This window comes from Medicago sativa, chromosome 3, assembly GCF_051527215.1.
Source record: "Medicago sativa cultivar Bolivia chromosome 3, Bolivia_mono, whole genome shotgun sequence".
In the NCBI taxonomy this organism is placed as follows: domain Eukaryota; kingdom Viridiplantae; phylum Streptophyta; class Magnoliopsida; order Fabales; family Fabaceae; genus Medicago; species Medicago sativa.
The window spans coordinates 80397480-80501514 of record NC_140751.1 but is presented as its reverse complement, the minus strand read 5'-3'; the positions used below and the strand labels follow the sequence as shown (position 1 = coordinate 80501514).

At 32.1% G+C, this 104035-nt stretch overlaps 5 protein-coding genes, 3 long non-coding RNA genes and 1 pseudogene across 10 annotated transcripts; 3 read left to right on the top strand and 6 right to left on the bottom strand.

Annotated features, from left to right (window-relative positions):
• Positions 1-9791: 9791 nt before the first annotated feature.
• LOC146940725 (uncharacterized) lies at positions 9792-10394 on the top strand. The gene has a single exon (XM_085749898.1). It carries the CDS (start codon positions 9792-9794, stop codon positions 10392-10394), a length of 603 nt encoding a protein of 200 aa, XP_085606024.1.
• Positions 10395-15031: 4637 nt separating this feature from the next.
• LOC146940724 (NAD(P)H-dependent 6'-deoxychalcone synthase-like) lies at positions 15032-16576 on the top strand. The gene is made up of 4 exons (XM_085754445.1): positions 15032-15414; positions 15512-15755; positions 15877-16053; positions 16192-16576. The coding sequence occupies exons 1-4, from the start codon at positions 15089-15091 to the stop codon at positions 16390-16392; spliced, it is 948 nt and encodes a 315-aa protein (XP_085610571.1). The 5' UTR covers positions 15032-15088; the 3' UTR covers positions 16393-16576.
• A 10592-nt stretch (positions 16577-27168) lies between these two features.
• LOC146940723 (uncharacterized) lies at positions 27169-51523 on the bottom strand (annotated as a pseudogene). Its single transcript, XR_015030023.1, has 7 exons — positions 51335-51523; positions 48350-48689; positions 48137-48277; positions 41268-41693; positions 41053-41193; positions 40725-40959; positions 27169-27365 (listed from the first exon to the last, which is right to left on the bottom strand). The product of XR_015030023.1 is annotated as an uncharacterized LOC146940723 (transcript).
• LOC146940722 (uncharacterized) lies at positions 51348-52191 on the bottom strand. Its single transcript, XM_085749897.1, has 3 exons — positions 51880-52191; positions 51618-51755; positions 51348-51503 (listed from the first exon to the last, which is right to left on the bottom strand). Exons 1-3 carry the CDS (start codon positions 52189-52191, stop codon positions 51348-51350), a joined length of 606 nt encoding a protein of 201 aa, XP_085606023.1.
• A 677-nt stretch (positions 52192-52868) lies between these two features.
• LOC146940721 (uncharacterized) lies at positions 52869-54510 on the bottom strand. The gene is made up of 2 exons (XR_015032138.1): positions 54222-54510; positions 52869-53810 (listed from the first exon to the last, which is right to left on the bottom strand). It is a non-coding gene; the product is annotated as an uncharacterized LOC146940721 (long non-coding RNA).
• Positions 54511-57197: 2687 nt separating this feature from the next.
• Positions 57198-61298, bottom strand: LOC146940720 (uncharacterized). 2 transcript variants are annotated; one of them, XM_085754437.1, is made up of 4 exons: positions 60929-61298; positions 60721-60858; positions 60431-60626; positions 57198-57435 (listed from the first exon to the last, which is right to left on the bottom strand). In XM_085754437.1, the coding sequence occupies exons 1-3, from the start codon at positions 61235-61237 to the stop codon at positions 60444-60446; spliced, it is 630 nt and encodes a 209-aa protein (XP_085610563.1). In that variant the 5' UTR covers positions 61238-61298; the 3' UTR covers positions 57198-57435; positions 60431-60443. The 2 variants fall into 2 exon arrangements, with proteins under 2 accessions (XP_085610563.1, XP_085610562.1); XM_085754436.1 differs by lacking the exon at positions 57198-57435 and adding an exon at positions 58961-59239 and having other exon boundaries at positions 60929-61297.
• Positions 61299-66313: 5015 nt separating this feature from the next.
• On the bottom strand, positions 66314-67900 carry LOC146940719 (uncharacterized). The gene is made up of 2 exons (XR_015032139.1): positions 67870-67900; positions 66314-66631 (listed from the first exon to the last, which is right to left on the bottom strand). It is a non-coding gene; the product is annotated as an uncharacterized LOC146940719 (long non-coding RNA).
• Positions 67901-68892: 992 nt separating this feature from the next.
• On the bottom strand, positions 68893-71763 carry LOC146940718 (uncharacterized). The gene is made up of 4 exons (XM_085754441.1): positions 71442-71763; positions 71205-71342; positions 70510-70722; positions 68893-69322 (listed from the first exon to the last, which is right to left on the bottom strand). The coding sequence occupies exons 1-3, from the start codon at positions 71604-71606 to the stop codon at positions 70522-70524; spliced, it is 504 nt and encodes a 167-aa protein (XP_085610567.1). The 5' UTR covers positions 71607-71763; the 3' UTR covers positions 68893-69322; positions 70510-70521.
• A 353-nt stretch (positions 71764-72116) lies between these two features.
• Positions 72117-74697, top strand: LOC146940717 (uncharacterized). Its single transcript, XR_015032137.1, has 2 exons — positions 72117-73796; positions 73883-74697. It is a non-coding gene; the product is annotated as an uncharacterized LOC146940717 (long non-coding RNA).
• The last annotated feature ends 29338 nt before the right edge of the window (positions 74698-104035 follow it).

The following is a 104035-nucleotide window of genomic DNA, read 5'->3' as shown; positions in this document are numbered from 1 at the left end:
ACTTTTAATCACTGTAATCATTACCCTAGTTTAAAATTGACTGATTACCTTATGGAGAGGTCTGTTTGATATCAAATGTGGTATTGGGTGTTTTCCCATTTCAACACTTCTTTTACCTTGTGTACTTGAATCTGATGATAATAGTTATAGTTTCTATCCTCCTTTCTAATGTATATCATGTTCGAGTATGGTAATATATATCTCATAACCTTCATTAAATAAGTTTTGAAAATACTACTTCCATTTACCCTTTATATCTCTTTCCTGAACAATAAATTTACCCTCTTCCATTTTAATAAACTTCACTTGATCCATATATCTTTTCCTACTTTTTTGTCCCTTAGCAAGAATATATAAACTTTTCTCTCTCATTGGCGTGTAAGAATTGGTATAACTCATCAAAAGCTTGTGATCTTGCTGCGTTCAATGCCTTATCGGTCCCTTTCTTAGCTCTCTTATAATTTTACTAAATATGTACTTTTGCACCTATGTCACACTTTAAAACATTCTCTTTTGATTCTCACTTTAATTTGAACATTTTGGTTCCACCAAGATTCTTTACTCCTAGCTAGGTTCAAAATCTATTAATTCTCCTAGTGTCTCTTTTGCTGCTTTGCTAATCTCATATGTCATCTTGTTCCACATATTATTTTCGCTTCTATGTAGTTTTGCACAACCTTCCTTTAAAATCTTTTGTAGGAAAACACTATGTTTTTCATCCTTTAAATGCCACCACTTGATCCTTGCATCCCAATCATGACATCTCATCTTCGCTCATCTCTTAACCCTTACATCCATAACCAATATTATATGTTGGATAATCAAACTCTCTCCAGGTAAAACTTTAAGTCCAAACAAATATTTATGTCAGAATTCCCAATAAGAAATAAATCTATCTGAGAACATGATATCTCACTCTTGTATGTAATGATATTCCCTTTTCTTTTCCTAAAGTAAGATTAAAAGACAACACAAAATCTAGGATGGATTTACCGAATGCATTTTTCTCCCCAAGCCTATACCCTCATTCACGCCTTCAAAATTATCAAACACTCCTTACATGCTCATTTAGATCCCCTCCTAGAAAAATATTCTTATTGTGGTATATCTTGAATTAAGCCTTTCAAATCCTTCCAAAATTTTACTTTAGATATTCTTCCAAACCTACCTAAGGTGAGTAAACACTAATAACATTAAAGATGTCTTATTTCCTTTCAAAAAAATAAATTAAAGATGTCTTGTTAAACTACAAATTTGTGGGCTACAATCCAATCTCTTATCCTTTTTACATTCACAATATCTTTTTTTTCATTCTTATCCTCAATAATGCGTACACCATTTCTCGATCTAACTATTCCAGTTTAACAATTCTTAAATACTGAACTATCTAATTCATTCACCTTTTCACCACCCACTTAGTTTCTTGTTGGCACATAAAATTAATCTTCCTCCTAGTCATAACGTCAATGATTTCCATATATGTACAAGTAAGAGTGCCTTTCTTCCATGTTCAAAAACAGATCATACTCTCATGAACTAACTTCTTTACCCACACTTGTTCACAAAGGTGTGGGACCCTTCCTTATTTTTTACTTCATTCAGCATCGATGTATCCACCTTTGCTCATTTAACATTGTACTTGAGCTATACAACACGTTTCTTCTAGGCACTGACCTAATGTTCACACTATTATATACTTGGTCCATGCCATAGAGATTCAAAGTGTTTCATTTAAATTCAAGTGTTCAAATTTTAAACAGTAGAATCTAGTCTAAGTCTTGAAATTTTTATAACATTTAATTAAAGAGTTTTTCTATCATGTGCAAATTTGCACATGTTAAGAAGTTTAAAGTAGTACGGTTGATTTGGAACTTGTGTATTTTCTATTAATATGTAATTTTTTAATAAATAATTGTTGTTTTTCAATAAATAGTTGTTGCTTTTAGATACTTTAACATGTGCAATATTGCACCCTTTAACTATATATCTATATATATATATATATATAAAAGATATTTGTTAAAAAGTTATGTGCAATTATTTGTTAATCCACCCTAATGAAACTTGATTGCATCAAGTAATAGATTACAATGAACACCGACCAATCACGTGAACACATGTAGGCGTGGATACAAAAGCATGTTTGCTTATTTTGAAATAGGTCTCCTCACCGATAATTAATTTTTTTCATACCCATAACGATCATAAAATTATATTTGCTTAAATTTAATTTTTTTTGAATGATTTTTTTTAATTAGATGACGAATGAATTGAATGATTCTATTTCCTATGTTAGTGGTCATTTACATTGATATATCTTATTTCCCTCATCAATGGAACTCTATTCAGTTCATTAAAAATCAATGACATATTGAAAGTGTCCATCCCACTTTTACTAAAAAAAATAAAATCAGGAGAAAAACATGTATATTTTTATTTTATTTTTTAGGAAAAAGAATTGTTTGCTTGGTATAATATGAGTTAGAGTGCCCGTTGTACTCTCTTTTATTATGTATTATTTTTCATATTAAAACTCAAAACCTTTTTGTACCAAAAAAAAACTCAAAACCTTTAAATATCCAATTTTATTCATTTTTCTTTTGATAAAATATATTTTTTAATTTTGATTTAATTCACATTAGGATTATAGAAATAATTTTTTTAATGATTTCTATAATAAAAAAATTCATAATAAAAACACTAAAAATTGAAATTCTTGTAAATAAAAAACTATAATAATCATTTATAAGTATAATAGAAATTTCTGCAACTAATTAATTAGCTTATCTTTAACTTTCATTTAAAATTTAAGGGTGACCATTGTTTTTCTGTTAAATTTTAAATTAGCAACCACATAATATCAAATAAGTTATTTTTCCCAATTTTTTTATCAGTATGAAGTTCATACTTTGATTGATTCTCTTGATTACCAAGAACTTGCTTGGTTTGATTTATTTTTTATTTGAAAGATGGTTTAATGATCTACTGTTTACCAAAAATAGTAAAAATATATATTGAAGATTCGGATGAGGGTCAAGAGTAAACACAACTAAGAGAATGAGACATACCTATTTGTTATTGCTTGATTTAAAATATTCCTTGAATTTGTTTTTTGTGATTGACTTGATTGAAGCATTTCAAATTTCTACAATTTGTTTACCTTTAATGCAATTAATTCATGAGTTTTATTTTTTAAAAAATAAAAGAGGATTTTTTTATGATGGTTTAAAAGTCATTTAAAGGTGATTGACTATGGAAAACAGAAAACTTGTTTTATATTCTCAAATGATTTAAAGAACTCAGTGAATTTCTTTTTTAAGATAGTCCTGATTGTAGCATGTCAAAGTTTCAACAAATCATTTATAATTAATACAATTAAAGTATGTGTTTAATTTTTGAAAGAACAAAATAGGATTTTTTTTATGCTTATTTAAAGGTTATTTAGAGGCACTTCCTAACAATTTTTTATATCGTATTCACTCGGAAGTCATGATTTCTTGCTATAAGCATACACAACAACTAATAACAATCACTTGAACTATTTTATTTCTCCCAAGTCTTTGGAATCAAATGTCGTGAAACAAAGAAAAAAAAGATAGTCTATTTAGAAAGTTTGTACCAAATTAATTTCATTCAAAATATTACAATGTTTATTTCAAATATTACAATGCGATCACTTATTTAGAAAGTTTATACCAAATTAATTACATTCAAAATATTGTTGATCCTTAGAGATATTTGTCTTAATTAAAAAATAATAATGTCTCGAATTTTCATAATTTATAAACATAAAATATAAACTCCTTAATTATTTGGTCAAAGGTTTATTTCATGGCACTACAACAAAAAAAAGGTTTATTTCATGGCATTCTTAAATTTTTCTCGAAAAAAGAGTTTTGTCTCTACTCTTTTGTGAAAATGACTAAATGAGCTGTAACTATATAAACCAATTAATATTTTTTTATTATTTTTATTAATTACCATTTACATTACAACATATATGGTGTTGTGATGGATAAATTAAATATGTCAATTAAGATTATTACTTCCCTCAACAAAAAAATTATTGCTATTGATTATCGTCCAGTAAACAACTGGTCATAGCTTTCTTTGTCAACTACATAATGAAAAATAATTTTTTAAAGAAATTATTGAAATAAAATCATAACAAATTAAATACCAAAATTTGTAAGCAATAAATGAATATAAAATTTACCGAAGAAAGGAGGACGTGAGATTGTGGTTTAGAATTGAAACTTGGGTGTTGCCATTTGATAGTGTGTGCATGATATTTATTTTTTATTTTGACTGAACCGACTTTAAAAGATGGAGAAAATGATAAACTCCATTATAAACTAATTGTAGTAAAAAACATTAAAATGATAATTAACTTATTAACTAATTTCATCAATATAATACTCATTTGTTCCATTTTTCAGTCCGATTACATATAAATTATAACAAAAAATTATACAATTCTTCTTTGTATAAGAGACATAAAAAGTGACTCATCGTATTAGAAAATTAATCTAATTCTTTTCTAAGAACGACTGTTTTTTTTTTTTGGAATCTCAAAGTTTGTCATAATGTCATCTAATTTTTTCTTCTAGGCTGTCGTGTGAAGAATATGTTGTCTTGAACTCAACCGCCATATAATCGGTTTCATCTATAAAATAATATCTCAATATTCTTATTTTTTGTACTTGTTCGTGATTTCTTGATTCAAATCACCTGTATGCATCAGAACCACAAAAGTAAAAAAATAAAAATATATAGTATTCATTTATGAACCATCCATAAATTTAAACAGAATAATAAAGAAAACAAAAAAAGCATAAACAATGTCATAAAAACATAAGGAAGAATAAAATAAGTCACAGGAAAAAAAATTAAAGGAGAGCTGAAGATTTTTTTTATAGGAGAGACGAAGAAACTATTTTTATGTTGTGAACGTTTGATTCATCAAAATCGCAGCATGAAGGAAATATTACTCTTGAAACATTGACATTAATGAAAAAATATGAAGAAAAAAGAATAAAAAAACTAAACAACCTTTGTGTGAACATTTGAATCATCAAAATCACAACATAAAGGAAATATAAATCTTGTAGCATTGATATCACAACATAAAAGAAATATAAAATTGATATCACAACATAAAAGAAATATAAATCTTGTAGCATTGATATCAAAAAAAAAAAAAATGAAGAACAAAGAATAAAAAACTAAACAAAATAGAAAGAAAAAGATTTATATAGAAAAAGAGTGACATAGAATAAAAAACTAAACAAAATAGAAAGAAAAAGATTTATATAGAAAAAGAGTGACATAGAAAAAAAAAACGGGGGATAAAGTTGTGAATTGTGATGTGAAATTATGCCAATCCAAATTTCTAATTTATAGACTTGTTTTACACCGTAATTTGGTATAATAACCATTATTTTTTTAACATTCTTAAAAAACAATTGTTCTATATAGGGTATTCATTTACAAAATTATTTGGTCATGAATCAATTTTAATGTCCATAAATTATTTTAATAGCCATTAAAAGCGTATCATAAAAAAGTGTCCTATTCTAAGTTTTTTTATTTTATTTTATGAAATCTCCTATGCTAAGATCCTATACCTGCTTCCAGGATTGGGGTGTCCGTAATTGGGGTGCTGACTTGAAACCAGCTGCACACAGGATTGGAACCGCTGCCACAAATCGTTGGTTACAAGATCCTATACCTGCTTCCATGTCGCAACAAACTCAAGCATCAAATGTTGCTTCTGCTGGCCGAACTGCAGCTACTGAAGGCATGGGAAATTCTGCTAATTTCAATGATCGTATGCTCACTCTTCAGTCGCAACTTACAGCTATGCAACAAGATGTGATTGCTGCCCAGAATGCGGTACTAGCTAAAAAAGGTAAAGGTGCAAGTTCTGGTCCCAAATTCCATATGCTGGCTTCTTCTTCCACAGGTACTTCAGCTTCTAATCTGCTTGCAAACCGTCCTTTGGTGCTTGGTCTAGCTACTGCCCCATTTTCAAGTGACTCTAATGATGACATACTAGATGAGAATGGCTCGGATCTGAAGAAAAGAAAGCGCATGTTTGCACTTCAGAATGAAGAAACATTTGCTGCTGAAGGGGCTGTGGGAAATTTTGTAATAGGATCTAATGTTAGACATGGGGGGGATATTGATATGAATGTAATTGCTGGCCCTTTAGGTGATGAACAAGTTGTAACGGCAGGACCTGATGATCAGGCCTGCCTAGATAAATGAGCCTAGTAGCGTGGAATTGTCGGGGTGTAGGTAGCCCGAGTACAATTCCCAATCTTAAGTACCTAGTCCGGCACTTCAATCCGGATATTTTATTCTTAAGTGAGACTCTAGCTCACCGAAATAAAATTGAAGAACTACGTTTTTTGCTTGGTTACGATGCTTGTATTCATGTAGACCGCACCGGTAGAGCCGGGGGTTTAGCTTTATTTTGGAAAAATTCTCTAAATTGTCAGCTTGTTAATTTCTCTAATAATCACATCACTGTCGAAATTGTTGATAACTCTCTTGGTACTTGGCGACTTACCGGCTACTATGGCTATCCAAATGGAGGTCGTAGAACAGTTGCTTGGAATTTTCTTCGACAACTTTCTAATCATTTTTCTGGTCCGTGGTGTATTTTTGGCGATTTTAATGATATCCTTGATGCTAATGAGAAGAGAGGGCGCACCATCAGACCTCCATGGCTCATAAATGGCTTCCGGCAAGCTATAATGGATTCAGGTTTATCCGATGTTCCAGTTGAAGGTTATCCGTTTACATGGTTTAAAAGTCTTGGCACTCCACGTGCAGTGGAAGAAAGGTTAGATCGAGCCCTTGCTAATAATCTATGGTTTAATATGTTTCCGAATGCTGTTGTTGAGACCCTTGTAGCACCTGCTTCCGATCACTACCCTATTCTTGTTAATGTGGCACCTCCACCTCGGCCTCAGGTTCATAAACGTCACTTTCGCTATGAAAATGCGTGGCAACTTGAACCGGGGTTTAGGGACTTTGTTACTAACTCTTGGCAGGATCATTCGTCAAGTACGTTAATGCCGAAGCTATCTTCATGTGCGGATGACATGTTGGCGTGGAAGAAGATTCATTGTCACAAACTAAAAAAAGATATTGAAACATGCCGCAAACAATTACAAGAAACAAGACTTGGCGCTGTTGGTGAAGATCAAGGCCGCATTCTTGAGTTACGTAAGCGTATGCAGAGACTCTTATCGCAAGATGATGCTTACTGGCGACAACGTGCAAAGACTCATTGGTATAAGGATGGAGATAGAAACACCAAATTTTTTCATGCATCTGCCACGGCTCGAAAAAAGGTAAACCGTATTATTTCTCTTGATGATGATGCAGGAAACAAAGTTACTAACGAGCAAGGTTTATGTGATGTGGCTCGTCAATATTTTATGAATATTTTTCAAAAGCAAAGTAGTGTTTTCTCTCCTGTTATTGATGTAATTCACTCTTCGGTTTGCACGGTTGACAATGACACACTCACGGCACCATTCACTAAGGCCGAGTTTCGCTCGGCAATTTTTTCTATGCATCCTGATAAATGCTCCGGCCCCGATGGGTATAGTCCGGGTTTCTACCAACACTTCTGGAATTTATGTGGTGATGATATTTTTAAAGAATGTTGTGCATGGTTAGATACAGGGCATTTTCCTCCTGACTTGAACATTACTAATATTGCGTTAATTCCAAAAGCTTCCTCGCAGGTTAGCATGAAGGATTGGCGACCTATAGCTCTGTGTAATGTTCTATACAAAATTATTTCGAAGGTGCTCGCGAATAGGTTGAAACATGTCTTGTCTCAATGTATATCAGACAACCAATCCGCCTTTGTCCCAGGGAGATCCATCTTGGACAATGCTATGGTAGCAATTGAGGTGTTACATTTTATGAAAACTAAAACCCGAGGGGAGGACAGGTATGTTGCTTTGAAACTTGATATTAGTAAAGCCTATGATCGTATGGATTGGGATTACCTTCGTGCATTTATGTCAAAAATGGGCTTTCCTGACCGATGGATACACTGGATGAGTATGTGTGTCGAATCTGTGGATTACTCTGTACTTGTAAATAGTGAACAGGTTGGGCCTATTATTTCGGGGCGTGGCCTCAGACAAGGAGATCCCCTCTCCCCATATCTGTTTATTATTTGTCCAGAAGGCCTAACGGCACTTATTAGAGATGCGGAGGCTCGTGGGCAACTCACCGGCACAAAAGTTTGTCGTACGGCACCTGCAGTTTCCCATCTTTTATTTGCTGATGACTGTTTTCTTTTTTTCAAAGCAGATGAAAATCAAACAAATGTTATGAAGAATATCCTGACTACTTACGAAACAGCATCCGGTCAGGCAATAAGCTTGCCCAAATCCGAAATTTATTGTAGCAGGAATGTCCCTGAGCAACTCAAACAGAAAATAACAGACATACTTGGAGTTCAGGTAGTTTTGGGCACAGGTAAATATCTTGGTTTACCATCTATGATAGGCCGAGATCGTAATGCAACATTTGCATATATCAAAGATCGTGTTTGGCAGAAGATTAACTCGTGGAGTGGTAAATGTCTTTCTAAAGCGGGTCGCGAGGTGATGATTAAATCTGTTTTACAGGCTATACCGTCATATGTTATGAGCATTTTTCATTTACCAACCACTTTAATTACTTCAATTGAAAAGATGATGAACTCCTTTTGGTGGGGACATGGTCGCACTTCACAGCGAGGCATTCACTGGATGAGTTGGGAGAAACTGTCTGCACCAAAGATTCATGGTGGTATGGGTTTCAAAGATCTTTCTGCTTTTAATTTAGCAATGTTAGGTAAACAGGGATGGAAACTCATTATCGAACCTGATTCTTTAGTAGCTCGAATCTTTAAAGCACGTTATTTCCCTACGGGTACATATCTTACGGCTCAGATTGGCCATAATCCTAGCTACGTTTGGCGGAGTATCATGCGCGCAAGATTTATAGTGTGTGGAGGCGCAAAATGGAGTATTGGTTCAGGTGCGCTCATTCCTATTCTCAATGAACCATGGCTACCTAATGGAGAATGTATTCGTAGTGATGTACCAGGAGCTCATTTTGTTCAAAATTTTAATATTAATAGTTTGATGAATTTACATGATAAGAGCTGGAATGAACATACAGTTAGGCAGGTTTTCAGTGTTGATATTGCAGATAAAATTCTACACACACCTCTCATTCCTCAGGTTGATGTCGATAGAATCATTTGGAAAGCGGAAAGACACGGACGTTACTCTGTTCGTAGTGCTTACAAATTGTGTGTATCCGAGTTGGTTGATTCATCATATCTGTGGCGCCCGGGCTATTGGTCTGGCATTTGGAATCTCAAGGTCCCTCCAAAGGTAAAAAATTTAATTTGGCGTATATGCAGGGGCTGTTTGCCAATGCGAGTACGTTTGCTCGACAAAGGGGTCACATGTCCAACAAACTGTGCTAGTTGTGAATCCGAACACGAAGATGTCACACATGTTCTTTTCTCTTGCCCTTTCGCCATTCAAGTTTGGAACAGAACCGGTCTTTGGGGGTCTATTCAATATGCTCTTTCATCTTCTGTGTCAACTATAGATGCCATCTTTTCCCTACTTCAGAATTTGTCTGGCGATTTATCTTAACGCCTAGTGACTGTTATTTGGAGCATTTGGAAGCATCGTAATCTCAGAATTTGGGACGATGCAACAGAAACTAGCGCAACTGTAGTGGAGCGAGCTCGAAACATGGTTGTCGATTGGCAACTAGCAAATACGCCTGATGCTCCAGTACCTACCGCTCTTCCTCTATCCTCTCCGTCTCTTAGTGGGGTACCTTCCACTTCGAGCTCATGCAACAACAGTCATTGGCAGCGTCCTATGCCGGGGAGGTACAAATGCAATATCGATGCCGCTTTCTCTAATTCCCTCAATCGTACAGGTATAGGTATATGTATTCGGGAAGCTGATGGGAGCTTTGTGTTGGCAAAATCTATGTCGCACCCTTGTCTGCTTCCGGTCGATGTGGGCGAAGCGCTTGGTTTACACTTAGCTTTGCAATGGTTGAGTGATATGCAGTTCGATAATGTTGATTTTGAAACGGACTCCAAGCTAACATCTGATGCTTTTCGCTCCGACAGGAATGACACGTCCGAATTTGGTTGTATTATTTCTTCTTGTCGTTCTTTGTTTACCTCTTTATTTTCTAACTCTAGGGTGGAGTTTGTTAGGCGACAAGCTAACGGGGTTGCTCATGCTCTTGCTAGAGAAGCCACGTTACTAGCTAGTCCCGCTACTTATTTTGATATACCCAATTGTATTGAGACTCTTATTATCAATGAAATGCTATAAGCAAGTTTCCCTCAAAAAAAAAAAAGTTTGAGGTGATTTTGACATATATATTTACCATAATCATTTAAAAATATCGTAAAAATAGAGGTCATTTTTTTTCTTCCGATTATGTGTTTTTTTTATTATTATAATATATGTAATGATCCAAGCATAAACAATTAAAATTTTGATCAGTGATAATAATGAATATTTTCTCACTAAATGTTTCATTAAAAAAATAATTCTTATTAATAGTTTGTTTTCATTATTGTTTTCACATTATAGTGACATTTAAGTTTGACCCATTTTTATAATAATATTACAATATATAAACTTCTTTATTTTCTTAACGAAAATACGACATATGCTATTTTTTAAGAACGAAAATACAAAATATAATGAAGTGTATCATTTGGTTTTGTTACTTTTAATTTCAAACACAAAATAATTTAGATACAAATAGATTCGTGTGTATATGTGTGTGGAAAGAAAAAATTCAATTAAAATAATAGTTCAGATATATTAAATATTTAATATTCTATGAATAGCAACACATGAAATTAGAATAATTTTATAAAACTCAAATAAAAATAAAATTAACAGCATTAAATGTCAAATTTATTGTGAGCAAAAGAAAACATATATATTTTTTTTAATAATATGGCTCGTTGATATAAGTTATAAAACATTTAAAAGAACATAAAAAAAATAATGCATGTTTTTTTTGTTTTTTGTTAATAACATGGCTACTTGATATAAGTTATAAAATATACAACGACAGTCTTAAATTTAATCGGTTTCTCTCCAAAAAAAGATTAGTTTAAATAGGGTATCAATCGGTCAATGTTACAACAATATTTTTCATTAAAAAATTATTATTAATTTCTTTTTTAGAGAATTTATATATTGCATTACATTATAATACAAATAATATAACACAATAATATAATATAATTGATACACATGATACCAAAAATGAATTACAAAAATTAATAGTGAAAGTTATAATAATGCAAAGTTATAATAATTCCAAAAATAATGCATAAGAATAAAACAACATTAGTGTGCCACATGTCGTGAGTTTAGGAAATTCTAAAAGATTGAATTGTAGCAACACATGTCAAGATGAGAAGAGAAGAAAAATTATTTCCATAAAGGGACATGAAATAGGTCCTAAATTTATATTATATAGATTCTAACTACTCCCTTCGTCCTCTAAGAAAAACTATTTTTGAATGATTAATTTGACTATATTCACTATTTTTATAATATGTTTTGACTGCAGTTTAAAAAGACAAATTCTAACAATTAAAATATTAAATTTGGTTTGATGAATATTTTTAAAATATCATTGAATTATAATTTTTGTTGGTAAATATTTGTAAATTTTAAATATCAAAATTGTGCATTAATATTGTAAAAAATCCAAGAGCAATATTTTACGTTTGTTTATAATAAACATAATGATACTTATGTAATATATCTTTCAAAAAAAGATACTTATGTAATATAGTAGTGGATTATGCACCACTCATTTAATTATCAGGGCACCACCAATAAAAAATATCCTTAAGATACTTGTTAAAGAAACCAAAAATAGTAGCTTTACATTTGTCAATATGATATTTTTATATTTTTCTTTTAACCAATGTTCCAAGACACTCTTTAACATTTTCCTAAAAATAAATATAAATGTAAACAATTTTTGCATAGGATGCAAATACACAGCCAAACTCCAAGTTTCTTAAAAAGTTATCTTTATTTATTCTTTTTTCCATCCTTTTCTTTATGAAGTTACTAGTATTGCCTTAAAAAAAGAAGTTACTAGTACAGTAGAAACTCTTTAATTTAATACTCGGTAAATTAATAAACTCTCTAAAATAATAAATTTGTCCGGTCCCGATTTGGGCCAATGTAAAAAATTGAAAAACTCGATAAAATAATAAGATAATAATTTTTCGGGAGATCCCTTTATAATTTTCGGTCCCAAGAAAATCATAAATTAATAATTCATAGAAACTGAAAAAAAATATTAAGAATACATTGAACACATTTGTTCCTCTTATTTACATTTACTGCACTTCAAAAGTCATTATTGATTTCCAATGCATATGAACATAGTAGTTACTAATTTACGTTGAGTTCCAAGGTTCGCTGCAACGTAATTTTAAGAGGCATAGACTAATTTGCCTTTTTGTTTGGTATGTACAGTATAATTACTTAAAAACTCTTTAAATTAATAATTATTAATTTATCGATAAATTAATAACTCTCTAAATTAATAAATTTCTCCGATCCTGACATTATTAATTTATAGAGTTTTACTCCCTCCGTTCCTTTATAACTGTCACTTTTGCATATAATTTTTGTTTCTAATTAACTGTCGTTTTCAAAGTTCAAAGCATCATTAAATGTGGCTTTACCTATATTACCCCTATATATTTATTGCAGAGAGGGAAATGTATGAAATGAAGTATTAAATGATTAAGGTTATTATAGGAAAAAGATAAATTGTTGTATCAAAAGTAGTAAAAGTATTTGTTGTCTTGGTTTGTGTAAAAAGTCAAAATGTGACAATTAAAAAGGAACGGAGGGAGTAACTGTATAATTAATAAATCAAAGAAAGAAAGAAAAAAAACGTAATACGACCCCACATAGGACTCAGCTGATGCTATCTAAAGATGCTAGTCTAATAACTCCAAAAGATCATTCAATTTCAACAATTGACTCACACTGTCACACATACCACACCAATCCGGTCAAACTATTACTATAATTTTACCAAGTGTATATGAAAATGCTTTATTTAAGTGGTGGCTGCATTCCTTCAATTCAAACTCCCACCTTTTAAATCTTTTTCTAAATAATCATCTATCACTTTTAGTTTCACTTTTGCTTAAGTAAAATATTTTTCCTTTAAAATATTTTGCTGTGATTCGAACATTTTCGATTTACTAGTATTGAAATATAATTAATTTTGCCTTTAAAAATCTATTCTAATTTTTTTTAATTAAAAAAAATTCTATTTGAAGTTTTAACTTACAAAATTTGATTTTTATCATCAAATTATTAGTTCGCCTCATTATATATTTACATATTTAATAATTTTATATTAATCTTTTTTAAATAAAAAAATTAATTTTCATCACACCATAACGAGCGATATGATCCCTTAAAAAAAGTGGTCAAATCTTCTATACTTCACTCCTGCATATAAAAAACATTATAAGAAAATAATTCATTTTGTGTACACTATGAAATCCGAATGACGAATAATCAAACGTAGCAACTCCGTACCTACAATACATTTAAAAAAATTACTATCGACAGTTGAAAGTGTTAATTTTATTAAAATAAAAAGAATAATAATAAAATGCAAATTTCAAGGATATATTTAAACATAGAGATAGAGATAGTAAATGTTAAGGAACTAGCTAGCTGACGGGTCATGGGGTAGTGGTGAAGGGGAAAATACTTCCATGACATAGCTTGTGTGACATTGGTGCCATTGGGAAAATCCTGGCCATTGATGTGTGTGGATGTGTGTGGGGATGTGTGTGTGTGTGGTGGAGATGTAATGGTACACAAGCTATGGCACCAATGGCACACAAGCTATGGCACCAAAGTGGAGTCCGTGGTGAAGGTATGTAAATATGATATTATACTTCCTCTGTCCCGCAATACTTGACCTACTTGATCATTTCACACAGATTAAGAAAAGTGTAAAGATGAAAGAAAGAAAATGATATTTTTACTGAATTGCCCCTATTATATTATTTTTAAACCTTCACTTTTTTAAGTAATGATTACTTTCTTTGTTCCACTACAAACTTTTACATGAAGACCACAAAAAGTAACTATAAGGGGTAAACTTGTCAAATTAAGCTTAAAAATTTGAGAAGGTCAAGTATTGTGGGACAATTTTTTTTCCAAATAGGTCAAGTATTGCGGGACGGAGGGAGTAATATCTTCGATCATGATCTATATAAAAAAAATAATAAAGTTAGAAACTGATAACAATATTTATCCAAAATTACTCTTTCTAGATTCGAGACTAAATCACTCGATGGATGGTGCAGTTTGATTGTCGGTTTTACCTACTCTTTTGTAGACGGACTTTTATTCAGACCATTGTGGTATGCCACAGTTTAGATTTCTCTTGATGTCTGTCGTCTCTCCTGGTTTAGCGAAAAAAGATTCGAGAATAAATCAAAAAAATGTTTAGTTTACGATGATTATTTATTTACACTAATTTTAAAGCCTTTAAGGATTGTGTGTATATACTCTTACGATAGCCATATATGCATTATAGGATACTTATATGACCGTCCAAAATAAAAGTCACTTATATGAGACTAAAACAGAATTAATTTTACTGTGTATGTTTTTCTCTTCCTAATTTTTTTTTTGTTCTTTTATCAAGTGAAAGTAAATGGATTAAAATTAAAGACCAAATTATTAATTCGATCTCTAACAAAGTTGTTTAAAACATTTCAAATCTAAGTAGCTCTGGCTGTCTTAAAATCCAAAGTACAGCTACCACATAGTAGTAGATGGTCAAATAAGTACTACTCCTAAGTTCACCTACCCCATAATGCAAAATTTTTAATATTCCTAAAATTCTATTATAAATAGAAGCTTTAGCCACCCTTTATTTCACATTCACAACATCCAATTCAACATTCTTCTTATCACATCAACCTAGCATAAACAAAATGGCTGCTGCACCTACAGTCCCTGAAGTAGTCCTCCCCTCCTCCACCGGACAACGGAAAATGCCGGTGATGGGCCTCGGCACCGCACCGGAAGCAACCAGTAAGGTTACTACAAAAGATGCTGTCCTTGAAGCCATCAAACAAGGTTATAGACATTTTGATGCAGCTGCTGCATATGGTGTGGAAAAATCTGTTGGAGAAGCTATTGCAGAAGCACTTAAACTTGGACTTATTTCATCTAGAGATGAACTCTTTGTTACTTCTAAATTATGGGTTACAGATAATCATCCTGAGCTCATTGTTCCTGCTCTGCAGAAATCTCTAAGGTAATTAAAAAAATTCTTCAATATTTAGCTATATTTTTGCAGTATTATTCATGAATTATGAATATTGATTTGAATGTATACATGCTTGTTTTTGCAGGACTCTTCAACTAGAATACTTGGACCTTATTTTGATCCATTGGCCAATTACTACTAAACCAGGTGAAGTTAAATACCCTATTGAAGTATCAGAGATTGTGGAATTTGATATGAAAGGTGTGTGGACATCATTGGAAGAATGTCAAAAACTTGGTCTCACCAAAGCCATTGGAGCTAGCAACTTCTCAATCAAGAAGCTTGAAAAATTGCTATCCTTTGCAACCATCCCTCCTGCAGTGAATCAAGTAATTGATAATTTATAAGATCATATATTGAAATTAATTTAACCATTTTACATGATTTCATATGTTTGTTGTTGTTAATCACTATACTAATTATTGATTAAATTAATTTGGATCCTAATAGGTGGAAGTCAACCTTGGATGGCAACAAGAGAAACTTAGAGCCTTCTGCAAGGAAAAGTGTATTGTGGTAACTGCCTTCTCACCCCTTAGGAAAGGTGCTAGCAGGGGTGCTAATTTAGTGATGGACAATGATATACTCAAAGAATTGGCTGATGCACATGGCAAGACTATAGCTCAGGTATATTATATATATAATATGATCTTAGCATGGACCAACTTCTAATTTGGAGTGAATTTTTTTTTATGAGCTGTAAGATCTAGCATAATTTATTTGTTCATAAAGTTGCATAAATTTAATGTCACAATACTTTGGCAGATTTGTCTTCGATGGCTATATGAGCAAGGATTGACTTTTGTGGTTAAGAGCTATGACAAGGAGAGGATGAACCAAAACTTGCAAATCTTTGATTGGTCATTGACTGAGGATGATTACAAGAAAATTAGTGAAATCCATCAAGAGAGACTCATCAAAGGACCAACCAAGCCTCTTCTTGATGATCTATGGGATGAAGAATGAACAATCGGTTCAATTTGAAACATGGATTTTGCTACTTACTCTGAATAAAGCAAGTCTGTCTCATCATAGTGGTTATTATGAGTACACTTTGTTAAGTGCAGTTGCAAGTATTTTATTTTCAAGAGTTTTGATTCTACATGTACGGATTGTCAAAATATCAATTTTAATTGAGTGAATCTTCGTACTTTTCTTGCATTATTGTATAGAGAGTGTTATTTCAAAAATCAATTTGGTTGATAACTTATGTCACAACCATAATTTATAAAGAAAAAATAGGTATTTCCACAGAAACCAAAGCAATAGAGAGATAAAGTAAGAAATAATGTAAGTATGAGAGAGAAAGTTGTCACCAAATGAAGGCTTAAATATGAAAATAGTCCCTGCAAATATCTGACATTTTGGTTTTAGTCCCTGTAAAAATATCTTTTTGGTTTTAGTCCCTGCAAATATAAAAAATTTGGTTTTGGTCCTTGATATTTTGTTTTAGTCCTTGTAAAATTGATTCATATTGGATTTGGTCCTTGTAATATGTAGAATATTTGATTTTAGTCCCTCAAAACGAGGACTAAAATGAATATTATAGGGATCAATTTCAATATGAAATGATTTTGCAAGGATTAAAACAAAATACCAGGGACCAAAACGAAATATTTTATATTTGCAGGGACTAAAACCAAAAAAATATTTTTATTGGGACTAAAACCAAAACGTCAGATATTTGCAGGGACCATTTCCATATTTAAGCCCCAAATGAATGTTCAAATATCACGAGAAATTTTAATATCTCACCAAATAATCAATAATTGTCACCCGATCATTTACTAAAAATAAAATAAAATAATTTTTTTGAAAGAAAGAATAAAATAAAATAATTGTCACCCAATCCAACCTCTTGTGCTTTTTTAAATATCAATGATATTCGTCACTTTATGAGACACTTGATCCTATAGCACCATCTCCCATAATTTCCCAATTGAAAAAATGCCATAAGTTTATGAGATAAGAACCTGTCTTGTAGCTACTTGTACCAATTATTTGATCTGTTGGGCATGAGTTCGAACGCGCATTCTTTACTTCTTAAGGGTGTGTAAAAAGTGATAATCTAATGTCATGTAAGTAGAATTTACAACTTACTCCTTCATGTCACCTATTATAAGGAGAGAAAAAAAAAACTATATATTTTTTAGGTTGATTGAATAAATGATATATATAATCTATATTAATGACCACATAAATTACTCATTCAATAAATCTAAAAAGTGGTTTTTTTGTTTATAATAATGATCAGAGAAAGTATATTGTAGGAACATTTAATAAAGAAATGAATTTGTACTATCATTTTGTTACAACTATTGTTTTTCATATTTTTATCATGTTCTTACTTTTTTCTTTCTTTCTTGTGTTGCTTGACTTTTCATGTCAATACATACATTTCTTTTTGTATTTTTAGTTGTCTCATAAATTATCTTATAAATTGTTGTTCAAATAGCATAAATTATCCTATAAATTGTTGTTCAAATAACATACATCCATTTAATAAGTTGAGGCGTGAGTTCAGATGCTTGATTTATTCATTTCTCATCACTTATATGTGAGTTTTACTGCGCGGCTCTTTAGAATAAAAATGAAAAGAAAAGAAAAGAAGTATTCACTCAATTAAATAACATGAACTTTGAATTAGAGCTCCGTGAGTTGTTCAGTTGTATGAACTTAGACGCTCCTATCCACGAGGAGATTCAAAGTTTGATCCGACTACCATAACAAATCTTCCTCTCTCGCTAATTTTTTTAATGAAAATAGATGATATTTATTCATTCAATTTAATAGAGTACATCGATACAATACAAGTTCAAAGTCGCTAAAAATAAAAGGTTAATGTTAACTTGTGCCCTCAAGGCACATATTAAGATACTCATTATAGAAATACACATATCAAAAGGCGTGCATTCAACTTCTTAAAAGTTGTTATATTGTGTTTTCCAATGCAAAATTGCTCTATTTAGGTTGCTTAACATGTGCCCTAAGGGCACAAGTTAACATGACCCAAAATAAAAAGGATGAATCTGCGAACAAACTCACAACATCCATATTAATAGCATAAAACGACAAAGTATATATGCCGACTACAAATATGACTATATTTAAGTCTCCGAAATAGTATGTCTCTGGATCTGCAACATTGACAACGACAAAATTACTGAATACTGAATTTGTACTTGATCAAAGATAATCCTTCAACCTAAATCAAATAAGCACCATGCTAAAATGGGGAATCAAAAACACGCCCAAAGATGAGAAATTAAAATAAACAAAGTTGTGCTAAGACGATGAAATCACAAAAACAAATGAAAGAAGACTGAAAATGTGTGGAAATCTCTTATTTAACTAAACGACAAAGAAAAATAATTTGAAGGGGTGATTCGAGGTCTAAATTGAGAGTAAATCACTCATCTTCGATAGATCAAGAAGATGAAAAGTGGTAACGGGATTTTCAACAAGTATGAGAGAGAGAGAATGTGTGTTTTTTTTTTTTTTTTTTAACTTACCACATATCTCCCTCAGGAAATAGACCACTGACTAACTGACTGTTCGCCAGTTAAAAAATTAACCTTGTTTAGGAATTTAGATTCAATTTACTAACTAGAATTAATTTACTCAAACTCAATCAGATCATCAATTGGTCTTTATGAGTTAGTTTACACGTTAATTTATAATCATAAAAATTATATGGTTTAGAGAAATTAGGTGTTTGTTTGTCCGTTTTCTACTACTATGCTATTTTATATAAAAAGAGATATTAATTTTGACATAAGAAGATTATAAATTATAATTAGTTCATTATTATTGTAGTTGTGTTGTTCACATTTTAATGAAATTTCACTCTTCTTAATTAAATAGGTAAAAAAAATATTATAAAAAAATAAAATAATATAAGTGAAGGGTAAAATAAAAAAAAAGTATCCCAAAAAAAATATTTTTTTTAGAGAGAGAGAGAGACCAATGTAAAAAAGGAATATACCCTTTTGGCTTGGAATTTTTCTTCTATTTTTACCCTTTATTTAAACTATTTTATCATTGTTATAATACTATTTAAATTTTCAATTAAAAAATTAGTTAAATTCCATTAAAATACAAACAATCCACAAAAATAAAACAATATTCAACATTATAAAAACAAAATTATTTCGACTTTATATATAGAAATATTGTGTTTTAATGTAACATCTTTTCTTTCAATTTTACCTTTCACTTAATTATTTTTTACCATTTCTACGTAGAGGTGTTCAAAACCGAACCAACCCAATAGAAAAACTACAAACCAAACCAATCCAAACCGAAACCGCAAAAAACCGCACTTGGTTTGAATGAATTCGGATGACTTTTGCACTGAACCACGCGGTTCGGTTCGGTTTACGGTTTGCTTCTCAGCAACCGAACCAAACCAAACCAAACCGCAAGAATAATGAATATAACTTAAATATGTACTAGCCCAATTACATAGCTCAAAAATAATCTCTTTTGATTCGATTTAGGTTCGATTCTAATTCCTTTCCATCTCTTTCAATTCATTTCCAGTGATGAATTTGTTTTACTTCCCAATAATTTGTTTCGTGCTTATGTTTCTTCTTAATTTTACCTATTTTGATATAAGTTTTACCTAATATTTTATCATATAAACATCAGAATAAAATGTCCTATGTTTATTTTGTAACAAGTTGGCAATATTAGAGTTAATGTAATATTTTTTTATCTCGCGATAAACTGCACAAACCGAACCAATCCAAACCGCATTGGTTTGGTTTGGTTTGGTTTGGTTTGGATGACTTTTTAAAAATCAACCGAACCAAACCAAACCGCATGCTTTTTTATCTCGCAGTTTGGATGACTTTTTTTGCTCAAAACCGAACCAAACCGCACCGCGACCACCCTTATTTTTACGTGTCCACAAAAGTAACAGGGTTCTCAACTTTTTGTGTCCCTTCCAGTGTCACACACCGTTGTTTAATATTGATACAATATTTTCTTAGTTTGAATGAAGACGTGGAAGTGGAAAGAGTGGATGAAGAAAATCAATTAAAGTATATCACTAATGCAATATGTTATTCCATGTTTAGAAGGTTTCGAACTTTCAGTCACTGCATAAATAACAACCTTGTGTCGTTTTAGTACTATTAGTATTGTAGCACCATATCTATAAGTGGCTTGACATTTCATTTTCGGTTCCTACGTCCGTCACAACCCATCTTCATCAGTTTGGTCATTTAGCGGGGTTACCGAGATCAACACATTCTTTTCTGACAGTAATCTGGCTGGCTAGTGTCTGAGTTATTTGGAAGGAAGGAAACAATAGGATCTTTAACAGGAAGAGTGGCGACTTGGATCAGCTAGCAGACAACATCAAACTTATGTATTTTTCTTGGCTAAAGCCAAAATGCCTACTTTCGCTTTCAGTTATAACGAATGGTAGCGGCATCGGTTGTTTTGTATGAGTGTTTTTGTGTAGCATTTTTCTGTCACACTTCCGTTGTGTTATTTTTTGGAAACAGACTCATAACTGTGTATTTTGGTGGGTGGTTCTCTTTTGCACATCTTGTACGAGATGAACCACTTTTTGTGATCTAATATATTTTATTTTGGCTTGTTAAAAAAAAAAAGTATTGTAGCACCAACCATAATGAAAAAAAAACAGCTCTCTATCCTTCAGTTTTGTTTTATTATCATTATTTTCTATTTTTATTGCAAACATTCTTTCTTATTTTTCCCTTCCTGTGGAGGTGGAGTAGAGACGTTTTGTCTTGTCACTTATGTATGTACACATCACAAGCCTTGCATTTATGTGACAAGTTGTGATATTATATATTGTTTCTTTTTATATTTTCCGTGGGAATTGCATTTGGAATCACTAAATGAAACAAGAAATTTCTAATTACGCTATGTGTTTGGATTAGATGATGAAAAATAATTTCTTTTAAATCAATAATGTTATCCAGTTATAAAAATTTATCGGTTTTAAATCTCTTTAAGGAAAACTTTATCTTTATTGAAATTCTACTTGACCCGAGGAATTAATTTCTGCAATCGTGCAGAAAAACACCTAGTTGAATGGAGGTTTCCTACTATGATGTTGGACTTGAACCCGTATCGATAAAATGTTTATTTATCATTATAGTTTTATTTACATTACTAGATTTTAGACATAATACTTATTTTAATTTTATACACAAATATGACCATTTTATTTATTTTTAAATGTAGGAAGATCCACATTTGATTGGAGAAACAAAGGCCAATTAAACCCTGTTAAAGATCAGGGAATATAAGACAGCAAATTATTTTTTATTTATCACTGTTTATCTTTAATTTCTATAGTTTAAAAACAAATTTAATGTATATCATTTTTTTTGTTAAAAATTTGTTTTGCATTTGCTGTGTGCGGTGTGATTGAGGCATTATACCATATTGAATATGGTGGAAGACATATCAACTTGTCGGCCCATGATTTATACAATCACTTAATCGATTAGAGACACAGAACAAGACAAAGTATGAATAGAGAGAATGATTGCGTTTTGGAGGAAACATGCCCTTATGAAGGAACGTTTAAGCCTACGCTTATTAATTTTGTTTTTGTCTTTATTACAAACTTACATGTATATATCAATGCAAACATTACATGCATGTCATGAGTCATCACCGTATTGTTTAAATATTGTGATTGATTATGAAGAAGTAACACTCAAACAAGTTGTGTATATTTTTGCATCTTAAGAGTATTATTAATTTTGTTTGTTTTTATTACAAACTTACACATATATATAATCGCAAACATTGCATGCATGTCATGAGTCATCATCATATTGTTTAAATATTGTGATTGATTACAAAAAAGTAACATTTAAACAAGTTGTGTATATTTTTGCATCTCAAGAGCATTATTAATTATGTTTTTGTCTTTATTACAAACTTCCACACCCACACACGCACGCGCACGCACGCATACAAACACACACACTCACACGCACGCGCGCGCACACACACACACACAAATACATATATATATATATATAGCAAACCCCTATATATATATATATATATATATATATATATATATATATATATCAGCACAAACATTGCAAGCATGTCATGAATCATCACCATATTGTTTGAATATTGTGATTGATTATAAAGAAGTAACATTAAATTAGTGTTATAGCTAGACCTAGACCATAAAATTAGTTATTGCTTAAATTAGTGTTATATGACCATCATAATGTTCAAAGACTGTAATTGATTATGAAGAAGGTTGTGATTGCTTAAATTATTTTTTAAAAAATAATTTGAGAACAATGTTACTTTTCTCATTTTATTTTTTAAAATTGTAGAGGTGGGATAAATTGATTTATAAAATTTGTGAAATAATAAATTAAGATGATATTAATAGTTATCAATTGATTTAATAATGAACAAATCTTTTAAAGATGGAAAATATATATGCATCATGTGGTATGAAGAGAAACAAAAAAGTGTTTATGGATGTGGAGTATATTTATGTACATATCATCTTGGTATTATATAAGAGTGTGTGCTTATTCTATTGCTAAAAGCTCCAATAAAGTTTTTTAAGAAAGAAGGAGCCTATACTCATTTTTCTCTTCTACACTAGTAAGTAAAAACACAGTTTGCTTTATATATGAGCAACATTGAATATATAGTTTTGAAAATACAAAGTATAATTTTTTTTTTCTGCTCTTGTTTTATTTATTTTTCATTCTATTATGATCCATCAAAATTTTATATATAAAACCATTAACCATTTCTTTTGATGTTATTGTCCTTCATTCTTTGCCATGTAATGTAAGTCTACCACTTCTCTCTCTCAACCACATTTCTCTATTTTGATTATTTTTTTCTTTCGAAAAATACCATGATATACTTTTCTTGATAAATTCTTTGTATTACTAATTTTTATTAGAATCATATTAAAATCATTGACCTAAAACACAAGGTGTATGTCTATAAAACAAGGAACGAAATCATACACTCCTCAAAGAATACAGTACCACATTAACCTCTCAAAAAACAACATTTCTTTGTACTATTACTATTTCTCTCTTCTTCTTCTACCTTAACTCCCAAAATCTCCTTCCTCTCATTCTCACTATTTTCATCGGTGCATAATAAATATACTTTTTATGAATCAAACTCCGACATCATCAATCATTTTCCTCTACGTAGCAAAAATGTTCTTTAAATCATAAAAATCATTTCTTCTGTTGTTGTTATTTGTGGTATTTTTTTTTGTTCTTGTTTGTACTGTGATAACTTGTACCTTGAATATTGTTTTTTTTTTAAAACATTGAGTGTTTGAGCAACTATTGATTAAGCAACTAGACTTTATGAAAAGTAATATACAATTTTTTATTTATTTATTTGATTTTTGGTATGATTAAGAACTAAATTTTGGTGATATAAACATTCAGTGATTGAGTTAATTGTGCATGTTTTAACTTCATTTTACATATCCCTAAACAAAACCTGAATTTTATATTTATAAAAATCAACCATTGTATTCTAGGCCTCAAATTAATAGAAAAAAAAAAATGAATTCTTCCAAATCTCTCATTCAAGATATGTCATATATTAAATTTAATAAATACATAATGACTCATCAATTTTATCACTCTGGTGTTGATTCTCGTGTATTGCAAAGATATTTCTTTTCATATTAACAAGATAAACGAACAAAAATGTACTATACTTTTTCTTTTAACAAATCTGAAAGCAAAGCTTGACTATGATCATATCTTTGTCGATTAATTATGAAAATTGTGTATGATTTAAATGTTTATTGTTTTAATTGTAATTGTCTAAGTCATGTTACATATCATATCTTTGATGGACGTTGAAAAATTGTTCTTTGGTCGACATATCTTAGCATTCTGGCATGGCTCATCAAGGGGAGAGGATCCACTCCAGTGGAAATTTCCTCATGTTTTCTCCTGTGAAATAATCTTAGTCGTCCATTCCTTTTAATGACACCTACAAATCTTCGATTTCACATTTATGCTAAAATTTTATGGGAAATGTTAGAGTGCCCTTAGAATTCTTGTTAAGAAAATTAAAATAAATATATTCTCTTAAATTCTCTTAAAAAATGGCGAGAAAATGTATATTCAACTTTTTAAATGTTTAAAAGTTGTTGTTTTAAATGTAAAGTATCCACTTTTTTGTTTTTTTATTGAATAAAATGTTGAAACACAAATTTTATAATGCCTTCTATTTTAAAATTTAATATGAGTCATAATTTATGGTTTGTTGTTCATTAAAACTTACCTGGAGAACTAATCATCATAAATTAACATGTGCAAACCAAACCTCAAAATCAAATATTAAACGGCATCTATTACTACGAACCTAAATAAAATTTTACAAATTTATATAATAATGATTATTATAGATTTGGCTTAGTTGTATCTATTTTTATAATTTTTTTTCTTCATATATCTATTCGTTTGTTTATGTTAGGTAATTAGTTGAAATTTAGTTTTGATATGAACCCTACCAATATTTTATTAAAGCATTCCCTTATCTATTATTATCACTTGTAAAAGGTGAAAGAATACCTCATGGTGTGTTGAGTTGATGTTTTCTACTATGATGTTGGACTTAACTGTTATCAATAAAATGTTTAAATATTAGTATAGTTTTGTTTACATCACTAGATTTTAGACATAATACTTATTTTAATTTTATACACAAATATGACCCTTTTATTTATTTCTAAATGTAGGAAGATCCCACATTTGATTGGAGAAACAAATGCCATTTAAATCCTATTAAAGATGAAGGTACAGAAGAAGGCTGTAAGTTGTTTTTTTATTTATCATCATTTAATTTTAATTTTAATAGTTTAAAAACAAATTTAATGTATACATTTTTTCCCTATTAGATTGTTGTTTTGCACTTGTGGTGTGATTGAGGCATTATATCATATTGAATATGGTGGAAGACGTATCAAATTGTCGGCTCAAGATTTATACAATCACTTGATTAGAGACACAAAACAAGACAAAGTTGGACGTACTATTCCTGAAATATTGAATTGAATTAGAGAGAAAAATGTCCTTACGAAGGAACGTTTAAGCCTATAGGTTATAAGCGCGGGGTACATCTCTCTCTCTCTCTCTCTCTCTCTCTCTCTCTCTCTCTCTCTCTCTCAAACCCACACTCACACAATTGATGTTTTTTTTAAAGATAAAATGGTTTAATGATGTTGAATGAATTGACTAAATTATTTAAAAAATTTCATTGTTTTGTGTATGTTCAAATAATTTTATTTGTATTTGTGTATGTACAAGACTATCTCTGTTAGACTTTCAGCAACAATAACAGACATCCATGAAATGAAAATCGAATTGAAACTAGTTTAAGCCTTTATACAACTTGGCAATCACTTCTACACCAAATTTTATTGTCCACATTATTTTAATTTTCTACACCAATCTATTTAGGTATATATTTGGATTGAGACTTAACATAGACCTTACAAAGGATCTCATCTTAAAAGATAAACACAAAGCCGAAGAAAAGAAATTAGAAAAGGAGTTAAAGAAAGGACCCGTGACGGCTGAAATATTGTGGATTAAGAAGTTGAGTCGTTTCAAAGGAGTAAGTGTAAATTTCAAAATATTTTATTTTATTTTTTGACAAATTCAAAATATTTTATTAGAATCTCAATGGTTTAATTTTCTTTACTATTAATTGTAGGGTGGCATATACTCTGGTCCGAAAAATGTAAAAGTTTTTGGCAAGACAACTAAACATGAAGTTATGATTGTAGATTTTGGGGAAGAAATGGTGAACAAAAAACTGGGTGATAAGAAACTCATGGAGACGATTGGGTTGATGAAGGGTATGCAAAGATTAATCGAGCCCCAAGTCACGGAATACTACTGGTTCATACAACATAGGTTATTCGTGGTATAAGACGTGCCAATTGAGGAGAAACTACAGGGGTATATCTTTAGTTTGCTAATTATGAATTGACTCTAAAGAGCAAGAAATAATAATAATATATTATCATGTTTTCACGCTCCATTGTAAATATTCATGCAAAAATACTATCTTACTTGGTTTAATTTAAGACATTATGGAGGTGTGCTAGAACAACTTGGGATATTTGACAAATGGATCTTTGTTTATGTAAGATATTAAGGTTAATATAATCTCAATTATGGTATTATATAATGCATAGATATCCTCTTAACAGAAAGACTAATAGACCTATGCCTATCAAATAGAAAGTGATAATTTTGTTTTTGAGTATGTCATATGTGAGTGTGTTAGAAACTAAACAGGTGTTAAAAAAAACACCTTTTCCTCGAACTCATTTGGGACAGGACGTTAACTCGGACTCGATCCCTATTTCAGTTGTGTCCCTACTCCTGTCTTATCCCTAATTTTGTCTCTATTTTTTCAGGTTAAGGTCGGACCAAACCCAAATAATTCAGGCATGTGCAGCTTAACGGTCTGGGTTGGAATGTGTACACTGCTACTAACTATACAGTTCACCTTTAATTCAAAAACAAATTGCCTCATATATTATTCAATGTTCCATACATTAGAAACAAATGTCTCTTGTCAAATTGAAGCGTAGGATCAAATTCAGACAAAATGAAACTAAAAGCTTCAAATCTTGGAAGTTAATTATTATATAGTCTTATCAAATGTTGGAACGCTCATCCGATTGTACAGATAAGTGACAAACATAAGATGGTGTGAAATAAAATTAAAAGTTACATAAAAAGTCAAAATATCCGAAGATGTTCTAGCACAATATACCATCTACAGAAACGCCAACAGATTTAACTACACCCAGAAGTCTGTTTGTCCACGCTTTCACCCTCATGTCAGCCTAACACAATGAAAACCAGTTTGACAGCAGGTGGATGCAATGCAATGGACATGATTTCCTGCAAAAGGAATAAAGAATTGGTTGAGAGGGTAAACTACAGCAAGCTACTTACTCACAATTCGATTCTGAATTTGAAAATAAATTTCAAACAAATTCCAAGTCACATATGTGAATTTCTTAGTGTTGTTGTTATAGCAACAAACACTTCACCGTTTCAGTCAAAAGGTGTATATCTATAACCTGATTTATCCTTCTTGTATTTAGGGACAACGAAACCTCAACAAGTAATTTCTTCGGTAGACATAGCAGTCGAAACGTCTTAAAATTGTTGTTTTTGGATTTCCAAAATGTTGTATTTGGATTTCCAAATTCTATTATCTATCGAAGTTGTTACTAGGTTGAGTCACGACCAGGTCGCTCTCTTTAAGACGTTTCGTGGCACTGCCAAAAATTGTGCATGGCAGACTATCAACCACACCGCCTCCAGGATAAAACAAGCCCAGCTACAACTGTGCGGTTAACTACTGCACTGTAGAAAACCTTTCGAAAATTACACCCTCAAATATGGTACTAAGACCACTCTTTAATACTGAAACAACTTTAATATGGTATTGTTACCAATCTGTTATGGTGATGACACCACTCAAATATGGTGTTACCACCATTCTAACTTTAATTTCTCCAAAGTATCAATATGGCACTACAGCCATTCAAATATGGTGATACCACCATTTACACTTTTTAATTTCTCCTCAATTAAAATATTGAAAGAATATTTATATACCGTTAAGATCATTCTTAATTCCGACGGGACATTATTATTCCAAAAAGGGACTATGATCTTAATAATACTCTTTATTCCGAAGGGACTTATATTATCAAAAGGACTATGTTTTTAAGACCATTCTTAATTCTGAAGGGACATTCCGAAGAGGGACTATGGTCTTAAGAACACTCTTAATTCCGAAGGGACAGAAAAAAGGAGATGAAGAGAAGAAAGACTCGTCAACACAAGTCAAGAAAGGGAGAAGAGAGAAAGAGTTCCCGACAACTCAATGAAACTCTTTGGTATGTTTTTTGAACTAGGTGAACTCTCCTTTTATAGGGAGAGTTTGTAACTAATTTGGAGAAACTTAAAAATTAAGTAAACTTAAAAATTAAGCAACTCACAGATCAGCTCAAGTAACAAACTAATCAGATAAGTTCAAAAGGAAACAAATCCACTAACGAAGGAAAGATATGAAATTAAGTTGGATTCTCAATCTTATCACAACCAACATAAACTAAAATTATGGGGAGTGATATCCATGAATTAAAAATAATAATTACTATTATTTTCATCATTATCGGGTATTTAAAATTAAATACCACTATTTAAACACTACTAATGTGTGTGTTCTATTTTATGTGAGACCCCCACACTCTATTTTTTCAATTCACACAACACTATATCAAAGTTTAATAACTTGGTGTTTAATCTTCCAACCTTCCAATTTCTTTCCATCTTCACACCAATGTTCCAACAGATATTACCATACAAATTAAAAATAAAAACATCAGATGACAACATGTTACGAAATTCACCAATTTTTGACAATTCTTCATAAATCAGTGGTAGTGGATATGATTAAAATGTATGCGGTCTATGTGAACCTGATCATGACAAAAAAAACACTTCATTCACAGCACAAGAAGAGTGTAACACACTAACACTTCATAAAACTGAGTTAAAAAGGGAACAAAACCCTTAAGATATTATTAGCAAATATCCAAACACAATGGCTGCATATACTTCAACAACTACAAGTCATTCAAAGATAAAAAAGGTGTTACACACCAGAAATACGAGGTTAACAATTTTGACAAAACTAAAGCACTGAAAAACACAACTTTGCTATTGAAAGTTGTCAGAATATGACAGAATATACAAGTACATCTTACACAAGTGAAGGACTTGACAAGAAAAAGAATATTTATTGACAAGAGATGGAAAACAAAGGGATATGAACGGATAAATCAAACACCAAAACTAATTCACCAGAAGAATTCCTTTCAGTTGACAGCAGAACAATTGTATCTAGAAAAAATAAGCTCAACCATCCCGAAAAAAGAAAAATACACGTTGAAACCAAAACAAAAACAAAAAGACATGCATTAGCTAAGTCAAAACTGTAAGCTTCTGTTTCAAGTGTTACAAGAAAATACACGTCGAAACTACAAAAGATTCAAACACATTTATGTAAGCTTTTTTCCCCATCTTTACCCCCAAATAACTCAGAATGTTGAAATGTTAAGCACTTCCTCTTTATTTAACCAAACTCAGAGACTATTCAGAGTGATGTGAGACTAGGTAATGAACAAAAAATTTCAACTGATTAAATCTCTTAATGTTTCCGCAAAGACTGTGTTGTACACGTACTGCAAGGCAGTTCATGGTAACCTGGCTTCAGAGGATGCGGGGGGGTCTGTGTGGCAGTATGAGAGATTCCATTTTGATGATGACAAGGTCCCTCTTGTTGTCATTAAAAAAAAAGGTCCCTCTTGTTGTGTCTGCCGTACATGCACAAGTCAGTGAGATCACTCAGGTTTTTTCTTCTTCTTCTTGACGGATTCAGAAGTTAGTAACCTATGTTGTATGTATGGATGTACCATACTCTTAGAAATTGAGTTGGACCTAACTCGATCATACAAAACCAGCTTGTAGGACCTAACTCGATCATACAAAACCAGCTTGTAAGGTGATAACGATCCCCATTAATAAACTTATGTTCTAGTTTTATCTCAATCACTGTGGGACTCTAAACACCCCCCTCACGCTTAGGGCTGGACATCTGGAGTGTGACCTGAGTGGCGTGATTAGGTAACCTTACAACAGGTGGTCAACAGGTCTTGGATAGGCAGACTCTAATATCATCTTAGAATTTAGATTGCGCCTAACTCAACCCTACAATATCAGCTTGTAAGGTGATGGCTGCCCTCATTCATACTTCTGTCCAGGCCTTATCACATCCAATGGGAACTCTTAACACGTACATTTACATCTATATTTTCTCACTCTTCCCAAAGCTTGGTCGTTTTCATTTTGAATAAACTACATAGGTACGGTTTAATGCATGATTTTGTTAGATGATGCAAAAGTTGTGACATCGCAAATGTGAAATTTGTGGGATATTACTACATAATTTTATCATTCGGTTCAACCGGCTGAACCAAATGAACTATGACTGTGAGGTCTCACCAGCCTGATATCCAATATGGTTTTTAAATTGTATTTATTTATTTGTTCATCATTCGATTCAATCGTGGTTATACCGGTTGAGTCAAATGAACTATGACTTGAGGTCTCACCAGTTTGATGTCCAACATGAGTTTTAAAACGTTAATCTTCTGCTGCGGAGAGATAATTAGCTTTCTGGCCATGGCAGAATAATCAAGCTCCAAAATCCTCCTGATACGCTGCATGATCTGCATACCTGCGACACTATCTGTACAACAATTATTTTAATCGCATAACACTATTTGAGAATCAAAATTAAGCATTACATTCTTAAAACCTCTCTCTCTAGCCACTTGAAGACCTTCAAGAACACCTCCACAACTCTGCAATGTAAGCATTACAACTACCAACAAATTTGGAAAACCCACAATTCCGCCTTCTTGCCCTTGGAATCACATTTATTACACTTATTTCCCTCATGTATGACATGTCCTTGATTTTTTGTAACTTTTCCTTAAATATTACCATCTTAAAGAACAACGGTAATACTATGTCAACTTTCACCGCTCCTTTTCCTCTTATATCCCCACCCGCGGATAAATTTTCAGACATCACCACTTAACTTTAACCATTTCATTGATTCAATTCAATTTGCATCAGTTTCATGGACGGACTCGTCGAAATCAGCATTATCTAGTTTCAATATATCTTCACCTAATACTGCAAACGAGATCCCTTAACAGACGACACCACATCAATTCCTTCCAGCGCCTTAGATAATTTTCTTGGTCGCCGTGGTTTGTTGACCACAGACATGGAATGGACCTAGTACTTGCCTCCCCATTTAAATTGCACTCGTCGTCTCACGGCCCTATGGGCTTTTCTGGACACCGTTCCACATGATGTCCAAATTTACCACATTTGAGACACAAAAGATAAAGACCTTCACAATCCATCTTATATACCCTATCTTTTAATGAAAACACGGCTAGCAAAGGCTTGGGAATATCCACTTCCAACACATACTTCTGTTTTTTTTTTAAGCAAAGTATTCATATCCACTTTAACAATTCTACCAATCCTATTGCCAATAAACTTTAGAACCTTGACATCATAATATTGAATTGGTAATCGTGAAAAATGTGCCTAGACCGCCACCTTGTCAATCTGATCATTCACTAGATTAAATTTAGAACTTCATTCAACCAAGGGTCATCTATTGCTGCTTTATATTGATCTTCCTTTTTGAGAACATGACTTAAAATAGTCATTACTGTGATCTATAATGTTGATAACTCCCTTCCACACCCAAATCGGCTTCAGACGATTCTCCAACGCCTTATGGTCTATCTTCCTCCTCAAAAGTTAAAAATGGCATTGCATGGTTCATGATAAGGCACTTTTTGGTTCAAGCAAAAAAAGTAAATGGCTAAACTAAGGCGTGTCTGGATGGTCTAAAACCAGCTTCTGCTTTTGTTTTAAACTTTAAAATTTAACTTTCTTGTAAAGAAATTGACAGAAGTAATATATTTTTAAGGTAAGGTAAATTCTTAAGTACCCTAAGTTTGGACGGGTACCAGTACTGTAGGTTAAAACATTTGATTTATTTTTAAATAAATTAATACAAAAATATGACATGGCATTACCACTCTGTTCACCTATTTTTAATACAACTATCAAATACAAGTTCAAAAGAACTAAAAACGGTTGCCAACTTAGAATCTCAAAGAATGTTGATTATCCTAGAAAAAAAAAATAATAAAGCAAGGAATAACCTTGTAAGCTAAGACGAAATGATAAATTAATGACAATTAGACGCTGCAATAATATCTAATTCAATATTCAGATATGAAAAGGGAGGAGGAGAGATATCTTATTCAATAAATATTCAGATATCAATAGAGAAGAGAAAGAACAAAAAGGCAAGGTCACATTTATTTAATTTCAAAACCACCATAAGATCTAATGCACAGTTTTCCAGAGCCATCAAAGATAAAAACTAGGCTTAACTACTCTTTTGATACCTTAACTTATTTTTTGGTTTCGTTTTGGTCCCTTAAGTTATTAACGTTACAATTTGGTCCCTTAACTTACTTTTTGGTTTCGTTTTGGTCCCTTAACTATTAAAAGTTTCGTTTTGGTCCCTTAACTTATTTTTTTGTTTCGATTTGGTCCCTTAACTTATTTTTTGCTTTCGTTTTGGTCCCTTAACTTATTTTTTGGTTTCGTTTTGGTCCCTTAACTCTAATACATTCATCCTAACGTAAAGGACCAAAGTGGTTGACGGAGGAAGAGTTAAGGGACCAAAACGAAAGCAAAAAATAAGTTAAGGGACCAAAACGAAACAAAAAAATAAGTTAAGGGACCAAAACGAAACTTTTAATAGTTAAGGGACCAAAACGAAATCCAAAAGTAACTTAAGGGACCAAATTGTAACGTTAATAACTTATGGGACCAAAATGTAACCAACAAATAACTTAAGGGACCAAATCATTAATTAAGCCTAAAAACTATTATATTAAAAACAAAATGCTCAGGGACAATGAGAAGGATGTAACACAGAGAGATCACAATTCTTTTGAGCAAAAGAAAAATTACAGTGATATTACAATTTTTGACAAAAGAAAAATTACTAAAAAGAAAAGGTTTGAAGGTTTCCCTCAAATGTTGTCATAGTTTGCGAGGATATCAAAAATTTATATAGAGGAGTGAGAGCGAGAGACAAACAACTAAACTTTGACCCATGCAACAAATTTACTGGACCTGCGGTGATATATGATGGTCAACACTTTAGTCTGGTTACCATAGTTGTGAAGTGCAGGCACAACAAGTCCAAAGCCATGGGTGCAGGTTGACGAGGTCAAGTAGAAAAACTGGACCATTCTGTTGAAGGTGTGGCCGAGAGGCTTGAGATTCCTGCCACTGGTGATTGTAATTGACAGGGTACTGCAAAATGAATCTTAACGAGAAGCCAAGCCAAGGTACAATACTGACGACTGACAAGTGATGAGGCAAGTTACCAAAAGAACCGTGTGAGTAATACTGATAGGTTCGGTGTACTGAGCAATTGGTTCCTGTAAAATTACGAAAAATGGTTAGGGAGATGAAACAACAGGTCAAAGAGATCAAAGCAAGATGCAAAGTGCGAGAAAATCTATGACAGACTAACAACTAACATACCTAATATGCCAAGTGTGAGGAACATTCTAATAGGATGTGAAGTATTCTATCTTAAGACTATCATATATGATTACTTTTTCACCAAGCAAGGGACTGGAGAAGGAAAATAATATTTACAAAGATGGGGAAAATTGCTAACAAGTGGAAACCAAAAGTAGTAGTTTTACATTGGAAACAATAATTTTCAAACTTTTAAAAAGTTCAATTCACCACTTTCCGACACAATATTTCTATTTTTGTTCTCTTAACCAAGGCCTTAAGGACACTCTTAAGCATTTTCCTAAATAAAATACCGAAATAAACTCAACACGAGAATAACTTTCAATTGACAGCACAAAAATTATAACTGAACAGAAAAAACAAGCTTGGTCACCAAAAAAAGTATAGAGCTAGAGCTGTTGAAGAAAAACACTGCTGAAAAGAGAAGATAGAGAACCCTACTATCAAACCACAAAGGCAATATCATGTTCACTTAATTTTGAAATCAGCTTAAGTTCTAGTGCATTGTCTCAACTCTCAACATTCCAGAAGCATGAAAAATACTCGACATAAATTTAGCAACGACAATAATAATTGACAGAGATTTGAATCAACATTCCAAGCACAATTAAAAAGGGGGAAATGGAAATGCATGAAAAGATCGGTAGCCAGACATGAAACATTGCCGTTGATGTTAAGATTCATAGAATTTAGTATGTTAATTAGGATTAGTTAATAGTTAGTTACAAGTGAGAAGATAACTTGGAGAGCAAGTTACCTAGATAGCTTGGAGAGCAAGCAAGTTAGTTAGGAGTTAGCTCTATAAATAAGTCTCAACTATTGTACTCTTAACATCTTTTTGATCAAAATGTTTCTCTGATAATCTTTTCTCAATCAAAGCCTTATGGCTCTTTTTCATTCCAATTCTCCAAATTCTCATAAACTCAACATGGTATCATCGCCTCGGTTGCGATCTCGGGGATATCCTTCTTCTTCCGCTGCCGTATCGGAGAAATCCTCCGTCGTCGTATCGGAGAAATCTTCTACTTTTCAGCACAAAGAAATCTTCACTGTTCTTTTCGATCCTCCATCTTTTCTAATGACATACTCCATTGTTTGTCATCTATGGAAGAAATCAAAGGTAGAAAAGAAGTTTTCGCCATTACCGCCACTTCGAAAACCACCGCAAGATTCTACAGTTCTTTCAACTGAAGCGGTTTCTTTCAATTTTGGAAGTTTTAATTCAGAAATTGTTCCTATCAAGCCAATCAAATCTGCTATACCAGCAATTGAAGGTTGCAGCATCAAGATTGGTGAAATCTCATGTGTTTTGAATGATCCTGTTTCTGCACCATCAGCATCGTATGCGAACGATCCTGTTTCTGCATCATCAGTATTGAATACAAGTGATTTTTCTAATTCGTTCGATTTCTTATTCGAATCTGTAGCGAATTCAACAAAGATTGTTACGGAAGATCAAGAACCACAGAGTTTTCGAGATCCTTCCGTTGTTTTCAGTTTCGCCATCGCAAATCAATTCAGCGGTGATAATTTCCTTAAGGTTCTAATCAATCTTTTCATGAAGTTTGTTAACATTCTCAGAATTGTAATTTCAGCACCGCCTTGGTTCGCCGGAGGTGATGGTTATTCTCCATTGATTTTCGATCCCGGCGGTGTAACCGTAGTTCATGGTTCAATAAATCTGATTCGTACCTTAACCGTTTTTAATCGTAGTCAATTCATTGTATCTGTTTTCGATACTGGTCAATTCATCTTTTGCTACTGGTGGAAATCTGTGTGGTTTGTTCTTCTCTGTTCGGTTCAGAAGCATTTTTCAGAAGCTATTGGTATCACTCATCAGAAGCGTTTGTCAGAAGCTATTAGGAATCACTCATCAGAAGTGTTTGTCAGAAGCTATTGGAATCACTCATCAGAAGCGTCCTTCAGAAGCTGTTACTCATCAGAAGCATTGATTCAGAAGCTGTTTTCTTTGATTCAGAAGCTGTTTTTTCATCAGAAGCTCTTTCGTTTCAGAAGCTGTATTCTTCAGAAGCAAGTTTAGCATCAGAAGCAAGTTTAGCATCAGAAGCGTTTCAGAAGCATTATCAGAAGCATGTTTCAGAAGGTGTTGTGCAGTTTGTGTTCAATTCAGATTCAAATTTCAGAAGCTTTTCAGAAGCATTCTTTGTTGTTCAGAAGCATACGCTGTTTTGTTGGTTCAGAAGCTGTTTTGTTGGTTCAGAAGCTGGTCATCATTCAGTTGTGCTTTGGTTCAGAAGTTGTTTTGTTGGTTCAGAAGTTGTTTTGTTCACAAGGTTCTGGATTCGTCATGTGGGGCCTGGACATCATCAGCTTTGTTGGGCTACAATCTGAGCCTGCTATGTTTTTCTATCTTTTAAGTCATTTGCTAGTTTACCCCCCTTTTTACCTAGTTACTTCAGTTTGAATAATCATTGTAATTCTCTTGTATTCCAAACTCAAATTGGTGAATTTCCCCATTTTGAGTTTGAGGGAGGCTGTTAAGATTCATAGAATTTAGTATGTTAATTAGGATTAGTTAATAGTTAGTTACAAGTGAGAAGATAACTTGGAGAGCAAGTTACCTAGATAGCTTGGAGAGCAAGCAAGTTAGTTAGGAGTTAGCTCTATAAATAAGTCTCAACTATTGTACTCTTAACATCTTTTTGATCAAAATGTTTCTCTGATAATCTTTTCTCAATCAAAGCCTTATGGCTCTTTTTCATTCCAATTCTCCAAATTCTCATAAACTCAACAGTTGACTTACTACGAAAAAAGATACAAAATGGGGTCGAGTTAGAAGAGCTGATGGGTGGGACTTCATTTCACAATTGTCTCGATAAGTTGTGCGAAAAAGCATTTTCAAACAAGGCTTATAAGTTGTGGCGATGGGGTGTGTGGACTTTTGCATAGGGAAAAAAAAAATACACAACCTCGTAGTCTTTTGTTATAGGGAAAGTTGAAATGTGTGATTTGCATGAAAGCCTTGGTTAAATTGTGACTCAAGGTTATTTGTTTAAATTTACTTAGTTTAATGCATTCTTTCACTTCAGTCTATTTTTTGTTTAAAAAGAAAACAGTTAGCATTGCATGGCTCATAGTGAGGCGCTCTCAACTTTAAGCTAAAAAAAAAGTAACTCTGGTGAAGTCACCAAGAAAAAACACAATGCAACTTCCGAATGAAGTGATGTCGAAGAGAAGGATATAAACAAATATAGAACAAGCAAAATTTTTCTATCAACATACTCCCGTCTCTGTCAAACTTAGGCTTGTCTGGCCTACCGCCAGTTTCTTCTTTTGTTACAATTTTTCATCATTGTGATTGTCTTAACAAAATGATTAGCCTAGAATAGAAGATACAGCATACTAAACATGTAAGTATGCATAATAGAAACATTATTACCATGGTGTGTGGGTGTTAGGTTTTAACGGAACACGACTTGATCAAGGTTCATGCATACTATCACAGACGCGGGCCTGAAAAGATGGAAGGATGAGCGTGGGTAGCATATTCTGGTTTTGGTTTTGCTTTAAAGGTAATTAATAAGTACCAAGAGGAATATGCACACAGGTTGCCTTGATGAGCACATCAAATTCATATTTGACATCCTAAATAAGAGAAGCAAAAATTATAAGAATATTGAAGCTGATGAGTGAAAGAATAAACATAGATATAATATAACAATGGTGGTGAACTAGTTTGGAACCTGATTTTCAGCATTGTATTTCTCCAAAGCAAGCTTAGAATGGAGAGGCGATCATCATCGGTAATGTCCATGGGTTTGTGGAAGTTATTCCACATACATTTGCCAAGGGCTGTGCAGTCCAGAATCAGATTATAACTGAGTGAAACACAATTAAAAGCAAAAGTGACGAGACTTACAGTTATGTTATGAGAGATCTCGAAATACTTGGCCAATGCCTCTTTTGCATCCTATTGTTGTTTGATCAAGGCTTTATTTTATTCTTATAGACAAAGAGCGGACACGCAAAGTAATAAGGATCAGGGTGGCTAGAGAGGTCACTATACACCAGTTCTTCAAATGGTTTTGAATCCCAATCCCATGGTGGTTCCAATTCCGTTTCCGACTCTGATTCCTGTTTCGGTTCTGGCTTCGGTTCCTTTTCCATCTACAATTCAGCCAGAAAGAAGCGTTCTTGCTTTGTCTAGACGGAAGAGGTCAGTCATCTTTATAAGCAAACTTGAGTTTTTAAGTTTGGGTTGCTCTTGCTTTGTTTACAACCCGACAAATCCCAGTTATAATTAGGTGTCCATTTCATATTCATTTCTCACTCAGTCTTAAATTAAGTGTCAATTTAATTATTTTTCTGTAAAAAATTATTTGTCTTACTACAATATCAATACAATATTTATTACTCTTTTTGACTAACATCATTATTTAACGTATTTCAATTATCTAACGATACCACTAACTATAATTAACAAAGTGTTTTAGTACATAAAATATATTTTACCATTAAAATTAACTCTACTACTATAATTAAAAATAAACTATAACACCTAAAATTGAGGAGTCAAGCACAAAAACTCACACATTAATGAGTATTGCAAGTTCAAAACGGAGCTCTAGCAAATGAATACGACGTAGTAATATTGTAGAAGGCGATACCATTAGATTTTACAAAACTGTAGTTGCCCGTCAAATGGATAGTTTTATGATAAAGTTTGCATATAGCACCATACATGATAACATTCGTTAAAATCATTTGAAGTCTAAATATTTTGTATTGCAGGGACAATGTTGCAAAATGTATGCGTGAAAAATTATGGCATCTCAATCAGAACACCTACTGTTACTAGGAACATTAACTGCATTAAAGAGCACCAACCAAACCAAGTGTACCATCATATACTGTACAAAAAGATGTTAAAATTCTATAGCACTAAAAGAATTAAACAAAGCAACCTTCCTAGAAAAATCCAACATCCTTTAAAAGACTGTCTACAAATTCCAACTCTTGTCCAATTATCCCTCTCGGAGCTTCCCTTCATCCGCGACATCTAAAAAACCCACACAGTAGAAAGAAATGTCCGATCAAGAAGATAGAGATTTCAAAATATTAAAAGATACAAATGAAACAAAGTAACAAACAAATATTATATGTAGAAATTAAATAAATGCATATGAAATTGATGCCGCGAATTATGCACTAAGCATAAAATGATACAAATTTGCAGGATCATTTGACTGGAATACTAGAATTCTAGTTATATACCTTATCATTGTAGTAATATGATCAAGACCGACTCTAGAAACCTATTACTATGATAGTTAGTACATCAACAAATAAATAACGTTGCACCCCTTGAGCAAGACAAAAGGACTCAAGTTCCAGTTTTTGTTATTCTTATTTTCAGCAGCTTTTAGGATTATTAGAGAACTTCAAAGGCATAATTTTAGACCGTGGCTTCTATTTGTAAGCAGAGAATCACAACATAGAATAAAGAACTATGAGAAAAGTTTTAGAATTTACTATATGCCTTTAATAAAGGTATCAAAGCAGAAAGGATCAGATTCTAACTCTTGATCCGTTCGGGTCGTAACTAACGAACTAAGCATAAATGGAGTTGAGGGCTGATCGGGTCCTAACTCTCAAATTACATTGATCGGGAGTAAGGATCCAAAAGATTTTTGAAAATCCAAGGGGCATGTGAGCATTTTGAGGGGAAGATATTAGAATGCGTTAATCTATGTCCCACTTTTGAGTTATATATCTTCAAATACCGTGGATGAAAATTCACTAATTTTATATGACCCACTCCACTTTTGAGTTATCTCAACACATCAACAGTCTGAGTGAATTTTCTGTTTACTGACTTCTGATCAATTAATTGGTACTCTTTCAAAATACAGAGTTGAGTCGAATTCAATTGTTTTAAAAACAACAACAATAATGTGATAATAATATCTATCAATTATTTGGATTATAAAACAAATTGCCAAAAATAATCACTATTGCTAATTTTAAAAAACTTAAACCTCTTCTCAACAAATGTCCATGAACACATAAATCGAATCAACGACGTAAGCCACTTGGCCAAGAGATTCCAAAAGAAACATCAAGGCGAAAAAATCTCATGCATTATCTAATCTCTAATAAAAAAATCCAACAGAGCTGAAGTGAATGTTTATACATGTGTTTCATGCATTGTAAAAGGGGGTGGATTACAATGCCTACTTCACGACAAGCTGAATATGATTCTTCTGATTTATTTGATCAAACTAGGAAATTTATCATTTCAACTAACTGGTTACAAAAGAATAGAGAAATAATAGAGAGGGCGGGCGGGGGGTTGTAACTTCCTGGGAATCAGAGAGTGGTTACTACATGTAGTCACCAACAGTCTAGCTATAATGCATTAATTATGTGCCAAACAATGTACTATATTTTCTTTGCCATTAAAAAAAGTTCTAACTTTCTACCTCATAACAGGATGCTTAAGTTGTGACAATTTTCTTTTGTTTGAGGGACAGTTGACATGTGTGATTTCAATGTGATCAATGGTTAAATTCTGGCTCAAGGTTGTAGATTTAACTTATTTTCCTTTTAAAGAAAACAGTGAGCCTTGCTTGTTTTATAGTGAGTCGCCTTCCGCTCATATACACCTGCAACACTTACAGATTCAAGTAAAACACATAATCCAGCTTCCAAACGAAGGAGGACAAGAAGTGATGTTGAAGAAAAAGATATAAACTATTATAGAACTGAATAAATTGATGTTTGTATCATCATACTCTAGTCTCTGATGGAACTCAGGTCTGTCTTGCCTATCCACGTTTCTACTTTTGTTATCAACTATCAATTTCCATCATTGTGATTTAGTTGAAAAGAAATTTGGCAGAAGAATATTGTAATTACATTACCAAACACAAGGTTTAAAAGTACTATAAAGTGTAAACTATTACAAATTTGAAGTCTCTAAGAAAATTGATTAACCTAAAATAGAGCATAGTAAACACTTAAGCATGCATGCTATTATTAAAGTAACATTATTATTACCATGGTGCTTGTGTTAGGTTTTAATGGAACACGACTTGACCTCAGGTTCAGGCTTCGAATTCCAGACGTGGGTCTGAAAAATTGTTGGAGCAGGGCAGTCTGAAGGATCAGCATCGCCGGTAGCATCTTCTGTTTTTGGTTTTGCATAAAAGGTAATGTAGTAATTACCAAAAATAGGAATAGGACGACGGGTTGCCTTGACAAGCTCAAGGAACTCATACATGATATTGGTACCCTAAATTAATAAGATAAACAAAAATTAAGAGTAAGAATAATGAAGCTGATGAATGAAAGATTAAGATATATCAGCGGTGAAGAAGTTTAGAACCTGATTATCACGATTGTACTTTTCCAAAGCAAGTTTTGAGAGTTCAATGAAAAGTTGGTGACGATCATCAATGTTAATAGGTCTGGGAAAGTTATTGCCACATGTATTTGCTAAGCGTGGAATCGGGATAGCATCGAAGGGCTGTGCAGAGTACAGAAACAGATTAAGAGAGTTAAACACAAAATTAAAAGCAAAATTAAAAGAGAGAAACGTACACTTATGTTCTTAGCGGCCTTCAAATACGCATCCACGGCATTTTTGGTATCCTCCTCTTCTTTTCTCATGGCTTTATTCTTGTACACAAATTGCGGACACGCAAAATGAAAAGTACAAGGGTGGTCTTCATACCGGCTTGCGAAATCACTCTCCTTCAGATCTTTCACTGGTATCGATTCCCACCAATACAGATCCAATTCAACTTTTAATTCCGATTCTGATTCTGCTTCCGATTCCGATTCCGATTCCGATTCCGAGTCAGATTCTGATTCCGGTTCTAGTTCATGTTCACATTTCAGGCATTCTTCGCAGTTTTCCTGGTACAACGGTGCATCCAATTCCATCGACATTTGCGAGACAAAACAGAATGAGTCACAATTCACATGTACCGAAATGAAGACTCTATTGCTCTTAAATACGCAAAACTAAGGTGGGTTTGCTTACTTTGGGTTGGTCTTACTTTGTGTATGACCCCACCCAGTAACAAGTCCTACTCCTACCTAGATTTTTTCTATGTTTTGTCAATCATATCGTACTTCCTCGTCTCCTTATTATAAAAAAACAATTAATTTTTTTGATTTATTGTGTGAGTGATGTATTTAGTCTATATTTCTAATAAGATACATTAATTATTCTATTAACATAAAAAGTCAACTTTTTCTTATAATAAGGATATTATTTTTCTAAATAATTAACATATGATTCTTCTAAATAAAAATTACGAATGATAGATATTTTAGCTAATAAAAATTTTGCGAATATTTTCCTTCCTTCCTTCATCCTTAAAAAAAAATTGCGAATTTTTTTTTCAAAAATAAAATAAAATATAACAAATAAAAATTAGAGTAAACTATAATATCATCCCCTCAAAGATGCTTGAATTATACTCCGAGTGTTAACATATAAATTTCTCTTCCCTCTTATTCAAAACATATTAGAAAATATTTCACTCATCTCTTAAATTGCATTCTATTCCCCTCTTATGTTAAAATCTACGATTTACTCCCTTAATATTTTTTTTTTAATTTCAAATAATCTAGCAAAAAAAAATCTTACACATTTCAAAGAAAAATAGTATTGAGGGTCCATTTTAATACAATCAAAATCTAACATGTAGTTTTAAACCCTATTATAAAATATGAAATAACTAAAAATAAAATAAAAATATGTGAAAAATTACAAAAGTCGATTAAGTATTGTTATTTAAAAGTGAAATTTATCCAAATTATAAAATTAATAAAAAATATTTAAATTTAATTATCATTAACATTTAAATTATAAAGAAACGAATGTATTTTTTTTCTAAATGGTGATTCCAAATTAGTATATATTATAAAAATATTTATTTATTGTTTCAAAAAATATATATTTATTCATGTTAAAATAGAGTGTAGTGCATATTTAATAATTAAGGAAGAGAGTTGTAATTCAAACATCTCATAGAGGAGGGGAAGTATAAATTTTACTTTTGAAGGGAGGGGAATGTATATCATAAAAGGAGAGAGGAGTGCAATTCAAGTTTTTCTTAGAAGAGGGGGAGTGTAATTTACTCTAAAAATTAATCAAAAAATACATATTTTTTTTTTAATTTGATAATACATATATTAAATCAATTAATTTAAATTACTAAATTCTAAATGTTTAAACATTTATAATTTAAATTTAATAATACATTTTTTTAGTTTAAATTAATAAATTTAAATCACTAAAATCTAGATAATTAATTATCAATTGATATACTTTATACTTTTTGTTATGAATTATGTCATTTTACATTCATCAATTAGTTGAAACGTTGATTTTATCTAACACTTCAATAAACTTATCAGCTATAAGTTATCAACCGTCAACTAACCGCTATCAACTATAAACTATCAATCATCAGTCATCATATATAAATTAAAAATTATCAACTATCCGTTATTTTTATCAAAATTATTTTATCAACAAACATTTTTGTTTGTGAAAGTGTACTGCACCGTCAAACTAATCCCATAATTAATTAAAATTATTAAAAACTTCTCAAAGATTACTTTCGTTAGCTTTACTTCCAAAATGTCAATCAATCCTTCATCAAATATGTTTGTTTTTTTAAGAAGCCTCATCTAATATGTTAATGTGTCTTTCTATCAAAAAGAATAAAATAAGTTAACGTACGTATCTTTCAATTTTTCTCGTGAGCATGACCCCCTCAATGTTGTTTTGTTTTTATTTTAGAAAGAACGACCCCTCCACGTTGTTGGTAGGAGATAAAAAACGATAGATTTACTCAAGTCAAATACATCATTTCGTTCTCTATAAGAAAGTGTAACTTTAGAAATCCTACTCCTCTCTCTACAAATATTTCCATTTTGTTATTGTTTTGGTTGGCGAACTCATGGATTCTATTGGATTTACTAGTTTTTTTTTTTTCAATCCACAAATATTACTAAAGCATAACCCACATAAGATACCCAAGGCTAGCTGGAAAACAAAATACCGAGCAAATATTGATTGGATTATTAAATAAAGGATAATGAAAGTGATGGAGTCCCTTGAACTATGGAAGGAGAAATTTTATGATTTATAGTTGTGGAGGATGGCGATGTATAATGTTGTCTTTTAGGTCTATGTTGATGATTTTTTTCATTTGAAATTGGGGTGATGATATTTTTTGAATGTGATTTAATTTACTGTTTGAGGGAGGACGTGTTACAAAATAAGTATGAGGGTTCATAGTGATTTGAAATTTAGATTTGGGGAGTTGTAAAATGTGGGAGTTCATTTTTTTTTAAGAAATCAAAATGAGATAAATTACCACAAGGTGTTTCCACTCGCACAAGACGTGCAAAAGAAAGAAACACCACAAATATTTACACAGTACAACAGCCGGTTACAAGAAACACCAACCTGGAATTAAAACAATTACCTAAGAGCACCCATACAAAGCAAAGGGTTTTTCCACCAATCTAAGTAATTATAAACAAAATCCACCTGTTTAGACTTCAACCAAAGAAATGAATGAAGTTTAATTCTATCAATGAGCACATAAGGAACAATTACCGTATCTTGGAATATACGGTTGTTCCTTTCTTTCCAAATCACCCAAATTGTTGCAAACCATATTATCCTAAAATATAAATGAGAAACTCTTGGCATGGCAGCCATATTGGTAAACTCAATAAAATGTGCTCGAAGCTCACCAGGAGGCGCAGATGAAATACCTAGCCAGATTTGCAAAGCATAATGAAAATTTATAATGATTGGCTCAAGGTCTCTACTATCTCTACATTTTTCCCATGTCTTTTCCCCTCTAATTCATCTTTGCCAATAGGTTGATAAAAAGTTTCTACAGGTCTTCTAGGACCTACAAAAACCCCTGTCATTTTCAGCCACCAATAGAAAATTCAGGTCAGTTAATTTAACTACCACGTCGCAAATGTATTAATTAATTTACTTTTATAAGAGTACAGGAGATTACGTTTTCTTGCCAGACAACATGTAAATGTTAATTTTTTTTTCGTAATATAATACACACATATATAAACAGCCTAAGTATTGATTGATTAATGAAAAAGCCTAAGAAATGACCATCAGAAATATCCTACTTTTTTTCTCCCAAAAGCAAACTCAATATCATTAATCAATAGTTAGTTGCTCAATACAAGATGCTATGAAATCAAAAATACTGTGACTAGTATAAATGACTATCTTAGAAAAAGGATGTGGGAAATCATATTCGCTTGGCACCGTACAAATTTAACCACAGTTGAAATTATTGAATACAAGGCTCCTAATATAAGAATCAATGGGACCAAACACGGATACAACCCCCCTTATTTGCAAGGATGACATTTAGAAGAATTTTTAGTCACTCTCAAATATGACATGATGACCTCCCAAGCTTTGAATCCAAATTTACGGTGTCTTGATCTATCAAATCTCTTTCATAGCTTGAATTCATTTATTGTTACATTCTTTTTGTCAACACATTCATTCTCATAGAAACTTTATTGTCAGTTTTTACTGGGTCTAAAATATCATACATTTTTCCCTCTATAGAATCCGCCAATGTTGATAACTGAAATACAATTCAAGCGTCCCAGTGGATTGATTACACAAACAAGCTATTTTTCCAGGTAATAATTTAAAAATGATTTTATAATCAAAATTTTTAAAATTCTTGAAAAACTAGACCTTTGGGCAATAACCAATTGAACATAATCAAAGGCAAGAGGATAATTGAATTTAAGTACGTCTGAAAAAAATGTTGGATGCTTCAGTTACCGTGAGAATATATTAGAATGCATTCATTTATGTTCATATTATCCTCAAAGATGGTTGATGAATTTTTACTACTTTAATATGACCCACTTTTGATTTAACACATAATGACATCAACAGAAGTGAATTTTCGACTTCATACCAGCTTATTGGTACTCTTCTAAAAAACAGAGTTTGGTTGAATTCACTTGTTTTAAAAACAGTAATAATAGATATCAATGATTTTAATTCTATCACAAATTGCCCCAAATAATTACTATTGCTAAAACTGAAAAAACTTAAACCTCTTCTCAACAAATGTCTATGAACACTTGGATCGAATTAGCAATGTAAGCCACTTGTCCACAAGATTCCAAAAGAAACAAAAAGGAAAAACCCTCGAAATGTTATGGCACAATATACCCTCTACAAAGTTACTGTCAAATTTAACCACTGTCTATGTTTGGCCAACTCATTAAGTCAGTAGGGAAAAACACAATGCAGCTTCCATATGATGCGCAATAACAATAATAGAATGATGTATCTATCAACATACTCTAGTCTAGTTTCTTTGTTTCCGCTTGCTAACTTCAATTTTTCATAAAAGTGAATTTCATGAAGGAAAACGAAAAACTGGTTGAAGCTTATTATAAATAACAAATTTAAAGGAACTATGACCTATTAGCATTTATAAATCTCCAAGAAAAGATTAAACTTGCCATGATGATGTATCTGTTAGGTAGGCTTCATGGCACATGATTTGACCACAGGTGGCTCAGACCTCTTGTTCCAGACTTGTGCCTGGAAAGTTGTAACAGGGCAGCAGTTGTGAGGATCTTGTTCTTCTTGTGCTTGAAAGGTATTGTGAGAAACATTCTACCAAGATGTGAAGTCTTCTAACACAAGACTATCATATACAACTACTATTTAACCAAGCAAAGGACTAGACAACTAACAGACGTAATATGCTAATTGTGAGAAACATTCTACCAAGATGTGAAGTATTCTATTTCTAACATAAGACTATCATATACAACTATTATGTAACCAAACAAAGGACTAGACAACGAAAAAATATTGACAAAGATGGGAAAAAGTGAGATGAACATATAAATAAAATGCCAAAATAAATTCAACAGGCTAATAACTTCCAATTGACAGCCTAGAAATTGTACTGAACAGAAAAACAAGCACGTCAACCCAAAAAAACAAAAGAGCTAGAGCCGTTAAAAAATATTTCTACAAACACGGCTTGAGAGTTGAGACCGAATGACAAAAGAAGACCAGTGCATGCCAATTGGAATTTAAACTGCATTAAACTTCGACAATTTGACACAGTGCCACGAAGCAGTTATGGATGGAGCGAGATTTAACAATCGTGCTTCAATAAGAAACAGAAAAAATACATTTTAAAATAAGGTTTATAAGATATGGAAAATTGGAGTCGAATGTAGATGAATGTTTTGCCAAAGATTAAAAATACAAAATGACATGGTCTTTTGTTTGAGGGTGTGGCTTACAGGCTTGGTTAAATTGTTGCAAAAGATTATTTCTAACTTATATATAACACAATAATAGTATAAACCAATTATGTAACTTGTACTATTAAAATGACTATACTAACATACTAACATTTGTCATTCAAAAAAAAAAATCAAATGATAAATATGATGTGATATCCACAATCTTTGACTATTCTCCACAAGTCAGTGGTAGTGGATAACATAAAAAATTATATAGCCCTTTGTGAACCTAATTATGCCAAACAAAAAAAAATTCACTTATAGCAGAGGAGAAGTGTAAAAACTGCATTAGTGGAGTTAAAAAGGGAACAAAATCCTCCAAAAAAAATTTGAAGCAGACATTCAAACACAATGGTTTCATATACTTTAGCTGTTTAGCAACAACAAATCATTCAAATATGAAGGTATTATAAAAACAAAATGCTTGGAGACAAAGGCAAGCCAAGGATGTGAGGTAACAATTTCGACAAAAGTAAAATGACTAAGAATCACAACATTTCTCTGGAAATTGAGTAAAAAAAAAACCAGTGGACATTTGCACATGGATGAAAATTACATAACCAAATTGTCTTTTGTTTGAAGGACAGTTAAAATGGGTGATTTGCATGTCAGGCTTGGTTCAAATGGGTTATTTATTTAACTTATTTGTGTTAATGTCTTAATTCAGTACAGTTTATTTTAAAGAAAAGGGTCAGCATTCCGTGGCTTATAGTGAGGGTGCAAAAAATGGCCAACTCATAGTTTCTCATGAAGTCATAGTTCCTTTGAAATTGTATTTGAAATTGTTTTTTATAATAAGCTTCAACCAGTTTTTTTTTTTTTCCTTCATGAAATTCACTATTATGAAAAATTGAAATTAACAATAATAGAATGTATCCGAATGATGTTTCTATCAACATTCTCTACTCTAGTTTCTTTGTTTCCGCTTGCTAATTTCAATAAGGAACTATGACCTGTTAGCATTTATAAATCTCCAAGAAAAGATTAAACATGATGTAAATTCATGATATTAATGCAACACTATTACCATGATGATGTACGTGTTAGGTAGGCTTCATGGCACATGACTTGACCTCAGGTGGCCCAGGCCTCTTGTTTCATACTTGTGCTTGGAAAATTATAGCAGAGATGTTGGAAGGATTTTCTTGTTCTTGTTCTTGTTCGTGTGCTTGAAAGGTAATGTAATACATACAACCAGGTCTCCAGGTTGTCTTCACAATGTCAATAAACACAAAATTTGCACCCTAAATCAGGAGAAAAATTAGTTCAAACAAACGTATATGCATATATATAATAATTCTTGTAATTTGTTGAACCTGGTTCTCAGCATTGTACTTGTCTAACACAAACTTGCAGAGGGGAGTGAGTTCAAGGCAAAGATCATCGGTTAAGTCGATGGGTACAGCACTGCAATGTAGAATCTGAGCCTTATTCTTATACGTAAATCGCCCACACATAAACATAAAAGGCTTAATGTCATCGTCATACATAAAGAAGTCACTAATCTCAAGATCTTCAACGCGTTTCAATTCCCATTCATATTTCTTTCTCCGTTTCGGTTGCAATCCCGTTACAGGTTGATTCCCTTTTTCATCACAGTTTTCCGGAGAAGGTTGGGTGACGCCGGGCGAAACCGTATTGAATTCCATCGACATTCTGTAACACGGAAGGAAGGAGAGAATAAAAAATAACGTATACCTACCCTTACACGAAGACACCAATTCTCTTTATTACTCCCTCCGTTAATAAGAAAGAGAGTCAAAAAATATTGCCCTAAAATAAATGACTCAGTTGATCCTGTCACATACATCGATTGCATATATTGTATCTTTAATATTTTTAATTTTATTTTAGAAAAAATTGTGAAAATTTAATATTTTAAAAATATTCATCGAGATGAATCTAACAAGATCTTATATGATATTATTTATCTTCGTATATTAATAAAAAAAATATGATCAAAGTTTGTCAGGTCAATATTACATACTATCAAATAGATCATCTATTATACGAAGAAGGGAGTACCATCTAAGGTGTGTTTGGATGAGTAAACAACATATATGTATATTATAAATATAAAAGAATATTAAAAATTTAAAATAAATAATCATATAATATTTCAATCACACTTAATTTATTTTAAAATACATTTAATACTATCCATAATTTTACATATAATACGATCAAGACAAATTAACAACAGAAAGAATATGGTAATTGTGAGAAACATTATAACAAAATGTAAAGTATTCTAAAATAAGACTATCATATAAAACTACTAGTTCACCAAGCAAGGAACTGGACAAGGAAAAAGATATCGACAAAGAAGGGAAAAAAGTGTGATGAACCTATAAATAAATGCCAAAATAAATTCAACAGGCAAATAAATTTCAATTGACAGCCAAGAAGTTGTATCTGAACAGAAAAAACATGTCCAGACAGGCAGCCACCCAAAAAAATTAAAGATCTAGAGCTGTTAAAAAATACTTCTGAAAACATAGCTAGAAACCTAATGACAAAAGAAGACCAATGTGTTCCAGTTGGAATTTAAACTGCATTAAACTACAAAATTTTGACACAGCATTTTGAAGCAGTTATGGTTGGAACTAGATTTAATAATCGGGCTTCAATTAGAAACAGGGAAAATGCATCTTAAAATAGAGTTAACAAGATATGGAAATTTGGTGTAGAACGCAGATAAATATTTCGCCAAAGAATAAAAATACAAAATGACGTGGTCTTTTGTTTGAAGGAGATGATGGTTCTCAAACGTTAGAAACCCATCAATGCTATTTAAGATCTCAAAATGACAAGCATAAGTGCCACGAGATAGTCTGAAATGACACAAGACACATGAGGTTATAACATCTCAAAATGTTCTAGCAAATATACGATATAGTACATAAACACGACCACGTTTAATTTAATTAACTACATCCAGAAGTGTGTCCTGGCCTACTTTCACCCCATGTTTCTAATACAACAAAAACCAGATTAATGAAAGGAAGACTCAAGTGGATGCAGTGGACATACACTGGGAATATATCATTGTGATTAATGAAGGTAGGCTTAAACATTACATGTTTCCAAATTATGATTCCAAATTCCAAAAATCAAGATACAATCATTAACGAGCCATATCCCAAATAAGATACTAGTACAATCAAAATGACTCAAGATCAAGAGAATTCAAATAAAAAAGGGGATATAAGGTTGGATTGATGTTCAGGGTAGGAGAGTTAATGAGTATAGTGTTAAGGAGGTTGAGGGTTCTACACTTCGATTTCTATCCCAACCCACAACATAGCATACTATCATTTGTCATTCAAACAAAATCAAATAAAAAATATGCTGTAAAATCATAAATCTTTCACAATTCTCCATAAAAAAAATGGTTGTGGATACGAAAAAATTTATACAACCATAACCTTATCATACAAAAAAAGGCATTCCTTCATACCAAAAGAAAGGTGTGAAACACCCAAGCACAATGGTTGCATATATACTTTAAACAACAACAAAAAATTCAAAGATAAAGGAGTTATAATAACAAAATACATGGGAAAATACTTGCAAGCCAAGGATGTAATACCAGAAAAGTGAGGTTACAATTTCGACAAAGTAAAATGACAAAAAGTACGAATTTTCTCTCGATTGAAAGACATCCAAATATGCCAGACAATCAGATACTAGTACTGCTCAGTGTTTACCCGGATGAGGGACTGTATAAGGAAGGAAAAAAATATTGACAAGAGATGGAAAACAGTGTGATATGGACATATAAATAAAATACCAAAATAAGTTTAGTAGAAAAATGTCTCAGTTACAATGACAGCACATCAATTGTATCGAAAACAGAAAAAATCAGTGTTCCATGTATTCAGCAAGGTGCAATTGCTAACTCTGGTGAGGTAAGTAGCAAAAAACACATGCAATTTCCAAATCAATAGTGAATTCAGTTGCAAAAAAACACAATGCAATTTCCAAATGAAGTGCAGCAATAAGCAGTGTAGAAGAAAATGATAATACAACTGATTCACAATTTCCAAATGATGTTTTTATCAACATTCAACATACTATACTCTAATATCTTTGGATTTAGGCTTGGAAACAGCTGGTTTCCGCTTATGAACTTCTATTTTAAATAATTGTAAAATGGCTGAAGCTTATTATAAATACCAAAGTCAAATATAATTTTAAAGGAACTGTAAACTAATCTCCAAGCATATTGATTAAACATGATATGAAAGATTAAACAGGATGAAAGCATGCATAAGATTAATGCAGCATTATCATATTACCATGGTGCGAGTGTTAGGTTTTGATGGCACATGATATGACCTCAGACTCAGACACAGGCCTCTTTTTCCAGACTTGTGCCTGGAATGTTGTAACACGGCAGCAGTTGGGAGGATCTTGTTCTTTTGCTTGAAAGGTAATATAATACATACCACCAGGTCTCCAGGTTGTCTTCACAATGTCAGCTAACACTAATAATTAAGAAGAATACTTAATTATTTGATCAATGAATGAGTAAATATGCTGTAATCATCATAAGTTTACTCTAAAAAGTATTGAACTTGCCTGATTCTCAGTATTGTATTTCACCAACGCAGCCTCGCAGAGGGGAGTGAGTTGAAGGCGAAGATCATCATTGATGGGAAGGGGTACTATACAACCAACTAATCCTGCAATTCTCGGAGGGGTGATAGCATCAAAATTCTGTCCAGAAACAAAATTAAGTAAGAGATTATTATTATTGTATTACAAGTGAAACATGAAATTGAAAGCCAAACGAAAAACGGAAAGCAAAATGAGATAGATAGATAGATATATAGATACGTACACTTAGGCCGCGACGGAGCTGTTTGTACTCAGCCATGGCGACTTTAATCTCCTTATCTTTTTGAATCTGAGCCTTATTCCTATACTCGAAGCGATCACATTTAAATATAAGAGGCTCAATGTCATCGTCATGCACAGAGCAGTCACTAATCTCAAGGTCTTTAACGCGTTTCGATTCCCATGCATGTTTAAGTTGCCGTTTCGGTTCCAACTTCAGTTCCGGTTCCGGTTTCAGGCACTTCCCTCTTTCATCGCAGCTATCCGGGGCAGGTCGGATGACGCCGAACAAACAGGTATCGGATCCCTTCGACATTCTGCAAAAGGGAAGGAAAGAAGAGTCCCAATTCACATTCACATACACCTAACCCTGATGAACACGCAATTCCTATTGGTGTTTGTTTGAGGGTTACAAAATTTATTCCCTGGTATTCATTTTCTCAGGAATGTGAAGATGAAAATTTTATTCTCAGAAAAATATAGGAAAAAGTGTTTGGTTAATTGTTTAATTCCTGGGAACTTTTTTTAAAATAATTTCAAGGAATAGGTAAAATATGTTTGACTTGGAATGTAGAATCCTGGGAATGAACGTTATAATTACAGAAATACCCCTATTGTAAAAACCATCTTCTTTACATTCCAGGTTGCAGGTAAACTGTACAAGTTACAAACCAATTGCTTCCGAAGGAACGTAATTGCAATAATGAATAAATGTAAATGGAAGAAGGAACGTAATTGCGATTATAGGGACGTAATTTTCTTGATGATTGAAATGATAGTACAATGCTTAGATATTTTAAAGTTTGAAGGCCTGAAGTTACTTTCAATTGATTAATGTCGAGTAATTCATTCAATTTAATAGCTAATTCAATCATCAAGACATTTGTATCAATATAATTTGACAAATAATTTAATTTAAGCATATCAATAATCAATAATCAATAATCTAATTTAAGCATATATGCACAATAATTTGTATCAGCTTTGTGCTTCTTTGGTCATTTAACATTATTTACATACTTTTTTATTATCAGTTTGAAAATATACATTAATTTCCTTTACAAGTTAAAGTGGATAATGCATATTTCCATTTGGTGATCTGGTCTATATAATATGTAATCCACCTATGTCTCCATCACTTGTTCTACCTTCATCACAGTCATCTTTTTCTCCTAATCCTGCTAATCCTACTTAATCTACTTTGGTTCTTTATTTCTTTAATCCCTGGAGTTTGTCGCCGATTAAACTCTACCCTGGAGTTTGTGAAAGATGAAGAAAGAGTATCTTGGCATGCTGCAATTATTTGGCCGAGCTTCGTGACATCAATGATATTCGATGAAATTGCATCAGATGTTGTCTTAGAGTCAAGCACAAAATCAACATTGTCGAACCCCATGTCTCGTATCCATTGTAATGCATGATAGAAAGCAAGTGCATCCCCTACATTGACAGACACCAGGGGCGAGAGACTCATGGTCTTAGCTAACATATAAGCATCTTCATCATCGCGTAAACACATGCATATCCCAACCCGGTTCAAAACAGTGGAAAACACCGCATCAATGTTACATTTTAAACGACCCGGGAGTGGTTTCTGCAAATGAGTGATGCCTGGAACACTAGTGGGCAGCAGCTGCTGCTGAACAACAATGCGAGAAGGCATGACATCAGCAGAAATAGTAGTACCGTGCTGCTGTCTTGGTGAAGAATTAGCTGCCAACCATTCCTCTGTGACGTGTCGAGCCCGATCCACCACTTGAGCACATGATTCATTCTTGTCCTGCCAAAGTTTTAAATTACGGTGCATCCAAATGCTCCAAACTATAGCTGCTAGCCTGTGACGAAGTTCCGATTGAAGCTGCTTCAATAGGAGGAAAATAGCTTCAGCTTCTGTTGATGTGGACTGAACCGCATGCTGCACTGCCTGCCATAATCCTGCCACATACATATATAACAGCTATTTTCTTTTTTCACTTATTTTAGAGGAGTTAAATTCTGATATATACTTCATAGTTCATACACTTTAAAATCTACAATTTAAAAATCTGATACATAACTTCCCCGTATTAGCATTTTATTTGAGTATTAAATCTACAATTTAAAACAATTGAATCTGTACATGACTAATTCATTAAGTAACAAAGCTGGGTTAAAATTCTCACAAAAAAAGAACAAAAAGCAAACAGATAAATGATGCGACATCAGAAGCAATAAGCAAGCAAAGAAAGGACAAATTCATTTAGTAACAAAGCAATAAGCAACATCAGAAGACAAAAAACAGAGAAATGATTTAAATCACCAAATCTATGTTGAGTAATGGAAAATTAAAATGAAATTAGATGGTACCTTGAAGAGAAGAGTGAAATCCAAAACCCAAACAGCAAGCAGTTGATGAACACTACAAAGATCATGGGTTTCTTTTTTTTATAGAAGATCATGGGTGAAAAAATTAGCGGGAATAGCAGAGAAAAATTTAGCGGGAATGACAAGGGCAAATATGGTATTTTATTCAAGATCATGGGTTTCCATTTCCTGGGAATAAAACTTTCCCAAGCTATCTCATGGGAATAAAAGGGATGGAAAAAAGGGTGAACGTGGGGAAGAAATGGGGGAAAACGTGGGTAGATGGTTTTCCTGGGAAAATTGTATTCCTGGACATATTTGTGTGGTTCCCACTTACCAAACAAAGGAATGTTTAATTCCAGCCTTAGATTCCTTGGAATTATTTTTATTACCCTCAAACAAACACAAGATCGTCGTTGGTTTCTATCACGATGAAAATTAAATTAAATTTTTTTAACTAAATTTTATCATTTTTTTGTGTTGTTATTTTAATTACTATTACTATATTTTTTAATTGAGAACTAAATTAGAATTATCTTTAAAAAAACTAAATTAGAATTAGTTTAGATTTAATTTATTACTTATTTAAGAATTTGATTAGATTTGTTTTAAATTTTATATTGAAATTAAGTTCAATTTAATTAAAATTAGAAATAAAATGTATTATCCCCGTGAGCTTAGCTCAATTGGCAAACACAATACATAATGTACGGAATTCGAACCTCAACACTAAAAAAAAAATCACATGTATTCCGTACACATGATTGTTTAAAAATACAACTTTGGAAATGGTTCTACTTTGATATGGTTTTGGATTAAATCCAAAGTTAAAATATCTCTTATATTTTCATCCATGGAGCACACAATCTCTTATATGTTTAGGAGTTGCTCTACATGCACTTTGATTTTCAGTTTTTTGCTTTTTGTTTGATGATGTCGTATGTCTTGTCAACTAAGTATGTAACTTTTAAATTATAACACTCCTTATACTTTGATTGCTTTGTTTATATATATATATATATATATTTTCTTTGGCCTTTTAAAAAGGCTTAATAGCAGTTTTGACCCCCTATGTTTCAAGAAGTTGCGATCTTGGCCCCCTAACTAAAATAATTCGATTTTGGCCCCCTATGTTTTGCCCCCTTTGCACTTTTGGCCCCCTAGGTCAATTTTGACCAAGTCAATGCTGACGAGGCGCCACATGTGTAATTTTTTTTTTTTCTATAATTATTAAAAAAATAAAAAAATACTTTTTAAAATTTTTTTAATTAAAAAAATACTTTTTTTTTATTTTTTAATAGAAAAATTTAATTTTTTTTATATTTTTTAATTAAAAAAATATAAATAAAAAATTACACATGTGGCGCCACGTCAGCATTGACTTGGTCAAAATTGGCCTGGGGCCAAAAGTGCAAAGGGGGCAAAACATATGGGGACAAAATCGAATTATTTTAATTAGGGGGCCAAAATCGCAACTTCTGTAAACATAGGGGGTCAAAACTGCTATTAAGCCTTTTAAAAAAGAAAAAGAAAATATAGCAAAACCTTTTTATCCATCATGACTAACATGAACATAAAATAAGTGTAGCAGATATGAGAATGTTGTGTTGGATGTGTGTTAAGACACGAAATATAATTAAAAATGACGAGATTATAGAGAGTTTGAGTAACACATATGGTAGAAAATATGTTAGAAACTAGACCTAAGGTGGTTTGGGAATCTAGAAAATATGGTTCCACAATCCACTCATACTGCGAACAAGGGAAGTCAATGTGTCTCCCAAAAAACCAATGCCACAAAAGAGACCAATGGTTTTGATTGCTACTTACTTTTGCTCCATACATTCAAGTTTGTTGGTGTGATTTTGAATCCAAATTCACAACACTGTCTCATCTTTTTATCTCTCACTCTCAGGGTCAAAAATTGAAAAGGGGGCAATATCATTGTTTTGATAGTAATTGATTTTTTTAAAAGTCTGGAGGGGATTTCTATTTTGTCTTTCGCGAGTCCTTCTTCCTCATGAGTTTTTACTTTCTTTTTCTAACATTGCATTTGCAAAGACACGGTTATCTTGTAATGCAGCACTACTCTAAAATGCACGACGAGGTCATCCATGTATTGTACTAGGTTGTAGAAGAAGTGTTTGTGTTAGTTGCAACGACTATTAGAAAGGTGAGATGATACTGGCAACAACAAACTCCAAAGGTAGTACCAGTAATATAAGCAACAAAAGTAATGTGAGCAGAGACGAAGGTGATGCCGATAGCAATTTGTACAAGTGATGAGGAGTCGTGGAAGACGACAGTTACTAGGGAGGATTTGGTTCTACTTTAGAGGTAATTTTGGGAAGGTGATTGAAATACTTTTGATCGTTTCAATTTTACGTTTCATGTGAAGAGTCTTGGAAAGATAAAGCATTGTTGTCTATCATTATATCATATACTCGTACTTTTAACAGAATGATGAATGTGACAATATAATGATTGTGCATCTGTGATGCAATCAAGTATATTGGTGTGATCTGTTTGTAGCTGCAAGTTTGTGTATTAAATTGTGCCTATTGTGAGCATTTCTTATGCTTGTTTGTGGTTTGCCAAAACTTTTGCCCATGAAAAAAAGACATTCGCGCCAAATTTCATTTTAACAACTCTAATCTACAATCGTGCTAAATTATCCATATGCATCAACTTATGTTCATATTACGATCAAATACGGTTAATAAAAATGACTAATTTTCAAATGACCCACTTTTGAGTTATCTTAACACATCAGCATTCTAAGCGGATTTTCTGCGACTTTAATAGTTGAACTCTTCTAAACTATTGACCCAAAAAAAACTTTCATATTACAGAATTTTGTTGTGTAACTGTTTTAGAAACTATAATGATAGATATCAATTGCTTTAATTCTAAAATAAATTCTCACAAATAATTACTATTACTAAAATTTTAAAAAATAAAATTTGTAAGCCTCTTCTCAAAAAATGTCTATTAACACTAAAATCAAATTAGCAACGTAACCCACTTGTCCACAAGATTCCAAATTAAACATTGTCAAAATCCTAAAATGTTATAGCATTGTATACCTACTACAGAGAAACAGTCAGTTTAACTATTGTCCATACACATACGTGTGCCCGATCTTTCACCGACCACCATGCTTTCGGCCACAACCAAAACCAGTTTCAAAGCGGGTGGATATAGTGGACATGATTTCCTACAAAAGGAATAAAGAATTAAGGGAAGGGATATACTATGAATCTATGATGATATCTTGATTCAATGAAGGTAAATATAAAACTTGCATTCAACTAAATAGTATGAGGTGCATATACTTTAGCCAGAACAAATCATTCAAAGATAAAGTGCATTATGTTAAAAACAAAATGGTTGGGGACAATGGCAAGGATGTAACACCATTATAGTGAGATTACAATTTTTGAAAAAAGAAAAATTACTAAAAAGCACAAGTTTTCCCTCAAATGTCATCATCATAGTTTGCGAGGATCTACAAAATTTACAGAGTGGGAGGGAGAGACACGAAACTAAATTCTGTACCCTGCATCAAATTTACTAGACACTGGACAGCGACATGATGTTCGAACCTAGTTATAGCTGTTAAGCGCAGCCACCACAGGACCACATCTATGAGTGCAGGCCGATGAGGCTGAGAAGTCAAATTGGACCATTGAGTTGGAGGTGACAAGTATTGGGAATTTCTTCTTGTGATCAAATTATCAGACCAAACTGAACCAAATTTGACTCAACATACATTTCCAGCCCTGTTTACAGCCATAGCATATGTACATGGAATGAGAAAAACACTTCAGACTTGTAAGTTTTAAAGTGGTGTTCAAGGTCTCAAATTGTGGCTCTCATCCGCAATCGTGGTCACAAAATTGTTGTGCCTGCCTCCTCAACAACAGCATACCACAATCACTACCTGACCTTTATTCACGTATACAGACGTATTGTAATTGCATGTACAGACGTATTGTAATTGCATTAGACGATTTCAGCCATGTTCATTCAAATTTTTCTCTAAAAATTAAAATTTCAGAACACCAAATCTCAAATTTCTTTAATTCCAAATAAAAATCTTACCTTATCTCAATTGGGGTATTTCAAGCACATCCCAACGCGTATTTGAAAGGGGTGATTTGAATTACATAACCAAATTGCGGCTCAAGGTTATTTATTAAACTTATTTGTGTTAATGCCTAACTTAAATTCAGTCTATTTTAAAGAAAATGGTGCATTTTTAATGTGAGGCGGAAAAAAGGCCGACTTATGAAGTCAATAGGAAAAAACATAAAGCAGCTTCCAAATAAAACGCAACAAAAAGTGGTGTTCAAAGAAAATGATATAAACAGTAATGGAACTCTTTCTTGGATGATGTTTTTAGCAACATAGTCTCTTTGGATTTAGGCTAGCCTGGAAATTAAGTTAAATTTTTCATAAAAGCGAATTCAATGATAGAAAAACAAAAACTGGCTGAAGCTTAGCAACTATAAACTAGTCTTTGCAATTATAAATGATGTTTTATTCTAATCCCTTCATTTTCATCTAATGGCTAACAATAAGACCTCTCCCTCGCTTAAAATCCATTTCTCACTAGTGTGTAATATCATATATACAAATTGCCTAAAATGTTCAGTATCCCAAAAATGAGAAACGATGTCTCTTGTCCTTGAAGCAATTTAATGTACTGTGTGGCTCAAATTAAGAAACAAATGAAACTATTGGATTCAAGACTTGCATATATTCATATCAAGCGTCGGGAAATGTCATCCGATTTTAAAGATAAATGACAAACATTAGTGTTAGTGACATTCGTTGGTGTGAAATAACATGACACACGAGGTTAAAATCCCAAATGTTCTAGCAAACATCTACATAAACACCACATTTAATTCACTACACCCAGAAGTTTGTCCAAGCTTGCTTGGGTTCATACATAACCAGAATCAGATTCATGGAAGGTAAATTCACAGCAGGTGGATGCATTGGGACATAATTTCCTGTGAAATGAATAAAAAAATTAGGGTTAGGGGGTAAACCATGGGGATATATCAGTGAGCTTCATGGAGGTAAAATGAAAAGTTACATGTCCCTACAAGCATGACTTGCATTGCAGAAATCAGCATAAGATCTAATGCTCTGTTTCAGTTTTGCAGAATCAACGATTGCCGTACATGAATTTAAAACGCCAATAATAATTGATGGCAACGTTTGAATCATGGATTACAGCAGGTGCCTTTAGTTCACACAAGAAAGCATAATACACAAATAACTGATGATACAAATTCCACATGCTAAATCTCAATGTTAAAATTTATAATTCAATAAGCAACAATAATATCTACTGTTTCCCAAAAAAAAAAAAACGATAATATCTACTCAATTCTCAAAATTTCCTATGCATTCTTTAATCTTTAATAAAAAATCCTACTAGGCTGAATTAACTGTTTATACATGTGTTTCGTACACTTCAAAAGCAAAGTGGAATTAGATACCTACTCTCGGAGATAGATAAAACAAGATACAGTCAATTCAATTCATTCAATACATGAGCAAACTACAAAAGAAATTTACATGGGATGCAGACACACCAGTAGAAACCTAAGCATTTATATCACTATTTATCATCTCAGTTAAAAAAGTTGTATTCTCTGTCTTGAAAATATAAGTTATCAACTTCAAGTTTTCATAATTGTGAATTTCATGAAGAGATAAAATGATTGACACTTATTACCAATATCAAAATCAAATACAATTTCAAAGGAACTATAAACTAAACTACGAGAAGATTTATTAACGAAGAAAAGATTAAACGTGATGTAAGGAATGGATAATATTGTTACCATGGTGTTATTAGGTTTTAATGGCACACGACTTAATGTTGTAATCAGCATAAGATCACATTAATATACATACATTACATGTGTTATTAGAAAAATGATGGAACAGTGGTTAAGCATCGTTTTTGCAGCGTAAAGGTTTAGGGATTGAATCCCTCTAAATCCTTTTTTTCCCATATCTTTTGGGCAAAAATGAGATAAACAGTAAAGGAACTGTTTTCTCAGATGATGCATTTAATTTAGCAACATAGTCTATTTGGATTTAGGGTAGCCTAGAAACATGATGAAGTTAAAAGTAAATATGATGAAAGAAAAGGCAACTATAAACTCTGGTATCAGCAATTATGTTACCATGGTGAGTGTGTTAAGTAGTTTTAATGGCACACGACTTGATGATAGGTGGCTCAGTCCTCCAAATCCTGACTTCGGCCTGAAAAGCTATAACAGAGCTGTTGGGAATTTCTTCTTGTGCTTGAAAGGTAATGTAATAGAAACCACCAGGTCTATAGGTTGTCTTGACAACGTCAACAAAAACGAAATTTGGACCCTAAAAAATAAAAATAAAAATAGTATATTAGATGATCAATGAATGAATAAATAAACATAAACATACTATAATCATCATAAGTATTGAAACCTGCCTGATTCTCAGCATTGTAATTGTCTAACGCAAGCTTGCAGACGGGAGTGAGACGAAGGCGACGATCATCGGTCATAGGAAGGGGACCGACACCGCCACATTTTCCTGAGATTTTTGGAACGGGGATAGCATCGAACACCTGTGTTGTGTTGTGTTGTCCAGAATGAATCATTAAAATTAAAATTAAGATAGATAGTTGAGTTACTTACACTTAGGTTGCGAGAGCACTCATCATACTCAGCCATGGCTACTTCAATCTCCTTATCTTTTTGAATCTGGGCCTTATTCTTGTAAATAAAGCGCGCGCATATAAACATAAAAGGCTCAATGTCATCGTCATACATAGAGAAGTCACTCATCTCAAGATCTTCAACGCGTTTCGATTCCCATTCATATTTTTTCGATTTCGGTTTTGGTTTTGGTTTTGGTTCCCATTTCACCCGCTTCCCTCTTTCATCGCAGCTTTCTGGAGCTGGTCGGTTGACACTGAACAAGGGGGTATCCAAATTTGTCGACATTCTGCAAAACAAACTGAAGGAAGGAAGGAATCACAATTCACAAATATCTAACCTAAACCAAAACACCTTTCCTCTTTATTTATTTATTTAATTTAGGCTAAAGTGCACTTTTCACCCCTTAAGTTTTAAAAAGTTGTGATTTTGGCCCTCTATTAAAAAAAATGACAAAAGTGACCCCCTATGTTTAGGGAAATATGCTCTTTTGACCCCCTAACATAAGGGAAATATGATCTTTTGACCCCTTATCTTCTCAAAAAGTTGCGATTATGGCCCCTTTTTTGGGACACGTGGCTTCTTCTCAGCAATTTTGGGACGAAGGGGACCAAAATTGTAATTTTTTTAAATAGGGGGCCAAAATCGCAACCTTTTGAAACTTAGGGGTCGAAAAGTGCAGTTTAGCCTTTAATTTAATATTAGTCTGGGCTAGTCTTGCTTTGTTAACCCGCCCAGGCCCACTGACTAGAAAATTGCTCTTATCCCTTTTAAAATTGGAAATTCCTTGAAAATTATTGTATACACTTCTCACAAGACTGAAACACATCAGAAAAAGACGTAAATGCCCATTGACAATTAACTGTCGTCCATTATAATTCATCGGTAATGGCAGTTAACTGCCGATGAGGTTATATTTGTAAATTACTGATGTTTTTCAGCCAACATTCTTCCAATTCCTTTCATTATCCTCAACAACGTTAGTTAATGTGTTCTATTTTTTCTACTGCGTTAACTTATGTATAGAAGTCTCATATTGCCCTTCCTTCTGTCCTCTTGTCCTATCTGTTGACTTATCACTAGGCTTACCCTTATCAATCTCTAGGTCTGCAAAAAAGTTAGACCTATGATTGACATCATCCTCCTCGTCGAAGAAAAAACAAAACACACTCACTTCTAGCCACCTCTCCCTCCCTAGATTCTGCTGAAGCCACCTCCTCCTCATTCGCTGCCTTCACCCTCCCCGGTACTTCACCGTCCTTTAGATTTTCTCGACGAAAGTGCATTAGGATGCGGTATGGGATTGACAAATGTGTTTCCAAACACACACCGTGATCAATCATTTTAACTAGTCACATAGTGAACTATACATGAGAGTTTAAACAGGAAAACGAAAATGAAAGTAATTACACTCTTGAATAACATATCCAAAATTGTATCTCGGAATTCTTCGGTTTAACATCATCTATGAATCACACTATAAGGACATTAGAATACTTTGGTGCCAGGGATTAAACATCATTTGATTGGTTTCATTATGTTGACGTAAGCGAAGCATTAGATAAATATATTGGTACAACGCGCTCTCCCGTCCGTATGCACGGTATCTTGCTAGAGCACTTGATTCATCTCTTGTAACCTATATAGCAAGAGATGTTCTTAGAACAATTAGTTTACACTATAAACATACCATAATCATCATAAGATTACAGTAATAATAAGTATTGAAACCTGCCTGATTCTCAGCATTGTAATTGTCTAACGCAAAGCTTGCAGAGGGGAGTGAGTTCAAGGCGAAGGTCATCGGTCGTGGATTTGTCGGGACATGTGGAAATTATAAAGTTTGGTTAGTAATTTAACAGAAAATTCATTTGAATGCACTACCCACTGGAGCATTTTAATACTAAGAGCTGTCATTATATGCCTCCTGTTCCCTCCTCTACTTAGGATAAGAAACACAATGAAGAGTTGCATCTCAAATTCATTTTTGAATGGCTGAACTAAATTGAGAGGAATATGCTGTAGATAATATTGAAACCAAAATATAAGCAAAAGTTATGCTTCCGAACCAAATATAAGATGTGTTTGATTATTGATAAATGTTTTATTTAGGTCCTGGTTGACAAAACTAGTAGTCCACAAGAATTTTAGTTATAAAGAAAAGTACATTTGCCTTTGTATCAACTATCAAGGAAACTAGTTGAGGCCCGAACCCCCTTGATAATCAAGCTTGTTAGCTCAGTTATTAAGGACAATGCATAATATATGAAAGGTTTGGGGTTCGAACCCTGGACACCACAAAAAAAAAAAATCATGCTTGCTAGCTCAACTATTTTAACATTCAATCCTTTGGGGTCAATTATTACTTTTAACATATCATATCAAAAATTGGATTATTTTTTTTATAATTTTATTCCCGTTTTTAAATGATTTCGTTAGTGAGATAAAATTTTAACTTCAAATACGCATCACCAAGTAAACTCTACAAAAATGATATAATTTGGTATTAGAAAAAGGTTAAATAAGTTTTTATTCCCTATAAATATATCTTATTTCATTTTAATCCTTACCCAATTTTCTTTTAAGTTCTTGCTTTTTAATGAAAGTCCACATAGCAAGTTTAAAGTGACTTTTTTTAATGTGTCATTGTTAATATCTTAAAATAATATTAATTTAATAATTTAAAATTGGAAATTCCTTTCATTATGCTCAACGTGAGTTAATGTGTTAAACATGTGCATGGTTAATATTTAATGAAATCAATATCTTAAGTTATGTTAAAGATAACTTTTATAAGATACTAGTGTTAAACAAGTGTTCTAAAGACACTTGTTAAAGTACCAAATATAACAATATTGAATTGAAATTGGTTTTCTTAAGAATAAATAAAAATAATTGAAATTGGTATATTTTAATTTCTTGAAAGTTTAAAAAAATATTTATACTACAAACTTAATTTATTTTATTCTTCAACAAGGTTGATCATGACACATATTAGCAAGATCTCTTTTTAATACACTCTAAATTCAATTTATTTGTTTATTTTGAGTCCAATGGGTGCCAGTGTACATAAAAGATTAATAGGTTGATATATATAATTATAGAATCTAATGAAAAATAAACTTTACTAGTACCTAAATGTTTATTAGATTTTTTTTAAAGAATGTGTATTAGATTATATAAATATATACATATACTTTTAAATATTTAGTTAAATCTTTCAAAAACTTTACAAAGACACATATTTTTTGTTACATTATGATTTCCATGTGTTGTTTACGTTTAAAATGATGCGTGCACATAAACAACTGAATTGGTTAATGAATTTTTCCCTAAAAACAAATGATATCCGAGTTCCATTCATGGAAAATCCGAATTACAAAATTTTAGTTCCCTTCTCATGTGAATATCAAAATGATAACATGCGTCAAAATCATGTGAAGTCTGCAATGTTTTGTATTGCAGAGAGCCAGAGACAATTTTTGCAAAATGTATGCGTGAAAATTTGTGACATCTCATACTAAATGCTTACTAAGAAGATTTATTTTTTATTTTTTTGAAGGAGCTTACTAAGAAGATTGACTGCACTTAAGAGTACCAAGTATACCACTTTACAAAAGGAGATCAAATCGATTAAAATTCTATAGCACTAAAACAACTAAACAAAACAAGCTTCCTAGCAAAATTCAACTTTAAAATACTTCCTACAAATTCCAAGTCTTATTCAGTTATTCCTCATGGAGCTTCTTTCATCTGCGTCATCTAAACAAATCTTCCCCACAGTAACCAACATGGAAATAGAGTTTTCAAAACATAAAAAGTTAATAATGACACAAACGACAATTATACATATAAATTAAATGAACGCGTATGGAATTGATGCCACGACTAATGCAGTAAGAAACCAGCTCTTATTATTCTCTTTACATACTATAGTATAGATGCAAATGCACACTACCAGTATTTAGGTCAGGTTTCCATGTATTCAAGGTGCAATTTCAGATATGCTTGGAAAGTTGGTTTCCCTTCAATGGAAGAGATTCGTAGTGCTTTATTTGGTATGAAAAACCTCAGTTTACATCTTCCCTTCTTCAAGAATCAGTGGCATAATATCAAGCAGACGTTGTTTGATTTTGTGTCACGTATGTTTTTTTACAAATGTGTCTCGTTGTATTGCTGAGCCAATATGGATTTAAGATGCTAATAAGACTGTTATTACTTTGATTCCTGTAAAAATGAGCCTTCCATATCTCATTCTAGGCTCGTTGCTTTGTGAAGTGTGAGTGTGTGACCCAGGTTATTTCTTGTTACATTTTGTTTTACGTAATCTCGCAAAATCAAAATAGCTTTATCCCTGGTCGGAGCATTATTGATAATGTTATTGATTTGCAGGTTACTTATTCTTTTAGGCATTTGCACGCAAAAGCTTAATGATTTATTAAGCTTTACCTTGAGAAAAGTTATGATTGTCTTGAATGGATTTGTATCATGTCTTATATAAACCAGCTTGGCATTTCCCGATAATTATAAGGCATATCTCATTGTATCCCATCTGCTTTTCTCCGAATCAAATGGAATGAATCGATTGTTGATCTTATTGAGTTTACTAGAGGATACGTTAAACAGGCCTCTCTATCTCCTTCCTTTTCGTTATGTCTTTGGAGAGACTTGGTCATAAGATTAGAGAATCGGACATGGAAATGTTCCCTTTGTTATCTCACAATAGTGCATGATATGAGATTTAGATTTGGGATCAACCCATGAGTTGCCTAGTTTAGATACAAAACTCAGACTTTGCAAGACTAAGATCCATATTACCAATACTCAACGAAGATATAAATTTTTCCTCATAAAACAAAGACATTATTTTCATAAGAACCAAAACAAATGACAATGTTATGAACAAGAAAAAAATGACAATATTATTCTATGATGCCAGCTAAATAACTGACTGAGCCACCAGCAACTCAGAAAGAAGCAAACATCTAATTAGTAATCACACACAAAAAAAAACTGCATACGTGAGTTGCCTGGTTACATACAAAATTCAGACTTTGCAAGACTATCAATCGTGTTACAAATACTCATACAAAAAAAAGAACATCCTAGTATAGTGTCTATCATAATAACTGACTGAGCCACAAGCAACTCAGAAGCAAGCATTAAGAAACTGTCTAAATGGCCGCGAGTTGCTTGGTTTAGATACAAAATTCAGACTTTGCAAGACTATAAACCATGTTATGTTACAAATACTCAGAAGACATTTTATCTGACAAAAGAAAAAAGACATAATTTTCATAGAAACTAGAACAAATAATATCCTAGAAGGTCTCTTCCAAAATAGACTGATTGAGTCATTAGCGATTTAGAAGGAGCATCTAATTTATAATTAAACATTAAAAACTGTCTAAATTGCCAAATTCTATCACTTAAATTTCAAAGTTTAGATATGGGAACGACCTATTTGTCTAGTTTAGATACAAAATTCAGACTTTGCAGGACTGTCACATTTACAAATTCAGTAATATACTAATCAATCTTTCTTTGCAGAACTCTCAACCATTTACAAATTCACTAATATACTAATCATTCTTTCTTCCCATATCTGTCTCAGACTATATGACTGAACTGACTGTATGAAAATCTGACTGCAACTAATCCATATCCGTACTCCACGATAGCCTGAATATAAAAGTGATAGAACTGGTCAGATATAGCTAATTACTAGAATAATCCTTCTGATTTATTACAACAAACTCTGGGAAATTTATCTTTCGAACATGATAAGATAGATTTATCAGAACAAACTCTGGGAAATTTATCTTTCCATAGAGATAAGTTACAATGAATAAGGAAATACTGTAATAGAATAAGGATAGCACAAGAACTAATGGTAATTTTGGCTTCAGAGTTGCTGAGGAAATCATATTTTAGGAATGGAGGTTAAATTATATTTCAAGATATCAACATTATTCAAACATACAAGTTATAAGTTATAACAGCGTCTAACTACAGTGCAACGTCTACCAACACTAAGAAAGCCCAATTAAGAGAAAAAGAGAGAGACCTGATATCAAACTACAAAGGCAGTATCAAATCTAGGACTGTTCACCCTGTAGACATTTGTGATATGTAAGCATTACCAAATGCTTTATGGTTTATTCTTATATTCCTTTTAGCAATGGGTTACGTCTGTAATGTACTATATGTCTAACTACTGTGAGTACATCAACTTAACACTAAAACCCTGATACAAGTTCAGTTATCAATTATGTGCATAGTAATATTGCTACCGAATAAAACTGGTGATTTGCATATTGACCGAATTCTGATTATCTATATGGTCACCTAATCCCCTGCGCAACATTTTCTTTAGCAGTTGTGAGATGGCTAACAAAATCAGACTCCACAACAATTTGATTTGCCAAAAATTCAGTGTTAAAGCAACTAATATAAATTTAAAGCTTTTTAAACCAGACTGCAACATGATTCTTTTTCAACGTACAAACAGCAAAGCAAATAAAAATTTCTTTCCTTGCTTGTAATAAAAACAGGTTCTGGCGCTGCTGAGGATAGCAAGTTTTAGCAATGATAGGTAATACGTAATAGTGTCTTATCACAAGGGAAAAAAATCTAACAACATGAAGAAAGCCCCAAATAAAGAGAAAAACACAGTTTCTTTCATTTATCACCATCCAAAGTATTTCCAACAAACAAAGTCTAGTTTGAAAGTAAAGCAAGAAATGATTGAACAAAAAACTTCAAGTTTTCATAATTGTGAATTTCATGAAGAAATAAAATGGTTGAAGCTTGTTATAAATATCAAAATCAAATACAATTTCATAGGAACTATAAACTAATCTCCAAGAAGATTGATTAACCAAGAAAAATTAAACATGTAAGGATGGAATTATTATTACCAAGGTAGTGTATTAGATTTTAATGGCACAAAACTTGTACCCTAATAATTAAGAAGAACAATTATTATCAGTTTAGTTGATGAATAATTGAATAAACAGCATATAACATATAACACTGTAACGTACCTGATTATTTTGATTGTAATTCTTCAAAGCAAGCTCAGAGAGAGTAACGAGAGTAGGACGAAGATCTTCGGTTAAGTTAATGGGTACGACACAGCCACATAACTCTAGAACGGCTGGATGATAGATAGCATCGAACGGCTGTGTTGTACAGAATCATCAAAATTAGTAGAGTGAGCGAAACATGATAAAATTAAAAATAAATTGAAATAGATAGATAGATAGATTCGTACACTTAGGTTGCAAGACTTCTCTGTATAGTCAGCAATTAGTTCATCTATGGCCTCTCTCTCTTCCGCAAAGTCGTCATCGTCGTACATGGAGAAGCATTTCGCAAAGTCGTCATCGTCGTCGTACTCCGAATCGTATTTCGATTGCGGTTGTGGTCCCAATTCAGGTTTCAACATTTTGGAAGGAAAGCAAGGAAGGAATGAAGGAATCGCGTTTCAGTTTCACGTATATTTCTTCTCCTCTCCTTTATTTATAAGCAAAACGCAGAGTTTCTTTTGGTTTTGGGTTGGGCCTTTTCTTCTTTCTTTTCCCTCCACCATTTACTAGCAAAATAAAGTCAAGCTACCACTAATATAGATACTAGCAAAATAAAGTCTAAATGGCCACAAGTTACCTGGTTTAGATGCAAAATTCGGACTTTGCAAAACTATAAACCTAAAGTCAAGCTACCACTAATATAGATACTAGCAAAATAAAGTCTAAATGGCCACAAGTTACCTGGTTTAGATGCAAAATTCGGACTTCGCAAAACTATAAACCATATAACAAATACTCAGACGACATTTTATATGATAAAAGAAAGAAGAAATTATTTTCATAATAACTAGAATATATGATAATATCCTTGCATGGTGTCTTCCAAAATAGACTGATTGAGTCATTAGCAACTTAGAAGGAACATCTAATTTATTAAACATTAAAAAGCTGTCTAAATTGCCAAATTCTGTCACTTAAATTTCAAAGTTAGATATGGGAACGACCTATTTGTCTAGTTTAGATACAAAATTCAGACTTTGCAGGACTCTCACATTTACAATTCAGTAATATACTAATCAATCTTTCTTTGCAGAACTCTCAACCATTTACAAATTCACTAATATACTAATCAATCTTTCTTCCCATATCTGACTCGGACTACATGACTCATATCATATGGCCATCTACTCCTTGGGACTAGAACAAGTAAGTAAAATATACAGAATTTCATTCCCAACACCTACAATCATTCTTTATTCCCATATCTGTCTCGGACTATATGACTGAACCGACTGTGTGAAAATCTGACTGCAGCTAATCAATATCCATACTACATGATAGCCTGAATGTAAAAGTGATAGAATTGGTCAGATATAGCTAATCAATAGAATAATCCTTCTGATTTATTACAACAAACTTTGGGAAATTTATCTTTCCATAGAGATAAGTTACAATGAATAAGAAAACACTGTAATAGAATAACGAGGGCATCAGAGGTTAATTGGCTTCAAAGTTGCTGAGAAAATCATATTTTAGGAATGAGGGTTAAATTATATTTCAAGATATCAACATTATTCAAACATACAAGGTATAAGTTATAACGGTGTCTAATCACAGTGCAACGTCTACCAACACTAAGAAAGCCCAATTAAAAGAAAGAGAGAGGGACCTGATATCAAACTACAAAGGCAATATCAAATCCAGGACTGTTCACCCTGTAGACATCTGTGATGTGTAAGCATTACCAAATGCTTCATGGTTTATTCTTAGATTCCTTTTAGCAATGGGTTACGTCTGTAATGTACTATATGTCTAACTACTGTGAGTACATCAACTTGACACTAAAACCTTGATACAAGTTCAGTTATCAATTATGTGCATAGTAATAATGCTACTGCATAAAACTGGTGATTTGCATATTCACCGAATTCTGATTATCTATATGGCCACCTAATCCCCTGCGCAACATTTTCTTTAGCAGTTGGAAGATGGCTAACAAAATCAGACTCCACAACCGATTTGATTTGCCAAAAATTCAGTGTTAAAGTAACTAATATAAAAATATCATGCTGCAGATTAAAGCTTTTTAACTGGACAGCAGCATGATTCTTTTTCATAGTACAAACAGCAAAGCAACTAAAAATTTCTTTCCTTGCTTGTAATAAAAACAGGTTCTAGCATTGCTGAGGAAAGCAAGTTCTAGCAATGATAGGTAATAGTGGCCTATCACAAGGGAAAAATATAACAACATGAAGAAAGGCCCGAATAAAGAGAAATACACAATTTCTTTCATTTATCACCATCCAAAGTATTTCCAACAAACAAAGTCTAGTTTGAAAGTAAAGCAAGAAATGATTGAACAAAAAACTTCAAGTTTTCATAATTGTGAATTTCATGAAGAAATAAAATGGTTGAAGCTTGTTATAAATATCAAAATCAAATACAATTTCAAAGGAACTATAAACTAATCTCCAAGAAGATTGATTAACCAAGAAAAGATTAAACATGTAAAGATGGAATTATTATTACCAAGGTAGTGTATTAGAATTTAATGGCACACGATATGACCTCATCGGCATCATCATCATCATCCCAAACTTCGGCCTGGAAAGTTGTTATAGCATGGCTGCTGGACGGATCTTCTTCTGCTTTAGCTTGAAAAGTGATGTAATACAAATCACCACCACCACAGCCAATAGCAGTGGTACACTTGACAAGGTCATGAAACACAAAACTTGTACCCTAATAATTAAGAAGTGTTGAAAAATATAGAGCTTGAGTGAGCTAGTGGTAGTGACACACATTAGTGATGAGCATATTGTAGGAGGAGACACATTAGTGATATGGTGAAGCCTTCAATATTATTGACATTGCATCTCAAAGGCTTAAAGGCTTGAATACAATTGCACCCATATAAGTCTATTTATAGGTGCTTATAGATGTTTCTAGAACTAGAATAATCTAGGCTTTTGTTTGCCTTTTCTACATTAGAATATTTTGGATGCTTCTAGGCTACATCTTAACCTAGACATTAATGGAACAATCTAGAAACATATAATAACTTTAAGCTTATTCTAGTTTTCTCTAATGTATTCTAGAAATATCTAGAAATGTGCATCATATTTCAACAAGAAGAAGAACAATTAGTATCAGTTTAGTGAATAATTGAATAAACAACATATACTAACATATAACATTAATTCATACAGTAGATTGTAACGTACCTGATTCTTTTGATTGTAATCCTTCAAAGCAAGGTCGGAGAGAGTAACGAGAGTAGGACGAAGATCTTCGGTTATGTCAATGGGTACGACACAGCCACATAGCTCTAGAACGGCTGGATGATAGATAGCATCAAACTCCTGTGTATAGTCAGCAGAATCATCATCAAAATTATTAGAGTGAAACAAACATGATAAAATTGAAAACAAATTGAAATAGATAGATAGATAGTTTCGTACACTTAGGTTGCGAGACTTCTCTGTATAGTCAGCGATTAGTTCTTCTATGGCCTCTCTCTCTTCCGCAAACTCGTCATCGTCGTACATGGAGAAGTATTTCGCAAAGTCGTCATACTCCGAATCATATTTCGATTGCGGTTGTGGTCCCAATTCAGGTTTCGACATTTTGGAAGGAAAGCAAGGAAGGAATGAAGGAATCACGTTTCAGTTTCAGTTTCAGGTATATTTCTTCTCCTCTCCTTTATTTATAAGCAAAACGCAGAGTTTCTTTTGGTTTTGGGTTGGGCTTTTTCTTCTTTCTTTTCCCTCCATCATTTACTAGCAAAATAAATTTAAGCTACCACTAATATATAGATATTATTATAAAAATTTCTCAATAAAAATAGGCATAATAAAAACGCACCCAAAATATTTATTTTAAGAAAAATATTCTTGTGATCCTTTTTGCAATAAAAAGTTTAATAACTTATTAAATCATAAATATATAATCAACTCAAATGAAATGTGTGTAAGTTGAATGCTACTTTACTAAAAAAAAAGTTCAATGCTACTATGTATTATGTGATCATCTCTACCTCTCCCTCTTCAACAAGTCGACTTTAGATCTCGAGAAAACTATAAAGAACTAGTAATTGGTCTCAAAGTATCATATCATAATGCAATTGTAACAACTTTAGTTGGTCATTATTAGAGATATATAGTTTAGTTACCACTAGTATTAGTCCCACTAGTATATATAGGTGTAACCTCCCCATAAGTGGGTCAACTCTCTCATATTGTAACATTTCATTTTCCATCAATAGAAAGAATTCACAAGTTTTTCTCTCCTTCATCAATGGATGCCATGTTTCATAACATGGTATCAGAGCAATCTTGGTATCCACCTTGAAGGATTTCCGCTGCATTTTCTTGAGAAAATTCAATTTTCTCACTTTTATTTTTTTCCTTTCTCGTTCCAATTTTCTTTTTCTCCTTTCACACTCCTTCGTTTTCTGTTGTTCTTGATTCTGTTACAATCTCAACAATGAGATTCAGTTTTCTTTCTCATCATCTTTATCCTGTAATCGAATCCGTTTTCTGTTATTGATTTGTTCGATCGATTTCTCATTCGATCCGCATCTCAATTTCATTCGATTCCTTTACATTTTTTATCGATCGATTGCTTCGTCATTCTGTTTGTGTCTTTTTCCCAAATCTTAGGGTTTGCGATTCAGTTACAATCGCGATTACCTTTCTCTCACGATCCTTTGTTCAATTCGCAATTCGAATTCAGTTTCGCTTTTCAAATTCTAAACAGATTTCATTCTCAACACTTGCAGAAGTGCTTTTGATTCAAATTTGGAAAAAGTGTGTTTCAGATAAGATGTTTCAGAAAAGCGCGTTTTCCATAAGCTGGTACACCAGTGGATCATCATCTTCCACCAGTGGATCATCATCTTCCACCAGTGGAAATAGATTTGGACATTTCTCAACCTGGTTCTGTTTTGTGAAGTGCTTTTAGGAGGAGTAATTTCGGTTCAGATTTTGGAATCGCGTTTCTGGATGTCTTCATGTTTCTACTTCACTTTCTATGATTGATCCAGTTGTTGTGATGGATTTCACCTTGATCAGCTTCATTCGTACCTTGCATATTGCTTCCAAGGTGTTTGTTGAAAGTCCTCAATGGAAGACTTATTGGTTTTTGCTCAGAAGTTATTTGTTCAGCTGGTATATGATGAAACTTCTTGTATAAATCAACTTTGTCAGCTTCCTTTAGTGCATTGGTTTCTCAATTTGGTACATTGATCCTCCCTTTGGTTGTGTATATGCTGACTTACGAGAGGTATCTTCTTATACTTGTGGATTGCCAATTATTGGTTTGGAGATACATTTGTGAAACTTGGTTGGTGTATAGCATGGGAATCATACTTTCTTATACACACCTTTGGAACTTTGATCTATGTTGGTTATTGCTTATGGTGAACTTAGATGCTGAATACATGGCCTTATGTAGAATTGTAATTATGGCTTATTGCAATTTCAACATATCTTGTTGGCAAGTTACATTCAGTTTTTAGCCATCTATCATTGTGGACCTAAGGCACTTTTTCAAGAGATTTTATCGAAGTGTATGGTGTAAGATTGAATGGTATTGCATCTGCATCTCCCTTATACGCCTTAAGTCTATATGGCTTTCTTCATCAGTTTTGGCAGATTGTCTTTAACACTTGGCTCCCTTCTTTTATGCGTTCTACATGGCATTTTCATGTCCTTGGTGGTGAGGTTTATGATTCTGGCTCAGTTTTGGATTGTTGGAAGATTCTTGGATTGATTACTTTTCCATGGTTTCTTTGTCCTGGATCGTTGTTTGGAGTGGTTGCTTTCTGCAGCTTTGTGATTTGGCCTATTATTTGTTTCTGGCTATTGTGACAATTGAAGACTATTTTTTGGATTTGGTTTAGCTTCATTATTGGAAGCATTGGTTTTGGCCTATGGTTTGAATGCATCAACATGGATTTGTTTTCTATGGTTTGAAGACACATCACATGGCTATGCATCTCTATTGGTTTGCCATTGTTTTTTTTTGTCTCGGCTTGGCATAGGAGGGCATCACTTTTATCTTTGGAAGCTTGGTTTTGTTGCTTCATGGTCCTTTTGGTGTGAAGTTTGTTCAACATTTGACCTCCTTCCATTGTTGACTATGGCTCTTCCTTGCATTTGGTTTTTCTTGTCTCGGCTCGGCATTGGAAGGGCACCACTTTTATCTTTGGAACCTTGGTCTTGTATATGACCTCCTTCCATTGTAGACTATGGCTCTTCCTTGCACTTCTTTTTGGATATCATCATTGATTTTGGATATCCTTGTTCTTCTTGTCTTGTGCTTCTATCTTGAGTTCTTGAGAACTCTTGATGGTTAAGCGTTGTGCCTCAATTGGCTTTGTTGATATTGGCTTCTACCGGATGGTGGTTAAGCGTTGCTTGGTTGCTTCTTCCTTCAATTGGTTCAACCTTGAGTTGTGGTTGCTTCTTGTTGGATAAGCATTTGTTTGATGATTTTTTTTAGCCGATGTATTTCCGGCATCTTTCCTTGTATTTTCTCACTTCAAGTTGGAAGTGTTTTGAACACCTTCCAACTTGAGGGGGACTATTAGAGATATATAGTTTAGTTACCACTAGTATTAGTCCCACTAGTATATATAGGTGTAACCTCCCCATAAGTGGGTCAACTCTCTCATATTGTAACATTTCATTTTCCATCAATAGAAAGAATTCACAAGTTTTTCTCTCCTTCATCAATGGATGCCATGTTTCATAACAGTCATGAAATAATCTATCTTAGTTTGATATGATTCAACACAGGTGAGAGACTTTCTTATGGAAGAAATTTTGTAACAATTTGACGAGGATAATCCTGTTTGCACTTATCTACCAAAAAAAAATCATGCACTTATAATTTTGTTAAGGGTATAATCAATGAGATATAGAACAATTATTTTTACGAAGTCATGATCCATCAGTTATTCCATAGAAGAATGGTCTTCATCATCTCAAAATATAGTATTTTTTAAGGGATCTCAAAATATAATTGTCAGCATGAGGGGCAAAATAAATATGTTATGCATTTTCTTTCTTCATCGTTATTTAGTCTTTATAGGTTTTCTTGTAAAGTTTTTAGGCTAAAGTGCAACTTTGGCCCCCTATCTTTCAAAAAGTTGCGATTTTGGTCCCCTAAGTTTGGAAACTACAATTTTGGTCCCCTATGTTTTAGCCCCTTTGCATATTTGGTCCTTTTGGTCAATTTTGACCAAGTCAACGCATATGTGACATGCCACGTGTGTAATTAATTAATTAAAAAAATAAAAAATCGAAAAAATCAATTTTTAAATTAAATAAATGAAAAAAATAATAAAAAAATATTAAAAAATTCTGGAAAAATGAAAAATAATGAAAATCAAGAATTTATTTCATTTTTTTGTAATATTTTTTCGTTTTTTAAATTTTTTTATTTTTTCATTATTTTTCATTTTTCCAAAATTTTTTAATTTTTTTATTATTTTTCATTTTTCCAGAATTTTTTATTATTTTTTTCATTTATTTAATTTAAAAATTGATTTTTTCGATTTTTTATTTTTTTAATTAATTAATTACACACTTGGCATGCCACGTATGCGTTGACTTGGTCAAAATTGACCAAAAGGACCAAATATGCAAAGGGGCTAAAACATAGGGGACTAAAATTGTAGTTTTCAAACTTAGGGGACTAAAATTGTAGTTTTCAAACTTAGGGGGCCAAAATCGCAACTTTTTGAAAGATAGGGGGCCAAAGTTGCACTTTAGCCAAGTTTTTAATAACGCATCCCACCGTCTCAAATTATATGTCGCTTTGAGGACAAATTTGTCCAAATTATATGTCATTTTACAATATCAATAAAGCATTAATGTTATTTTTCCTATTATATCCTTAATTATTTATTACTCTATCTTATTTCAGTTCTTTTATTTATTTTTCTAATATCATTTATTAAAAATAATTTTGTAAACCAACTCATAATATCTCTTTTTCACACAAAATTAATTACATTTTTAATGCGTGTGAAATATCTGAAACGTCATATAATATGAGACGTATGGAGTATTGTATTTTTTTCTTGCACTAGAATTTTTTACCAGGAGTCTTTTCCTAATAAGATATTAATAAGGCCTATTCTTAGTGAGCATCTAAGAGGAAATGTTATGAATAATTGGTGGATGACCAACCCCGAATAAATCTTTTCATAAGTCCTATCAGTCGCTTATAACCTCCACGAGCAAAAGAATTTCTCCATTCAAAATCGTTTTCTTAATGTTTAAGTTAGTGATACATTATGTTAGACCCTTGATGTGCTTGTAACTTATAAGACTAGTGTTCTATGAATAGGACTCGTGTTCGTGTATCATTTATATGAAGTCTTCGAGGGACATAGTAATACTCTTTTATTCTTTCCTTTGTTCTTCGATATTTCACTCTTATCTCCATTATTAGGGTAACATATATGAGAGACATGGTATTTATTCTGGTATGTTTTCGTGAACCATTTTTAACAATCAAAGAAACAATTACTTTTTAACAAATCAAGCTTAAACAATACTTTTAACTCCCTCAAAAAAAAAAAATTAACAATAACTTTCCAACATTAACAAAAAACTGGCACTGGTTTTTTGGGAGTCACTCTGGTCATCCTTGTTCCCATTATGAGTGGGTGGTGGAATCATCGATCTGTTGGGACCGATCGATTTCTGGTGAGGAGTTTTTGCTTGGGTGCCTTAGAGCAGGGTTTCTGAGTTTGTTTTGTTTTCTTTGTATCTGCTCTTGGGGTAGTTGGCTTGGTTCATCTCCCCGAGGGGTGGGTTCTGGTTTTGAGTGGGGGTTTCTTGCTGCTTTTTAGCCGGGGTGAAGTGTTTCTCCTATCTCATTTTTGGGTGTGGGTGTCTTCCCTTTGCTTTGGTGTTGGTGGGGTGGTGTTTTTTCTATTTTCGATTTTGAGCTTGCGGTTTTTCTGCGAATCCTAATCGTTTGTATATGTAACTTGTTTTATTTTTAATATTATATTTTGTCATTAAAAAAAAAGCATTAACAAAAAAACAAGAAATGGGAGGGATTTTTAAGGGAACTATGAATTTAAAAACAGATTTTAAAATATTTTCACTATCAATCAACCTCTTATTTAGGATGAAATGTGTGGGATAATTGTTCTCAATGGGCTCTTGACATAGGTCTTTCTTTTCATGTGTCAATTGTGTTGTGTGACTTGCAACTTAATTGAGGGTCTCATCCTTTTAGGATGCTTAAATGTTGGGAGTATTTTTGCGGGTTATCAAGACTCTGTGAAAGAGAGTTTGAATGATTGTCAAATTTCTTGTTGGGGTGATTTTGTTTTAAACTAAAAATTTAAAAGATTTTTTGTCTTAGTGAATGACACAAAAAGCACAACTAATATATCGAAGAACGAATTTCAAAGGTAAAATTATACTATAGGGCTATGTGGGATTTTGACGGCTTAAGAGTCGAGGTACATAATCCATACGGTGTTAATTTTAATTTCTTAAAAGAATTTTGGGGAAAATCTTTGAAACAGTCATCAAAACTTAAAATTGCAAAAAGTCGGCCCTAGTTGTCTCTCTCTGGTTTTCTCTTCCCGTTTCTTCATTGAGGGGTGGTTTTGGGTCAATTTTTGACCTGAAATCACCCTCTCTTCATCTTTTTCTCTCTATTTCAATCTAAATAAGTGATTTTCACATATATCTATGTTTTTTTCCTGTGATTTCATCATCAAAGTGTGGTGGTTTGTTGTTTGTCGTCTTGTGCGGCGCTGTTTGATTTCCTGTCTTCTTGCGGTGTTCATTTGATTCATCTTGAAATATCGATTATTCAACCAAAGATTTGGGCGTCAACGTTGCAGATCCAGATGCCATGGTTATTCCGGTCACTTTAATTTTATCATATATTTTTGTAGGTATTATGCCGTTATATGCTATTAACTTGGATGATGTGAGTTTGTTCGCAGATTCATCTTTTACGTTTTTAGCGGTGTTAAATGATGTAATCTCTTGATTTGAGTGAATGAATATCATTTTGTTTTTGTAAAAAAAAAAAATTTGGGAAATGCTTAAAGAATTTTCTTTTAGATTCTTCGACGATTTTCATGCCAACGGGAGATTGGTTCGTTTATAAATAACAATTTTAAATACAATTTCAAAGGAACTATGACCTATTAGCATTCATAAGGAAGTGATATGACCTATTAGCATTCATCAATCTCCAAACATGATGATGTACGTGTTAGGTAGGCTTCATGGTACACGACTTGACCACAGGTGGCCCAGGCCTCCTGTCCCATTCTGCAACACGGAAGGAAGAACGAGGAAATCACAAATAACGTATGCCTCCTAACCCAACGAAGACACCAATTCTCTTTATTACTCCCTCGTTCTCGAATTAATTGAGCCCTTAAGTCATTTCACATTTATTAAGAAAAATATATAAATAAAAGGGAAAGTGGAATATATTGAATTAGGAATGATGAAAGTAGTACTCCCTCCGTCTCAGAATAACTGATCCATTTTCTAAAAAAAGTGTCCCAAAATAACTGACCCATTTCAATTTTCAATACAACTTTCATCATTCCCGATACAATATAACACTAAATAATACTACTTTTATCATTCCCAATACAATATATTCCACTTTCCCCTTTATTTATACATTTTTCTTAATATGTGTGAAAAACAAAATTGTGTCAATTAAATTGGGACGGAGGTAGTATTAATTAGAGTTATAAAGGGGAAAAAGTGGAATATATTGAATTGGAAATGATGAAATTAGTATTGAAAATTGAAATGACTCAGTTATTTTAGGACACTTTTTTTAATAAATGACTCAGTTAATCCGGGACGGATGGAGTATGAAGCAATTACTTTTTTTTTAGGGAATTATGAAGCAAGTACTTGGCAGTTTCTTTAGTCCATCATTTATTTACTTACCTATTTAGTTTCATTTTTTGTTTATTTTACTACAAGTACCATTTAAGGCGTGTTTGCATGAATAAACAACATATTATAAAATAATTTTTAAAAATTTAAAACAAATAATTATATAATATTTCAACCACATTTAATATATTTTAAAATACATTTAATACTATCTATAATTTTACATATAATAGGATCAAAGCCCAAGAAATCTTAGGATTGGAAAGTTACAAAGTATACAATACCTTTTTTTTTTTCAAAGATCAAAGTATACAATACATAAAATGCACCAATACAGTAGTGCTGCTAAACCAAGAAAATAAACTGAAGATTAAGTTACATATGAAGTCGGACCAAAACATCTAAGAGGTTGAAAGCTCCATTGATAAAAAAAACATACAAAAATAATTAATTTTAGACTTAATCCATGACCAAATCAAAAGTTTTATGATTTTCAAAGGTGTACATGCTAAACAATCATGTTGACTAAACACCACATAGACTTAATCAATGACCATAATTTTCTAGAAATCATACAATCAAAAAATAAATGATTAGAAGTTTCATTCAAGTTACATCTAGCCACGCACAAAGGTTGTGCTAAACTTTGCATTTATCTTTGAATTAGATTATTTTTAGTTGGAAAACGATTATGCAACAATCTTCAAGCAAACGACAATATCATTAATGGAACTAATTTATTCTAAGTAACCTTAAACAAAGGTGAATGAGCGACCTATTTCTTAGAAATTGATAACAAACCATAAGCTTCTTTAACCGAAAACATACCATCATGGTTAAGATCTCAAATCCAAATGTCCTTCAAATTTTTGCGCAAAAAAAAAAGTTAGATAAATACAACCTTATACTCCTCCATCAAATCTTCCTATCAAACAAACAAATTTCTTCTACAACTCTAACAACATCCCTCTACACCAATCAAGAAAAGTTCAGCACTACCATTGTTTGGTTTTTTTTGTTAGATATGTATTGATGCTTACGATAAATATAGGAAACTTTTTTGGGTAGTGGTCGGGGTTTGAACCCCGGACCTTGCATATTTTATGCATTGTCCCAAACAACTGAGCTAAGCTCACGAGAACATAAATATAGGAAACTAGAAAGGCATTGAAGAGTGAAACATATATGTGGCAATAAAATAAAAGAAATTGGATTGTGAAAAAATCCTCAAGCATCTGTATCATAATTGGTGGTTGTAGTATGTGTATTTTAAATTAAAAAAATATTCCAATAAAACAATCCATTAAAATCTATTGACCATTGAATACCGAGAGACATTTTATAAATCCTAAGAAATCTCAATTGAATACCACTAGTATGGACACCCGTGCCAAGCACGGGCTAGAATTTTGTCATAGTTGAGGGAGACAATATTATGATGTATCTAGTGTCAGTTAAATTCAAACATGGGATAAAACAACGAAGGTTTATTAACTAATAAGAGGGAAAAAAACTAATACTTAAGCATGAAATTTTTGGATGAAGACGCAGTATCATTCTCACTTATGTGGTTGCTCCATCTCAAATGTGTCGATCGACCGGTGCTGGCTCCTCCAGAAAATCCAACGATGGTATGTTATTTATGTTTAACATTGCGGAGGAGAAGTTCTTGGTGATGGAACACAGATATTGTGTCAAGTGTTAGTAAAAATTTCACTTTGTATGAAATAGTTTATGTAAAGAAACATATAAGTGAGGTAACCCATATATCTAATGTTTTAAGACTTCAGGAGAAGATGTGATGTCAATTTCAGTAGTGTAGTTAGTCTTAGCCCAATGTGATGATACAATCAATTGTAGACTCCCGCATAAGTCCTAATATTATGATGATTTATTTTGTTAGTTTCTGAGTGTCATTGAATTCTTTTGGTTTGAATTTTAGTTCGTCATTCACTTTCATGCCAGTTTTTTTTATTCAACCTCTGTTATTTCTAATTCCTTTACTTTAGGTTTTTGGTGGGATATGACAATGGAAAAATATAGATGTGTTATGTTGAGTTTACAAAATACATGTTTTTTAGACATTTTAAATTGATGTTTTTTAATGAGACTAATACTTTGGTAACATAATTACTCAGTAATCTCTAACACCTTCTACAAATCTATATAATTACATGCAACTCACTCTATTTTCTATACCATCACGGATAAAACACGCACTCCTTAATTTTTTCACTTATCTTTTTTCTCGTGTTCAAATTCCTTTTTTTATCTTATTTCTTTTTCTAATTTACTTTATATCTTCTCATGAAAAAAACAAACAAAAACATTCATATATGTTACCGCCACCAACCCACATTTTTACCATGTTGTGCCTCTGACCTCATTTGACTATCACACCATATCAGATATACAGAGAGTCTTACATTTAAGGAAGAGATGTTAATGTACCATGTCTGAGTTAAAATTATAGATTGAATGAAATAGTATATATTGAACAACATATAGGTGGGAAGACTAATACATCTAATGTCTTAAGCTTTTAGGGTAAAGATATGGTGTCAATCTAACTTGCAGGATTTTTTTCGAAGTCAAATATGATGCTCAAACCCATTATAGGCTCCCTCAGAACTTTGAACATTATAATGAACTATTTTTTATATTAAATATAAGTTTTTGGATGTTGTTCCCTTTCATGCAATTTTTTTTATCCAACCTCTACATTTCAAGTACTTTCACTTAGGGTTTTTAGCACGATCTGACAATGAAAAATACATATGTGTTATGTTTAGTTGTAGTATATGTTTATTAGATATTTTAAATTAATGTGAACGTTTTTTTATTGACTATAATTTTGATGAAATAATTACTCATAAATCTCTAACTCCTTCAAATAACCCAAAAAATTACCATTAACTCTATTTCTAATATTACCATGGACAAAACACGCTTCTTTTTTCTCGTATCATTTGTCTCATGTTCAAAAAAAAATTATATTTTTTTTCCTACTTTTCTTTCTCTCACTTAATGAAACATGGGAACATAATAAATCTTCATCCATGAAACCATGATCAACCCACCTTTTCTACAATATTGTGTCTACGTGTGATCTTACTTTACTATGTCACCATATCACAAACATAAAGAGTCTTACACTTAAGGAAGATATGTTAATGTGTCCATTTTGACTTAAAGTCCCACATTAGATGCAAAAATAAATGTTAAGAAACATATAAGTGAGATGATCGATATACCTCATACACTAAGATTTTGGATGATGATGTGCTGTCAATTGTATGGTTAACCTTAACCTAATGTGATGATCCAACTCATTGTAGTCACCATCAGAACTCTGGACCTTTTTCTTTTGTTACTGAACTCTGAACATTATGATGAACTGTTTTGTTAGTTTTTAGATGTCATTTATTTAATTTTAATATTAAATTGAAGTAGATGTTGAACAACATATAAGTTATATGACTCATATGCCTACTACTTTAAGCTTTAGGGTGAAGATGTGGTGTCTAATCACTTGTTTGGTTTCTTTTAATCTAACGTGATGATCAAACTCAATGTAGGATCCCCCGAAACTCACAACAATATGATGAACTGTTTTTTTAGTTTTTGGATGTCATTTGTTTAATTTTGGCTTAATTACAGTTTTGGTTCTTCTATTTTCACTCACTCACGGAAATTGTCCTTCCATTTCAAAATTACACGGTCTTGGTGCCTCTTTCAGATTTTTGAACTTAAAAATGGTGATATGTCATATTTAAATTAAAACTTTAAAGGAGTTTTCATGTAACTACATGGGTATTGATCATTCTACATCATCAGACTAAATGCAAGGTCATCTAAAATATGTCACATCATTGTTTTTCAGTCTAAAAATAGCAGAAAGGGACCAAAATACCACTAAAAAAACAAAAATTAGTGAGGGATAACATGAAATCCCTCTCTGATTCTGTTACTAAATTTTGCGACCAAGGAATTTATGAGGGATTTGATTTTTTCTGTCACTAGTTTTCCTCCCTAATTTTGCTTTTCCTAGCAGTGAAGCTGAGTGATTTTAAAATGAACGGACCAATTCATGAGTTGCGGAAAATATGGGACTAAATCTGCAATTAAGTCTTTAACTTTTCAATCTTAAAATTTAGTTTTTGAATGTCATTCTCTTTCCTGTGAATTTTTCATTCAACCTCAATTATTTCAAATTTATTTACTTTTGGCCGTTTGTGGTAAATGATAATGAAAAAATGTCAATGTGTTATGTTGGGTTGATAATTATATGCTTATTAGATATTTAAAAATATGCGGTGTTTTTTTAATTGAATCTAAATTTTTGGTAAAATAGTTGTCCAAAAAATCACCAACTCCTTTAGTAAAATCATAGATTTATCATACAACTCACACTGTTTTCTATACCTTCACAAACAAAACACACAATGATTAGTTTTTTCCCCTATCTTCTCTCATGTTCAAATCCTTTTTTCGTATCTTTTTTTTTACTTCTAATTTCCTTTCTCTCTTCTCATGTGAGAAATGAATATAAACCTCCCTCAATGAAACCATCACTAACCAACCTTTTTAAACATATGTTGTCTTCATTTGATATTATTTGACTATGTCACGTAATTATGGACACAAAGAGTTACAAACTTGAATAAAAGATGTTAATGTGTCAAGTGTGAGTTAGAATTCTATAGTGGATATAGAAGAGTTGATTTTGAATAACATATAAGTGAGATGACTCATATACATACTACTGGCTTAAGGTTTTGTGTGAATATGTGATATCAATCTCACTTGTATGGTATCTCTTAGTCTAATATGGTGATAAAACTCAGTGTAAGATCCCTTGGAAGTCTCAAAGTTATGACGAATTGTTTTGTTAGCTTTTATATGTCATTTTTTTAAAAAAAAATTATCCTAAATTTTGATTATTGAACGCCATTCGCTTCCATGCTATTTTTTTTATTCAACCTCCCTTATTTCAAATTCCTTCACTTTTGGTCTTTTGTAGAATCTAACAATGGAAAAATGCATGTGTTCCACTGAGTTGACAAAAACATACTTATTAAAAAAATTAAATTGATGTTGCGATTCTTTAATTGAGTCTAATTTGTCGTAAAATAATTACCCCAAAACTCCTAATTCTTCAACAATCCCGCAAAATTACCAGCAACTCACATTATTCCATATACTCTCACGGTAAAAGCACACACTCATTTTTTTCCTTATCATTTCCCTCATGTTAAAATTCCTTTTTTATTTATTTCTTTTTCTCGTTCATTTTCTCTATACTCATGAAATAAATGAATATAACCATCTCTTCTTGAAACCCCCATCAACCAACCTTTTCTACCATGTTGTGTCTCAATATTACTTTATTTGGTTATGTCACCAGATTACAAATGTAGAAAGTCTCATATTTAGGAGAGAGAAGTTAATTTGTCGTATGTGAGTTAAAGTTTCATATTGGATGCAAGAGTAGGTGGTCAAAAAAAATATAAGTGAGATGACACAAATAACTAATGCCTTAAAATTTTGGATGAGGATGTGGTGTTAGTTTCACTTTTATGGGTGCTTTTACCCAAATGTGATTATCCAACTCAGTTTAGGCTCTCCTTGAAAGTCACAACATTACGATGAACTGTTTTGTTAGTTTTAAATGTCATTTGTTTAATTTTTTATCATGTTAAAATTTTAGTTTTCGAATGTCATTTGGTTTGACGCAATTTTTTTAGTCAACCTTTATTATTTTAAATTACTTCACTTTTGGTCTTTGGTATGATCTGAAAATGGAAAAATGTAGATGTGTTATGCTGAGTTGGCAAAATACATGCTTATTAGACATTTCAGGTGAAGATGTGGCGTCAATCTCACTTGTGTCATTGCTCTTACCATAATATGATGTTCCGACCCAATGTAGGTTTCCTCCGTAGTCCCAACATTATGACAAACTAATTTATTGGTGTTTTGATTTCATTTGTTATTCTTTTTTAGAGTTAATTAAGTAAATGGTCCCTATAAATATTCAGAATTTCATTTTTAGTCCATATAAAAATAAATCGCACTTTTTAGTTATTGTAAAAAAATTCGTCAGCAGTTTTAGTCTTTGTCAAGTTTTTTTATCAGCATTCTTAGTCCCTGTAAAATTTCCATTCCGTGTTTTTGGTCCCTAAAAATGCCAAATAAAAAAGTTACAACGATTAAAAATATGCAATTTTTTTTTCAAGAAACTAAAAAAAATCTTTATATTTATAGGAAACATTTACTTAATTAACCGTTTTTTTCGATAAAACTTCATTTGTGGATGTCAATCGCTTTCATTCTATTCTTCTATTCAACCTCTATTTTTTCAAACTCCTTCACATATGGTCTATGATGGGGTGTGACAATGGAAAATGCACATGTGTTATGATGAGTTTACAAAATACATGTTTATTAGAAATTTTAAAATGATACAACATTTTTTTAATTAAGTCTAATTTTTTGGTAATAATTACCCAAAAATTTTCAACTCCTTCAACAAAACCACATAATTACCGATAATTCAATCTATTTTATGTACTCTCACGGATAAAACACACAGTACATATTTTTCACCTTAATTTTTCTCTCATGTTAATTTTTTTTTCTTGATATTTGTTTTATTTTTCTTTCTAGTTTCCTTTCTCTATTCTAGTTGATGAAAGGAATATAAACCTTCCTTCATGAAATCATCATCATTCAACTTGTTTGAACATGTTGTGTCTAATTTTGACCTTATTTGATTACGTAACATAATTATGGACGTAGATAGATGCACAATTGATTAGGATATGTTTATGTGTCAAATGTGAGTTAACGTTAACATTGGACGGAAGAGTAGATTTTCAGCAACATATAAGTCAGATGACCAAAATACCTAATGTCTTAAGGTTTCATATGAAGTTGTGGTGTCAATCTCATTTGTATGGTTGCTATTGACCTAATACAATCATCCAACCCGGTAAAAAATCACCTGGAAATCCCAACATTATGATAATTTATTTTGTTAGTTTTCGGTTGTCAATTGCTTATTTTTTATTATCTTAAAATTTAGTTATTGGATGTTATTCTCTTTCATGCTATATTTTTTATTCAACCTCAACTACTTCAAATTCCTTCACTTTTATTCTTTGGTGAAATTTGACAAAGGAAATAAGCATATGTGTGTTGTTGAATTGACAAAATAAATGCTTATTAAAAATTTTAAAATAATGTTGCGTTTTTTTAGTTAGTCTAATTTTTTGGTTAAATATTTACTAAAAAATCTCCAACTCCTTAATCAAACCAGTTAAATTATAGGCAATTCACTCTATTCCTTACACGCTCATAGAAAAGCACACACTCCTTATTTTCCTTATCGTTTCTCTCATGTTCAATTTTTTTTTTATCTTCACTCCTTTTCTAATTTATTTCATAACTTCTCATGAAAGAAAGGAACATAAAGCTACCTCCATCAAATCACCACCAACCCACCTTCTTTACCATGATATGTCTTCATCTAATTTTATTTCGCTTTGTTACCAAATCATAGAAGGGAAGAGTCTCACACTTAAAGGGAAAGATGTTAATATGTCTTATATGAGTTAAACTTTCAGATTGGATGCAAGAGAATATAGTGACAAACATATAAGTGAGATGATCCATAAATCCAATTCCTTTAGGATTTGAATGAAGATGTGATGTTAATCTCGCTTGAGTAGTTTCTCTTAGTCTAATGTGATTATGCAACTCAGTTTACGCTCCCGCGAAATTCGTTACATTATGATGAACTGTTTTCTTCCTTTTTGGATTTCATTTGCTTAATCCATTGTTTCTCATGAAAGAAAGGGAAAAAAACCATTTGCATGAAACCGACATCAACCTACCTTTTTTAGCATGTCGTGCATCCGTCTAACATTATATTGTTATGTCTCTATATCAGGGTCGCAAAGAGTCTCATAGTTAAGGGAGAGATGTTAATATATCAAATGTGAGTTAAAGTTCCACATTGGATGCAAAAGTAGATGTTAAACAACATATAAGTGAGATGACCAATATACCTGATGACTTAGGGTGTGTTTGTTTCAAGGTTTGTAATATGATTCCCGGGAATGTGACATTGGAAATGCAACATTCCCATGTTTGTTTCAAGTTTTGAAAATTTGTTCCCAGAAATGTTATTTGCACATAATTTCTTCTATTGTTATTCCCATGCTTAAAGGATGAGAATCTAACATTCTCATGAGAATAGAACTTAGCTTGCCATAACTTCCCACTACCACTCACGTTTATTTTCATTTTTATCTTTTTAACTAAATAATTTCTAAAAAATTTCCATGAAATCTAAATTTTTAACAAACACATGAGTTGGAATGCTATTCCTAGAAATATCATTTCAAGGAATGTAATTTCTTACTTTGAAACAAACACGCTTAGATTTTGGTTCATTATGTGGTGTCATTTTTTTAACTCCTTAAAAAAACCATAAAATTACCAACAACTTTCGGACAATATGTTTGACCGACCAATCCCAATTAGCACGAATGATTAAACCAACACATTCTTTCAGTAAAAAAAAATTATGATTAGAGATGGTTTAAGTATAAGGGATATTTCATTTTTCATGATTAATTTGAAATAAAAATTCATTTTCAAGTTCACGGCAATTTTCCAACTTAAGGGTTTAACCTAGCAGTAGAAGGACAAACTTTGAATTTCGAGATTCAGAGTTTCGAACTCTGTTAGTATCCTTGGAGATAGGTAAATATATTTTTGAGCGCTCTTTTATCTCTAAGACTATCCAAAATGGTGGATACTTAATCTATTTAGCACCATACTAAATAAGCACCAAATTATGGAGCAAATAAATATGATGCTTGTAGAGAAGGGTGGCTATGGAAGCACCCTCTCTCTCTCTTCACTTTTTTGAGGCCCTATCTAAATAAATTGTATAAAAAAATTGTTGAAATTTAACGATTTAGAGTTATTGGTGGGACTAATTTGGTCATTTTTTTGTGGGGTGCTCGGTTGGCGAGATTGAGTGCTTATTCAGTTTTAATATTTAAAAATTGTAAAATTGATGATGTGTATATATATGACCCACTTAAGCACCTAAAATAGGTGCTCCATGTGGATGGTCTAAGGTCTTTCCTACATTGGACATAATGAACACTCTCGCACCATAAATGTTATACCCCAAGAATCATCATGGTGCAATAATCATTAGTGATATCTCGTGTACATTTTTTTTTTAAAATTAGCCGTAAATGTATTAAATAGTTTTTCTTTGTATTAAAACACATTTACGTGCATTTGTTATTAAAAGACATGACATAATTTAAAAAAAAAAATCAAGATAAACATTGTCGAAAATTCGTAAAATTGAATTTGAAAAATCACTGAATTATAGCTAAAATTTAATTTTGGATATCATTCAATTCTCCTTTTATATTGTGTTTGTAATTGTTATTTCTTTAAAAAAAGTTCATTTAGAATACGCCCATCAGACTTTAATTTTTCATAAAAAGATTGAGGCTTTTCAACGACTACTATCGGAATCTACAATTTACAATTTAAACAAAATTGTGTTTTTTTTTTATTATAAAATATTTAGGTGAGTTAGACTCTGGAGAACACATCAAGGTCAGGACATGTCTCATGACTCAATGAACACTTACAAAATTACCTAGAGATCCCCTGTCAAAGAGATTATTACGCTAGTAGCGGGGATTGAATGCACGCCCATAAGAATGAGTCAACTCATTATTAGTTGAGTCAACCTTGATTATGAATACTATTATTAGTACTAATAGCAAAAATAGTGAATCAAAAGATGTTACCATATAATGATATCATTTAAATAACATTTTTTTTAATCTGATCCAATAAATGAGACATTTAATAGAATCATTTTAATTTAAATGACCACATTAATGACTCTTAATTTATTTTATCATGATTATATTTAATAAAATGAAAAAAATCACAAAAAGAAAATATTAAATATGTCAAATTATTCAAATTATAGTATTTGAAATTTAGAGATTTGTTTTTTTTGAAAATTTAACGATAATTTTTTCAAATACATGAAATATTCCCAAAAGACAAAAAATATTTTTGTTTTTTGTTTATTTAAAAAAACTTAAAATATTCAATAGTTTTTTTCCAAGTAATCTCAATTATTTGAATTTCGATAGCACATCACTCTTTCTTTGCAATGTAATTTAAATTTTTTATTTTGTTTAATTAATGGCTACAATTAAGGATATTATTTAAAGAACATTTTAATTTTTTGGTTGACCTCTTTAAAAAAAATGTCTGTCGTATTAAACGATACAATTTAATATTTATAGGATCAACACAATTAAAATGACGCATAAAATATAATTATTATAAATTATAAAAATATAACATTTCAAAATTAATTACAAATTTTTTTTGTTTGTAAATTAAATAGTACCACAAAAGAAATGAAGGTAAAACATTAATAAAAAAAGGTAAAAAATTCAAATAATTCAGTTTTTTTTATACGAATAGAAAAATTGAACTTTTTGAATTTTAAATATCTTTCATTTATTTGATATAAAATACTTCAATATTTGTTTGTTTCCATCTTTTTTTGGTTTATTTGTTTCCTTTAACTAAGGGTTATAATTAACGCTGTTATTTAATTTGTTTTCTTTTTCCTTCTCATCCACCAAATGAGGTATTTTCATTCTTAATAATTAAATGAGACATGTTAACCTTTATGAAATCATTCTAATTTAAATTAAATGACATATTAATTACTCTTAAATTGTTTTATCATTATTATCCTTAATAAAAGGAAAAAAAAGAATATTTGTGAACTATATAAAATTATTAAGTATACAAATATATGAAACTTTCGTGTTAATATAATTCATTTTGGCTTGTTAATAATACCAAATACGTGAAACTTAGAAAGAAAAAAAGAAAACAAAAAGAAAAAAGACACGACATTGAGACAAAGGATTGAAAAGAATACATTTTTTTTATTAAAATTGTGCATGGAATTGCTTGCAAATGGAGGTTATTTATAATACAATGTAGATAGCAAAATTAACAATATTTTTAATAGTCCCTGAAAAAATTTATTTAATAATAACTATCTAATTGACAAATCAAAGGAGAAAAAAAGTCATATATTGATTGTCAAATAAATGAGATGAAATGACACTTTGTCAAAAAAAATAAAAAATAAACCATGATTATTGATCAATGGTTGATTGAAGCTTTTGATACATTCTATTGAAGAAACTATGTTAAGTGAAAATCCGTCATAGTAAAACATGATGAAGTTTATAGATGTCTTCTTAAAAGAAAAGGTTTGTCCAAATTAGATGATGTGAACCAATTGTATGCAACCTTTAGGATGATGTTTAACATATCTGGACATGTCTGGAGATGTGTTTAAAAGCATCAATTATGATTCATCAAATAAGAGTTCATGTGTAATATATCATTTGTGTAAGACAAAAGTTCATAAAATAAATATAGATAAAGACTAAATCAATTTATTGAGATTAGTTTTTCGACATATCAATTCATTAAAAATATTCAATCACCCTAAGGTATCTAAACTCTAACATCTTGATTCTATATCAAATACAAAACATTGTCTTGACTAAAAATTATATTATTGATGTTGAACGTCTTGAAGTCGTAGAATGTAGACACATGCTCTCCAATGGGACCCTGAGAAAGTAGCATCAACAATTAACAATTAGATACAAATAAAAAAGAAAATCAACCCTATAATCTACAAACAAATGGTTAAACTTCTATCTTTTAAAACACATAAAATACTTGTTATTACAAAATAAAAATTATGGGGGAAGAGACACATGAAAATAATGAAAAACAAATTGTCTATATATAGGGGAAAAAATCAAGGCATGATCAATTTTGATTGGTTGATGAAAACTAAATTAGTCATGGTTCATCTTGATTGGCAAATAAAAAGATGAATGAGTCATAATTCAATTTGATTGGATGATAAGAAAGCATTAAATGAGATGAAGAATGTGAAGATGCCACATGTACTCTTCAAAAAAAATTAAGGCAAATATATATAATAAAGATTAGATTTTATTGCCTTTTTTTAAAATGTCTTGATTGAGAATATCACATGATTTTTTTTATTTGTAAAAAGTCTTGATTGAATACCACAATATTTTTTTATAAAAAAAAAGTCTTTAAAAATCCTATGAAATATCCTAATTCAAATGGATAGTTTATATGCACAAATAAAGAATAATATAATTACTATTTTTTTTATCATTATTAGGTATTTAAAAATTAAATTTCATAATATAAACATTGCTAATTTGTGTGTTATATTTTATGTGAGACCTTCCTGCTCTATTTTTTTCAATTCATTGAACACTAGATCAAAGTTCATGACTGTGTATGTTTAATCTTACAACTTTCCAATTTTATTCCAACTACATACCAATATTCCAACAGAGTGATTTAAGATATTAATATATTATGTACTCTGTCATCTTATTTTCGTAGTCAACATGTTTTTCGTAAATTTAATATCAAGGTTGATCTTGCCAAATAAATAGATTAGTTAGGCTGTTGCTTTAAAAATGTTTACTTTAGTTATGGAATTTCTGCATTTTCTCATCTTGGGGGATTTAAACTTGTATTCTTTTTCTAAATGTTTTTAATTTGTCTTGAACATTTAACTCCTTTTACTAAAAAAAAAAAAAAACTAATTGTTTAAGACTCAATATATTGAGTGAAAAAGCTAAGTATACAATATCTTATAAAGTTTTAAAATAATAAATAGAGACTAAAAAAGATATAGCATATTGATATAACTTTGTCTATGCCGCTCCTATTTTGAAAAGGATTATTGTTATTTATATTATTATTTGGTTTTTTCCTTCTAGGTTACAATTATAGAATTGCATGTAATTTATCCAACAAATCGTAACAAATGGTCACATAGACAAATTTGTAAGTTGAGTGGAACTTAATTTGTAAGTACAATTTGCAAATTTAATTATTTAGTTATTCATGATGAATAAATTATCCATAATTCTTTATGTGTAGCTAGACCTCACCTTACATAAGTTAGCATTTTCCATTTAATACGTACTAGTGTTTGGTTGCAAACAATTCCTTTTCTTTTTGTCCTTTCTCTTTTTGTTGATACTGAAGGATTGTTTTGTGTATACGTCACAAGTGTGATTTGCATGCATGCAGTTGATGAATCATATCACAAATATTATCACCAATTTAGTATTATTGTTTGTCTCAGGTCATGATAAGGATATTAGTACTTTATATGGTTTGAATAATTTGAATATGGTCATATTCATTTAAAATATTATATTAATTTGATTGAAGGAAACAAACCCACTAAAATTTCTATGTCTACAACTCCCCATATCACTGCCAACTTTTTACCATAGTATAAAAGCAGGTTGTTGCTGGAGCTTTAAACCACAAAATCAAATCCTTTTTTTTTGTTGTTGAAATAGCATATTCATTAAGAAGCCTAGCACAAGATGTGCAAAAGGCAAAATGATACAACAGAGGCAAATCACAGCCAAAACAGGCAAACAATAGGCGCATGCTACCACCCAAAAGCTACCAGAATTCAAACAGCCAATACAGTAGATAGCAGAAAATTAAAAACAGATAATAACTATATAATTTCATTATTTTAAAGTGAAAAATGGAATATTCCTTACAACTTGATGCACATGATTATTTTTTTTTGTCAACAGTATAATAACTATGATTTCATCATTTTAAAGTGAAAAATGGAATATTCAGAGACAACTTGATGCACATATTTAAAACCAATCCATGATGATTATAATCATTTCATTCAATTAGGCTGAAAATGTCTAACAATTCAACGAAAAATATGTTATCTACCGTTTATTTTGTTTAATTTCAACTGTATAGGATAACTTATGATATGTTTCTTTAAGTAATCCATTTTGCTAGGGTGCCTCCTCCCCATTTTTTACATCTTATTGATTAATAATATTATTTATTACATATTTTATTAACACTTTTTTTGGTGCATTATTTATTAACATTTTAACATAACAGTGATATTCCTCTAAAAAAACATAACAATATTTATAATAAATCATTTGATATCACATGTTTTTTTCATAATTGATTTTATTCTTAGGCCTAGTTGTGAGAAAATAAATTGGAAATAGGAAAATAGATTAACTATTATTTTTTTCTACTTTATGAGTTTCTCATACGACATATGTTTTTTTTTAAAATACATTTTGTTCGAATTATATAATTTGAATCATATTTTAAATTATATAATCCGAAACATGTTGAAATTCAAAAAGTGTATACAATTTGATATCAAAGGTCTCTATTAATCACCGTATGATCTCTAAAAAAAAACTACAAAACAATTTTAAGGATCATAAGAATTGTCAACAATGATCAAGATATCATGAAACGCTCATAGCTACACATGATAGAGAAAAATTTAGAACTGATGAAAAATTAAGAACATCTATACCCCTTAAAATGGTCGGAACATCTTTTTTTTTTTATTAAGAAGAAATGATAAAAACAAAAACAAACTACAATCTCATGCGAGCAACACCAAGAATCAATATTTATTAATGATATTATATTTATTATTTTTTTTGAATAAGCAAAAAACGTAAACACTGACAAGCATCAGCACAAGGCGTACCAAAAAGACCACTTAAAAATTTACAATGCCAGAATCAATATACAAAAATAAATTAGTCAATGCCCAAGCACAAGAGCGGACTCGACCACCACATATAAGTACCAAAAACAAAATTAGCTTTCTTATCTTTAAGTCACCATAAAGACAATGACTTAACCTTTTCCAATAATTGAATTGTAGAATTTTCTTTCTGCTTAAATAACCTGATGTTACGCTCATTCCACACAATCCAAACACACAATAACCAAACAAGCTGAAGAAATGACCTTCACAATTTCAGTCCACCTGTGTAAAAAATAAACTGTTGAAAGTGATCTTAAATGACCTAAGAATTCGCCCCTTCAAAACCGATCCACGACCGCACTAGCGGCCAAAGACTGTCGAACGTGTTGCACAAGAGGAACAAATGTTGAGCGTCCTCCACATGACCACACCCTGCCACCCAAAACCGCTCTTCTAAAGTACTAATATCGTGCCTCGCCAAATTAGATTTAGTTGGCAACCTGTCACAAAGCAACTACCACGCAAATATCGAAGCCTTTAACGGTACCTGTTTATGCCAAGTCAAATCCGTATCGGGACACTCGGGTGGGTGCTCTTGAGAAGTGAGCATATCATAAACACCGCGGACTGAGTACCCCCCTGTTGGGTCCGGAAGCTAATGCCAAGCATTTGGATGAGTAGACTGCAAAGAAACATTAGATAATAATACCATACACTCCTCTAACATCCCCTCCTCCCACACCCATAGTCTCCTCCTCCAATTCCAAGCTTCACCTCCTTCCCCCACCCAAGCAAAAACATATTCCTAATCGTAATTGATTTATTAACAGCTAAATCAAAAAGATGGCTAAAATGCATACGAAGCGGGACACCACCAACCCAACAGTCATGTCAAAACAAGGTACCTGCCCCATCCCCCACCTTTCTCACCACCATCTCCTCAAATCTCCCTCCCTCACTGCCGCCCCCACCATCCCTTTTCTTCATTACCCGCCACCACAAAGTACAACTCCGACCCTCATCCTCCAACCTACCATCCTCCGCACCATATCGAGCTAACAACACCCTAAACCAAAGACTACCTCTATCTACTAACAGCCCCCAACACCATTTTCCTAACAAAGCAATATTAAATTCAAGTAGCTGCCTCACCCCCAACCCTCTATACTCCTTACGCAAACAAACATAATTCCATGGCAACCAATATATTTTCCCATGATCCTCACCCCCCCCCCCCCCCCACCAAAAAAAAAATATTCAAAATAGATTCAATGGAAGAGATTATACCTGATGGAGCCTTGAAAAAAGACATAGCATAGACAAGAAGAGTAGTCAGGATCGACTTTAGAACAATCATGACAAAGCAATATTATATTTATTATATATGCATACTTTGTTGCTTTTTTAAAGTCATCGCATCTATACCCCTTAAAAAAACATTTATACATATAATATTAATCAAAATCAAAATCTCAAAAATAATTGTTAATATTTATTTAACACTCAATTTTTATTCGACTTGACTTTATACGAATTTATTTATTTAATACGCAAATTTTATTCGAATTTACGCTGGGTTTAATTATTCTTTATTCAAATTTATTTATTTAATACACAACTTTTATTCGAATTCACTTTATTCGAATTTATTTATTCAATACGCAATCATAAAATAAATGCAAATATAAACAAAAATAAAGGAACAAAAATAGTAGACATAAAATCTCATTTTATTAATATAATTGATACATTTACAATAGGGAAGGGGGATTGGGGTAAAAAGAAAACCACGAGAAAACCAATCTTCTTGGGGTAAAACTAAATCTGCTTCTTTTTACTCCAAGAAGGCTGGTCACCAATCATCTTGGTAAGGTATTTTTCTCGTCTTAAGTTCAAAGTAACCTCTTGAAATTTTCAAAGATGCATCTTTCTATGAAAGACCAATGATGGAAAAACATTGTTGTTGTAGAAGGAAGAGGAGGTGAGAATGTGAGAAATGGTGTGAGAAACGATGAAGGTTGTAAGGGTATCTATAGGGGTATTGTAAAACATAGGTTTTAACTACACTTAATGCAGTCAAAAAACGTGTAAAACCTCGTAAAAAATGTGTGAAATCCATTAAAAAAAACCTTGACCACTGTCAAAAAAAATGTGTTCTTTATTTATAACCATCAGCCAACCTGCTTGAGTTAACTCACGCCACCAGCCAAAGGTGTGTGAGTTAAGTCACGCCCAGGGCCGTCTTAACAAATTCATAGGCCCGGTTTTAATTTTATAAGGGATACAAAAAAAATTAAATTCTAGGCCCCAAAAAAAAAATCATTTTAAAAAAAATTGTTAAAAACACACTCTGGTGGGACTTGAACACATGACCTTGCGCTCAACAAAAACAAGCCATGCCACTGAAGCACGCTGAACAGATTGTATATAATTCGCTTTTAATAGATATATAACATTTATTTTAGTGTCTTACACATAAAAAAAATATTTTGGGCCCCAAAAAAATTGAGGCCCGGTGACATAGCCCAGCCTCGACGGGCTATGGGCCGGCCCTGGTCACGCCACTGTCCAAATGTGCGTGAGTAAACTCACATTGCATGCATTGGGTACGAGAGGTGCTTGAGTTAACTCACGCAGCGTGAGTTAATTCATGCATGGGTATTACTAGAGCTGTCAAAATGGGCCGGGCCGTACGGGCCGGCCCGAAAGCCCGAATAAAATGTAGGGCCTGGGCCGAATAATTGCAGCCCGAATTTTTTCAGGGCTTTTTAGCCCGGCCCAAAAAAGCCCGTAGCCCGTTAGGGCTGGCCCGTTCGGGCTCCGGGCGGCCCGCCAGCCCGCCAAAAAACACAAGTTTTTTTTTTGTCTTTGTGTGTGTATATGAAATTACTACTGAATTGAACTTTCATCTTTGTGTGTGTCTTTGTAGTTTTGTGAAGAAAACCTTTTTTAAATTAACAAATTAACAAAAATAACAATAAGGAAAACAAAGGTTGGAATTTACCTACTGTGTCTCGTAGTTGCCAAGAAGGAGTGACAGAACCATATATAAAACAATATCACGAATCAAAAAGAAATTTATTTCGCCATAGTTCTTGATTTCATGAAGTAAAAAATGGATAATATAACAAAGAGAAAAACCTGTCCGCTGCACGTGAAACATTCTGATTCATTGAACTGTCACAAAAGTAAAGGAAATAAACCACCAAAATTGTTATATTGAACACTGTAAAAGGGAATGAATAAGGACAGAAGCAAAAATTGGAGAATCACTTCACACCCTCTAATAAGAAATATAGGAAATACAATGTTTTTCTTTGTTGTTGTAGCTACTTGCCTTTTGCAAATCTTCTTAATTTAATGAATATGCGGTTAAAAAAAATGTGTTTAAAAAAAGGTACGTCCGGGCCGGCCCGTTAGCCCGGGAGCCCGTATAGGGCCGGGCTCGGGCTCCATTATTCCAGCCCATATTCAAAAAGGGCTTTTTAGCCCGGCCCTAAAAAGCCCGTTTCCCGACCGGGCCGGGCCTAAACGGGCCGGGCCGCCCGTTTTGACAGCTCTAGGTATTACAGTCTTTTCAGTTGGGAATAAGCATTTTTGGTTGGGTAAAGAGCAGAATTCGAAATTGTTTCCTCAAAGTCCAACACGTCTGAATGGGCTGCTGCCCCATTAAAAGCAATAAGCCAAATATCTGGAGCACTTAAAACAGGCCCCATCCCAACCGCTGACCCACCCAAATCCGATTCAGAACCCGTCAGAGAATTCCCCGGTTTTGTAAGTCCCACCTATTAGTCTTTAATTTGAAGGGTTAAATATGTTTTTGGTCCCTATAAATATGTCAACTTTTTGTTTTAATCCCTCTAAAAGTTTTCATCAACTTTTAGTCCCTCAAAAATTTTCCATATTCATTTTTTGTCTCTCTTTTAAAGTAAACTCATGTAAAATTCATAATTTTAAATAAAATTTTCCAGAAAAAATCATAATATTATAATAATTTCTAAAAAAAATAGAATTTTTTAAGAAAACATGAATTTAATATGAATTTTTATATTTTAGACGTTTAAAATTCAAATTTGATTTATGTTTTGTTAAAAAATTCTAATTTTTGTTTGGATTTTTTTTACAACATTCTACATATTTATGTACAATTTTATTAAAAAATACAAAAATTAACTTAAAAATAAAAGCAAAAGTAGTGATTGAAAATTTTATAGGGACTAAAAGTTGAAGAAATTTTTTAGAGGGATTAAAACGAAAAGTTTGTATATTTATAGGTACTAAAAACATACTCCCTCTGTTTCAAAATGAGTGTCGCTTTAGCAAAAAAAAATTGTTTCAAAATGAATGTCGCTTTCAGTTTCCAATGCAATAATAACTTTTTCTTTTTAATTGTACCCTCTAATTAATACTCTGTACACTACTTCCAAAGTATTACTTTTAAAACTAACCAATAGTTAATAGGGATAATTTGGTAAAATAATTATTCTCTTTCTTTTAATCATTGCATTTCTTAATATGTGTGTAAACACCTAAAACGACACTCATTTTGAAACGGATGGAGTATTTAACTTTAATTTGAAAATCAAAGTCAAATTGCAAGGGCTCTACACGTGTTGCTGTTCCTTGAAAAAAGACAGCATGATGGGTCACATCACCATCCATCCTCATGGTGCCACGTGGCATCTGCAATCCACCAACCTCACCACTACACGCTCCCCCATTCCGCAACAGCAAGGGTTCTTTCTCAATCAAGGACACTTGTCCTCTTTCCACTGGTTCAGCAGAAACCTTTTCACACAAATCCTTCCCTTTTTGCTTAGATGCCAAAAAGGTATCTTCTCTCCTTCCCTTTTGTCCTACACCCTCTAAGTTTGAGGTTTGACCTAGGAGAGATGTTGACACCCTCTGTAGGTTGTACCTAGTTGTACGGATGGTAGCTTTGATGTGGAGGTGGAATGATTCAGAAGAAGGATGATTGAGGGGAGTGATTTTTTTCTTTTTTTTTTTAAAATGTTAACTTCAACATTTTTTGTTAGAATTGGTCAAAATATATACATAAAGGAGTACAAGTGCAAAGGGAGTAAAATTGAGGGGTCAAAATTGTTTATTTTAAAAACTCAAGGCCAAAATCTCAAAATTGTTTATTTTAAAAACTCAAGGCCAAAATCTCACAATTGTGAATTTTGGGAGATCAAAACTACAACTTAAACTAAAAAAGAAAACTAATATTTCGTCGGCACACAATGCACCAAAAAAAACCTTGTATTACGTGTGCTGCAATGCATCGCGTAAAAAAAGATGTGGTTATACTGCAATGCCTCCTCCAAAAAATTTAATACATGATTTACATTAAGTTTTCTTTTTTTGACAAGATAATTTACGTTAAGTTGTTATATGAATATTAGAATGCCTGATCCTCCACAATTTGTACATGATCTACATATGTGCGGATTGTCAAAATATCAATTTTTAAATTCGAGTGGACCTCTCCCTTTGATGTGAAACTTGGATAACTCTGAAATCCGAGTGGCTGCAACAACAATCTACACTACATGGTAGGTTAGTTATGAACAAAGCTGATCATAAACCTCTCATGATAAAAGATTGATCATAGTGGGGACAAGATTTTTACCAATATGTCATTATCATTTAGCAAAATACTTGAGATTATAAACAATATACTATTATATACTATTAGAATAGTTAAAGACTTTTTAACATCTACAAATTAAAATTGTTTTTTACGTGTCTTTATATTTAAAAAAGTATGATAGAATTGATTCAAAATTTTATTTCAATACATTTACACATTTGATTCTTATAAAATTTATATAACAAACTCTTTTTATTGTATACAATTCCATTTAATGGGGACAATATATTATTTTAAGAAAGGACAATACTTAAAATATAAAATATTCAACAAATATAACCTAAATAGTAGTGGGGGCAGTTGCCCCCAATTTGATATAAGTAAATACATCCCTGATCATAAACCTCTCTCAGTTCAAAGACTCTTGTGCTATATAAGATTAAAAAGAAACTAATCAACTGATCAGTTGAACAACTTGTATGGATAAGATAAAAAAACCACAAAAAATTGAGGAGATAAACTAATTGGATATGAATGGAGGAAAGATAGGAAACTTATATACGAAAGTTGAGGAAATTTTTTCCCTTTTTCTTTTTTCCTTTGTCATTCTAAAAAAAACACAATAACACAATAACACAAATACAACATTATCAATACACATCTTTTTTAATTTTTTAAAATTCAAATTATTCCCACAAAATCCAATTCTACATATTTTGAAGAAAAATGCTTATTTGTCTTCATTTTTTTATTTGGACAAAATTGTCTCGTATTTTTACGTATTTCATGTCAATTAATTCTTTAAAAAAAAATGTCAATTAATCTAGTGTAGAGAAAATGAATATGCATCTGATAATTTATTTAATTTTAAATGTAAATGAAAATAAAACACCAAACAAAGTTACAAATAAGAATAACTCAATTTTCTCTAAAAAAAAAAAAAGAATAACTCAATTTTTTATTATAGATTTAAGAATACAGGGTAGGAAACGCATAATCAGATATTGTAGCACTTTAGTTGTTTTTTTAGGCATAATTAATTCGGTATGACAACACTGGCTTCTTCTTCTGTTTTTTGGACAAAATACTGCGTGGTGGTCTTATCGAAAAGAGAAAGAATCCCGCAGGGTACTCTGCATGCGTTATACACTATATTCATAATTAGTGTCTCAGGGCCCAAATGTGTGTAACCGTTTTTTGTGTTTGGTCTGATAAATATATGGACTAGACTGGTTCATGTTCATGGTTGTTGCACTATCACTACATTATACTCCCTCCCTCCCAAATTAATTGAGCTCTTGGCTCATTTCACTTTTATTAAAAAAAATGTATAAATAAAGGGGAAAGTGGAATATATTGAATTGAGAATGATGAAAGTAGTATTAATTAGAGTTATAAAGGGGAAAAAGTGGAATATATTGAATTGAGAATGATGAAAGTAGTATTGAAAATTGAAATGACTCAGTTATATTTGGGACACTTTTTTTTTAGTAAATGACTCAGTTAATCCGGGACGGAGGGAGTACTACAGTTAGCCACTGGCATTTACTGTTTTTGTTTTTTATGCAAACTTTTCTGACTTCCTCTCCACGGCTCCACCTCTTTGTGCTTTATTTTCACTTTAATAACTATTAATAATTTTATTTTTTTCCTGAAAAAATAAGTGGCACCCCATTAAAAATATTGCATGATTTAATTTGTAAAGAATCAAATGGAGTTCAATCATGGTCCTAATTGTTTTGATATTTGTCACGGCTGGTCTCTATATTATGCTTCCAAAAAGGTGTAGACCAAGAGTATGATAAAATTCTTTTCTTACTTTGGCGCAACATCATCTAAAAGGTTAGTATAAAAATGAGTTTGTTAAATTAAAATTGTCAGGGGTTTAAGTAGTATGAGTACAATTTTTAGTTTGAACTACCTTATCTCGTATTATAATCTGATTATCATCTTTTTAATTGAGACTTTAGTCCACCTTAATAAAATTGATGAGTTTCGTTATGTTCTTGGTTTCAAATTTTACTTTTATGTTGGTAGAAGTGGAGGATTAGCTTTGTTTTGGATTTCGTCTCTTAATTGTCAGCTAATAGATTATTCACAAAACCACATTATCGTAGAAATTATTGATAACGAGAAAGGTCTGTGGGGATTGACAAGTTATTATGGGTATCCTAATGGGGCGGGAGACATGCTTCTTGGGATTTTCTTCAGGCCGATGAGGATTGATAACTTTACTTTCCCTGCACAAGGAGTGCAAGAGAAAAGTGAAATTACATCAAATACCAATTAAAACACCAAAAACAAAGCTAAGAAAAAATTATAATTACAAGCATAAAAGTGGATTGAGCCACCACATGTAGTAACTAAAAGCAAAGTCGGTGTGTTTCGCCTTTAGCCACCCATAAGATTGCGCCTAACTTTGTCAAGCAGGTGGTGAATGGAATCCTCTTTATTATTGATGATTCTAGCATTTCTTTCTTTCCAAATAATCCAAACAATAGAAAAGCATATTAAATGAATAAGATCCTGTTTGGATTTCGAGAATCCTCCCAAGAAATGAAATTGTGTTAGGTGTTCTGAGATACTGTAAGGAGGTACCACGACTAAGCCTAACCAGTCATAAACAGTGACCCAAACTTGATGAAAACAGTTGCGATGAAGAACAAGATGAGCCATATCCTCCAGATTGATGCAATTTCCCACACAAGATTGAGTAGTTGTTGGAATCACCACCCTCTTGCTTAAATTGTCTTTTGTTGGAAGGCGATTTCAAAAAAAAAAAAATATTATCATTGATGGTCGGATTTAGCCAAGTGTATAAAATCGTTTACCAAGTAATAAAGAGTAATTAGAGTATCGTATCCACATATGGATTGTCGTTCCAAATAGACAATTCACGTTACTTATTTGGGAACAATAAAATAAATAAAAGATAAGGGTTTAAAGTTTTGCAATTTAAACTGTTTGCAACAGAGCAAAGTTTACCTATTTTGATTGCAGAATGTTAGCGACGGTTAGAATTATTCGAATCTCATATATTTATTTGTTGGAGTTACGTAACAATCAAGTCTTATTCAGCTTTTAACGTTTCCTATTCAAGTAATGAGTTCATGAGGTTTTACTACCTATCAGCTGTCGAGTTGCACCTGATGATCACACGAGTGGGTACGTGTGGGGTCTTACTCTCTCATAGATGCGGGTTCATTCCCCTCCATCTGTCAGTTGCAACCATTACACTGAAGTTCCTACATGTTTCAGTGTTTAGGGTTGTAAGTCCTATAGAGAGATACACTTATGCTCGAAGGTTTACGTGTAGGTTCTTACATTCTTAGATGTATTTGAAACAATGACAAATAATAGGGTTCCTAAATTCTAAGTATCCTAAAGGTTCCCTCGCCTATTGAATCTTAGAAGGACATACCACACTCTCCCTCTTGGTAGTTTTACAAACGGACAACCCTATTAGCGTCTACATCACCAAGGTGTGAGAAGAATGAAGTTACTGGGCCGATTTAAGTCGTGAAGTCACTTATTTCCCTAAATTACTATCTAGTTACTTTTTGGATTTGGGCAATTATGCACCAATATTAGGCATGTCACCTCCCTAAATGCCGTTATCTCAGGGTTTCTTGTTTGCCTAACTACTAATTAGTTACTTCCTAATTAAGACAGGTATGCACCAATATTAAGTATGTCACCTCCCTAAGTGCCTATATATCAGGGTTATGCTTCAGAGGAGACAAATCTTACGCACGATAGTAAAATTAAATAGCATTCGATAAATAACTTAATAAAGACTTTAATTAAATAAAATATCCAACAATTTTTAAAATAACAATTTAAAAAGTTGCGATTTTAGCCCTATAAAAAAAAAACAATTTTTGCATGGCTTGTTTCTTGATTTTAGAGAAGTGCGAGGTGTGAATCATCGATTATCACATGTCTGTTTTAAATAGACAATTTTCGTATGGGTTAAAAATGCGATCCGAAAACATCACTAACTTCACTTTTTATAATTCTTATCCAAAACATCACTAACTTGTCTAAGTGACACAAGTATAGTAATACTGTGTACCCAAAATATTTCTTCTTTTTGTATGGCTACTTGTCTAAGGTAACACAAGTATAGTAATATTGTGTACCTATTGGATAAAAACAAAATATTTCTTCTTTTTGTATGACTTGTTTCTTGATTTTGAAGGACTCGATGGCATGTGATTGTGTTTTTATCCTTTCTTGATTTTAATTTATACTATTGTTAACATTAAATTGTAACATTATTATTTTTCTATCGACAATTTTTTTTAAGAAGCTAAATTAACTCATTCAAATTGATATTGGGGAGGATCGAACTTGAGTCTTGAGGAGGAACAAATTTCAAGGCTTCAATCCAACACCACCAACCCAATTGGGTTCTCAATCGACTAATATTAGACCATTATATATATATTTTTAGGGAATATTAGACCATTATATGACATGCTTATTTTTTTAAAAAAAAAAAAAAATCATGGAAGGAAAATTTGGTAAATCTGGTTCACGAAATCAAATATTGAGTCAAATTATATTCAATAAATTTAAAAAAAAATATATAGTTTGATGCATTGATACATATAGAAGTTATGTGTGTTAAATGGATCCATTTAATCAATTAAGGGTTAATTATGTTTTTGGTCCCTACAAAATTGCGACCTTGTAAGTTTAGTCCTTACTTAATTTTAATAGCATTTTTAATCCCTACAAAAAATTTCTGCACTCAATATTAGTCCTTACTCAATCCAAATTTGTTTAATTTATGCTTAAACTCTTAAGTTTTTCAAC

Excerpts from the sequence above, each read along its gene's own strand:
- LOC146940725 (XM_085749898.1), top strand. The coding sequence starts at position 9,792 with ATGGTTGTCGATTGGCAACTAGCAAATACGCCTGATGCTCCAGTACCT.
- LOC146940722 (XM_085749897.1), bottom strand. The coding sequence starts at position 52,191 with ATGTCGAAGGGATCCGATACCTGTTTGTTCGGCGTCATCCGACCTGCC. Across the intron at positions 51,756-51,879 it reads AGCTCCGTCGCGGCCTAAGT|AATTTTGATGCTATCACCCC; the intron begins GTACGTATCTAT and ends GTTTCTGGACAG. Across the intron at positions 51,504-51,617 it reads AATACAATACTGAGAATCAG|ACAACCTGGAGACCTGGTGG; the intron begins GCAAGTTCAATA and ends GACATTGTGAAG.
- LOC146940718 (XM_085754441.1), bottom strand. The coding sequence starts at position 71,606 with ATGTCGAAACCTGAATTGGGACCACAACCGCAATCGAAATATGATTCG. Across the intron at positions 71,343-71,441 it reads AGAAGTCTCGCAACCTAAGT|GAGTTTGATGCTATCTATCA; the intron begins GTACGAAACTAT and ends GACTATACACAG. Across the intron at positions 70,723-71,204 it reads ATTACAATCAAAAGAATCAG|GGTACAAGTTTTGTGTTTCA; the intron begins GTACGTTACAAT and ends CTTAATTATTAG.
- LOC146940724 (XM_085754445.1), top strand. The coding sequence starts at position 15,089 with ATGGCTGCTGCACCTACAGTCCCTGAAGTAGTCCTCCCCTCCTCCACC. Across the intron at positions 15,415-15,511 it reads GCTCTGCAGAAATCTCTAAG|GACTCTTCAACTAGAATACT; the intron begins GTAATTAAAAAA and ends TTGTTTTTGCAG. Across the intron at positions 16,054-16,191 it reads ATGGCAAGACTATAGCTCAG|ATTTGTCTTCGATGGCTATA; the intron begins GTATATTATATA and ends ATACTTTGGCAG.
- LOC146940720 (XM_085754437.1), bottom strand. The coding sequence starts at position 61,237 with ATGTCGACAAATTTGGATACCCCCTTGTTCAGTGTCAACCGACCAGCT. Across the intron at positions 60,859-60,928 it reads AGTGCTCTCGCAACCTAAGT|GTGTTCGATGCTATCCCCGT; the intron begins GTAAGTAACTCA and ends AACACAACACAG. Across the intron at positions 60,627-60,720 it reads ATTACAATGCTGAGAATCAG|GGTCCAAATTTCGTTTTTGT; the intron begins GCAGGTTTCAAT and ends TTTATTTTTTAG.